The sequence below is a fragment of the Amphibalanus amphitrite genome, unplaced genomic scaffold, assembly GCF_019059575.1.
Source record: "Amphibalanus amphitrite isolate SeventyFive unplaced genomic scaffold, NRLGWU_Aamphi_draft 000309F_arrow, whole genome shotgun sequence".
NCBI lineage: Eukaryota > Metazoa > Arthropoda > Thecostraca > Balanomorpha > Balanidae > Amphibalanus > Amphibalanus amphitrite.
In genome coordinates this window covers 572,816-677,681 of record NW_024881804.1, presented here as the reverse complement: position 1 = coordinate 677,681, position 104,866 = coordinate 572,816, and the positions used below count along the sequence as shown (strand labels likewise).

Below are 104,866 nucleotides of genomic sequence, written 5' to 3'. Positions count from 1 at the left end.
TCTCTCTCTCTCTCATCCTAAGATTAATCCTTTACCATCCTCACTCTCATCCTCTCTCTACATTCGTTCCAAATTCACCCAAAGTTTTAGCGCCCCTCAATTCCCCCTCCCCCGATGGTGTTAGGTGCCTGAATAATAGCTATCTCCCCGGCGAGATAAATGTCTCTTTCCGAAATCCATATGCATGCTCCGCTAACCGGCGACCAAGATACTTATCGCAGGGCCGTCCAGAATAATTGCACAAATCCACCCTACTAATTTTTGGGACTCAATACACGTCCGATAGATTTATGGTACACACATACACGATTTATATCCGACTTATCTCTCTACGAGAGAGGTTACTATGCCTCTCCGGTCCGCGTGCAACATTCCCGTTCACATCACGACCCAAAGACCATACTTCATATCCTTCGACTATCCTTTAACCCAGGGTTGTATACCAATCAAGTCGATTGAATTGATTGATTTGTTTTCAACGCGTATTTTGAGTTGATTGGATTGAGTCGATTGACTTTTCGAGATGACTGGTTGACTGACTCGTTTGACTTTAGCGACTGGTTGACTGATTTGATTCCCGAAAATTAGAGTGACTCATATGATTGAGTCGATTGAATGGAAAGTTCAAATAAGTTTTAGTTGACGAAAAATAATGACACCAATTGATGACATCAAAGATCACAAAACTACACTGAAAACTGCTTGTCATCACAACTGCAATATGGGGTAGATGGCCAAATAAAGAACAGGGCCTAAACATGAACAGCCAACTTTGACTTTCAACTGCAATAACTGCTCCAATCCTGGTGATAGAAACCTGGCGATGCACCTACCTACCTTTCTGCACTCAGCAGGAAACGTTTTTTTTTTTTAATCCAGATGATAAAGTGCAAGGCCCTACATACTAATAAAGTGTGATTAATTAATAATTCACATCTCCACATCTCCTCAGAAACAACCCACTGAACTCTATAAATATCTGAAACCCCTACAAAAATAACTGAAACAAAAGCGCCGTTTTCGTCTCGCTAATTACGTTTCCGTACCTAATTAATAGCTAATTTGCTGCATTGTTTAATTTTTTTATAAATTTAGTCCGAACCTTTTGATGGGAAGTATTCACAAGGACAGAGCCACCGCTAAGCAGAGCTTGTTGCGATGACCCTGCCCTCTACCCTCCGATCGCGCAATTCCAGTTCTATGGCAGAATTTAGAGTCCAAAGTTTAACGTGCGCACAAAGCCGCGCACGGCCGGTCCCCTCGCTGACTTCGCCTGGCTACGGCCTGCCACCAACCGCAACCATAGGGTACCTGTCAGGAGGCCCATAAATGTCGAGCGCCCGTCGCGCTTCGAACCCGGACTGTCATAACCGGGAACGCGTGCTCTCACCACCCGGAGTCCAACGCTCTAACCAACTGAGCTACGGGACCGGCAGAACGTTTGTTGATCCGTTTCTCCTGAGAGCCTAAGCATAACATATTTAATATATTTCATTTTCCTTAAAATATTTTACCGAATATTATTAACCCTCGCCCTGGCAGGGGGGGGGGGTCGATGCGACCCCCCCCCCCCTAAGGTTTTTCGAGGATAGCGTAAAAACGGCGGCGCGCAGCGCCGCCAAATTTGGCACAGCCTATGGGGCAACCTTTTTACATGTGACCTGAAAATTTCAGGTCCGGGTGACCTTGGGTCAGGTCACCAGGTCAGAAAAAACCGGTACAAGGTCATGGTCAAATTTCAATTTTCTTTTTGCACCTGTCCAACTCACAGTTTTGCACTGATTTCCTTCAAACTTTCAGGATGTGCTAAGTTCACCGAGTTGTATAAAATATAGTTCGGGTTTTTGAGGTCACTGACCTGAGGTCAGTTAGAGGTCATTACGTCGTAATGTTAAGCCTATGGGAAAATACTGAATTCGGAAAATACTGGAGATATCCGCTTCGTTCTATCACTTTTGTGCTTTGAAACCACAGTACTTAACAGCAGGTCACTTGGTGCTTCTTTGTTTGGTGTACTTATCCATGGGTCAGGTCAAATGAGGTCAACTGAGGTCAAATGACGTTTTTGCCAATAACTTGGCACATAATGACGCTAGAGCTTAAAAAATGGTATCATTGTGTTCCTGGTGATCAGCCGAATCGAATGATATGCGATATGATGTAATTTGGTTAACTTTAACTTAATTCATTAATTTAAGTTTACTTAGAATTTAAGAAAAACTTTAAGTACACTTAAGCAAGTTAAAAGTATATCATTCGACGCGCCTTGACGTGCTGAGTTCACTGGTGTTTTTCTTTTTGCTCTATCTTAATTAGATCAAAAGTTATAAGCGAAAAACTTTTGGCCTGTTTTTAGCGAAATTTTTACATTTATACCCCCCAAAACCCCCCTAAATATTGACCTAGAGCAACCAAATTTGCACAGGGGCGAGAAATCCAGGGGGCCCACCTACCTACCAAATTTGGTGTTTCTAGGTGCCATAGGAGCCAATCGCGAGGGGGGGGGGGGTCGCATCGACCCCCCCCTGCCAGGCCGTGTTATGAAAAATGCCCTGCCAGGGCGAGGGTTAAGTGGTTTTATTTCAAATGAAATAATAATTAAAACGAAATTGGTGTTGTACAACCGATTTTTTATATGATGATCTACCATACTACATGATAATCAATGACGTCATCTTACCAAAAAATCAAAAGACGAAGAATAAGGATTTATAAAAGCTTAGCATACTTATTGGCAAAACGTTTTCTTTGCTTCGCAGTCGCACCGTGCCGTTTTCGCGTTTTAATTTTCCTTGTTCCTACTTCCTTTGTCCTTAACTTATCCTGTGGTTCCAGAGTCCCTGTCCTCTCCATTTCCTTTTAAATATATTTTTAATTCTCACCCCTATCCCCTAGTCCTAACAGTTTCCAATTGTATTGCAATAAAATGTTTTGAATTATCATTCACATGCCACGTCCAGAGTCGTGGGCCGCTAAATACTTCAAATCTCTTCCTTCCCAATCTAACAACATCCCCCGTCTCAAATGCACATTATGTGGAAAGATTTTTCAGGCTGCCCGTCAGTCTCTGTCTAACCGAAACCGTCACATGCAGGTAAGATATTTTTTTTTCTATTTCTCTATGGTTAATATGTTATTGATGCATATTATCCATTAAAATAGACATGGTGTAGGGTAAATGGCCAAATCACGAACACTGCCAAAATCCGAGCAGTAATCTTTCAACTGCAATATCTGATATTTAGTGTAAATGGAGTTGGAATATGGCCAAAATTAAATTGACAACTTTTAGAGGAAAGGTGGTGATTTGGGTTAAGGGGCGACTCAACTACTGGGTTATTTTGCACCCATTAAATGAAACTTCTGCTCCAATTCTACCCATTGAACCTCAATATCATGATCCACCTGTCCATCACTAGGTATCCTTCCTTATTACATAGAAACTTTGAATGGCATGGCAGTTTATAATTTCAAATGACAATATTTTTTATGTTTCTTCTGTAGGTAGGTAGGTAGGTAGGTAGGTAGGTAGGTACACCAGACTGCTATGGACACTTTTCCAAGTTGGTGGGGCAAAAAAAAAACTAATGTATGTCTTGGTTTGAGTCGTTTGATTGAGTTGATTGATTCCTTTCATTGTCGCGTTTGAGTCGATTGAATCAATTCCCGAAAACTGCTCTGACTTGATTGATTTGATTGGTTTCCCAAATTTGTCGTGATTGAATTGATTGATATTGATTGAGTCGTATACAACCCTGCTTAAACCATGGGATTTATTTTTAAAAGGCCTTACGTGTCCTGGAGTACATTCTTTCCTCCCCTGAGGCTGTCCAGTACCGATTAGAGTACCTTTACGAAAGAAGTATGAGGACTTACCCGGGACACTACGGCTCGACTTATCCGCCCTTTGGGTGACTCACCCCTGACCCTCGGCTTCTTGCCTTTGGCATAACTTACTCTCCACTGCACTGTGCCAATCTTCCCCCTTCCCCCTGCCGTAGAAACCTCTCACTGCCTTCTCACCAAGTGTTACCTAAGCGGGAAAGTTAACAGTGGCCGGTACCACTGGCGGAAAACGTGCATATGCCCTGCGTACGTGACGGTGTGTCCCTCTTATTATTCCGGTCTGGACGTGGGTTTAGAGAAGTGCATCTGTGTCTCATACAGTCATGCTGGTAAACATTACGCCATAGGAGACGGGCAAACAAGCCGTCTGTGCCTCACAATGCCCTGTGCCAATATTGGTGGAATAATTATTGGCGCTAACTCGCAAGAACGCGAAGAACAAAAACGCATTATTTATCCAAACCAAATCGTAATCTCAAGTCATAATTACTGCTGCACGCGTGAACCTAATCATCAGTTCTCGTATACAATCCTAGCAGACCTTGAACCGCTCTTGATTTGATCAGATGATCTAGAACCAATTAGTACGCACCGATCTGTCGTCTGGTTGTGATCCACCGTGTCATAGTAAATTACTGAATGCTCAAACGGAAATGACTCCTTGAAACTCGTTCGATAGCTTCTGATGGACTACTAGTTACCTATACAAATTATCTTTATAGAGTGCCAGAATATTGTCTTAGGGGTCCCTAGCCCTTCATGGAAAATATAATTTTAATCATCCTATCAGCAGTAAACAATGCGCATCAAATGAACTGCAGTCCTAGATATAACATAGCATGTCGTATTTAGAATTATGCGTTAACTGTTCACGTCCTTATCCCGTGGCAACTTTCCACAACTAACCACGCCTCTTGACCTTAATGACCTTCACCTACCGCACGCGCCCCAATTACGGCTAACCCACTGCCCTGTTGTGGCTGCTTTTCGCGCCCTCTGGCGGCTCAACGCCCGCGTCGGGAACGACGATTACCACGGCCGACGGCCGGTGCCGCGTCGACAGTCGACAGTTGTCAAAGCCGCGCCGCGATGGGCGCGTCATCACTCGCGGTGCAGTACTGGTGTGTGCGGTCTCTTCGGGCCGGGTAGATTCAACGAATGTGTCAGTGAGTGTGAATCTGGTAAAATATCGCTGCAATATCTCCCTGTTCGACATCTCATCAGCTCCATTCCACGTAAGTGTTTTTTTTTTAAATTAAACTCCTGTCCCATTTGATCGTTTCCCAACAAAGCTGGTCTTTTCTAGTATTTATTCTAGAAAAGCACAACGATCGGTACCTATATTAGCCGCATATTAGTTCTAACCACAAACAATTCTACATCTACCTATTACTCGACATTTCGCAACTACAATGACGCAAAGTACAAGGACTATCTAAAGTCGCAAAGTGTCAGACCGTCGACCTCAAACCACTACTCTCAACTCTGCACCTAAGTAACAGAAGATATTCCGCCGTAAGCTCAGGCATTCGTATCTGCCGAAAATCATAACTCATAGCCATATTCGTAGATAGATCGCATGAATCAGTCGCCACCTTAAAACAGAAAACACTAGGCTGACCCGCGTGCTCCGCAACGCGAAAAGGGGTATTCTCGATTGACGGGTGTTTGGTTTTTCTTGTGTCGGTTGGGTTATCCATCCCTTTCGGTGGATTGTTTTTTGACGGCTAAACGATTTGGTTTGGAAATAATATCCATCGCATCGAGGTGCCCGTGTCTGATAAGCATGCTTTCTACTTCAAAATCTGTCATTATAGTTCAGTGAACCTGTGAAATGTGTTTTATAACTTAGGTGCGTAGTTTTATGACAAATGAAAGGCGTAGATAATTTTCGCTAAAAATGGGTTTGCAGAGGTTTGAAACATTTATATTCTTATGAATACTGTTGCTGGTCATGCAAAAATGATGAATGGATCTTGGAGAGAATTGAATGGTATTTCTAATGATAGCATTTTCAATTGTCAAACGTATCAGGTTAAGCAGCAAAACCCGTGTAATTATTTAGTGGCACATTATGGACAAATACCATTTTCTCCAGCGATTTGTTCCACCTTGTTTTTGATCAATTAGCTTTTCACAATTTTTCCATGAAAGGTGGTACATTTTTCTTGCCAATAGGAATTGTTTCAACTCACTCTGTCTGACGGTCACGTGAAAATAAAATAAAATCCAAAATCCATTTAAAACGGCACTTTTTGAAATGAAATTGCCCTCACATGTGCACGTGGCACGTGCCATCCTCCGCATCGCACACCATTCGATAGCCCGTTCGATTCTCTACACGATGGTGTTTTCCTCGTGACGATCGGGCGCACGGTTACTGAGATATTGCACGGGAACCGGACCCGTGTCGGGCAAATTTAGCCATTTTCGCCCGTTTTTGCAAGCCGATTTATACATGTAAAGTCTATGACGCGAATTTGCACTTTTTGGGCAGGCGCCACGTGCTCGCTATTGACCCGATCGAGCTGAGACCGCTCAAAGGCACGTTGTCCATCCTTGTTCTATGAGTTGCGCAAATTTCAGCGCGCCAGGTGCGACGGTCTCGCCTGTAACCCGCGCTACGTAGCACCATGTCGCGACGTCGGTAACAGACAGAAACTATGTCACCACAAATAGTAATATAGATTACATTCCTTTTCAACCGTATTTACCTGTTCTCAATAATTGATTTCGACTTCGCAATTAATTCCTTCAGCAATATTACCAATGATTTCGCCGCAAATTTTAGTGAGTACAGCACGAATCTAAACCCTTAATTTCACAAACGTTCCAACCTCAAATTGCACCTGGCCACCGCCGATAATAAATCAAACGAACCAGTTTGACCAAAGACAAAAGACATTTCAACGCTGACACGCATCCTGTCATCAATTTCAGCGTTTGTGACACTGAGCTGCTTATTCAAATTTTAGCATCCCGTTCTCGACCTAATCGCGATGTATCCCGCTGTCCAACTGACAATAATGTATTTACTGGCGGCTCTGACATGACCTTGACCTCACAATTCAGATCCTAATAATATGCTACTAGGGTGTCTGGACCAAAAAGTTCAAAGTAATTTAAGTTTTCCAATTCCAATTGAGAGTGCATTTTATGGCTACCAAAAATGTTTGGCAGTCGTCACGGGTACGGCAGGCTGGGCACAGTGGAGGGCAAGGATCGGGGATTGAAAGAGTCAGACATTTTGTTTTTCTCAACGACAATGACAATCCAAAAAACAATGTAATAAGATCAGACGTTTCGACAACAAAGTGCCTTCGTCAGTGGAAACAAGATAGGCTTTACATTGATAAAAAATATAGAAGACAACCAGCCTGCACGAAATACAGTTTTACCTTTTTGAAATATAAGTGATATCTAATCTCGCACTAAAATTATATATCGTTCTTCTGTTTAAACTATTCTGTAAGTCATAATCACAGCATTGGAATTGACACATTGACACATGATAACAGAGACACTCCTATAGATATAGCTATTTGTTTTTAAGCACCATTTTCGCACCTATCCTGGACCAGCTGTAGAAGCCTGGTTTTATGTTACCAGTGTCTTCAAGTGAAATATATGCAGCTTCCATGGCTCTCTTAATCGGTTTTGACATGCCCTTTTCCATCACTGTAGCTGAGTCCCAAGCTGGAAGATAATGATACTTTTCTATATGAAGCACCATCGCATTGGACACATTATGATTTCGAACATCACGTTTGTGCTCTTGAAGTCGTGTCTTTAAACCCCTCCCCGTTTCACCGACATATGATTTTGAACATGGTCCAGAACAAGGTATCATATATAACACTGTTGTCTGATGTGTTCATCATCTTCGGTCGCACTAAATCTTGAATCCTTGATCCTGAAACGATGGCTACATTGGTTCCAGCTGATCGTAGACTAGTCGCTATTTCGTTCGCTTGTTTCGAGATGGGAATCGTTATGAATCGTCCTCGCTTCTTTTGTTCTTGTTTTTGTTTCTTCTTTTCTTCTACACTCTTCCTCCTTATTTCTTTCGCCTTGTTTTGGAGCCGAATTAAGTAACCTTTTGGATAATGAAGTCTTGTAAACGTTTCGTATATATGGATGACCTCTTCGTCGAGGAATTCTTCGCTACAAATCCTGAATGCTCGGAGGAAGAAGCCGATGACTATGCCACTTTTTACGCGATCGCTGTGTCCTGAAAGGAAGTGGACGTAGTCTTCTTTATTTGTAGGCTTTCTGTATACCTTAAATTTTGCTGTACTTCCGCACCTAATAACCAGTGTGTCCAGGAAAGGAATCGTTCCGCTGTTTTCGGTTTCAATTGTGAATTGGATTTTCGGATCGACGGCATTCAGGGCAATAACCTTCTCTTTCAGGTTCATATCGTGTGGAACTATTACGAGCACGTCGTCAACGTAACGAATCCAGGTGCACTCAGGACCCATGATATGTTTGTACTTTTCTTCCTCCAGGTTTTCCATGTACAAGCAAGCCGCTACTGGACCTAACGGAGATCCCATGGCTAAACCATTTGACTGAACGTATTCAGTGTCACCGAAAGTAAACGTGTTAAACTGCATGCAAAGTGTCACTAGTTCCATATACTGCGCTTTTGGAAGAGGAAGAGATCTTTCATCTCTATTATTAACGGCTTTGGCGATCGCCTCTAAAGCTCCTTCTACAGGCACATTCGTGAAAAGGGATTTTACATCAAAACTGGCTAGTTTCTTTCCTGACATGTCAATGTTTTTCAACTGGTCGATCATTTCGGACGTGTTTTTTATGTGAGACGCGCTTATAGAACCCAGAGCCCTGGAGAGGGGCTTCGCCAGCACCTTTCAGCACCTTTCACCACTTTCTCAAACTGAGAAGGAAGCCTTATCTTTAGGTCTTAACCCGCGCCCCGCTGGGGGGGCAGAATCTGCCCCCCCTCCCGTTTTTCGCCAATAACTTCTAAACGCGTTACGCCAGCGACGTCAAACTTTCAGTACCTTATCATACATCAATTTGACACATTCCCTGAAAATTTGAGCGAAATCCGTCGGAAAATTTTTGAGAAATTGACGTTTTAGTGACGTCATGTTCGCCATTTTCGCCTCAAAAATGGCAAAATTTCAAACGCCGCTAACATCTTCATTTTTAAAGGAATCAAGACGTAACAAAAAAGGTTATACGTGATTCTACTTTGTCTATCAAATGGCTATCTCGGTTTTTTGAAAATTTTGGATTTTGGCCCAAATTTTTTTTTCAAAAAACTGACTTTTTTGGGAAAATATTTATAAAATCCAAAATTTTGAGTGTATCGAAAAAACCGGAATATATGTCAAAGAAGTGGTCTATGTGCACCTACATACCAATTTTTAGAAGAATCGGTTCAAAAATGTGGAAGTTATTCAAAATTTTATGACGTCACGACTGACAAAAATTTTGAAAAATGATTTTTTTGGAAGTTTTGGACCTCGTACGGAAACAAAAATAGCACCATTCGATTCGCCGTGAAAAACTGCATCAGATAGACACCTTTTTAGGCCTTAACAACCAACTTCAAAATTTGACCTCACTTGACCTGACCTTGACCTGACCTCGACCTGAAATTCATCCAGAGGTGGTCCATATCACTTATTGAGTGCGCCTATTGAATTCTATGAGTAAAATGACCCATAAAACATGTGTCGCACATACCCTTTTCTATATTTTGTTTTTGGTGACCTGACATGACCTGACCTGACCTTGACCTTGACCTTTGAATGACATTGTATGCAACGAATATTGTCTTGGTAGTCTAAGAACACGTTTTGGGCAATCAGTCTCACTCCATTCTTCGGCAACTACGGTGCAAGGCCGATACTGTAGAAACTTGCATCTTGTACCCTTGACCTGACCTTGACCTGACCTCTGACCTACTTAAGAAAAAATTGGGCTTTTAAGATCCGCCTTGTTGAGAGCTTTCGATTGCCGTTTTCCCCGTCTTTCTACGACCATCGGTTCGGAAGTTAGACAGGGGGGGCAGAATCTGCCCCCCCCCCCCCCCCCAGCAGGGCGCGTATGGCTGAATAGCCCAGCGGGGCGCGGGTTAACCCTATTCCTGGCGGGCTCCGCCGGGACAAGAAACTGGCGGGGGGGGGCCGATTCGGCCCCCCCCCCTGAGATCTCGAGAACGAAGCAAGATAGCGACAAGCGGTAAACAGCATCGGATACGCACGGCCAAGATCTACAATTTTTACTAAGGTCATTTTCAGGTCAGGTCAAAGATGACGTCACAGGGGTCGAAAAAGTCAAAATGGCGGCACTAGATATGGAGAGAGTTTTTCTCGAATAACTTTCGAATTAGTCAAGATAGGAACAAACTAAGGGCATCATCGTGATCCTCTCGTCAATCCGCATCGAATGATATATATGTTGACCTCGAAAGGTCAAGGTCAAAGGTTGACCTCAGGTCACGTGACCTAGAGGTCATCATGTATATCATTCGATGCGTCTTGACGAGCTGAACACAATGAGACCATCCACGCGTCTGTATCTTGTTCCTGTACGGAGTTATTGGCCAAAAACCTTTGGTGACCTTTGATGACGTCACATGACCTCACAGCTGCCCAACAGCAAAACAGACCTCAAGGTAGTGAAGGTTGATCGTATATGAAGTCATGTATGGTATATGGGGCCATTCCGACCCGTTTTAGTGGTAAAAACAGGGAGTTGATTTTTCCCCCATTGACTTATAATGGGGAGGTCGCGAAATTGACCTGACCTTAGGTCACCGATATCAAAATTCCGAGATATACAAATTGCACATACTGGTACCCAAACTAAACCCTGAAGAGAAGAAATTGATCGGTCAAAAACTCTAGCTCTGGCGTGATTGCAAACTTTTCTGAGATAGCGTCACCAAACCGCCTCTGGTGACCTGACCTGAGGTCAGATCAACTCAAAATTTTCAGACATGTTGCGTAGAAGCCTTTTAGGAAAAGTCAGAAAATTTGAGCTTCCTAGCTCAACGCGTTTGGGAGATATAACCAAAAAACCTCAGGGGGGGCTCCTGAGGCCCCCCCAGGAATAGGGTTAAGTTTGACTCGGGAAAAGATCGTTTTTCTTATGCAGAGCACGTCAGCCGTAACTATTCATGGGACGATCATGATGTGGACAAAGGTTTCATACAAGGCGTATTAGCAGTATGTAAGGCGTTAGCAGACAAAGAACCAAACAGCTTACCTCGAAGGTATATGCAGGCTCTGGAGGAGCTCTCAAAGGACAAAAACATTGTGATTACTGAGGCAGATAAGGGTGGTGGGGTGATAATTATGGATAGTGTAAACGCCGGAAGCGTTTATTGTCTCCATTTGGTTTTGGTTTATACTCTCCTGTCCTTTCCTGTCCCATTGTGAGCCCATCGGCCCGTCTTGTTGAGCGAGCTGTAGGAAACGGAGAGCCAGTAGAGGGCTCTGCTGTCTGGTTGCAGCCAGAGGTAGGGGGCAGCACGGAGCACGGGTTGAGACGCTGATTGGTACTTTGGTACTTGCAGGGCATTAAAGAGTTGGTACTTGTGTAATGTGGAATGTGAATGTGGAATTGTGTCGTGTCGAATGGTTAGCCAAATACTCATGTTAAAATGCGTTAAATTTGTGATTCGCGTGATATCTCATGTGATGCATAGGAGCCTTTTGCATTCAGAGAAAGACCTATTATAATGGACACGGTACTTAGTGTGGTACTGGAAATAGTGCTGGTACTCATACGCCAACACGTCAGATTTGGTAACCGCCCATTTCATGCCGCATTTTGGTTCTTGGAAAGCGTTTGAAGTATAAGAAGGCGATAGCGTTCAGGCGTGAAGAATATGTCTGCAGGTGGATAATGTTGGTGAGTGTTATCGTCTCTAGCAATAAAGAGACGCTTAATTGTTATCAATATTAGTATTCATTGCGCTGCATTGTTGCAAACTGGATCTGAGAAATGCGCCGATTTGTGTCCATTTTTGCGTATGTGTTTATTCGCGAATATTCTGCAGGATTGCAGTGCAGCACTGAATAAGTTTGTCTGTTATAAGGCCAGAAACATTCTCTCAGTGTTCAGGCCATTTAAGGCTATTTGATTGCAGTGGGAGAGCGACACCCGTACGACCTTGACCTTGGCCGCGCCATATTCGTCTTGAGTTCTGTGTTTGGCCCCCCATTGCCCTGTTTGTCTTTCGTTTCTGCTTTATTAATTTTGATGTATCCTTTCAGAAACCTTGCTTACTTGCTTACTTTGGCCTGCTTGGATGCTTGTGAAGCTGGAGTCACAATACAGAGGCCAACTATCAAGTTGCACGAGTTTTGCACCACCAGACTGCCGAGTTTTGGAGACGCCTGGAGGCTACAGTTTCAACATCACCTTCATCTTCAGTTGAGTTCGGAGCAGCACGCCCAGCCAAGCTGACCTGCAGCAAGTTCGTCTCGCACACTGAGGTCAGGTCACTGTGCTGCCATATGATTTCTTGGGGTCAGCCAGTGGACTATTGTGGTGTGTGATGGCTTTATGCAGTGGTCAGCTGGTTTGAGGCCCTGTTTTGATTGGATAATAGCAGTTTGGTCAGACTGAACAAGTTGTAATATGTCTGTGAATTTGGTTGACAAAGCTGTTGGTGATTTGTTTTGTAGTCAAAGGAAGCAGCAGTTTAACCTGGAATAGGCAGGTTGAATTTGATTGCGTATTTGATGTTCTTGGATTAGGCTGTAAACTGTGCACGCTTGGTTTGAAGGTTGCGCAGCACTGAGCTGATTGGATGCATTGAGGATTTTTGGTTTATGTGGCTAAGGTTTGTGGTTTTTTAAGATTCCTTCATATTCCTTGCCTGAGATTTGGAATTGCCTATCCTATTTTCCTGTACATTACCATGGCCCTACCACTGCTAGCAGCCATTCAAGGTCTTCGAATCTCAGAACTGAAGGTTGAGCTTGAGAATCGTAACCTAGACAGCAGGGGAAACAAAGCTGCTTTGGTTGATCGTCTTTATGTCGCTATGGAGAAGGAAGGTGTACAGCCAGAACAGGTTATGCAACTGAAGAAGGGTCTATCTGTGGAGACGAGGACCAAAGAGGATGGGGCTGAACCACAAGATGAGACCAAGTCACAAGAAAATGCAGCCAAACTTCAAGATGTGACCAGAGCACAAGAAGATGTAACCACAGCACAGAATGTGATTACAAAACCTGAACATGCAACAGAGACACCAGAAAAGCTGGCCAGACAAGCTGATGGTGTGACCTTACCACTGCCAGACGTCCGTCCGGAAGACAGTGCCTCACAGCAAGGATCCAGAACATCTCGTCGTTCAAACCGGTCCAGCACTGTAAGATCAGTTCGGAGTGCTGCCAAAGAGGAACACATGAAGTCAGCCGCAAGAAAGGCAGGAATCTTAGCCAAGATGGAAGTCCTAAAGGAGCAAGCTACCCAGGAAGCTAAACTACAAGAGCTTATCAAAGAAATGGAGTTCAACAAGCAGCAAGGCATGTTGATGGCGCAGTTGGCAGAGGAGGAAGCTCAGCAGCAGGTTTACGAGCAGTGTGGAAGGAGTGAGGTTGGGTCACTTCACAGTTCCCAGGGTCTGCCAACCCGACCCTCACCTCAGGTATTGAATCCACAGGCCTCCGTCTTCCAGCCTCAGGGAAACCACGCAGAAGTGAGCCAGAAAGGCCAAGTGTTGGAGGAAAGGTACAAGGAGTCTGAAGCGCACTGGCAGATGGCTCATCTACCCCCAGCGGAAATCATTAAGTTTCAGGGCGATTCAAGCGAGTATTTTTCCTTCATCCGCTCATTGGACAGCCGAATTGGAAAGAAGGCTATATCTGAGGAGGAAAAGCTGTTCTACCTCCAGCAGTTTACTGAAGGTCGGCCGAGGGAGTTGGTCCGTGGTTGTCTTCACATGCCGCCCAGCAAGGCCTATCAAGAGGCGAGAAGACTGTTGCACAAGAAGTATGGAAACGAGGACAAAATCAGTGCAGCCCACGTAGAAAAGCTTTTGTCGTGGCCAAACATAAAACAAGACAACCTGGAAAGCCTTGAGAACTTCTCTGTCGCGCTAATGGTATGTGAGAGCGTGATGTCAGACATGCCCGCCGGCATGCGGGAAACGGACCACCCGCGAACTCTTCGCAAGCTGGTTGAGAAGCTGCCCTTCCCGATGCACGACCGTTGGAGGAGACTGGCCGACTCAGTCATGGAAAACCAGCATCGGCGAGTGGCGTTCTCAGACCTGGTGGCGTTTGTTGATAAGGAGACCAGGGTGGCAACAAACTCACTCTTCGGACGACAAGTGATGAACACATCGAAGATGATTCCAAAGGAAATCAAGATGACTCCAAAGGATACTCAGCGTCAGAAGCCGAAGTACGGACTAGCGACTGCTGTACAAGTTCCCGCTGGCTGCGCTTTCTGCAAGGAAGGACACTCTTTGGAAGACTGTGAAGCACTCAAGCAGAAGGACCTGAATTCCCGAAGAAACTTCATCAAAGAAAATAGGCTATGCTTCGGATGCCTGAAGAAAGGACATGTCGCGAAGAAATGTCAGCAAAGAAGTACCTGTAAGGTCTGTGGTGGAAGACACGTCACGTTGCTGCACGAGGAAAGAAGCCAGAAAGATCCTCAGCACCGACAGACTCCTGAAAAACCTCAGGAAGCGCCATCTGTGAAGACGTGCCGAGTACAGCACTCCAAATGGAACACAGGCTTGGCAGTCGTACCTGTGATAGTCAAGTCAGGAAAGAAGTCAGTAACTACACATGCTCTTCTAGACAGTGGCAGCACTGCGTCCTTCTGCCAGGAATCTCTGCTGCAGAAGCTGGGACTCGAGAACAAGAGTAAGAAGAAGCTGTCCCTGACAACAGTTTGCAAGGATCAAGTCGAGATTGAGAGTCAGATCATCACTGGGCTCGAAGTAGGTGACATCGATGGACAGCATACCCTCCAGCTGCCAGCAGTCTACAGCCTAGAGAAGGTACCGGTCGATGTGAACGACATACCAAGACAAGAAGATGTCAGCCGTTGGTCGTACCTGAGAGGTGTGAATCTGTCGAGCTTGGATGCACCAGTCGAATTGATGATAGGCAACAATGTCCCACTGGCGATGGAGCCGTGGGAGGTGATCCATAGCCAGGGAGGAGGGCCTTTTGCCACCAGGACACTCTTGGGATGGGCTATCAACGGTCCTGTTCGACATGAAGGAAGAGGTCTGGTGAAGGCAAACCGAATCAAAGTAGAAAACGTTGAAGACATCGAGGACATGATGATCCAGATGTACAACGCAGAGTTTACTGAGAAACTCTCAGACAGCTCGAAAGGACCTTCGATTGAAGACAAGATGTGGCAGAAGAAGGTAGAGGAAACCATCACGTTCACGGAAGGACACTACGAGATAGGTCTTCCTCTGCGAGACAAGGACACTCAGATGCCAAACAACAGGAACATGGCGCTGCGGCGACTCTCCACCATCCAGAAGAAGATGGAGAAGCAGCCGAAGTTCAGAGAGGACTACACTACTTTCATGAACAACGTGCTAGAAGAGGGCTACGCCGAGGAGGTGCCCGAGGAGAGCCGGGGAAGAGCGGATGGGCTGGTATGGTACATGCCCCACCATGGAATCTACCACCCTCACAAACCTAACAAGATTAGGGTTGTGTTTGGTTGTGCGGCTAAGTCTGACGGTGTGTCGTTGAACGACAAGCTTTTGCAAGGCCCAGATCTGGCAAACTCCTTAGTTGGAGTCCTACTACGCTTCCGCGAAGAACCAGTAGCCTTCATGGCAGATGTGAAGTCCATGTTCTACCAAGTAAAGGTCCCAGAGTCTGAAAGAGATCTGTTGAGGTTTCTATGGTGGCCTGGGGGCGAGATCAACGAGGAACCAAAGGAGTTCCGCATGACCGTCCACATATTTGGAGCTGTCTCATCCCCAAGCTGTTCCAACTTCGCGCTAAGACGGACTGTCGAAGACCACCATGATGACTTCAGTGAAAAGGCACTGGAGACTGTCAAGAAGGCGTTCTACGTGGACGACTGTCTCCAGTCGGTGTCGTCAATCGAGACGGCGAAGTCGCTGGCGTCAGAGGTACAGGCTCTGTGCGCCAAAGGAGGTTTTCATCTGCACAAGTATGTGTCCAACAGGGAAGGAGTTCTCGACAAGATACCGAAAGAAGATCGAGACGAAGGTTCTTCTAAGAAAGGACTTCACTTGGAAGAAGCGACAAGCGTCAAGAAAGCACTGGGTATCAAATGGAACCTGGAGCAGGATACCTTCAGCTTCTGTGTCAGGGCAAGAGAGATGAAAGTGACCAGAAGAGAGATTCTTTCTGTCATCAGTGGAGTGTTTGACCCTTTGGGCTTTGTGGGGCCATTCATTCTTACTGGTAAGAAGATCCTACAGGAGCTGTGCGCCATGAAACTTGGTTGGGATGAAGATGTCCCGGAAAGTCAAGCTCTGATCTGGACCAAGTGGCTAAAGGACCTGCCGAAGCTGGAAGCGTTGGAAGTGGCAAGGTGTCTGAAGCCAGCGAGGTTGGGATCGATCGTCTCAAGACAGCTACATCACTTCAGTGACGCGAGCACAGTGGGTTATGGTGTAGTGTCATACCTGCGTCAGACGGATGACAAAGGGCAGGTACACTGTATGATCCTCATGGCGAAGTCGAGGGTCGCGCCGCTCAAGAAGATGACCGTACCTCGAATGGAGCTGGCTGCCGCAACAGTTGCAGTGCGACTACATGCGATGATCACAAAGGAACTTGAGATCCCTATAGACGATGCTACCTTTTGGACGGATAGTTCGACAGTGTTACGGTACATCAACAACGAGGGGACAAGATACCAGACGTATGTCACGAACCGGTTGGCGGTTATCAGGGACGGATCTGCACCAGCGCAATGGAGATTCGTTAAGTCGGAAGATAACCCAGCGGACGATGCCTCGAGAGGGCTTATGGCGGATGATCTTCTAGAGAACAACAGGTGGTTCCATGGTCCAGCTTTTCTGGGGAAAGAAGAGTCTGAGTGGCCTCGTCCGCCTGAAGGACTTGAAGACACACAAGAAGCTACAAGAGATGCTGATGTGATTCGGCCTGCTGTGGTTGGCTCGGTCTGCTTTGCTGAGGACGCACAGCCTAATCCGACAGATCGGCTTCTGTACCACTATTCAGACTGGCTCAGACTCACAAAGGCAGTGGCATGGTTGCTGCGCTTCAAGAAGTACCTGATGGCGAAGAGAATGACGGCAGGAGCAGCAAGGAAAGGACCGGTCACTCGATCCCAGGCTCGGGATAGGGAAAGGTCTGCTTGTCGGTTGTCAGTGGCCGAACTTGAAGAAGCGGAAAAAGCCATTCTCCGGCGAGTGCAGGAGAGTGCGTTCGCATCGGAACTACAAGCGCTGAAGCCTCAGTGTTCTGATGGAGAGACCAGGCAAGATCCAGTGGACCGGGCGGTGAAGAGAAGAAGTCCTCTGCGGCAGTTGGATCCCATGCTAGAGGACGGACTATTGAGAGTCGGTGGCCGTTTAGCCATGGCCCCACTGGATTCCAAAGCAAGAAATCCAGTCATACTGCCCGCACGCCACCCTGTCTCAGAGTTGATTGTACGGCATGTTCACCAACAGGTGGGCCATCAAGGAAGAGAACATACATTGGCGGCGCTACGTGAAACTTACTGGCTGATTCACGGCAACTCGGAAGTGCGCCGGGTCCTGAGGCAATGCAAGCATTGCATAAGACGGCAAGCACGACCAGAAGAACAGAAGATGGCAGATCTGCCCCCAGAGAGGGTAACTCCAGATCAGCCGGTTTTCAGCAGTGTCGGTGTTGATCTGTTCGGTCCGTTTGTGACGAAGAGGGGCAGAGCCTCGGTCAAACGGTACGGGGTAATTTTTACTTGCCTAGCCACTCGAGCCATCCATATTGAGTTGGCGGACTCAATGTCAACGGACTCTTTTATTAATGCGTTACGACGATTCACAGCGAGGCGAGGGCCAGTCCGGATGGTCAGGTGTGACAACGGGACAAATTTTGTCGGAGCCGAAAAGGAGCTTCGCAAGGAACTTGAGCACCTAGAACAAGATCGCGTTCACAAGAAATTGCTTGAAAGCAAGATTGACTGGATTTTTAACCCCCCAGGAGCCTCCCATTTCGGTGGGGTTTGGGAGAGGCACATTCGGAGCATCAGGAAGATACTCAATTCCCTCCTGACCAGCCACACCCTTGACGACGACGGCCTCACCACTCTCCTGTGTGAGATCGAGAGTATCTTGAACAGTAGACCACTGACGACGGTGTCAGCAGACCCGAGAGATTGTGAGCCGCTTACACCGAACCACTTGCTGCTTTTTCGCGGAGGTCATGTCACGCCTGGAGTCTTCTCCGAATTTGACCTGCATGGTAAGAGATGGCGCAAAATGCAGTATCTCGCGGACTGTTTCTGGACGAGGTGGAGGCGGGAGTACTTGCCGCTCCTCCAAAGGAAGCAGAAGTGGAACAGTGTCCGGAAAAACCTGGAACCAGGAGATGTGGTCCTGATGATGGACGAGACACTCCCGAGAGGCCAGTGGCCACTTGGAAAAGTTGCTGAAGTAACGAAGGACCAGAAAGGTCTCGTGAGGCAAGTAGTGGTGAGAAGAGGAACTTCAACGTTCCGTCGACCAGTGTCGAAGCTGGTGAAGCTCGTGAGCGGCGAGGACTGAGCACTACATGACTGGGGAAGACGAAGTTCATTTTTATTTAAGAGTGCAGTGTTGAATCGGAGATGATTCAAGGAGGAGGGTGTAAACGCCGGAAGCGTTTATTGTCTCCATTTGGTTTTGGTTTATACTCTCCTGTCCTTTCCTGTCCCATTGTGAGCCCATCGGCCCGTCTTGTTGAGCGAGCTGTAGGAAACGGAGAGCCAGTAGAGGGCTCTGCTGTCTGGTTGCAGCCAGAGGTAGGGGGCAGCACGGAGCACGGGTTGAGACGCTGATTGGTACTTTGGTACTTGCAGGGCATTAAAGAGTTGGTACTTGTGTAATGTGGAATGTGAATGTGGAATTGTGTCGTGTCGAATGGTTAGCCAAATACTCATGTTAAAATGCGTTAAATTTGTGATTCGCGTGATATCTCATGTGATGCATAGGAGCCTTTTGCATTCAGAGAAAGACCTATTATAATGGACACGGTACTTAGTGTGGTACTGGAAATAGTGCTGGTACTCATACGCCAACACGTCAGATTTGGTAACCGCCCATTTCATGCCGCATTTTGGTTCTTGGAAAGCGTTTGAAGTATAAGAAGGCGATAGCGTTCAGGCGTGAAGAATATGTCTGCAGGTGGATAATGTTGGTGAGTGTTATCGTCTCTAGCAATAAAGAGACGCTTAATTGTTATCAATATTAGTATTCATTGCGCTGCATTGTTGCAAACTGGATCTGAGAAATGCGCCGATTTGTGTCCATTTTTGCGTATGTGTTTATTCGCGAATATTCTGCAGGATTGCAGTGCAGCACTGAATAAGTTTGTCTGTTATAAGGCCAGAAACATTCTCTCAGTGTTCAGGCCATTTAACCCTCGCCGGCCGAGGGGGGGGCGGGTGCCGCCCCCCCCCCCCCCATAGGGTTTTTTCGCGATAGCTCCGAACACGCTGGCGATAGAGAGCTGAAACTTGGCATACCTGACCTTTGATCCAAGCCGCATCTTTTGACACCAACCGCATTTTTGGGTCAGGTCAGGTCACTGACCTATGACGTCATAAGTGAACCTCTGCACGGTCTTCAGATGTCGCAACTTCGCAACGCCCTCACTGCCAGAGGAGATGTCACAGGGAAATGAAACTTGCAGGATCTAGTATCCATTATGAGTCTCACAACTTGTATATCTCGGATTTTTCCTAAAGGTCATATGAGGTCAGGTCATTTTCGTGACCTCACCATTATAAGTCAATGGGGAAAAACTCAAACTGCTATTCTGGCGCCGGGAGCGATCTCCAACTATCTCAAGCACACAGAATCGTGATTTGATGCACTCCTTGCAAGGTTACATGCGTCACTTTTGCAATGTTGACCTTCCGTGACGTCATTTATGACGTCATCAAGGTCATATTAGTTTTTCGTCAATAACTCCCGATCAAATTGAGCTAGCGAGTTGGGAAAGCCACCAATGGACTCAGGAAGACCTGCCGAATCGAATGATATGCGACATGACCTCTTTCGACCAACTTCGTGACCTGGGGGTGCTGACCTGACCTTGACCTGAGGTCAACACCCTAAGTTGACCTGACCCGAACAAAAAGTATATCATTCGACGCGCCTGAGCAAGGCGAACATGATGCTGCCAAAATCGCGGCTCTGCGGCCGTTTTTTGCGAAGTTATTCACCAAAAACTGAACCGTACCTTGGGGCACTTGACCTGACCTCAGAGGTCACCGGTTGACCTAGGACCTTAAAATCGGGTACCAATCTCTGCGTCTCGTAATGGCGCACACGCTCATTTTTTCCGCGACGCGCTAGCTCCACCAGGGGCGAAACGGCGAGGGGGGGGTCGTACCCGCCCCCCCCCCCCTCGGCCGGCGCGTATGTAGAAAACCAATAGGTCCGGCGAGGGTTAAGGCTATTTGATTGCAGTGGGAGAGCGACACCCGTACGACCTTGACCTTGGCCGCGCCATATTCGTCTTGAGTTCTGTGTTTGGCCCCCCATTGCCCTGTTTGTCTTTCGTTTCTGCTTTATTAATTTTGATGTATCCTTTCAGAAACCTTGCTTACTTGCTTACTTTGGCCTGCTTGGATGCTTGTGAAGCTGGAGTCACAATACAGAGGCCAACTATCAAGTTGCACGAGTTTTGCACCACCAGACTGCCGAGTTTTGGAGACGCCTGGAGGCTACAGATAGCGTCCAATATGTAGATAAACTGAAGGAACTGTTAGCGGACATTGAAACGTACGGGGAAAAAGCCAAAGGGTTTTCCAAAAAACAAGGCCAAAACTTCAATAAGAAAGCCCGAAAGATTCTTCGAAAGACTGAAAAAGGTAAGACTTTCACTCATCTGTTAGAGGAGGCTCCAAGAGCTCCACGCCTAAGAGGTCTTCCAAAAGTGCATAAATTGGGGATACCGATGCGCCCCATAATATCGGGAATTGATAGCGCACCTCACCGACTGGCTAAGGTGCTGGCGAAGCCCCTCTCCAGGGCTCTGGGTTCTATAAGCGCGTCTCACATAAAAAACACGTCCGAAATGATCGACCAGTTGAAAAACATTGACATGTCAGGAAAGAAACTAGCCAGTTTTGATGTAAAATCCCTTTTCACGAATGTGCCTGTAGAAGGAGCTTTAGAGGCGATCGCCAAAGCCGTTAATAATACAGATGAAAGATCTCTTCCTCTTCCAAAAGCGCAGTATATGGAACTAGTGACACTTTGCATGCAGTTTAACACGTTTACTTTCGGTGACACTCAGTGGCGTATCCAGGATCTTGGAAAGGGGGATGCCAAACCTGCTCGAGGGGCCCCATCCTTACCTTAGGGGCCCCAGTAGTATAGCGTACTTAACTCACGCCCAGGTGCGGTTCTTTGCCACTTTTGCCATGTGAGGCCATGGTAAACATGTGCCATGTTTTTAGGCACACTCGGCAATCTAATAAAAAAAAAAAAATGTTGAAACGTGAAAAAGGCATCGATATCGATAGCTCTGTAGCGTACAATTTATTTCAGCAGTAGGCATAGTTTTTTTTTTTGCTTTGGTCGTCGCTAGAGTCACTAAAGATCATCAAAAGCAAAATGTCTTTGCCAGTTTTTTTTTTTTAAAGATTGTAACATTTTTCAAAGGGCAGATGTCAGTCTCTTAGTGTCTTGCGCTGGTTGAGGGCTGGTACCCTTAACTTTAGAAGGGCCCGACTCGGTTTGAGCTCTGATCTAGACTCTGATGGCTCTATGTCGCCCACATTGGCCTCACTCCGACCTCTGATTTCTGAAGGCTCATTCTGGCCTCTGAAAGCCCCACACCGGCAACAGAGTGAACCACGCTGGCCTCCGGGCCCCATAATGGCCTCAGGAGACCCATGCTATGGCTGACCTCACAGGGCCCCCCGCTGGCTCTGCCGAGGCCCTCGAGGTGGTCTCTAATGGCCCGACGCCAGCCTATGAAGGCCCGCGCTGGCTTCTGAGGGCCAAGCACCAGCCTCTCAAGTCTGGAGTCAGATGATACCCAGTAAACATGCCGACGTCGGCCCGACGTCGGTCCAACCTCGGCACGACGTCGGCTGGATGTCTGATATGCCCGCATGTACCGACGTCCAGCCGAGGTCCAGCCGACGTCGGGCCGACGTCGGACCGAGATCAATTGCTGAGGTCCAGCCGACGTCGGGCCGACGTCGGGGCGACGTCGGACCGACATCGGCCGCTGTTTTGACCGTTAAAATAATATAAAATACATGTTTCATGTTTCATTAAGAGCTTCTGTATTCAAAATATTCTCAGGAAACTCAAATCTTCCTCCACGCCGCAACCCCCTGATCCGTACTGGACGGAAAACTTTATCCCATTTGAGATTGCCCGTAAGCCGAGCTCGCCCGTAGCCGGGTGCGGTGAGTGCTTGGGGGCTTCTCGGCCTATCCTTTGGTCAGTATCAGCCCCGGCAACTCACCAGGGCCGGGCCCAGTTCATATAGAAAGGCCAGTCGGCAAATGTCACTTTGCCAAAGTGCCACTTATCAAAGGGACACTTGGGAAACGTTGGTGCAGGTGTGTAAGAGTGGCTATATGAATCCATTGTGGGGTCGCCCTTTCCAATAAGTGTCACGTAATAGCAATGGGACCAGGGACTCTATATGAACTGGACCCAGGGTGCTCGCCAAGAAGACCAATGTCTCCATCCTATCATCCTTCCGGCTCTGAAATGGTCTTGTCAGACCGAAAGGGCATAACCCAACAAAACAAACTAAATTCGTTAACTGGCTGCTTGGTGTAGTGGTTTGCGCACTAGCCTCGCGTTCAAATGACACGGGGTTCGAATCCCATCGCCAGCTGATGCTTTTGGCGTGTTGTCCCAGTAAACATGCCGACGTCGGCGACTGGGGGGCTCGAATCCCGCCGCCGGTTGATATTTTTGGCGCGTTGTCCCAATAAACATGCCGACGTCGCCCGTCGGCCCCGTCGGTCCAACGACAAACGATCTCGTCAGCCTCGGCAAACGACCTCGGCCCGACGTCGGCTCGACGTCGGCTAGACTTCGGCTGGACGTCGGAACATGCGGGCATATCCGACGTCCAGCCGATGTCGGGCCGAGGTTGAACCGACGTTGGGCCGACGTCGGGCCGAGCCTCGGCCCGACGTCGGGCCGACGTCGGCATGTTTACTGGGTAGATGGCCCCACGCTGGCTTCAGAGGGTTCACGCTGGTCACAGAGGGCCCCACACTTGCCTAAAAGGGCTCCACATTGTCTTCAGAGGGCCCCAAGCTGGTCTCCGTGGCCAATGGACCTCAATCTGACCTAAGAAGGTCCCATGTCTCTGGGCTTAAAAGACCCAATGCTGGACATCGACGGCCCCACGCTGGACATAGAGGGTCCAACACTGGCCTAAGAAGGTCCCACAATGGCCTTAGAGGGTCCCACGCTGGCCTTACAGGGCTGAGCGCTGGCTCCTTAGGGCTCTACGCCAGCGTCAAAGGGTCCCACGCTCAAGTCTAAGCTTTTTTATGGCCGCCAAAGCGACCTCTGAGGGCTCCACGCTAGCCTCTGGGGGCTCAGCCTTGGCCTCTAAGGGCCCTACGCTGGCCTATGAGGGCCATCAAATGGCATTTTAAGATAGTTTGACGCAGTTTGACCCTGAAAGTTACTGGTGGCCCTTCATAGGCCGGCAAGGGACCCTCAGAGGCCGGGAGGCCCTCAGAGTCGCTGGTAAGTGGTCGTCAGATGCGCTGGCCTAGGGCCCTCGGAGGCGCCAGAGGCGCCTCAGAGCCACCGAAGTAGGCCCTTAAGAGGCACTGGTGTGGGACCCTTAGAGGTGGCAGTGAAGGCCATCAGAAACTGGTGTGGACCGTGGGGCCATTGTCGCCGACAAACTGTCGCTCGGAGTTCTTTTCTGGTTGGATGTGGACTGTATTTTATTCGGTGAGTTTGTGCGACATTCGTAGCCCGCCCGCCTGCTATGTGAGCTCCTGGGTTTTTGATATTCGGCGATTTTCAGTAGTAGATAGACGTGAAGATTTCCCGTAGAGGATTTATTGAAGTATACGCGAAGCAAGAAGCGGAAGCAGTTGTGAAGAAAACCGGTAGATGAAACACGCAGACACGGAGCACAATTCACATTCGCTGTACAATCTGAAGCACTGACACTGCCCCGCCGGGCGCGGCTGCGCGCAGGAGAGTCGGTCTGCGCGCGTGCTTCTGTACTCTGTCCCCGCTCAGCCGGGCGAGGCGTCGAGCGGGGCAGATCAGTCCGTGCGCACAGCGCGACGGTCGAAGTGAGACTCTGCCGGGGTCGTACGTGACCCACATTTTATACGCAATGCTTAACCCTCGCCGGCCGAGGGGGGGGGGGGCGGGTGCCGCCCCCCCATAGGGTTTTTTCGCGATAGCTCCGAACACGCTGGCGATAGAGAGCTGAAACTTGGCATACCTGACCTTTGATCCAAGCCGCATCTTTTGACACCAACCGCATTTTTGGGTCAGGTCAGGTCACTGACCTATGACGTCATAAGTGAACCTCTGCACGGTCTTCAGATGTCGCAACTTCGCAACGCCCTCACTGCCAGAGGAGATGTCACAGGGAAATGAAACTTGCAGGATCTAGTATCCATTATGAGTCCCACAACTTGTATATCTCGGATTTTTCCTAAAGGTCATATGAGGTCAGGTCATTTTCGTGACCTCACCATTATAAGTCAATGGGGAAAAATGAAAACTGCTATTCTGGCGCCGGGAACGATCTCCAACTATCTCAAGCACACAGAATCGTGATTTTATGCACTCCTTGCAAGGTTAGATGCGTCACTTTTGCAATGTTGACCTTGCGTGACGTCATTCATGACGTCATCAAGGTCATATTAGTTTTTCGTCATTAACTCTTGATCAAATTGAGCTAGCGAGACGAAAAAGCCACCAATGGACTCAGGAAGACCTGCCGAATCGAATGACATGCGACATGACCCCTTTCGACCAACTTCGTGACCTGGGGGTGCTGACCTGACCTTGACCTGAGGTCAACACCCCAAGTTGACCTGACCCGGACAAAAAGTATACCATTCGACGCGCCTGAGCGAGACGAACACGATGCTGCCAAAATCGGCGCTCTGCGGCCGTTTTTTGCGAAGTTATTCACCAAAAACTGAACCGTACCTTGGGGCACTTGACCTGACCTCAGAGGTCACCGGTTGACCTAGGACCTTAAAAACGGGTACCAATCTCTGCGTCTCGTAACGGCGCACACGCTCGTTTTTTCCGCGACGCGCTAGCTCCACCAGGGGCGAAACGGCGAGGGGGGGGTCGTACCCGCCCCCCCCCTCGGCCGGCGCGTATGTAGAAAACCAATAGGTCCGGCGAGGGTTAAGACGTGTGCAAAACGAGTGCGAACTTGCACTGCAGCGGGGAGGTGGCTGAAGGCGCCAGCTTGGCGGCCTACGTGCCTTAAAACGACGTGTCTTTAATTTATATCTCGGTCTCGGTGGCGGCCGCGGCGCTGCTGCGGCTCGGCAGCGTCGGCAGCACGCGTACCGACCGCCGGCCGCGTCTGCTCGCGGCCCCGCCCTGCACAATGCCTCACAACTCATCCTGAGTCTGGACGGGGTGACGGCGGTGCGGCGGCGGGACGGCTGCAGCGAGCGGCGGCGGCGCCGCGGTGGCACGGCGGCCGGCCGGCTATCACGGCGGCACAGCGGTAGCGCGGGTTTGTCCGAGCACTTTCGTCGGTGACATCACTCCACCCCCGTGTTTGACCACAGGGAGAACACAAAATGACACGATCACCGACAAAGACGTTCAAACAAGTACGATTTACACGCCTGAATCGAATAAATCTACCAAACACAAACGGCCGTTACGCGCGATTTATGAAGTTCAGATTCACAAGACAAACGCGAAGCACAAACGGCCATATGCGTGAGTTACGAAGCTCAAATTCACAAAGCAAAACACGAATGAAGAGTGAGTGCGTCGGTAAGCACGCACACGCACAACACTCTTCCTTACTTTAACTGGTTCGGGGGCGCTGGCTGGTCAGTCCTTCGTCAGTCAGCATCATTTCTTATTTGCGTTCGGTCGGCTAATGAGATGGCTGAGGAGGCGACGGGGCAAGTTCCAGAAGCGCCACCTTCGTGGCAGGCCGGGTATACGAACCACCTGCTGCCTTCTTGAGCTGTACGGCGCGGACTCGGCCGTCAGGCCCCGGGAACACTTGCAGCACGCGCGCCAGCGGCCAGTGACCTCGGGGCGTGTCAGATTCTGCTAGCAGCACCACGTCGCCGACTGCTAGGTTCCGTTGGTCAGCTTGCCATTTTCTCCTGTGGATCAGGGTATGGAGGTACTCCCTTTTCCATCTTCGCCAGAGATGGTCCGTCAGTGCTTGAACGTACCTCCATCTTTTTTTTGGAGTGCAGATCCTGGCTGCTGAAGACTCCAGGGGGAAGACAACGGCTTCCCCTCCCCAGGAGATAATGGTTCGGTGTGAGAGCTGTCAGGTCTCTCACATCGTCTGTGACGTGTGTCAGCGGTCTACTGTTGATCATGCTCTCTATTTCGCAGAAGACAGTTGACAGCACCTCGTCAGTTGTCACCTCGCCGCCGAGCACGACTGATAGCGCTCTCTTGACTGCGCCGATCATTCTTTCCCATATGCCGCCCATGTGGCTCGCGGCTGGTGGGTTGAAACACCATTCGATCTGCTGCTGGCTCAGCTCGTCAGAGATCTTCTGCTGGTTCCACTGTGTTAGTGCCTCTCGGAGTTCACGTTCACCGCTTTTCAGGTTTGTTCCGTTGTCGGAGAAAACCTTCTTTGGACGACCTCGGCGTGCCACGAACCGTCGGAAGGCCATCAGGAAGCTGTCAGTATCCAGGCTGTTGGACACTTCCAGATGAATGGCTCGCGTGGCCAGACACGTCACCAGCAGGCCGTACCTTTTTTCCGTCTTGCGAACCGCCTGACTGTGAGCGGCCCGAAATAGTCGATCCCCACGAAGCTGAACGGATGGGAGGTGTTGAACCGGTCAGCGGGAAGATCGGCCATTCTTGGAGGCTGAGGTCTCGCCCTTCTCTTGCGACAGATGGCGCAGTCGATTAGGACTCGTTTTACCTGCGAACGACCCCTCGGAATCCAGAATTTCTGGCGAACTTCGTTCAGGGTGTGTTCTGCGCCGGCGTGCATGAGCTGACGGTGCGTTTCGTAGATGACCATCCTCGCCACATCAGAACCTGCTGGGAGTAGAATGGGATGGCGAGCGTCTTCGTCCAGTGGGGCATTTCCTAGTCGCCCCCCGACTCGTAAGATGCCATCAGCGTCCAGGATTGGTGACAGGTCGGCGATGCCGCTCTTCTTGTTGAGCTGCTGACCAGCCTGTAACTGCTGCAGTTCGGTCCTGTAGGCCTCCGCCTGCACCATCTGGAGGATGGCCTTCTCCGCGTCATTGAGCTCTGACACGGTCAGTGGGCCTAGGTTTCGCTGTCGCTTCTGCTCGCCTTTCAGCTTCGAGTTGTGGAGGAAGCGCAGGATCCAGGCCACCGTGCGCTTGTATTTTGTCCAAGAAGAGAATTTGCTCGGTGTCGGCAGTGCTGCCTTTGGATCCCTCACCGTGACTGTGGCGAAGGCTCCAACTTTCACTTCTACATCTTCTTCAGCCAGCTTCTGAACGTGAAGCTGCTCTGGCCACCCTTCTTCGTCGCCTCGGAGGAAGTCTGGGCCGGATAGCCAGAGAGGGTTGTCGGCGAGCTCCTTCACTGTCTCACCCCTGGAGCACAGATCGGCTGGGTTGAGTCGTCCTGGGCAGTGACGCCACTGACCTTTGTCTGACAGGTCGTGGATTTCTGCCACTCTGTTTGAGACGAATGTATGGAATCGTCTGCTCTCGTTGCTGATGTACTGCAGGACGACCCCGCTGTCGCTCCAGTAGGTGACCTTCTTGACTTGATCTGGTATCTCCTTTTGGAGCGCGTCCACCAAGCGCACTGCGAGCACTGCTGCCTGCAGCTCCAGTCTGACGATCGATAGTCTCTTCAGCGGTGCAACTCGTGTCTTGCTCATGATGAACGAGCAGTGATGCGTGCTGTCTGGTAAGGTCGTACGGAGATAAGCGACTGCTCCGAACGCTCCCTCTGATGCGTCGCAGAAGACATGAAGCTCGCGCGCAATTGTGTCACTTGATGTTGGACGGAGGCAGCGTGGGACACTGATGTTTCTCAGTGCTGGCAGTTCTTGGAGCCATTCTTCCCATTCTTTCTGCTCCTCACGATCCAGCTCGTCGTCCCAGTCCAGTTGCTTGGTCCAGAGCTGCTGCATGAATATTTTGGCTCTGATGACGAAGGGCGCGGCGGTCCCCAGAGGATCGAAGATCGACGCAGTCCTTTGGAGGACTCCCCGCTTTGTCATCGGGACGCTTGAGTCTCGGAATCTGAAGCTCAGCCTGTCCTTTTCAGCATCCCAGACCACTCCCAAGGCACCTTGTGTGGCAGCTCCGCTTCTGTGAGGTCTAGTTCCGGCTGGGCGCGCTTCTCTCGGGGAATGCTCTCCAGGACGCGCCGCGAGTTGCTTACCCACTTGGATAGATGGAAGCCGCCTCGGGAGAGTGTCTCTGTCACCTGCTTCGTCGTCTTCAATGCATCATCTTCATGTTCTTCTGATCGTAAGAAGTCGTCCATGTAGAAACTGTTCTTCACAGTTTCCACGGCCTTCTTTGGCAGCCCGCAGTCTTCTCCATGGTCCGCGACTGTTCTCTGGAGGACGTAGTTGGCAGACGCTGGAGACGATTTGGCGCCGAAGATGGTCACCTGCATCTCGTAGATGTCTGATTCTCTAGTTTGATCCAGGTCGCGCCACAGGAAGCTGAGCGCAGGTCGGTCCTTCTCGATGACACGGACCTGGTGGTACATTTCTTGGATGTCTGCCACCATGCCGACTTTTTCTTCTCGGAAACGGAGCAGGACGCCGGTGAGGTTCTTCAGCAGGTCTGGTCCGGTCAGGAGCTTGTCATTCAGCGATGTTCCGTACGATCTGGCTGCCGCATCGAAGACTATCCTGAAGCGGCCTGGCTTATTGGGATTAGTCACGGCATGGTGTGGTAGGAACCAGCGTCTGGGTAGCCGGAGCTGTGCCTCCTCCCTGGACAGCTTTCTGGCGTGGCCCTTTTTTACATATGCATCGATCGTGGCCTGGTAAGCTGCTGCTTTCTCTTGATCGTTTACCAGACGCCTCTCGGTGCCGTGTAGTCTCTTTGTAGCCATCACCTTGCTGTCTGGAAACGGCGTGTCGTCGTCGGTCTTCCAGAGGAGGCCAGTCTCGTAGCGGTTGCCGGTTAACTTGGTGGTTGTTGATTCTAGAAGCTCTTGCGCTCGACGGTCTTCTTTCGACTGTGACACTGACCTTTCATACTTGGCTCCGAAGGATTCAGTTGTCCACCAGTCCTTCAGCATGTTGTCCAGTTCCTCGTCAGCAGCGGAGCCTTTCTGGATGAACATCGCTCTTCTAGTTCGTCCATGTTTTCCAGGGTGCAGGTCGGACACAGCGCCAGTCAGGGTCCAACCAAAAGCAGTACGTACAGCTATCGGTTGGCCTGGTTGACCCACCCGGACCTCTTGCTGGATGACTGCTTCGCTGACGTTAGCTCCGAGCAACAGTTCCACCTGTCCATGGGAGCACTGAGGAATGTCCAAGTCCTTGATGTGACGCCACTTCTCCCGCTGCTTCTTGCAGACGTTCGGCATGGAGATGTCGAGAGATGGAACAGACCACGCCTCAGGCACGATGATTCTTCGAGTTTCCCCAGGGGCCACAGAGCTCAGCTCTAGCTTCACTCTAGTTGATGCTTGAGGTTTTCCAGTTCCTTCCACTGTCTGAAGACACAGCTGTTCGTCTTGTCCTGTGATTCCCAGTTGGTTCAGCACAGCTTCACTGCAGAAGGAAGATTCTGACCCTGAATCGAGAAGAGCGTAGGTGTCACGGTGAGTTCCTGCCTTCTTTCCATGGATTCGAACTGGAACGATTTGTAGAAGAGTTCCGCCCGTCTTTCCGATGGAGGTAGATGCAGCCACCACACGTACCTCTTCTCCTTCTGCCGCTGAAGTTGTTTCATTGGCAGGCCGACTGGCTACGGCTCCCGAGCAGTCGGTGAGGGGCGTGGTTCGTTTGGTGCTGCCATGTATCAGCTGATTATGGCGTCTCTGGCACCCATTTACACCACAGAGCTTGGTGTTGTGACATTCTCTGGCGAGATGTCCCCTTTGCAGACACCAGAGGCACAGTCCCTTGTCGAATATTAGGTCGATTCTTCTTTCTACGTCCATATTTTTGAACTCACGACACTGGTGCAGTCTGTGCTCACCACCGCACTTCGGACACGACGCATTCCCACCTGGTTTCTGTGCCGTTGATGGAGAGGCTGGTGACGAAGTTGCGGTAGCATGCGCTGCTCGCTTAGTTGTCTGGTCTCTGGTTCTCCCCCACCTGTCACTCGGCATTTCAGTGGTTTGGCAGAGCGATGCAATTTGGACCTGCTTCAGCAGCCAAACGTCCAGGTCGATGAGTGATGGATGTCTTGGGTGGAGTTCGAGCACATGTTTACCCCATTCACGCCCTAGATATTCTGGAAGTTTGACCACCGTTCTTCGGAGATTCTCTGTGCTGTACAGGTCCGCCTCATATCCTTGGGCCTGCATGAGCGTGACCGCGCAGTGCAGGGCGGAATGGAAGTACTCCAACGATCGAACACTGTTCTTTTGAGGAGGTTCAGCCGAGAACACTTTCTCGAGATGTACCTTAATCACATCCGTGCTTCGGCCGAAACGATCTTGTAGAGTTTTGAGGGCTTGTTGGTACAGGTTGCCGTCAAATAGCATGCCAGCGATGGCTTCTTGCGCTTGTCCCATCACTGACGCTTGCAGATGAGCCATTCTTTCCGCGTCGCTGAGCGATGGCTGGTCGTGCACGAGCGCTCGGAACAGTCCGACCCAGCGCGGCCACTCAGACGGCTTGCCTGAGAAGGTCGGCAGCTGGAGACGGGGGATGCTCTTAGTGAACGCGGATGTCGTAGGAGCCGGACGTGGTACAGCTGTCGGTCGCAGCTGATCTATCCATGATGTCTGGCTTGTGGACATACCGGGACTGGGCGCCATTCGTGGAGGTTCTAGTTGCGGAGGTTCTTCTCTGATTTCGGTTAGAGGTTCTAGAGGTTCTCTGGGCGTAATGGAGACTGGCTCGGAGAAACGAAGTTGTGATCTGGAGCAGTTCGGCCTTTGAGAAACGCTTTTCTCGGTGATTGGTTCTCCCAGATTTTCATCCACAAAATCGTCTCGCCTGTCTGCATTGAGCTCGTCTTCCATTTCTTCCCTCAGGTCCGCCTCCAGTCGGGCAGCTTCAGCTTCATCTCTGGCTTTCTGAAGGTCTCTCTCGTATTGCAGTTCTTGTTCTTGTTGCCTTATCTTTTGTTCTTGTTGCCTTATCCTTTGTTCTTGTTCGCGCAGCTCTTGTTCTCGTGTCCTTTCTCGCTCCAGCTGGCGCACACGCAACTCCTTCAGTTTGGATGATATCCTGGCTTCAGCTGATGCATGAGAGGCCGCCGAGCTGCCACTGACCTGTGACCTTGCTCGGCGAGCGACGCTACGGGTCATGCGTGACACTGAGCGTCCCAAGCCGTCTTCAGGTTGCCCTCCTCCATCCTCGCTGAAGTCAGTCTGTCTCGTAGAGGTCAGCTGTTGTTCGTCTGTGGTGCTTGTCATGAAAGTCTCGATTTTCTCCTCGATTCTCTCTTTCTCCGTACGAACTTCGTTTAAGTAGGTTCGTTTAAGTGGATTCGGTTTCGGACTCTCGTAGTGGTCGGACGTGCCATCGAGCTCCCGAGAACGTTATCTACCGTACCTGCGCTGTTATCCATCAGCTGATCCTCCACTCCTCTACCGAGTGCTTAAGTTTTCCGATTTATTATTCTAAAGTAAAACTGGTTGGTAGCAGCAAGTTAAGAAATTCTCACGAAGAAAGCATATGAAGATATGTCAATGACACGCACTCCACCGGTGAAAATAAGGCAAACAAGAACACGCTCAGCACTACAGTCATCTGGTGCGTCAGTACCGCCGCATTCAGAGCGTCGCGACCAAGATGGTCGCGACCATGTGGAGAGTGGGGATGGTACTGAACGTTCTGGAATTATAAATGATTCGGGTGATGATTCGGGTGCAAGTGGTGCTAAGATAGATAGAAGTGAGGGTCGACTGGGAGGTGAATCAGGTGAGAAAAACCCACCAGCTTCTACTCCCCATGCACCAGCTGGAGCCAAAGCAGTAGGTAAGCTGGACACGAGCGCATTTAAGCCATTTGGTGAGGCTAACATCTCAATTTCTCGATCATCCAGCGACACGAGCGATACAAACAGTGAGGGAGCCATTTGCCGAGGTGGCCCGAATAACCCAAGCTGCGGAGTCCAGGTTGTAAATGGAGACAAGGCTGTTCAGTGTGACCGATGTCAGCAGTGGTTTCACATTAAATGCCAGGCCATACCGAAGCTTGCTCACGATGCATTGATCAAGTACAAATGTCTGGCATGGCTCTGTGAGACGTGTAAAAAAATCCTCAACGATGTTGAGATCAGTCCTGCAACCCCGAAGGACGGAATGGATCTTACGGCACTTGAAGGTAAGGTCCAAAACATAGGCGACATGGTCAGGGACCACATGAAGATCATTGCCCAGTCAATGAAAGAGCAAGAAAAGGTGGTGTCCGACAGTGCCAAACTACTAGAAAGAATATGTAAGGACCAGCACAACCAAAAAGCAACATATGCAGATATGGTCCGAGGCACCTGCGACAAGGTGGTCAAAGAAATTAAGTGCCAAGATTGAGACTCTTCCAGCAACGGTTGGAGCCAAAGACACATCAGAGGCCACCAGAGCGATGTCCAGTGTCTTTGACAGCTATATGGACAGGGAGAAGCGGAAACTAAATGTGGTGGTCCACAACCTACCTGAGGACGACTGTGCAACACTGGCTGAAAGATCTGTAAGAGACCAGGAGTTGTTCAGAGATGTCATCAAAGCAGGCATGAACCTCAGTGTTCATCCTACTAGATCATTCAGAGTCGGGAAGAAGCTGGAAGACAGACCTAGACTGCTGATTGTCACCCTGGACAGTGTTGAAACAAAGGCTGAACTGCTGAAAATGGCACCTCAACTCCGGCATTTAACTACTTGGAAGAGGATCTACGTCACACCTGATTTATCCAAAAAGGAACGGGAGGAAGGAAAGCGATTGAGGGAAGAACTCACTGCTCGACGGCAAACTGGTGAGACAAACATTGTGATCAAGAGGGGAAGGATAGTGACTGTGCCAGATGAGGGTTCCACTACAACCTCTGGACAGAGGAAAGAGGCTGGCAACAGCAGAAGCAAGGCCTCAAAGGGGGAGACGGCAGGCAAGGTGCCACCCTCGGTTGAGGTAACCAGATCATCTGCTGCGCAGGGAACCCCCGTCACAGTGAGTCAAGAACCGACCCAAACTGGAGGTGCAGTGGAGGCCTCCGAAAACAGTGAACGCAACCCATGCTCTCAAGATTGACGCTATCAGAGAACAAGCCATGGTAAGATTGTTAACAGAAGAGAGCTGTCTGTTTATTATACAAACGCAGATCAACTAGTGAACAAGCGTGATGACTTGTGCATGCAAATAGCAGGTACAGAGCCCGACATCATCATGATAACCGAGGTAATCCCCATAGCACAACTGCTCCCCCTTTCACCTGCACTTCTCGCTATTGCCGGGTACAACTTGTACACTAACTTTGAAATTACCCAACCAAGGCTGGGTTGCAGTGGGTATCGTGGGCTCTGCATCTATGTGAAAGAGACTCTACGCTGTGCAGAAACATCATTTGGCACCATAGCAACCATTGAGCATCTGTGGGTCAATGTTGACTTACTGAACAGCGACAAACTCCTGATAGGCTGCATATATATAAGCCCCTCAACCAACAGACATCAAAGCATGCTGGAGCTTACAGAAGTATTGAAGAAAGCATCACATTCAAAACCGTCACACATGCTGATTGGAGGCGACTTCAACGTTCCCCAAATTGACTGGGCCAATGTTTTCTCTCCAGAACCAGAAGGCCACTACTCTCACTACTTGATCAAGTGTGTTCAGGACTGTTTCCTCACCCAGCATGTGGCAAGACCCACCAGATTTAGACCAGGGCATCCCCCAAGCACCCTTGATTTGCTTCTCACCAATGAAGAAGGCATGATGAGAAACTTAACTTACATGCCAGGCTTGGGTCACAGTGATCACATTTCTCTGAGGTTTGAATTAGCATGCTACACGGAACGACGGACGCCTGATGCTGTGCCAAACTACAACAAGGGCAACTACAACCTTTTGAGGGACCTGGTTGGGGAAGTTGATTGGTCGAGGATGCATGATAGCAACGTGCACCAGGCCTACAGCTTCTTCAAGGAATCCCTGCAAGATGCAATCAAACAATCAATTCCACCAGCAAGGCCCAGGTCACGCAAGAACTTGTACATTAATGGCAGGGCAATGAAGCTCAAAAGGAAGAAGGCTTCTCTGTGGCGAGCCTATGCACAATCAGGAGATCCCTTCGATTATGCCCGATACTGCCACTGTCGCAACATGCTTCGCAGCCTCACAAGGAAACTTCGAGCTGAATTTGAACAAAGAATCTCTTCTGAGCTGAAATCCAATCCAAAAGTGTTTTGGAAGTACGCAAACTCGAGGCTGAAAACCAAGCCTGGCATAGAGGACCTGAAGGATGAAAATGGTCACCTGTGCACCGATGACACGATGAATGCTACAGTTCTAAATAACTTCTTCTCTTCAGTATTTACAGACGAAGATCTAGCCGCTGTCCCAGTCTTGTCTCCCGGGGGCTCACCTGCTGAGGCTGTGGATCTCAATATCACCGAGACCATGGTTGAAAGACTACTGCAAGGTTTGAAAACCTCCAGTTCTCCCGGCCCGGATGGAATCCACCCGAGAATATTGAAGGAGGCAGCTGGACAGTTGGCTCGGCCCCTCACTATTCTGTTTCAGAAATCCATTGACACTGGGTCATTACCAGATGATTGGAAGCTTGGCAATGTTGTCCCAATTTTCAAGAAGGGTAGCAGGCAGGAACCAGGCAACTACCGTCCTGTGAGTCTGACTGCCATACCATGCAAGATACTAGAGTCACTCATCAGAGACCATATCATGACTCACCTCACCGCCAACCAACTTCTGCACAGCGACCAGCATGGATTTAGGCCTAGGCGCTCATGCACCTCTCAGCTCCTGGAAGTGATCGAGGATTGGTCTCTGTGCTTAGAGAATGGAGAACCGGTCGATGCCATATACCTTGATTTTAAAAAAGCATTTGATTCGGTGCCCCACCAGCGTTTACTGAGCAAGCTGGAGAGCTATGGCATCGCGGGAACTCTCAAGAGATGGATCGCCTCATTCCTTCAAGATCGCCAGCAACAGGTTGTGGTGAGAGGCTGCTCCTCTCCATGGGCACCAGTCACTAGCGGCGTGCCTCAGGGCTCTGTTCTCGGCCCTACCCTGTTTATATTATATATTAATGACCTGCCCAGAGTTGTCGACAGCGCCATCAAGATTTTTGCTGACGACACAAAGATATACCGTAGTGTGTCTCACAGCAGTGGGTCAGAGGAACTCCAGAGGGATCTTGAGGCGGTCATCACATGGTCTGACAGGTGGCAGCTCCCATTTAACGATGCTAAATGCAGGTCACTTCATGTGGGACCGAGAAACCCCTGCCATACCTACAAGATGGGTGGAGCCGAACTAGAGCATACTCGTGCAGAGAAAGATCTTGGAATCTTCCTTGATGATGAGCTGAAGTTCCGCATGCAAGCCGCTGCAGCATCCTCAAAAGGAAACCAGTTACTTGCTCTCATCAAGCGATCCTTTCTTTGTATCGACAGGGTTACCCTACCCTTGCTGTTCAAGACACTTGTAAGACCCCACTTAGAGTATGGCAACCTGATATGGGGACCCTTCAACCGAGCCGACCAAAAGTTGATCGAGCGAGTGCAGAGGAGAGCCACAAAGCTTGTTCAGGACATCAAGCACCTACCATACCAGGAGCGCCTCAAATGCCTGAGCCTGCCATCCCTCTACTACCGAAGGAGAAGGGGTGACATGATCGCCATGTACCAGATCTTCAGTGGAGGTTTAGATGTCCAACCTGAGAAATTCTTCACACCTGCCCCTGGAGTTGGTACAAGAGGTCACAACAAGAAGTTGAGGAAGCCCCAGGCCCAATCAAGAGTCAGAAGACACGCACTTTCAACAAGAGCTGTGAATGACTGGAATGCGCTTCCTCCTTCTGTGATCCTGGCATCCACTCTCAACCAGTTCAAGGCCAGATTGGACGATCACTGGAACCGAATCAAATACTTCATCCCAGATTAGTATCCACGAGAGTCCTCAGTTCAGGAGCTCGATGCGAGCGGGACCCTACAGGCCATAGTGGCCATCAAAATTCCCGTATTGGTAAGGTAAGGTAAGGTAAGGTAAGTACTGAGCCTCATTTTCTTTTTCTTCCTCATTCTGTGTGTATCCAGAGATACATTCGTGAACGGCCATCAACGCTTGGAAAGCGCTGTCCATTTATCTGCGGATATTTCCAAACTGGACGCGTGAGGCTCTTTCTGTCACGAGAGCTTCAGCGCGCCGGAAAATCCTTGTGAGAGCCGCCCGATGACGACCTCTCACCTGTCTGAGGTGCCGCCACTCCTCGTTGGAGCATTGGCCTTCTCGTGGTTCTTCTCGGGCTGTAGTCACTGCAGCTTGTCCTTGACCTGCAGCGGCTGGTTCAGCTGGTACTTCTTCCATGTCAGCGGTTTCTTCTTTGTCACTTTCCCCCATTCGCTCTAGAGACGGGCTTGCTTCTCCACTTGCCATAGTTCAGGATCCGGCCCGGAGGACCAGCAAATGTCGCCGACAAACTGTCGCTCGGAGTTCTTTTCTGGTTGGATGTGGACTGTATTTTATTCGGTGAGTTTGTGCGACATTCGTAGCCCGCCCGCCTGCTATGTGAGCTCCTGGGTTTTTGATATTCGGCGATTTTCAGTAGTAGATAGACGTGAAGATTTCCCGTAGAGGATTTATTGAAGTATACGCGAAGCAAGAAGCGGAAGCAGTTGTGAAGAAAACCGGTAGATAAAACACGCAGACACGGAGCACAATTCACATTCGCTGTACAATCTGAAGCACTGACACTGCCCCGCCGGGCGCGGCTGCGCGCAGGAGAGTCGGTCTGCGCGCGTGCTTCTGTACTCTGTCCCCGCTCAGCCGGGCGAGGCGTCGAGCGGGGCAGATCAGTCCGTGCGCACAGCGCGACGGTCGAAGTGAGACTCTGCCGGGGTCGTACGTGACCCACATTTTATACGCAATGCTTAAGACGTGTGCAAAACGAGTGCGAACTTGCACTGCAGCGGGGAGGTGGCTGAAGGCGCCAGCTTGGCGGCCTACGTGCCTTAAAACGACGTGTCTTTAATTTATATCTCGGTCTCGGTGGCGGCCGCGGCGCTGCTGCGGCTCGGCAGCGTCGGCGGCACGCGTACCGACCGCCGGCCGCGTCTGCTCGCGGCCCCGCCCTGCACAATGCCTCACAACTCATCCTGAGTCTGGACGGGGTGACGGCGGTGCGGCGGCGGGACGGCTGCAGCGAGCGGCGGCGGCGCCGCGGTGGCACGGCGGCCGGCCGGCTATCACGGCGGCACAGCGGTAGCGCGGGTTTGTCCGAGCACTTTCGTCGGTGACAGCCATAATAAACGGGTATGGGGCCCTTACAGCTGATCCCTGATTGGCCGGCAACGGCCCTCAGAGGCCGGCAAGGTCCCCCAGAACCCGGCGTGGGGCCCTTCTGGAGATAAGTGTGACTACACAAGAGACCATGGGGTGTTCTCACAAGCCCTGTGGTGTCCTTTCCAGTTGAAGCGTGGCCAGCGCGAACCCTCTGCTGCCAGCAGGGTCCCTCGGGCCCAAGGGGACCCTAAACCTTATAACGGACATGTGCCCCTCGCCCCTGGCTATGCCGTTGAATCCAAGTGATCAGGGGCTGTTCAGGTGATCAGGGGCCTCTCAGGTGACCAGGGGCCTTCCAATTGACCAGGGGCCCACCAGGTGACCAGGGGACCTTCTGATAACCGGGGGCCGGTTATACCAGGAGCTCCACGGGTACCTAAATGCCTTCATGTGACTGCAGGGGCCCTTCATATAACCAGGTAATCCCCGGGTAAACATGGCCCCTTGGGCGACCAGGGTTTCTTCAGGACACTGGCCAGGGGCCACCCAAGGGATCAGAGACCCCTCAGGTAGCTGGGGGTCCCTTAGATAACCAGGGGCCCCTCAGGTAACCAGGGGCCCCTCAGATAACCAGGGGGTCTCAGGTAATTACGGGCCCCTTAGGTAATCAGGGGGCCCACAGATAACCAGGGGCCCCTTAGGTAACGCAGGGCCCCTCAGATAGCCAGGGCCCCTCAGGTAATCAGGACTCCTTCAGATAACCACGGGCCCCTCAGGTAACCAGGGCCCCCTCAGATAACCAGGGGCCCCTCAGACAACCAGGGGCCTGTCAGATAACCAGGGACCCCTTAGGTAGCCAAGGGCCCCTCAGATAATCAGGGGCCCCTCAAGTGACCAGGGGCCCCCCGGGGCCCCGTGGCCCCCCTTGGGTACGTCACTGCACTCAAGTGACCCAAAGGGCCCACTTGCATGTTTGATGCCAAAGGGGGAGGCCATGGCCTCTTGGCCTCCCCCCTGGATACGCCACTGGACTGACACTGAATACGTTCAGTCAAATGGTTTAGCCATGGGATCTCCGTTAACCCTCGCCCCGTTGGGGGGGGGGCATTTTGGCCCCCCCTGTGGTTTTTCCTGAATGGCAAGAAAACGGCGGCGCGCAGCGCCGCCAAATTTTCACTACCTTCCCGGACATCAATTTGACACCTTCACACCAAATTTCAAGTCTTAGGTCACCTTAGGTCAGGAGTTATTGAGGTCAAACTGAGGTCATGTTCGAGCAAAAATGAGCAAAAAACATGCAATCTTGAAACGCTCACCAAATCTACAGTTATCAAGCAATTTCAAAGTTCTTTATATGGTCTAGTAGACAAAAAGGGGCGCTACAAAACTGCTATCTCGGATTTTCAAAATTTTTGGTTTTTGACCAAAAAAAAATCAAAAAATTGTTTTTTTTAGAAAAACTTATGAAAAACCCAAAATTTTTCCGAATTTCGAAAAAACCGGAATGTATGTGATAGTCCCAGCGCTCTTTTATATACATACCAAATTTCAGATCAATATCTCATTTTTTGGCCAAGTTATAGCGAAAAAACTGTTCAAAAATGATGACGTCAAATTTTTGAACTCAATTTTTAGCGATTCTAGACCACGTACGGCAAAACAAAGACCACCATTGAACTCCCCGTGACGAGCTGCATCGATTCGATACCCATTTTATGCAAAAATATTAACTTTGAAATTTGACCTAATTTGACCTGACCTTGACCTGACCTTGACCTGAACTTGACCAAAACGTGACCTAAGCTGGCCCCAAAGGCTGCCTTACCCACATAATCGCATTTGTCATGTAAAATGGACCATAAAACATGTATCACACGACACTTTCATATTGTGACCCCCCGTGACCTGACCTCTGTGACCTGACCTGGTATCAGTGACCTCAAATAGTAATATATGTGTTTGAAGAACATTTCCCCATCGATGATTTTCAATGAAATGCATTTTACTCGATTTTACAACGCATTTCTTGAAATGCCTGTAAACGGTGAAAATTGAACCTTTGACCTGACCTGTGACGTCATCGGTTTGACCTAGGTCAATAAAATTGGGTCACAAGGTAGTTCCCCGTTGGGGCTATCCAACGCCGTTTACCGCTTGTCGCTATGTTGCGTGGTTCTCGAGATCTTAGGGGGGGGGGGCAAAATGCCCCCCCCAACCGGGCGCGTTGCTCGGCAGAGCACAACGGGGCGCGGGTTAAGTCCAGTAGCGGCTTGCTTGTACATGGAAAACCTGGAGGAAGAAAAGTACAAACATATCATGGGTCCTGAGTGCACCTGGATTCGTTACATTGACGACGTGCTCGTAATAGTTCCACACGATATGAACCTGAAAGAGAAGGTTATTGCCCTGAATGCCGTCGATCCGAAAATCCAATTCACAATTGAAACCGAAAACAGCGGAACGATTCCTTTCCTGGACACACTGGTTATTAGGTGCGGAAGTACAGCAAAATTTAAGGTATACAGAAAGCCTACAAATAAAGAAGACTACGTCCACTTCCTTTCAGGACACAGCGATCGCGTAAAAAGTGGCATAGTCATCGGCTTCTTCCTCCGAGCATTCAGGATTTGTAGCGAAGAATTCCTCGACGAAGAGGTCATCCATATATACGAAACGTTTACAAGACTTCATTATCCAAAAGGTTACTTAATTCGGCTCCAAAACAAGGCGAAAGAAATAAGGAGGAAGAGTGTAGAAGAAAAGAAGAAACAAAAACAAGAACAAAAGAAGCGAGGACGATTCATAACGATTCCCATCTCGAAACAAGCGAACGAAATAGCGACTAGTCTACGATCAGCTGGAACCAATGTAGCCATCGTTTCAGGATCAAAGATTCAAGATTTAGTGCGACCGAAGATGGTGAACACATCAGACAACAGTGTTATATATAAGATACCTTGTTCTGGACCATGTTCAAAATCATATGTCGGTGAAACGGGGAGGGGTTTAAAGACACGACTTCAAGAGCACAAACGTGATGTTCGAAATCATAATGTGTCCAATGCGATGGTGCTTCATATAGAAAAGTGTCATTATCTTCCAGCTTGGGACTCAGCTACAGTGATGGAAAAGGGCATGTCAAAACCGATTAGGAGAGCCATGGAAGCTGCATATATTTTACTTGAAGACACTGTTAACATAAAACCAGGCTTCTACAGCTGGTCCAGGATAGGTGCGAAAATGGTGCTTAAAAACAAATAGCTATATCTATAGGAGTGTCTCTGTTATCATGTGTCAATGTGTCAATTCCAATGCTGTGATTATGACTTACAGAATAGTTTAAACAGAAGAACGATATATCATTTTAGTGCGAGATTAGATATCACTTATATTTCAAAAAGGTAAAACTGTATTTCGTGCAGGCTGGTTGTCTTCTATATTTTTTATCAATGTAAAGCCTATATCTTGTTTCCACTGACGAAGGCACTTTGTTGTCGAAACGTCTGATCTTATTACATTGTTTTTTTGGATTGTCATTGTCGTTGAGAAAAACATCGGGGATTGAGCAGACTTTTCAACAACACTCACATTCTGGAGTTCCTCTGTGCTTCCGCTTCTCAGTGTGGTCACAAGCGTCGGCTGCTGTCCTCCGGCTCTGGTCGGTCGAACTGAAGAGGCTTCTCGCGGGTGACCCCGAACTGATGGCGGCTCCCAGATGGCGTCTCCGGCTCCATCTGCAGACTGTGACTCTCGGCTGCTCGTCTGTGACTCTCGGCTGCTCGACTGTGACTCTCTCTGGTTGGGTGGCGTACCCTTTTATGGTTTGAGGGGAGGGGTGACTGCCACGCCCTTGCGCCGTCATCTTCCTCTGTCTTCCTCTGGTGGGTGGGTCCGTAAGATGGCGCCCTCTGTCCTGTTTAGTCACCTTGCTCCTCTGTGCCTGCAATTTTTGGCCGTCGAATCGTCTTCGTGTTGAGTGCTTTATCATTTTAGCAATCGCTGGCATAAAGCAATCCCTGAAAGGTTTGTGATCTTCGAGCTTTAGATTTTTCAATTTCATTTTATTCAAACTTTTGTTTCACTCCGTTTCGTCTGCCGTAACGCCCCTGTGACGTCACTCTTGCTCCGCCCACCGTCCCGGGCGTGGCTGTAACGCAGCGCCTTCTGTCCGCGGTGGGGACGTCTGGAACTACGTCTGTACTGCCGGAGGCTGTTGCTAAGGTCAGCACGTACCGTTGCGGTGTGACTCACTGTTGTGGTGCGTCTGTGGCTACGTGAGACCCAATGTGTTACGTGCCTTAAGCCTGCGCACAGCCTCACAGTGTGCCGTGCCGACGTCTGCTTGTAGCTTCAGCTGCTTTGTAATGACTACCAATGACTCATCCTAATGTGACTGTCTTCAGAGGTGCTTGTCTTAATTGGAGTTTAATGGCGGCCCATTCTGTGCGGACAGTGAGAAATGATTGGGGAGGGTGGACCTGGGTACTGGTGGGAGGAGGGAGGGAATAATGACAAGGGAGGGAAGCGTGCGGCAGCGCTCTGCTCAGCTGCGCGTCACCCGGCCGGCCATGCCGAAAAGATACTACGTTAGATGGTCAAGATGTAGCGTGCTACAATATGACAAAACGAAACAACACCTAATAACTCACATGGTTTTATGGACACAGTATACAATGGTAAAACAGTGCTATTATATGATATATGCAATCAGTTAAGGAAATGCATTGAACTTCATTGAACAATGCAACACAATTGTTATGAGTATGATCAACTAACTCTGAACGAATATGTCACTGAGTGAACAGTCCTCCTCCATTTTGGAGCACATTTAGCTTCATTATATCGCAAAGCACATTGGCTATGTATCGCACCCCTCCCCAGGTGCGACAACGGCACACCTCAACTCGGTGTCCGCCATTCCCTGGGCTCGTATATCAGCAGCCTGTACGTGCTGCCGCTACTCACCGTATATATACAGTCGTTTGACCGTCCGTCCCAGGTCAGCCAGGTGACTGATGGTGTCGGCAGCCACCCCCTGGAGCGACACTGACAGACCATACTCGTCCCATTCCGGCCACCTCGGCTCCGTCACCTCCGGCCCTGTCGGACAGAGCTGTGTCAGCTGACTGCAGTCGGACAGAGCTGCCGCCAGCTCCCCGCTGCACCACTGACACCAGAGTGTCAGACACTGACACAGCCAGCACTAGCACAGCCGAGCGGCTGCACAACGATATTTTTAGCAACAGCATACATACGTAAATATTCAAATATGAGCAACATAAGTATTACGATTTTTGCAAGGCACATTGGTTTGGTTTAGGCACTAGGCAGCCAGTCAAGGTACAGCGTGTCCCGAAATTGATGCGCGGTTGGTGCCGCATGTTATGTTGTCCCTCCCGAGTGCTGAACAACTGCAATTTTACCGGCACTGGCACCACTGACATCTTGCTGGTCACACGATCACGTGAACCAAGCGACTAACCCGACCGCGGCCGGTAGTGGGCGCGGGAGGCCACTCTTGTCCAGACAGGCAACGTGGAGAAACTGCATATCACCAAAAGTGAAAAGGCACAAACTACCGATCCGCTACCGCGCGGTGGGGATGATCTAGGGCGGTGTGACCCAGGTACCGGATGCCAGAGAATTGGGCGTCAATTCTGCGACAATTAAACTTTGGATGGACCGCAAATGATCAGGAGAGACACTCAAGAACAGCACAGGTCGAGGGCGGAAGACTGCCTTCAGCCGAGTGGCGAAAATCGTGATTGCAAAGTCGACCTTTAACCCTCGCCGGCACAGGGGGGGGGGGGGGTGATGCAACCCCCCCCCCCCACCTAAGGTTTTTCGCGAATAACTCGCGTAAAAAGCGCCCGATCGCGACGAAACTTTTAGTACCCTCGCATTAATCAATTTTACACCTACCCTGAAAATTTCATGACCCTGACCCAAATGACCTTTGACCTGTGACCTCTTTTCCGAGACCATGTTTGGCCGGAATCGCGATTCGGCGTATGTCGGCTCGCATTAGCCGCGCGTTTGCAAGCTTTTCGTGGTTTCAAACGTTCAAACATGTGATATGATGTTGCTCCCATACATTAGGGTGGGTTTCAAGGTCACCTGAAGGTCAGGTCAGGTCATTGACCTTTGGTGACCTCGGGTGACCTCGGTTCACTTTTTCGAGTTTTACATGTTTCTAGGCTAGTTTTTGGAGCTGAATTCGAATTTAGCAACCATTTGAACATTTACGAAGTAGTTTTGGTGCCTTCGTAGCATGTTACGAAGCTGTCAGAGGCGGTTGACACGTATTACGAATACCCGTCACAACCCCTACCGGTTGACATGACCTGACCTGACCCGACCTGGTCTAAATGCTTAAAGACATCATCTCTGATCAAAACTGACACGATATTCGTGATCAGCGCCCCGGAAAACCACATAGCAGCCACTCTTTACGACTTTCTAACAGGTCCCGATTTTCCCGGTTTTCGGGTCATTGACCTGACCTGGAAGGTCACCCGATGACCTAGGACCTTAAAATTGGGTATCACCGGCTTCGTCTCGTGACGGGCAACACGCTCGTTTTTTTTCTGCGAAGCTCTAGCTCGATCAGGGGCCAAACGCGAGGGGGGGGGTTCGTACCACCCCCCCCCCTTGTGCCGTCGAAGGACGCAAAATGGCCTGTGCCGGCGAGGTTTAAAAAGCACCATTCAACACAGCTGACAAGAAAACTGAATGAGATGTATGTCCCAGCATCCAAATCGACCCTCCATCAGTATTTGAAGACTATCTTGAAGCTGAAGCTGCTCAGCTTCAGGATGCAGACTTGGCCTACCGTGGTCCAGAAGTGCAGGCAGCTGGATTTCGCCAAAACCCACAAAAACTGGACCATTCAGGACTGGAGATGCGTCCTTTTCAGTGACAAGGTGTCCTTTGTGGTCTCTAAGCCCCTAACTGCCAGAACGATCGAAATGTGGGCCAACGGCAGCTCCGATGAGTCCGCTGTCGAGACGGTGAAACGTCTGCTGAAGAATCTCATTTGGAGCATGGTGAGCTACAGAGGCGCTCTGAGCTTCACGAGGTGCCTCGGGAACAGACCGTGACTGCTTATTACTATGTCAGCGAGGTGCTGAAGAAGACTGATGCCACAAAGATGCTGAGGGAAAAGGTAAATGGTTCAAAAACCAGAGTCAAACTTTTGTCGGACATGTCCAGGGCCATTTTCCAGCAAGAAAGGACTCCAACTTATCACGCCAGGAAGACCCAGGACTGGTGCCGAGCGAGGCTCCCAGGCCTCTGGGAGATGGGGACATGGTCTGCCAACAGTCTGGACCTGTCCCCGATTCAAATTATCTGGACAATCGTCAGAAAAGAGCTCAGCAAGCTTCCAGGGCTAGCTCAGAGAAGAGGCTGTTTCAGAAGATATAAACGGCATGGCGTTGTTTCAAAGGAGAGACTCTTGACAACCTGAAACGTGACACGCTAGAGTGCAATATGCCGTGTATGCAACTGAATGGGGATTACGATAACACATAAGCCGTGAAATAAATTCGAGCACTTGATAAGTTATTGAGGATAAAACAACCGCGCATCAATTTCGGGACACCCTGTATAGTAACGGATCAGGTTGGTAAACTACGTAAATATATGGTTCGTAGTGGTTGCAGTCCAACTATTTCAAATTACAATAATTGCTACAATAATATTTCATGCATGCAATTGATGCTCACACTATATGCAAATGCATGCATTGCATCACTCTAATAGTACCATATAACACAAACAAGGATGTAAGATGTTGGCTGAATTCGAACGGTTCGTCCATTTGCCGTCTCCCTGTCCATTTGTATATCCATATGCATTGTCCATTATACCGGCATTACATGTATCGATCCGTGGTATCTCACCTCTGACATTGAGGCACTTGAGGCCCTCCGGCAGAAACCCTATCCGTCGCGGGAGGTCGGCGGCGGTGATTGATATCCGCTCCACAGTCTCCCCTGAGATCCGCAGCCCAGTCAGCTCGCCGATACCGACTCCGGCCGGAAGGATGATAGTTTTGGAGCCCACCCTGATCATGGCACCACGAAGTTGACTTGGAATAGTAGTAATTTGTGCTGGAAAGGTGATTGAACCAATGTCAGGCATTTGCCTAGCTCAAACATAAGTGTAGGTACACTTACAAGTGTAGGAAGTACAAAGTGCAAACTGTTTGTGGCTACAATGCTGTGATGATTCCGTGTCTTAGTGAATATGTATTTAATCAAAACGATGTGAATTTCATAAATTATTGTGACTTTCCGTAACAGAATAGTCAACGAATAAAATGATAAAGGGTCTTTGACATATAGGGAAAACAAAAAAATCACAATTTACCCTCGCCCCCTTGGGGGAGGGCCAATTTGCCCCCCCCCCCTGTGGTTTTTCCTGAATAGCAAGAAAACGCCGCCAAATTTTCAGTACCTTCCCGGGCATCAATTTGACACCTTCACACCAAATTTCAAGTCTTAGGTCACCTTAGGTCAGGAGTTATTGACGTCAAACTGAGGTCATGTTCGAGAAAAATGAGCAAAAAACATGCAATCTTGAAACGCTCACCAAATCTACAGTTATCAAGCAATTTCAAATATCTATAAATGGTCTAGTAGACAAAAAGCGGCGCTACAAAACTGCTAGCTCGGATTTTCAAAATTTTGGGTTTTTGACCCAAAAAAAATCATTTTTTTTTTAGAAAAACACAAAAAACAAAAAATCCGAATTTCGAAAAAAACGGAATATATGTGATAGTCCCTGCGCTCTCCTTTATACATACCAAATTTCAGATCGATATCTCGTTTTTTGGCCAAGTTATAGCGAAAAAAAAAAAACAGTTCAAAAATGATGACGTCAAATTTTTGAACTTAATTTTTAGCGAATCTAGACCACGTAGGGCAAAACAAAGACCACCATTGAACTCCCCGTGACGAGCTGCATCGATTCGATACCCATTTTATGCAAAATATCAACTTTGAAATTTGACCTAATTTGACCTGACCTTGACCTGACCTTGACCTGACCATGACCAAAACGTGAGCTAAGCTGGCCCTAAAGGCTGCCTGACCCACATAATCGCATTTTTCATGTAAAATGGACCATAAAACATGTATCATACGACACTTTCATATTGTAACTCCCCAGTGACCTGACCTCTGTGACCTGACCTGGTATCAGTGATCTCAAATAATAAAATATGTGTTTGAAGAACATTTGCTTATCAATGATTTTCAATGAAATGCATTTTACTCGATTTTACAACGCATTTCTTGAAATGCCTGTAAACGGTGAAAATTCTACCTTTGACCTGACCTGTGACGTCATCGGTTTGACCTAGGTCAATAAAATTGGGTCACAAGGTAGTTCCCTGATAGGGCTATCCAACACCGTTTGCCGCTTGTCGCTAAGTTGCGTGGTTCTCGAGATCATAGGGGGGGGGGGGCAAAATGCCCCCCCCCCCAACAGGGCGCGTTGCTCGGCAGAGCCCAACGGGGCGCGGGTAAACCCACGCCTCGTAGGGGGGGGGGCGAAACGCCCCCTGTCCTTTTCCGTCGATTTCTCCTAAACGGCTGGAGATATCGCCAATAATCTTTCAGGACCCCTCCGGGAATTAATTTTACACATTGTGACCAAAAATTTTTCCAGAGACTATGATAAGTTGGCCACAAATGACGTCAGAATGACGTTATGTTTTACCATTTTCGACCGAAAAAAGACCTTCGCGAGAAGAACTGTCAGGCCTACAGCTTTGAAGATAGAGAAAAATGCTAAAAACATAAAAGGTGTAGAATTGACAGGGTTACAAAACTTCTATCTCGAATTTTAAAATTTTTGAGTTTTGACCCCCAAAAACCAAAAATGCATTTTTTTTGGAGATATTAGCCATTTTTTTTTTGAGTTTCGAAAAAAACGGAATATATACGATAGTACCTACCGTCTTCTATCTACATACCAAATTTCAGATCGATATCTCGTTTTTTGGCCAAGTTATAGCGGCCAAGTTAAAAAATGATGGCTAAGTTCAAAAATGATGACATCAAATTTTCAAACTAAATTTTTGGCAATTCTAGACCACGTAGGGCAAAATAAAGACCACCATTGGACTCCCTGTGACAAGCTGCATCGAATCAAGAACCATTTTATGAAAAATATCAACTTTAAAATTTGACCTAATATGACCTGACCTTGACCTGACCTTCACCAAAACGTGACCTTAGCTGGCCCCAAAGGCTGCCTGACCCACATAATCGCATTTGTCAAACAAAATGGACCATAAAACATGTATCACACGACACTTTAATATTGTGACCCCCCCCCCCAGTGTCCTGACCTGTGACCTGACCTGGTATCAGTGACCTCAGATAGCGAAGTATGTGTTTGACGAACAATGTACCATCGATGGTTTTCAATAACTTACCAATTTACTTGATTTCACAACACATTTCTTGAAATGCCTGTGAACGGTGAAAATCCGACCTTTGACCTGACCCGTGACGCCATCGGTTTGACCTAGGTCAATGAACTTTGGTCACAAGGTAGTTCCCGGATGGGGCTATCGAACGCCGTTTGAATTTTGAAAATCGGCCGGTAAATTCCCGAGATCTTAGGGGGGGGGGGCAAACGGCTCCCACCCTACGGGTGGTAGGGTCCGCCAGTAGCCCTACGGGGTGCGGGTTTTAACCCTCGCCAGCACATGCCATTTTCCCATCCTAGAACGCACATGGGGGGGGGGGGTTGCCACCCCCCGCGCCATTTCGTTCCTGTTGGAGATAGAGCTTAGCGGTAAAGACCAAAAAGATGCTTTGGGAAGAGACGAATCCAATGATACCCAGTTTTACCTTCTCAGGTCAGTCATTGACCTTCCAGGTCAGGTCAAACTAAAAAATGTTGCTGTTTTGGGTCACCGTTGGATATCAAGTGCGCTGCTTATCAAATACCGATGACGATGCTGTTTTCTGGTGCCAAGCCAGCTAGAACCTCCTTGTCACACTACCCGACTAGAATTTTGCTGCTGAGGTCATTTCAGGTCAAGTTAGGTCAAGGTCAGTTATATGTATTTGTATGTCTGTGTGTGTCTGTGTGTATACTGATGTGTGCACCGATTGTTTTTGGGTCCATATTACATGAAATCATGATCTGAGAAGCTTTTACCAAAAATGCAGTCAAAAACTTCACAAAAAGTAAATTCAGCTTGCCTAAAACGCAATTATCTTAGATGACCTAGGTTGAACTTGACCCTGACCTTGACCCCTGTATATCATCGAACAACATGTACCATGATAGGTGGGAGGTAAGACTGGCAAAAAAGGCCGAAATCAAGGTGTCAAAAGCTCACAAGGCCCATGGCAAACGCAAGATGTTGAGAATTGGCCATTTGGGTCATGACATGACCTGAAAAACAAGGTCATATCTCCGAAACCAAAAATCACAGAAACTTCAAATTTTAAGAGGATTTCAAAAAAGGATAGAGGAGCAGCTATACCAAAAATCAGCCCTCTAGCTCTAAAAATGTTGAGTGCAGAGCAGAAAGACTACCTGGGGGGTGGCAACCACCCACCCCCCATGTGCGGGCGAGGGTTAACCCGCGCCCCGTAGGGTAGGGGGGCGAAACGGCCCCCCTGTCCTTTTCCGTCGATATCTCCTAAACGGCTGGAGATATCGCCACTAAACTTTCAGGACCCCTCCGGGCATCAATTTCACACATTGCGACCAAAAATGTTCCAGAGGCTATTATAGGTTGGCCACAAATGACGTCAGAATGACGTCGTGTTCTGCCATTTTCGACCGAAAAAAGATCTTCGCGAGAAGAGCTGTCAGGCCTACAGCTTTGAAGATACAGAAAAAATGATCAAGACTAAAAAGGTGTAGAATTGATAGGGCTACAAAACGGCCTTCTCGGATTTTTACATTTTTGAGTTTTGACTCTAAAAAAATCAAAAATGAAGGTTTTTGATATATTAGCCTTAACCCTCGCCGGCCGAGGGGGGGCGGGTGCCGCCCCCCCATATGTTTTTTTCGCGATAGCTCCGAACACGCTGGCGATAGAGAACTTAAACTGGGCATACCTGACCTTTGATCCAAGCCGCATCTTTTGACACCAACCGCATTTTTTGTTCAGGTCAGGTCACTGACGTATGACGTCATAAGTGAACCTCTGCACGGTCTTCAGATGTCGCAACTTCGCAACGCCCTCACTGCCAGAGGAGATGTCACAGGGAAATGAAACTTGCAGGATCTAGTGTCCATTATGAGTCTCACAACCTATTTATCTCGGATTTTTCCTAAAGGTCATACGAGGTCAGGTCATTTTCGTGACCTCACCATTATAAGTCAACGGGAAAAAATGAAAACTGCTATTCTGGCGCCGGGAATGATCTCCAACTATCTCAAGCACACAGAATCGTGATTCGATGCACTCCTTGCAAGGTTAGATGCGTCATAAAACCTGAGGGGGGGCGGATATCCGCCCCCCGTCGGCGCGCGTGTTAACCCGCGCCCGGCTGGGGGTCCTGGATTTCCACGCCCTGCTGGGGGGGTGTTTGAACACCCCCCCCCCTTGTAACTCGGCTCCTGGGCCACGTAGCGATACGCAGAAGGCGGCGTTCGAAAGAGCGTCAAAAATAATGACAAAATTACTTAGGTCAATTTTTTGGTCAGGTCAAAGGTCAGGTCACCAGAGGTCATTGAAGGCAAAATTTCGCCGACTTCCAGGTCGAATGTCGAAAATTTCCAAGAAGCCAACGCATAACTTGGGAACCAATAGAGCTACAGCGCCGCGGAAAAGCGCATTCGATAGCCCTATTAACGCCCTTTCTGAATAATACCCTCAGATTTGACCTAACGTCAACGGTTTTGCCTGCAGGGGGCAAAAACTGCAAAAATAGCCGATTTTTTCGGAAACAGTTTTTCTGCAATAACTTTTGCCCCAAGCCCTGTACGAGCTTACTTTTACCGGCATCGTGTTCCTCTCGTCAAGACGCATCGAATGAACTATAACTTGACCTTGAAAGGTCAACTTGAAAATTTGACCTCAGGTCAAGGTCATGACCTGACCGGAAAGGGTCATGTTGCATATCAGTCGATCCGTATCGTCGAGCTGAACACATCTAAGGCGTTTTCATCGCTCTAGCATGCCTCTATCAAAAGTTATTTGCGAAAAACTGTTAGATATTATTCGTGACCTAAGATGACCTCAGGGCATAAACAAGGGTCACGGACACCATTTTCATGTTCAGTGTGTCTAAACTACTTGTAATTCAGTGTTTGTGAGCGTTTATAATGTCTTTCGTCCAAAAGAGGCGCATTTCAATTTTCTCCCATTGACTTATAATGGGGAGGTCGCAAAATTGACCTGACCTTAGGTCATCGATATCAAAATTCTGAGATATACATTTTGTACATGCTATTGCTCTTAGCAATCGCTGAAAGTTTCAAAGCGATCGGTCACTCGGTGTAGCTATGACAGACATTGAAACTTTTTATGAGGTGAGGTCACTTCAAGTGACCTGGTGACCTGACCTTGAATGACCTTGGTCTGAAATTTTTACAACATGTGTAGAATTGATGTATAATAAGGTGTACCAAAAACGGCGGCGCTCCGCGCCGCCGTTTTTGAGATATTCGCGAAAAACCACAAGGGGGGTGTTCAAACACCACCCCCAGCAGGGCGCGGGTTAATGGTCCATTTTACATGACAAATGTGATTATGTGGTTTATGCAACCTTTGAGGCCAGTTTTAGGCTACGTTCTGGTGAAGGTCAGGGCAAGTTCAGGTCAAACTAGGTCACATTTCAAAGGTGATATTTTATAAAAATGGGTATCAATTCGATGCAGCTCGTCGCGGGAAGTCTAATAACGTCTTTGTTTTACGCTATGCGATCAGAATTGCTAAAAATGTATTTTGGAAACTATGCGTCATCATTTAACCCGCGCCCCGTTGTGCTCTGCCGAGCAACGCGCCGTGTTGGGGGGGGGAGGGGGCATTTCCCCCCCCCCCAAGATCTCGAGAACCACGCAACCTAGCGACAAGCGGCGAACAGTGTTGCATAGCCCTATCAGGGAGCTAACATGTGACCCAATTTTAATGACCTAGGTCAAACCGATGACGTCATAGGTCAGGTCAAAGGTCGAATATGCAAATAGCGGGAAAACCGCGGCGCGTAGCGCCGCGAAATTTGGTACGACTATTCCATCAATTTTACACATGGTGTGCAAGTTTGAACCTCCTAACTTTTAAGGTCAGGTCACCAGGTCACTTTAAATGACCCAACCTCAAGTGACTTGTTTGCAACTTTGTCACCGTGCCAGAGCTACAGTAGATGTCGGAGGCCTTTGAAAGTCGCAGGATGTTATTAGGTCCTTTTTAGCTACAATTTGTATATCTCGGAATTTTGATATCGGTGACCTAAGGTCAGGTCAATTTCGCGACCTCCCCATTATAAGTCAATGGCAGTGTTTGCCATGGGCCGGGCCAGCCCAACGGGCCATGGGCAGGGCTGGGCTACGGGCTGGGCCGGGCCCTCAAATATCATGGATTAATAAATATCATGGCTGTGGACGGGCCGGGCCGCGCATTTACAAACTGTATACACGCCTTCGGAGCGCCAATCATATTGCACCAGCCGCTGGCGTGACGTCGGCCATGACGTCAGAGAAGGGGCGGGGCGAAGTGGGTTAGCCAGCTCAGTAGGCGGAACTATGGTCAAGCGTACCCATTTTCGGGAACGCATTTTCGTTCCCATGTTTGGGAACGATAAACCCAAATATGGGAACGCCATGTAGGCATTATTTAAAATAAGAAAAAGAACCGTTAAATGACGTCCGAAAAATATAAAACGATCGTGAACCGCCTGATAGTTGTCTCAATATTGTTGGGAAAGAGTTTGATATTGTAAGGCTCATCGTAGTTTCAAATCGTTCCCCTATTTCTAAAGCAGTCCATCACCCGGGCCGCGAGCCCAAATTTGGGAACGCTCTCGTACACTGGCGCTGCAAGCGTTCCTTATTATGGGAACGGCGTACCCAAAATTGGGAACGATTTCACCGACGGCTTTCAGGGGCTCTTTTCATTAACAAGCATCACGTCCAACGCCGCAAATTATTGTTAACGCAACAATCATCAGATGACCTTTCCGGCAAGACCGTTGCATGTTTCGCCCGGTCTTCTGCGCTTTTATTCCCGTCGATCTCGCAGCGGGCACGCCCCCCTCTGCAGGATTACGTAATCCACAACGCTCAGCGATGTTCAACAAGGTCTTCCATACCTATATCCACCGTCCGCGCCGAGGGTGGAGACATGTCAAGCACCTGTCTGCTAATCACCGAGAGTTGACGAGCACAAGAAGTATCCAAAAATGGGAACGCTGAATATGTTACACCCTCAAAACACCTAGTCCCAATGAAAATCTAGTTTTTTCCTTTCTTAATGAGTGTAAGTGGCAAAAGGCCTGGTAGGATGGGCACGAGGAATGATCGAAATCAGCATAAAAATTATAAATAAGCCACACAGAGCGACCTATATCAGAGAAATTCCCACCAAACGATCATGCTTAGAAACGCCGAAGACAAAAACCACGCTCATGACGCTGCTTATAAAACAACGCTAAACAGCTAGCATCCAAATAAAATATGTCTTTCAGGGCTGATAAAATACAGCTGAATGATTTTAAACCACTGAAACTGAGTTTACAACAGTAGTTCGGTAAAATCACTGACGTTCCACGCGGTCGATCGCCCCGACACCAAAAGTCAACAATATTACCTCGGGACTGTCCGCGTGTTCGCTTGCATATGTCAGCATCTGGTGTCGCTAGAATGATACTTCATAACCAGGCGAAAATTATTATACTTGACCTCAAAATGTAAAAAATGCTTCATTTTCCTTAAAATTGCATGTTAAATGTCATATAACCCATATTTCCACCATTCTGTCATTTTTAAAAAAATCATTAAAAATATCATTCCACGGTCAATTTCCTTGTTCCACGGTCAGATTAAAGATAACTTTATGGAGATTTAGTAGATACTTAAATCAGCGTGCACTTTTTTGAGACGTGATGCACTTTTGAGTTTTAGTGGGCGAACGGCCGAAAAATTGCCTTCCGTTCTCATAAATGGGAACGCCCGTTCCCATATTTGGGAACTCCGTTCCCAAAAATGGGAACGTTCCTATATTTGGGTACTCATGACCATAGTTCCGCCTACTGAGCTGTTTTCACAGCGCGGCGGGCGGCGCAGTGCGGCGAGCGCGCGATTTTGTTTGTAAACAATCGTTGCCAAGGCCGTATTGGTATAGATGGTTGCAGCGTGATTGATTTTGATTGTTTGATTGATGTGATGCGACAAGTATCATGGATGAGGATACTTACGATAGCATAATTGGTAAACACAGTTGCCTGCAAAGTTTGAATGTCAATCAGACCGATCGTCCACCAAGCGCCTGTGGCCAAGTGGCTGTGATCCTCGCATATCACCTAGAGGAGCCGAGTTCGGTTCTCGGGGCGGCGAGTTTTTCTAATGAGCTCCGACGTCTAATTGAACGGTTTTACGTAAGCCTATAAGTAATATAAAGCAAACCCCTCTTATTGACGAACGCGGTTGGCGGCTCACACGCATGTTGCAGGTCAGAGTGGGTGGTATGAAACGACGTGTCTCGACCGTCTCCGTGTTGTTTGCTAGGTGTGCACGCTGTCAGTGCACGGGTTTTGTGCATTTCGCCGAAAATCATTCTGGATTCTAATGAAATCGGACGTCTAAATAGGCCGACTCGGCGGCGCTCTGAACGGCAGACGGCTTAAAAGATCAACTTGAAACTTATACGCCCGTCTAGCGGCATCGATTTTGGCGAGGCACTTTTCGGATCTTCGGCATTTTGGAGCATAGTTAGAGATCCGAAAAGTGCCTCGCCAAAATCGATGCCGCTAGACGGGCGTATAAGTTTCAAGTTCATCTTTTAAGCCGTCTGCCGTTCAGAGCGCCGCCGAGTCGTCCTATTTAGACGTCCGATTTCATTAGAATCCAGAATGATTTTCGGCGAAATGCACAAAACCCGTGCACTGACAGCGTGCACACCTAGCAAACAACACGGAGACGGTCGAGACGCGTCGTTTCATACCACCCACTCTGACCTGCAACATGCGTGTGAGCTGCCAACCGCGTTCGTCAATAAGAGGGGTTTGCTTTATATTACTTATAGGCTTACGTAAAACCGTTCAATTAAACGTCGGAGCTCATGAGAAAAACTCGCCGCCCCGAGAATCGAACTCGGCTCATCAGGTGATATGCGAGGATCATAGCCACTTGGCCACAGGTGCTTGGTGGACGATCGGTCTGATTGACATTCAAATTTTGCAGGCAACTGTGTTTACCAATTATGCTATCGTAAGTATAACTTGGTCTTTTGGATGAACTATTTTCCCAAACAAGATCAGGGGTTTTAGCTAGTTGTAAATATTCAACACAACATCACAATTTCTCAGCGAGTAGGTAAGCTCCACGATCCGCGAGTCTTCCGCTCCGCCCCTGCACTTGACGTCACCTGCCAAGCGCCGCTACAGCATTTCGCTCCGCCCATTGGCATGACGTCACGGCTCGGTCTCCGAAGACGTGTATACAGTTTGTAAATTTGCGGCCGGGTGACTCATCCGGCGTGACGTCAGCTGCCCTTGACAAGGCCGTGACGGGCTTGTGGCCGGCGGTCGGACTGCCGTTGATCGGGGGCGTTGCCTTGCACCGATCTGCAGCGGACCGACTGGGGGTCAGGTCACTGCTGGCAATGTGCCACTCTGTGGATGCACGTATGCCTGCTGCTATGCTGCATTGCTGCCATGGGCCTGTCCACCGACCGTATACCTACACGGAACGCGCACCTACCTGACACCAGTTGGCAGCGCCAAACTGTGACGCATAGATGCATTTCCGACCCGGCGCCAAGGCTGAGAAATAATAAAGGTCGGCAGACACCGCCTCCGGCGGCGCCTGTTTGCAGTAGTGGCCCTGTCTCATCCCCTCATCTGTCCACTTAGACTCCCATACAGACATCAAGGGCTGTTTGTGATAGCTGCATCTACACACATGCACGGCTGTCCGCTAGGGTGTGTCATATCTAATATTTTTGTCTCAGATCAAGCGCTTCCGCGGATATTCCTTGTCCCTGGGTTCATTGAATCCCATTGGCACTGTTCTTTTTTCGCTGCACCGAAAATTCAGGCGGCGCGGGCCCAATCAATTTTGACATTTCCCGTGGCGCCCGGCGTTAAAGTCTCCATACTGAACACAATGCGTACCGTAGCGCTAACACCAGCCATATGACTCGCCGTCGGCCTGTAGCGGCCAACACCGTTTGACGGTTAAAATTCGATTGCTATTTCTTGTTTAAATGGACGTCGGACGAAACATATTGTTATCTTAATGTGTTGAGGCCATTCAGGGACCCACAGATGATTCATATAATAGGATCACGCTGGGCATTGGCAAGACTATCACGAGTGGGGCAGGGAGAATGAGAGCACGGATGGACAGAGGGCAACGTGAGCGGGGTCTCGGGTATCACCCCTCCGTCGGCAACACAATGTGTCGGCTTTCGAGTCATGTGCTGTCTCTCCGAGGCACACGAGCTTGCGAAGAACGTGGGTGAGTCTGGTTTCAGCTGCGGCGTGAGCAGAAGTGCGTGTGGCGCAATCGAATCGGACTATCCGTGCCGCAGTGATGCCGTTGCGAAGCAAGGCGAAACATTTTGTTATCGGGTCTTCCAGTGTGCTGCCGGTAAATCATCTGCCTACAAACAGAGATGTAGTGAACTATGTGAGACTCTTGGCAGGGGATAGAAAAAGTGAGCGGACAGTCACTGCATGTTTACGTGCGAAGCAAGTCTACGAAAGATTTCGCCGATCGAACAAGGTACCCAAAAGAATGCGGGAGGGATAAACGAAACAAAGTCTTTCTGAAGCGAGTCTGTTTCGTAGTAAGCTTTTTTACATCGCCCGCTGCCGCTGTAAAGATCGGCGAAGCTATACCTGTCCGCTTACAAACCGGGTACCGCCAGCGGAAGTAGCATTCCTTCGAGACCAGAGAGGAGTTCGGAAGATGAAACTGGGTGGTGTGGACTACGAGGAGACGAGGAAAATACGTAAGACTGCGAGCCTTAGAATGAGACGGGAACGGAACGAGGGGAGGGGCGACGTGGGTCAAGCTGGTCCTTCCCACCTCCGTACCTATTCCAACGGCGTCAATATCGACGAGACAGGTCAGGTAGACTCATCGGCAACGATCGACACCAACGACAGCAATGAAGACGTCACAAGTGAATTTGAGATGCAGGAATGCATCAAAGACGCAAACGATGATGATATGACAAACACTGCACTGGCAGCTGACTGACAGGTATGGTTTATCCAACCGTGCTGTAGCGGCCGTCATCAACGGTTTTCAGATGGATATCGGTCGCGTAGCGAGCGGCAAAACAGAATTGCTGGTCGACCCGAAAAAGTATGGAGAGAAAGATGCCGGGTGAGACAAAGTACAGTGGCAGCGCGGGACCAACAACACAGCGACGCTGAGCTCAAGGCCATGTACTTTGATGGAAGGCATTATCAAACTAGCACGGGTCGAGGCGGCTACAGGGCAACTGAGGAACATGTGGCTAATGTAGCAGAACCAGGAAACGAATATCTCTCCAACTTTACGCCAATTTCGGGTAAAGCCATTGATCAAGCCAATGAGCTGATACACGTTGCCACTCTGGCTAATAGGCTGCGGTGGCGCGGCTGTCAATACGGGCAGACCTGGTGGAATATGCCGAATTTTGGAGCTTATTCAAGAGAAAACGGTCCATTGGTTTGTTTGCCAGCTGCACTCGAATGAGCTTGTACTCAGGGAAGTGTTCCAGAACTTGGACGGCAAAACCAGTGGACCCGGATCATTCACGGGGCCGTTGGGCAAAGCAGCCGGCTGCTCCGTGCACCGTCTTTCTCCCGTGAAGTTCCGACCGGTGAGCGGCCCAAGGCTGGAACTGCCGGACAACATCATCGCGGACCTCAGCAGCGACCAACTCCTGCCGTATCAGCTCACCAGAGCCGTGCGGACGGGCAACATCTCCGCAAAGGAGGCCTGGCCTGCAAGAAAATGGGTCCCCTGAAGGTAGGCAAGGTAGGCAAATGCTAATTCAGTTGAATTCAGTTTGCTATTGAATTGCAAAGATGCATCTTTTCTGTGTAACCGTTTTCTAAATAGAGGATACTGTCTCGCTTGCATTGCTTACATCCATATTGACAGCGTTTGTCGACGCTAACAGGCGAAGACGCGCGCGGCTGGTGTTAGTGTTATCAAACGCATTACGCCAAACATGGAGACTGCAACGCCGGGCGCCACGATAAATCCCGAACTTCTTTCAGCCGGCGCCGATCGAATTTTCGATGCATGGAAAAAAAGAACTGCTCCAATGGGCTTCCATAGACACAGGGACAAGGAAAATCAGCGGAAGCGCTTGATCTGTTTCTAGTGACACACCCTACAGTGTCCGCGATAGCCTCACCTACAAAAAGACACGGCTGTCCGCGATAGCCTCACATGCCGACATTCACGGCTGTCCGCGATAGTCTCACCTGCAGACGTGTGCGGCTGTCCGCGATAGCCTCACCTGTAGACATGGACGGCTGTCCGCGATGGCCCTACATTGTACCACATCAGGCTGTCCGCGATAGCCTCACATACCGACATGCACGGCTGTCCGCGATAGTCTCACCTGCAGACGTGCGTGGCTGTCCGCGATAGCCTCACCTGCAGACATGGACGGCTGTCCGCGATGGCCCCACATTGTCATTACGTCAGGCTGTCCGCGATAGCCTCACCTACAAAAAGGCACGGATGTCCGCGATAGCCTCACCTGCAGACATGCACGGCTGCCCGCGATAGCCTCACATACCGACATGCACGGCTGTCCGCGATAGTCTCACCTGCAGACGTGCACGGCTGTCCGCGATAGCCTCACCTGCAGACATGCACGGCTGTCCGCGTTAGCCTCACATACCGACGATAGTCTCACCTGGAGACGTGCGCGGCTGTACGCGATAGCCTCACATGCCGACATACACAGCTGTCCGCGATAGTCTCACCTGCAGACGTGCGTGGCTGTCCGCGATAGTCTCACCTGCAGACATGAACGGCTGTCCGCAACGGCCCCACATTGTAACACGTCAAGCTGTCCGCGATAGCCTCACCTACAAAAGGCACGGCTGTCCGCGATAGCCTCACCTGCAGACATGCACGGCTGTCCGCGATGGCCTCACCTGCAGACATGGACGGCTGTCCGCGATGGCCCCACATTGTAACGTCAGGCTGTCCGCGATAGCCTCGCCTACAAAAAGGCGCGGCTGTCCGCGATAGCCTCACCTGTAGGTATGCACGGCTGTCCGCGATGGCCTCACCTGCAGACATGGACGGCTGTCCGCGATGGCCCCACATTGTAACCCGTCAGGCTGTCCGCGATAGCCTCACCTACAAACGGGCACGGCTGTCCGCGATAGCCTCACCTGCAGACATGCGCGGCTGTCCGCGATAGCCTCACCTGCAGACATGGACGGCTGTCCGCGTTGGTCCCACATTGTGACACGTCAGGCTGTCCGCGATAGCCTCACCTAAAAAAGGCACGGTTGTCCGCGATAGCCTCATCTGCAGACATGGCCGGCTGTCCGCGATGGCCTCACATTGTGACACGTCAGGCTGTCCGCGATAACCTCACCTACAAAAGGCACGGCTGTCCGCGATAGCCTCACCTGCAGACATGCGCGGCTGTCCGCGATAGCCTCACCTGCAGACATGGCCGGCTGTCCGCGATGGCCTCACATTGTGACACGTCAGGCTGTCCGCGATAGCCCTACCTACATACATGCAAGGCTGTCCGAGACCTCGCCTCCAGACATGCACGGCTGTCCGCAAAAGCGAGGCTAAAATAAAAAAGCACGGCTGTTCGCGATAGCCTCACCTGCACACATGCACAGCTGTCCGCGATAGTCTCACCTGCAGACGTGCACGGCTGTCCGCGATAGCCTCACCTAAAAAAAGCACGGCTGTCCGCGATAGCCTCACATGCCGACATGGACGGCTGTCCTCGATGGCCCCACATTGTAACACGTCAGGCTGTCCGTGATAGCCCTACCTACATACATGCAGGGCTGTCCGAAATAGCCCCACCTATAGACATGCCCGACTGTCCGCGATAGCCTCACCTCCAGACATGCCCGGCTGTCCGCGATAGCCTCACCTCCAGACATGCCCGGCTGTCCGCGATAGCGAGGCTACAAAAGGCACGACTGTCCGCGGTAGCCTCACCTGCAAACATGCACATTGCACGGCTGTCCGCGATAGTCTCACCTGCAGACGTGCACGGCTGTCCGCGATGGCCTCACCTGCAGACGTGGACGGTTGTCCGCGATGGCCCCACATTGTGACAGGTCAGGCTGGCCGCACTACCCCCTGCCTACATACATGCAGGACTGTCTGCGATAGCCCCACCTAAAAAATGCCCGGCTGTCCGCGATAGCCCTACCTACATGCATGCAGGGCTGTCCGCGTTCGCCCCACCTACGTATAGTCGACTACAGAATGATGTTCCACTTTTCACAGGCAATCATTTGTCTGGGGTGGTAGGCTGTGCCGCATCACACGGGCTAAGTTCACAAATTATACCTTTGTCCCAATGCTCACAATCGACAATCTTAATTGCGTGATAAACGGCACAACTTAGCGCTCCGGTCAACTGATAGCTTCTGAGGAGTGGAACATCATTCTGTAGTCGACTATACATGCTGGGCTGTCCGCGATAGCCCCGGGCCGTCCGCGATAGCCCCACATCCATACATGCAGGGCCGTTCGCGATAGCCCCACCTGTAGACATGCCCGGCTGTCCGCGATAGCCCCCACATTGTGACACACCAGGCTGTCCGCGATTGCCCACTTAGACATGGAGGCTGTCCGCATAACCCACCTGGTCACCCACGGCTCTCGTGACCATTCACTGCCGTTCACTGTGATCTCACAGTCTGGCTCTCGCCAAAAAACTATCCGTTAGGCGCTCCACAATTAACACCCTCAGTGGGGTGGCCCGTTACACATCCTTTAGCCTGTAAGTACCAGTGCCCGATATGTACTTACGAAAACTACAGAATGCCACCATACACTTTGAGTTGTGCTGCCACCAGGTGCCAGTGCACCCTGCACCTGGCCTGTCACTGGGGCTGGGCGGTAACCTAACCTAAATGTTCACTCCACAGCTAGTTCGGCCCGCCAGCCCAGCCGGCTCGCCATTCGCCACCAACTGGGGCATTCCACGATAGATCGACCAAAAAACTTAAAATTTACACCCGCATATTTTATTTTTTGCTAAAAATTGGTCTAACGGGTTGTGATGGGCGGGGAACCCAGCTGTGGCAAGGATTTTTTCTTCGAACAACGGTTTCCGAGATATAGCCTCGGGCAGTTCCTGGAGGTCACGCTGCATCCCTATGTTTGGCGGCTTATAACTCAGAAACTATTGGTTTTCTATGGTAAAAACTTGATATGGTTCAACTTGGAATGAACCAGCGAACGTTTTGACGATCTCGGATTTTCGATTTTTGAAAATTTTGATCACGTGACATCTTGATCTTTTTTTCGAAGAGTGACCTTGATATTTTCCCAACTGAAAGTCGCAATTTCGTCTGATGACGATTAAAGCCTTATCAATTGTCATTCATATGCGATAATAAAAAAGTGGCTTTCGGCCTGCGTTGACCTCAGGTCAGGCCATTTTTATGACCTGTCCATTATAACGAGCGGGAGCGACAGCGAGATCTCGAGAACAAAGCAAGATAGCGACAATCGGTAAACGGCACAGGGTACACATGGATAAGGTCTACAATTTTTACTCAGGTCATTTTCAGGTCAGGTCAAAGATGACGTCACAGGGGTAAAAAGAAAGTCTAAATGGCGGCACTACATATATATGAAGTTTTTCTCGAATAACTTTCGAAGTATCCCAACTAGGAACAAACTAATAGCACCATCGTGATCCTCTCGTCGATCCGCATCGAAACATGTGTATGTTGACCTCGAAAGGTCAAGGTCAAAAGTTGACCTTAGGTCACGTGACCTTAAGGTCATCATATATATCATTCGATGGGCCTTGACGCGCTGAACACAATGAGCCTATCCTCGCGGCTGTATCTCAAACCTGTAAGGAGTTATTAGCAAAAAACATTTGGTGACCTTTAATGACGTCACATGACCCAAGAGCAACGTCACAGTTGACCAAGAGCAAAAAAGACCTCAAGGTAGTCAAAGTTAGTCGCATATGAAGTCACTCATGGTATATTAGGCAATTCCGACGCGTTTTAGTGTAAAAATAAGGGAGCTGATTTTTCCCCAATTGACTTATAATGTGGTGGTCAAGAAATTGACCTGACCTCAGGTCATCGGTATCGAGATTCAAAACGAACTGGCGCTAGGCGAAAGCAAACGGATTGGTGCCTATTCTACGTCTCTTTCTTTATTAGATCAAAAGGTACAGCCAAAACTATTTTGACTTCCTTTTTACCCCTGTGACATCATCTTTGACCTGACCTGAAAATGACCTCAGTAAAAATTGTAGACCTTATCCGTGTGAATCCTGTATCGTTTACCACTTGTCGCTATCTTGCTTTAGTCTCGAGATCTCGCTGTCGCTCCCGCTCGTAATAGTGGACAGGTCATAAAAATGACCTGATCTCAGGTCAATGCAGGCCGAAAGCCACTTTTTTATTGTCGCATATGAATGACAATTGATAAGGCTTTAATCGTCATCAGACAAAATTGCGACTTTCAGTTGGGAAAATATCAAGCTCACTCTTCGAAAAAAAGATTAAGATGTCACGTGATCAAAATTTTCAAAAATCGAAAATCCGAGATAGCTTAAACGTTCGCTGGTTGATTGCAAGTTGAACCGTCTAAAGTTTTTACCATTGAAAACCAATAGTTTCTAAGTTATAAGCCGCCAAACATAGGGTTGCAGCGTGACCTCCAGGAATTGCCTGAGGCTATATCTCGGAAACCGGTGTTCGAAGAAAAAAATCCTTGGCACAGCTGGCTTCCTCGCCCATAACAACCCATTAGACCAATTTTAAGCAAAAAATAAAATATGAGGGTGTACGGCTTTGGTCGATCTATCGTGGAATGCCCCAACTGCGACTTCTTTCTTCCCGTTTATTATCCAGGCGACAGACGGCCGCGCCCCCTCCGCCTCAACCCACTGCCAGTGAACCCGCTCTCGTGTCAAGGCCGGCTACGACAGCCGACACCGACAGCCGTGGCTCTCCCGCCGCCGCAGACATCTCGGTTAGTTCGGGCGGATGCTTCCCGAGACCCTGCCGTCGACCGTCCATTGCAGGCCGTGTCACCGCTGGGCCGGCAGGTCTCCGCTAAACTTCCCGGCCTGCGGATCCCCCACACCGGAGGTGGTCACATTCGTCTGCGAACCGCGGCCGCCGCCGACGGAGGCGCAGTCCCAGCAGCTCCGGCCTCTCCGAGTGGTCCGACTCCGAACCCTCGCGTTCTGCGGGCCCAGCCGCCCAAAGCAACGGAGTCAAAAGCGCCCGCGGACGGGCGGCAGCCGGGCTACCGCAAGAAAAAAAAACTGGAATACCTCCACTTCGACATTCCGACGGGATCTCGACAACCCCCGCCGCCCCGGGGGCATTGGGGCCAGAGAGAAGCCGGACGGGTCTGTCCGCCTCATACTTGATCTTTCACAGCCGGACGGCCACAGTGTCAACTCCCACATTGACCGGTCCGAGTTCACTGTCCAATACGGCGGAAACACGGTCTCAACCTCCCCTCCTCGCTCGCCCAGGTGTCTGTGTCTGCCGATTCCTTCTTGCGTAGCTGAAAGACGCCCCGAGCGGAGGGGAAGGAGACTTGGGAACGAATGGGGTGACGGTGGGGCGGTGGGCGGGTCTGTTAGGATCCTAGTTTTACTCTCGCTGATGCACGTTGGTGTGGAACCCGTTCGGCGTAGGAAGACTATGGTGGTGATGTTTGCCAGCGTTGCCTTTCTTTCACGGATTTTGTTTTCTTGTTGGATTTTGCTGCTCACATATCGATTCACACATACATCACTCGCACTCAAGACTGAACAGTGAACATTCAACTCGACTAATGTGCCCCGCGCCCTTGCCGACGGCTCGCCGGCGGGCACCCGACTCCGTCTCCCGGCCGGCCCCGGCGCGGCGACGCGGCGCGGCCGTCCCGGTTACCTGACCCGGCCGGCCAAAGGTCGGACCGGCTCCGGCCGCCGCTGCCAGCCCGCGGCGGGCCCGGGGAGGGGTACTACACTACATTCTTCCATTGTCGTGGTAACATGCTTGGTGAGGGCAAACATTGGCATTATTTCTTTCCCATTAATATTAAAGTATTGCCTGATTATCTCGTCTAGTGCTGCCATCTGTCGAATGTTGTTCTCCCTAGTTGTTCATCCTAGGTGGTAGGTAACTACACCTGCGCTATCTACATCAGCTGCCCCGCATGACACTAATGTCATATACCACCTAATATACACCGTATAAGCGGACCTTTACACCACAGACCACACGTAACATACATATCATATACCGTAGGTAAAAGTATACCAAAATTTTGTCTATTCAGTTGACCTTCAAGGCGGAGGAATGGGGGCATTTTTTGCCCACCCTCTTTAGTTTTTTTTCTTCAAAATATCTCCAGGACCGCTGCGCCGATCGTCACCAAACCTTCAGTACCCTCCCGTGAACAGATATTGCACATTTTGGAGCATTTTTAAGGCTATGATAGGTTGGCCGCTAATGACGTCGGAGTGACGTCACACCTGCCATTTTCGACAAAAAAAGGTTTCGCGGGAAGAGCTATTAGGCCTACAGGTTTTGAGATACAGAAAAAAAATGTTTAAAAACGGTGCAGAACTAACAGGGCTACAAAACTGCCATCTCGAAAGTTTGAAACCCTAGAATTTGGACCCCGAAAAAACAAAACCTTTTTTTTTAATTTAACCCTCGCCAGGCGAGGGCCGTTTCCATAACACGGACGGCGAGAAGGGTGGTACGACCCCCTTCGCGATTGGCTCCTATAGCACCTAGAAACGCCAAATTTACAGGGTAGGTGGGTCGATAGGAGATCTTGCCCCTGTGAAAGTTTAGTGACTCTAAGTCAATATTTAGGGGAGTTTGGGGGATATGATTGCAACAATTTTGCTAAAACATGTTAAAGGTGTTTTGCTTATAACTATTTACCTAGTCAAGATAGAGCAAAATAAAAGCACCAGTGAATTCAGGACGTCCGTGCGCATCGAATGATATACTTTGTTACCAATTTCAGTGGACTCTGGAATTCAGTTGCTGCTAAGCTAGTCCAATTTTCCCCTGACCTTGTACCGGTTTTTGTGACCTGGTGACCTGACCTGAAATGACTGGGACTTCAAATTTCCAGGAAAGGTGCAAAAATGTTGCCCAGAGGGTATGCCAAATTTGGTGGCGCTACAAGCCGCCGTTTTTACGTTGTTTGCGAAAAACCTTAGGAGGGTTGCCTTCTATTCACATACCAAAATTTTAGATCGATATCTCTTTTTTGGCCAAGATATAGCAAAAAAAAACGTTCAAAATTAATGACGTCAAATTTTCAAATTCAATCTTTAGCAATTCTAGACCACGTAGCACAAAAAAAGACCATCATTAGCCTCGCCGTGACAAGCTGCATCGAATCAATACCCACTTTATGCCAAAATATCTACTTTAAAATTTCACCTTTTGACCTGACATTGACCTGATCTCCACCAGAAAGTGACCTAAACCTTTCCTGATGGTCTTATAACCAACACCATTGAGTTGGAAATGAAAATTTGACCATAAAACATGCATCGCACAGCCCTAGTAAAAATGGGTTTATGTGGTGACCCTTGGTGACCTGACCTGTGACCTGACCTGGTATTATCAGTGACCTCTAATAGCAATATATGTACTAGGCAACTGACGCCCTATCGCTGATTTTCAATAAAATTCGTTTTACTCGATGTTATAGCGCTTTCCCTAGAAGAACGGTGAACGGCCAAACATTTTGTCTTTGACCTGACCTGTGACGTCGTCGGTGACTCCGAGTTCAATGACATTAAATTTCCCGTGACAAATTTGACAGGGCTTTCGAACACCGCTTGAATTTTGCGAATCCATCCAGTATTTTTTAGATACGGGGGGAGGCAAAAAATACCCCCACCGCGCGGAAGGTGGCCGGGAGGCGTATTCGCCAATAGTATTACACGAATCGGCCCGACCAATAGCGTGCCTCTTGAGTGACGTCAGCGTGGCGTCATACGTTCGGTCCTCGCCCTTGGTGGAGTCTATTGAAGCTAAGTTTTAAGTTAACGACATTTAAACTTCGTCGTACTTGTTGCCGCCGTGGCGCAGTGGTTAGAGTATCGGAATGGTGATATGAAGGTAGGTGGTTCGAATCCACTCGGCGACATCAATTTTCGTGTTATCTGTCATTGTGCGTTTTTTGGATACATTTGCAACGGCGTGCACCTAAGAAATCAGAGGTAAGCATTCTTCAAATGAATATGTTGCATACCTAAGAGAAATATTTGCAGTCCAACCGATTGGTTCGGTTTCGGTATTTTCCAATGGTTTTTGTTTGAATTTGGTTTGGTATAGGTGTTCTGATTTTCTGTGATTGACAAATGACATCACTAATGCATAGTGCATACTTTGCGAACGTAGCCAATGGAAAGACAAATGGTGCTGGGCGATGACCATTGATCAATATTTCTCACTGCCAATGGGTGATAGCACCGAGCACGCAGCTCCTGCTGGATATGACAGGGGTGGCGCTGACCTTTTGAAAGTAGGTGGCACTTGGCAAGGTAAAGTACCTAAAAGTAGCGAAAACTAAGCTAAAAATCGCACGCTGGTTAGCATGCAATTAGATAGTTTTCATGTAAGAATCACCATGCACAAAAAAGTTGGGCATAGCTGTTAGCGTAATCAGGGGACGAGATTATCAGTTTCCAGCCGTCAAAGGCGTCATCTATAGGAGCTATGCCTTAACTATAACTTTAACATTTCTGCCACCAGGGGATCGACAGTATCGACAGTACCGTAACGCAACACAATTGGTATTTCAGGTACAGACTGCAACTGCAGTTCTTTTGCAACTTATTCCTTAATCAGATGAATACTTGTCATAGATTTATTGGGCGTACGATATTGGCGTGCGAACTTAGGGCCTAGGGGCCAAAAATGCGTGTCTAAAACCGACTTCTTAGAAAAGAACCGCTAAAGCAGGGATCGATCCATAGACCTTTCGCTCATCACACCGAGACTCTAACCACTCGGCTACGACCACACACTGTCAATTGAATTGCCATATACAATTAAAAAAAGTCTCAACTCAAATCTGGCCTCAATGCATGATTGTCACGTCGGATGGCTATGACGTCGCACTAGAGATGTCGCTAGTTGGTGGGCCGATTCGTGTAATACTATTGGCGAATACGCGGCCGGGAGGCCCACCGCCTGCCGGGTTAACCCTCGCCCTGGCAGGGCATTTTTCATAACACGGCCTGGCAGGGGGGGGGGTCGATGCGACCCCCCCCTCGCGATTGGCTCCTATGGCACCTAGAAACACCAAATTTGGTAGGTAGGTGGGCCCCCTGGAGTTCTCACCCCTGTGCAAATTTGGTTGCTCTAGGTCAATATTTAGGGGGTTTTGGGGGGTATGAATGTAAAAATTTCGCTAAAAACAGGTCAAAAGTTTTTCGCTTATAACTTTTGATCTAATTAAGATAGAGCAAAAAGAAAAGCACCAGTGACCTCAGCACGTCAAGGCGTGTCGAATGATATACTTTTTAGCTTGCTTAAGTGTACTTAAAGTTCTTTCTTAAATTTTAAGTAAACTTAAATTAATAAATTAAGTTTAAGTTAACCAAATTGCATCATATCGCATATCATTCGATTCTGCTGATCACCAGGAACACAATGATACCATTTTTAAGCTCTAGCGTCATTATGTGCCAAGTTATTGGCAAAAACGTCATTTGACCTCAGTGTTTTTACGCTATCTTCGAAAAACCTTAGGGGGGGTCGCATCGACCCCCCCCCCCTGCCAGGGCGAGGGTTAAGCATATCTAAACATGTCTAAACAAACTCCTACCAAGGGTTTGCAGGCCAGCGTAGGGCCCTCATAAGACGAAGTCGAGCCCCCGGAGGCTAGCATGGTCCTTTGGAGTCCGCTTTGGGACCCTAAATGGCCAAATGTGGACGTGGGGCCCACAAAAACCAATGCGTAACCCTTTTAGACCAGCGTGGGGCAATATAAGGCCAGTGTGGGGTCCTCTAAGACCAGCGGCGTGGGGTCTTCTGAGGTCAGATTGGGGCCCTCTGAGAACAGCTTGGGGCTATCTGAGGACAATGTGGGCCTTCTTAGGCAACGTGGGCCCTCTGTCTTCTGAATTCTAAGGCTGTCGCTGGGCCCTCAGAGGCAGGCGTTGGGACATCAGAGGCCACCTCGAGGGCCTCGACGGTCAGACTAGCCATTATGCATGTTTAAGCCCTCTGAGGTCGAGACGGACCCCTAGATGCCGGCATGACCTCTCAGAGGCCGGCACAGGCTTACTAAAACCGGCATGGGTTCCCTGAGAGCGGAGGGGGCCATCAGAGACTTACTCAAGGGCTCTCATGAGCCATCGTGGGCCCTGTGAGGTCAGCATAGGCCTTCAGTGAGGCCATTGTGGGTGTAGAGTCCGTGTCCAAAAGAGACCTGTATTGGCTGCCTGCCAAGCACCAACTGACCCGGCCGGCCAGGGAACTGACCCGGTCGGCGGTCACAACATCACGTGATCACAGTAGGGCGGGGCGACACTGGCCGCAGTGCAGACAGCGCGGACGCCAGTTGATACAGCCCAGACACCAGTTTTGTCAGATATCGTCACCAATTTTTCAGGACACTTCCGGGCATTCATTTTACACATTGTGACCAAACAGTTCCTAAAAGCTATGATAGGCTGGCCACAAATGACGTAAAAAAGACGTCATGTCCTGCCATTTTCGACAAAAAAAAAGGTTTCGCGGTAAGAGAATTCAATTTTCAGGCCTACAGTTTTGAAGACACAAAGAAAGTTTCTTTTTGTAAATAAAAGGTGCAAAATTAATAGATCTATAAACCTGTTATCTCATACTTTTGCAAAATTTGGATTTTGACCCCTTAGAATAAAGGATGGATAAAATAGCAAAAAAAAATATTATACAGGGCTTTCAAAGTTCGAATAAAAAACGAAATAAATATTATAGTCCCTGTCGTCTTCTATCCACGTACCAAATTTGAGATATATACCTCTCTTTTTAGCTAAGTTTTAGCGGAAAAACTGTTCTTAAATTATAATGATAATTTATAATTCAAACATGATTTCCAAAACACATTTTTAGCAATTCTGACCGCGTAGCGCAAAACAAAGACCACGATTAGACTTCCCGTGACGAGCTGCATCGAATCAATACTTACAGGGTCATTCAGAATAAAGGAACACATTTGTTTTTTGTCTCAAGCCTGTATTTTTTATCGCATACTGGTAAAACAGGCGCCAAAACATTCGCAAATCGATGCTATTTTGCTGGATATCAGCGGCTGACGTCAGAGAACTACAGCTGGCCATCTATAGTACTTGTTCCAGGTGACCACCGTTTTCGCGAAGGCACAGCTCAGCTCTTTTACAGTAGATGTCGGTGGCCTTTGAAAGTCGCAGGATGTTATTAGGTCATTAGTAGCTACAATTCGTATATCTCGGAATTTTGATATCGGTGACCTAAGGTCAGGTCAGTTTCGCGACCTCCCCATTATAAGTCAATGGGGGAAAAATCAACTCCCTATTTTTACCACTAAAACGGGTCGGAATGGCCCCATATACCATACATGACTTCATATACGATCAACCTTCACTACCTTGAGGTCTGTTTTGCTGTTGGGCAGCTGTGAGGTCATGTGACGTCATCCAAGTTCACCAAAGGTTTTTGGCCAATAACTCCGTACAGGAACAAGATACAGACGCGTGGATGGACTCATTGTGTTCAGCTCGTCAAGACGCATCGAATGATATACATGATGACCTCGAGGTCACGTGACCTGAGGTCAACCTTTGACCTTGACCTTTCGAGGTCAACATATATATCATTCGATGCGGATTGACGAGAGGATCACGATGATGCATTAAGTTTGTTCCTATCTTGACTAATTCGAAAGTTATTCGAGAAAAACTCTCTCCATATCTAGCGCCGCCATTTTGACTTTTTCGACCCCTGTGACGTCATCTTTGACCTGACCTGAAAATGACCTTTGTAAAAATTGTAGATCTTGACCGTTCGTATCCGATGCCGTTTACCGCTTGTCGCTATCTTGCTTCGTTCTCGAGATCTCAGGGGGGGCGGTCATCCGCCCCCCCCCGTCGGTGCGAAGTTGGCGCAGACCCCCGTCGGTGCGCGGGTTAAACATTTATTACACGACACTTTCATATTGTGATCCTCAGTGACCTGACCTCTGTTACCTGACATGGTATCAGTGACCTCAAATAGCAAAATATGTGTTTCATGAGCAATTCGTGCGCGCCAACGGGGCGCGGGCTAACAAAAGGATCCGTTTTTTTTTTAATTCAGGGGTTTATTTCCAAAATCACTTTTTGGGGGGGGGTTCAAAATAAAAACAATTATATAAAAGAAAAGATAGCAGTTTTGCACCGCTGCTTGTTTTATATCTTTTTGTTTTTTTAACCCTCGCATGTGTGCGGCGTTTGCCAGCTTCTAATGTGTAGGGGGGGGTCGGTTGGACCCCCCTTGCCGTTTGGCCCCTGATCGAGCTAGAGCTTCGCGGAAAAAACGAGCGTGTTGCCCGTGACGAGAGGAAGCCGATGATACCCAATTTTAAGGTCCTAGGTCATTGGTTGACCTTCCAGGTCAGGTCAATGACCCAAGGTCGGGAAAATCGGGACCTGTTAGAAAGTCGTAAAGTGTGGCTGCCAAGGGGTTTTTCGGGGTGCTGATCACGAATATCGTGTTAGTTTTGATCACAGATGATGTCTTTAAGCATTTAGACCAGGTCGGGTCAGGTCAGGTCAGGTCAACCAGTAGGCGTCGTGACGGGTATTCGTATTACGTGTCAACCGCCTCTGACAGCTTCGTAACATGTTACGAAGTCACCAAAACTACTTCGTAAATGTTCAAATGGTTGCTAAATTCGAATCAGTGTTCGCCACGGGCCCCAAAATCCCCAGCCCAGCCCGGCCCGGGCCCATGGGTTCAGAGCCCGGCCCAGCCCGTAGCCCGCTCTTGGCAAATATTCCAAGCCCAGCCCGGCCCGGCCCGGCAAAAATAGCAATCTAGTTATTGTCTTAGTCTATTGCTATAATAAGCATGATTGATTACACTATTTTGAGAACAATTCAAATTGCATGAATATTAACATGGCAATCATGACTCCCTTCTTTTCAATGAATATAATCATTTCAAGCACCTATGGCACAAATTTTAACAGTAACAGCAAGCACCTCAGTCAATTAGGTCATGACAGATTACACACCTATAAAAAGTTTACATGATTATATTAACTACATTCTATGAGTAAAGTTATCTTGCAAGCTGATGTGTGTGAACATTATCATTCATAATTGGTGACTCTAATGCATACTTGAAGGAAGTATTTGCCACATACTCTATACTTCCCAGCACTTACCAGCAGAAAAAAAGCTTGACTTATGGGAATTGATGAATCTGTCTGGGATTGACCTTGCTGTTAAATTCACTCCATAGATGCTGCAATATCAAAAGCCTGAGAAAGCATACAAAATAGGTGACACTAACTTTAGCACTGTCTTCCAAAAAAAGAGAAAATCCATCCATTTATCAGCAAAACTGATCTTATCTATTTTCAATTCATGCCCACGTGTCAACCAAATCTCTGTGGACAACTATCTGCTACTTTCCTTGCTATTTTATGTTAGGCTCTTTTCAAGATATTGATATCGCTAATAGCGTAAGCAGAAAACATGGTGAACTTGAAATGTCATTGGGTACTTTTGCGACTTTTACGCATCATCATCATCAATCAAAAATGAGCGAACACTTCTTTATTGTCGCAGCTGCGGCAGGTAGCGATTTTGACCAATTGTATAATAAAACATATATGATCAAGTTTTTGTTTTGTTTTTCGTTCGAGTTTTCAGACTTCGTGATTTAGGTTTTATTTTTTATTTGTTTAATTTTGTTTTTCACCTTGATACTTACTTTAAAAACGTATTTATTTGATATACTGTTGTGTATATTACCTAGATGCCGCCACATAAACATAGGGCCGCCGCATGGCCGCCGCCATGATTGCAAATTTTGTTGAGAAGGGGCTGGTTTGTTGTGACTTATTTTGACAAATTTATGGACATTTAAAGAAGCTTTCATCGCGAAATACTCTGTAGAGTTCCTCGTTACTTACAGTGTGTTTTGTGAGTATCCTTTTAAGGTTCTGTTCGTTAAAAAGCCGTCGGTGAAGGAAAAAAGACTGTGTTGGAATTGTCTCACTATCGCCATATATAAGTGTTAAACTTAATGTAGCCCTGTGGCCCATCATTGTTGAGTGGCTTCTTAGTTTTTGGAGTTGTAGTGCTAAGTAAGTTATTCTGATGACTACATTTTAACTTTTATTACAAACTAATGATGCTAGAGATTCTCTGATCTTTTTGGTTGCGGAATTTTTATGAAAACCCTCCTATGTGTGACATGATGTGATATTGGATAATTCTCAAGATTCCCAAAATTCAATATCAAGTAGGTTTTCTTTCACATTCCTTAAATTTGGTTTAGTTTTTGTATTTTCCCAGTGGGTTTTGTTTGCATCAGTTTCCAAATTTTCTTAAATTGACATTAGTCGCAAAACCCATAGTGCACAAAGCTCTTGGCCCGGCCCGTCCATAGCCCGTTAACTAATGATATTTGGGGGCCCGGCCCAGCCCATAGCCCAGCCCGGCCCATGGCCCGTTGGGCTGGCCCGGCCCGTGGCGAACACTGATTCGAATTCAGCTCCAAAAACTAGCCTAGAAACATGTAAAACTCGAAAAAGTGAACCGAGGTCACCAAAGGTCAATGACCTGACCTGACCTTCAGGTGACCTTGACACCCACCCTAATGCATGGAAGCAACATCAAATCACATGTTTGAACGTTTGAAACCACGAAAAGCTTGCAAACGCGCGGTTAATGCGAGCCGACATACGCGGAATCGCGATTCCGGCCAAACATGGTCTCGGAAAAGAGGTCACAGGTCAAAGGTCATTGGGGTCAGGGTCATGAAATTTTTAGGGTAGGTGTAAAATTGATCAATGTGAGGGTACTGAAAGTTTCGTCGCGATCGGCCGCTTTTTACGCGAGTTATTTGCGAAAAACCATGGGGGGGGGGTCCATCCGACCCCCCCCCTACACATGCGAGGGTTAACTTGCGCCCCAGTGGCGGTGTCAGCCAATTTCGCCCTAGTGGGGGGGGGGGCATATGTTACCACCCATCTCTAACTCAAAATCTAAGAGGGCTAGAAAGACGCGGCAAAAAGCAGTCGATAGCTCTCGATGCGTACGCTTGAAAGTATTTTTTTGGTCATTTTTTCATCTTAAAGCAATGTTGGGGTCACCAGAGGTCATCAAAGGTCAAAATTTGCGCATTGTCATTCTAGAAAAACGCTGGGAAAAGCAATCGATAGCTTTTGAGCTCTTCTTTTGATAAGATCTTCATAAAAAATGACCTCAAGTCAACGGTTTAGCCTCCAGAGAGCAAAAACTCTAAAAATAGCTGTTTCTACGAAGTGTTTTTCGACAATCACTTTTGACTTCAAAAAGTTAGGACATTTCTATTGCCAGAATCGTGTTCTTCTCGCCGAGACGCGTCGAATGAACTATAGTTTGACCTTGAAAGATCAACTTCAAAATTTGACCTCAGGTCAAGGTCATGACCTGACCGGAAAAGGTCATGTTGCACATCAGTCGATGCGTCTCAACAAGACAAACACAATGAGGCCAACCAGGGGCGTCGCCGACGGGGGGGTCGGGGGGTTCGTGACCCCCCCACTCTTGAAAACTGGGGGTGTCGACCCCCCCCCCCCACTTTTTGCGATGCTGAGTACACTGCAGAGAAAAAAATTGACTCCATATGGGTCAAAACTCTTGAAAATGCTCCCCTGAAAACTCCTTAAAACCATTGATAACTCCCTTTTCAGCAGAGTTATTGAGTGTGTTCTAGGGTAACTTCGAGCCTTCCTCATTTTGCGAAAGAGTTTTCAAGAGTTCTTAATGGATGGCGAAATGACTCCATGTGTGACACCCCATAACCCTGTGACGCAACTCTCCATTATTCCCGAAAAACTTTTCCCGAACGTTCCGACAGGAGTAAAAGGGGAGTTACGAAGGGGTTTTAGCATACGTCGCGAGGCTGCCGGTGGCCGCCATCTTTTGCGCGTAGTACACAGCACGTTGTGCGGGGCGGCGGGCGAGGTGTTAGTGAAGAGCGTGTTGACTTAGACGGACCTGACCTATACAGTGACGGATAATTGGACCTTACTTTGGATGTAAAGGTAAGCTTAGCTGTATTTCCCATCATGCTTTCATAGTGCAAAGTGTTATAATGCTGTGATGAGAACATATGGTAACCCCATGTTCTTGATGGGCTGGAATGGTCTCTGTAAGGGTAATTGATTTGTTTTGTTCCTGAGTGAGATCCGAACAGCATGCTCTGAGTTTCTAGGTATTTGCAAATATCATACATTATTTCCCTCGAATAAATTGGAAAGTTAGGATTACACAAGCTTTACACGTCATGGATCCTATTGTTATTGCCCAATTATATTTTAATATCCATACCAATAACAAATATCAAATTTGAAGGGCTTTCAAAGCAGAGCCAGAAAATTAAACTATCTTGGCATAAAAGCCTTGATTTTTCTAGCCCCTATATATAAAAAATCAGTTACCTACTTACCTAGTTACCACTGCCACTGCCCATGAATGATGAAAACCATCGACAAACCAGCATGTTTAAATAAATTTTGTCTAAATTGTTGTATGTTTTTAGAAAGTGTTCATAATTGAATTTCGTTTTTCAATGTTAACATGGGTACCTATGCAGCGTATAACGTCCTTAGCTTATTTTTAGCGACCTGCTCAACTTTTTGAGCGTTCAAGTACGTACGTTTTATAGCATTGCCCTACTGTGTCTGCAACTAAGATGGAGGCTGTTAACTTGCCCTTTAGACTTTCACTGAAACTTAACTTTATCAAAATTGTAGTGCATAAAAAGTATGCTAACTTTGCAATCTCTTGCTTCCATTATTTTGACATCATGTGCCGAAATGCAGTACCTATCAGTGCCAACACGTCAGGTCGCGCGTGTCTCGTCTCGTCCATCTTGTCTCATCTGCCTACCTCTCAGTATCCTCCCTCATTTCTTCCTTCCATCTTTCCTCGCTTCCTTCCTCACTCCCTCTTTCCCTCCCCTCTCTCCCTTTCTTTCTCCCTCTCTCCCTCCCTTCCTTCCTTCCTTTTTTCCTTCCTTCCTTCCTTCATCCCTCCCCTCCTTCCCTCTCTTTCTCCTTCATTATTTCCCTCCTTCTCTTTTTTTCTTCCTCCTCCATTTCCTCCCACGCAATGTTAAGTGTACCTATAATTTCATGGTTATTAACATTTTGCAGGGGATGAGCTGAAGAGCCTGCAGCGCATCCCGCAAGACACGTCGGAAGCCAACGGAGGCCAGCAAAATATCCATCCCACCATCGTGAAAGGAGAGCCGGACGAAGAAGACGCAGTATTCGTCGAAGCCCAGGAGGTGGTAGGGTAGCGGCACCACCAGACCAAGCATTCCTGCTGTGGTAGGCCGCCTTTTGGATTCTTAACATCAAAACTCGCGACCGTGAAGCATATGGAGTGAGATTCCCGGAGAGCGTGCCGCGGCGGTATGTCGAAAGCGTTTGTTAATTTGTTAAGCCTCTCACCGCCCCGGACTATGAATACACATTTCTTGAAATATATTTTTTATCTGTGCTTCGGTACACGAGCTTTGGGTGGTTACGCTACTCGTCCAATATTTATTTTCGGGGGGGGGGGAGGGGCTGGAGTGGAGTGATGGGAAGTTTGGGCGAGTTTGATGGGGAGTAACAAGAGGTATATTACCATGAAGATGTAAACGGAGTTTTGGGGAATAATGGAATGGAGTAATCGGGAGTAATTATGAGGCAGTAGGAGAGTCATTGAGAGTAATGGAAGGGAGTTTCAGGGAGTATGTTGTTTGTTTTGATAGGGTAAAGGAGAGTAATGAAGAGTTTTCTAAAACGGTAGGGAGAGTTAAAGAGAGTTTCTCGAGGGAATTTTTGGGGTGTAATGGAGAGTTTTGGAGGGGGTGTAATGAGGAGTACCACCTGGGAGTTTTGGGGTGTCGTTTTGGTGAACTCCCCCTGGGGGTGTCATGCGGAGTCAGGATTTTTCTCAGTGTATGCTTTTTTAGCTTTTATGTCAGTGAAGCAGGCGTCAGCAACACCAACAAATACATCAGATTCAGAATCGCTTCAAGAGCTCCCTAAAGCCAATTAGCCAATTACCTAAAGTTCAATTAGCTGTGGGCGGGGAACACCAGCACAACAATATTTTTAAGTAGCCACCATTCTAGTACCTTTTTATCCCTCAAAGGATTGGACGCGCCAAAACTGCCCCGAGCGTTCGTCTGATCGTTTAAAAAAAAAATGGTCGCAGTCGATTCGTCGGATCAGTACCTAACTACAACTACAAACTAGCCTCAGCCCCATGGCTATCGTCACAACTAGCTGTACAGTGCACATGTAGGGGAAAGGGAGTCAGATGAAACCGTCTCGGGCTTTCGCAAAGAAGTCGCGCAAAAGGAGCCGATTGCAACGAAACTTCCGGTGCGCTCGTGTTAATCACCTACTTAAAAATAAATCGATATCCCTGATTCAAATAAAGATGAACTGGGTTGACTTTTTCATAACATGCTTTTAATTTAGGTATAGGATAGTTTTTGGAGCTGATTTTGAACTTAGCGCCCATCTGAACATTTAAGAAGTAGTTGTGTTGCTTATACATATGTATAACATGTTAGGAAGCAATCGGTGGTGGTCATCCACTATTAGGTACTGGTCGATCTGACCTGACCTGATCTACCCCAAATGCATGGAGTCATCATCTTCGTTCAAAACTAAGATAACATTCGTAATCAGAACCTCGAAAAACCATCACAACTTACATTCGCAAAGTTCTGGCAGGTCCCGAGTTTCCCTACGTATTGGCGATGACCTGAGTCCTGAGATGACCCGAAACCTTGTAAATGGGTATCATCGGCTTTCTCTCGTCACGGGCAGCATGCTCTTTTTTCCGCAAACCTCTAGATCGATCAGGGGTCGAAAGCATACATCAGCGTTACTTTAGTATACGTTATAAGTTAGCGACTGGGAGCCCACCAATAGAAGGGCTACAGTGAAGCAGAAAACATATTTGATAGCTCTTTCAACGCTCTTTCGCTAGCTTCGGGTCAGATTTCATCTCAGGTCTATGTTTTGCCCATAGAAGGCAAACAGCTAACTGGACAGATTCTGCCGAAACATTTGCTTTGCAATAACTTTAGATTCCGTGAGTTTGTATGGTATTTACATATGTTGTCTTGTCACCACTGTGTTTATCTCTTTGAGACGCGTCACATGAGTTAAAATTTGACCATTCAGAATTAACGTTAAAACGACCTCAGGTCAACGTTATGTCCAGATCGAAAAAGGACCTCCTGCTGCATATGAATGGATCCGTGTTGTTGAGCTGAACTATGAACACCTTCCAGGTGCTGTCATCGCTCTACCGCGTCTTCGTCAAAAGTTGTAGAAAAAAAGAAATGCCGGTGGCCATCGATGGACATTTCCACTAATGACCTTTCGAGTCATCACTCGCCATAAGTTGCACCCTGTCCCTGGCAATGATGAGCTGATTTGTCATGGCTCCAAAGATATTTTGCGTTTCTGACGAACTTTTTCAAAGCAGGAGGCATTCGTGCTTTTTATAATTTCTCATTATTTTCTAATGATGAGGTCACGTATTTGACCTGCCTCCAGATCATAGATGTAAATCCTCAGAATCATGAATTGCTGACACGTATAACCCCACACATTAGGTATACAGTGTACCAAATTTCGAAGTTATGGGAGAAAAGCTACAAAAATGGCGAGAGGGGAAAGTTTGATAGAGGTATACCGTATAACTGAACTTGACATAGCGACCTGACCTTAAGTGACCAGTGATAATTGTTACGCAAGTGATGTAGGTAGGTATACCTACCTAATAGGTTATACCAAATTTCGCGGCGCTGCACGCCGCTTTGTTACACGCGCACACATGCACATACGCACGCACAAAACTGGCAAGTGTGGCAAAAAAAAAAACACCCCTACCCATCGGGTGAAGACTAGAAACCCGACCCCCCCCCCCCCACTCAAAAATCCGTGGCGACGCCCCTGAGGCCAACCCCAGCATTCTATCTCTTTCCAATCGCGAGTTATTGGCAAAAATATGTTTGAAACCTCAAATGACCTCGGATGACCTTTCTAGAAGCTATCAGCAAAAAAGACACCTTGGTCGTCACGGGTGGGCCAAATCATTGTGATTCTGAAATATTTGGACTGTTCCTATGCGTACACACGGATCTAGAGGCATTTTCGTTTTTCTCCATTGACTTATAATGGCAAGGTCACGCCACTTACCTGACCACGCATATGAAAAATCCGAGATATAGAAATTGTAGGCACCTATAACATCATGCAATCCACCAAGTTTAAAACCTCTCTGACAAACACTGCAGGCTGGACATGATTGCAAACTTTTTTAGGCTTGGTCAGTTAACTTGACCTGGTGACCTGACCTGACATGACCTGGAGTCAAAAATTTTACACCTTGTCCAAAATTGATGTGCAAAAAGCTACCCCAAGCGGCGTGGTGCTACGCGCCGCGGTTTTTTATTCACACGCAAAAAACGCCCCCCCCCCCCCCCCACTGGGGCGAGGGTTTTTTTTCTAGATAGATTTTTCTCTATCTTCAAAATGTAAAGTATCCATGACAGTTGGATAACGACAACTCAAAGTAATTTTAAAATAAATATCGGTTGGTAATCTTGAGTTTCTTGAGTTGTCGTTATCCAACCTATCTTCAAAACTTTGGGTTTGACAGCTCTTCTCACCAAACCTCTTTTGGGTCGGAAATGCAGAGGTGCACAAATAGCCCAACCTGTCTCCTACACGGTCTCCGATGGCTCCGGTTTGTCTCACCGATCATCCTTAGATATATCCCAACATATCTATACTTTCAAGTAAAGCTGGTTATTTACATTACAGTTATTAATATTTACAGGACGTAAACGCTATTCCTGAAGTGTTTTTATTTCTGAAGCTATCCGCAGGTATATCGTCATTTTTTTTAAGAAGCCGACAGACATACGGTATGCGCTGATTTGGGCAAAGTGCGAGGCAGGGCTTGGTACACCTCCACCTGAAATGCATACTGGTGGTGTATAAATAGACTAGAGTGAGGCGGTCTGGTTGTTGACTGTGTCTGGAAACACTGGAAAGTCAAGAACTACCCTCATAAAACCACCGGGACGCTCAATTAATTCCTCTCATCCAATGAGGGTTCAGTTCCACATGGACCAGACGGGCGTCCATCTGCCGTCCCATAGCGTCCCTCTCCCGTTTAGTGGGGCAGTTACTACTTGGCGGGCTGAAGGTGAAGTGACGTAACGCTGCAGTGTACGGTGCACATCAGTGTTTCTGTTAAGGAATATGAAACTTTAAGGAGTGTGTAACAAGTTGTTTTTCCTGGATCAACATTACTTCATTTAGGTAAGAAAACATTATTTGAGGACGATTTGCAATATTTGCTAATGGGACGAAGCCCATTAAATTGCTATCGAAAACCTATCATATTGAGGACCACAAACGTTAAGAAAACGTTTTGACTGTAAGCTTTAAGAAGCGGCTTTAAATCCTTTTATAATCCATCGCTGACTACATCTAGGTATACTGCAATCTAGACACATTTCACGTGCATCGCTAATCTCTTCGCTAATACAGATCCTGGTCTATTTTTTCTTGCTTAGCAAACCTCAGCTGTCTTGTAAAATTTTCACGACGCATTCATACATTACAGTTTAGAGGCAGATAAATCCGATATTCCTGTTTTCGGCGTGGCTCTGTGAGGTCGGTCCCTGCCATGGATGGTGTTAGACCATCCATGCTGCCGATCGTTCGACGCGCTAGTTTTATTGGGGGTTATATGACCGAAGGACATCGACGGCCGACGGAACTGCCTCGCCTGGCGGGGTCACCAATGTGGAACACGCTGCCGGTTTTTCCGAAGTAAAACTGGAGATTTGCTAGACAAAGTTAGACTAAGTGAAATTAATGTACCTAGCCATATGAAAGCAAATGTTTGACAGAAAGTAAGCGGCCATTTTGTCGCTGCTGGAGGCAACTGCCGGAAAACTAACTGCATTCCCGCAACATCCAATTACTCATCGATACGTATCAAATGAAGCAGGGCAGATTACCATATTATTTTTCTGAGGATGTCGGAATATAACAACATGTTAAAATACCAAAAAGGTGCAATATCCTTGTTTATAACACAGCCTTTGTTCCGAGTCTGTGCCTTTGGATGAATCTCATGTGCTTAAAATCTTTAGAAAAATGCACTAAGTATCCATTTGACCTATTACTTATGCCAACATGAATGGTAGAAGAAAAATCAACTGTAATTTGTTGTCAAGTCTAGATGTGTTTTCTCCACTGTCAATGACTGATTTCTTCTTGCTGAGTAATGTTTTGCAACCTATAAATTTATATGCCAGTGGTGGCTCAAATATTGCTGTTATAGCTATGCAATGTGTAATCTTATATTGTTTAAATAAAGTTAGGCAAATTCAACTGAATTCATGACTGTAATATTTGAAATATGTCATCTGATTGACCTTCATCATACCAACATATAGCCTGGGCAAGGATTATGTCAAAAATGGCAAGGCAAGAGGAAAATAGAACAAGTCAGATTGTATTGCCACTCCTTTAGCCAGAGAATGAGGACAAGTTATAAGCAAAACGCTCAGATCACCTTGAAATCTTGAAATCAATGTCAAAGCCTACCTACCTGACAACTTGTATGGTCTCCCTCTTTTTAAAGTAATGCAATGCATTAGGTAGGTACATTGCTAGGTGTGAAATTTATGGAGAACTTCACAAACCCCATTACAAATCAGTTTTATAAGCATATGCTTCAAATTGCTATGCTTCCCACACTAACTGAAAGGTTTTTGAACAAACTCATGAGCAAACTCCATGCCAGCATATCTTGTTTTTGAGTAAACATGTTGACTACTTAACTGACCATTCCTTTTTCTATAATCATATTAATTACAATTCTACACAGAACTATAGACAATTCATGACACATTTTCCACCCACAAAATTATTTATACACAACTGAACACAAAGCCTATGTTGAAAATAATCACATATCTCTGTTGCATTTTTGCTGTATAGGTACCTGTCTATAAAACATGAATAATTTGATGTTGTGAGCCTTGTGCCCAGATGAATGTTTGTGGTATTGGTGTTACAACAAGGAAATTGAAAATTTGTCATGCAGTTTAGGGAAGTTATACCTAGGTAATGTTCAAAATGAAGTGAGATGTCTTCAATTACTAAATCTCCAGTATATTGAAGAGCCATATCTTCTTTTGAAGGAAATTATTAGGTACCTATTTACATTAGAGCTAGGTAGGTAGTTACGTGCATGTTAGCATCTTTCAATGTTGTTCTTTATCAGTCAAAATGAATGGAAAAAAATACATAAGTAGAAGTGATCAGATAGGATAGGTAAAGCAATTTCACAATTCATTTGACTTTCAGTTTCAGTTCTCATCAAGCCAATTAGGTTGGGTACCTACCTACTTACCAGCACCTCCATAATCGCTCCCTAAAATGCCCCCTGCCACGAACCTCTTATGAAGAGTTTATAGAAGTGCAGGCTGCAGATTTCCGGCCCATGCAGAGTTTTCATTTCTTTGGCAATTCCTTAACTCCACTTGGAGCTCACAACCTTCTATTACCACACCATCACAAAATATAATGTGAAAGTCCTTATACACTTTGCTTACACTGCACAAGACACACATCCACAGCACAGTACAGCAACTGAAGCGAGCTGTTCACTGTTACAATTATCTTTCAAATTCAACTGACACCGATAGCTGGTTACCACGCAACGCGCTAGCAAATGGCGTCAGCTTGTCCCACGAATGGCGGTTGCTATGGAAACCAGCTGACGAAACTTTACCAGAACCCATTTTCGAACAGGAGTTTTGTTTTAACTGATAGGCGCCCCAAGAATTTCTGCGCCGTTTTTCGAAACATGCCCACCACTTTCGCAGTTTTTCATCCTACATTTTACCTACACGGTGTCTCATGAGACACAATGTTAATCCAATGGGAACTGTCTCGTGGGTGTCTCATGGAGGAGATTTGTAGGAACTGTTTTTGAAGACACGTAAAGAAATGTAATGACCAAATGCCGTTGACAGCTGATTGTACCGACCAATTGCTACCAGTTAGCTGTTTTTATAGTCATTTTTGTACCGAAAACACAAACTGAAATCTGTCTCGCGGCTACCCTCTTCGGCTCTTTCCTGTCTCCTACATTGTAGGCAAGTAGGAAGGTTTGTGCACCTCTGCGGAAATGCCTGAACATGACGTCACTCTGACGTCATTTACGGCCAACCTATCATAGGCTGTGGAAAAAAAGGTCACAATATGTAAAATCAATTTACAAGAGGGTACTGAAATTTTCGCGACGATCGGCGCATTTGTTTGAGAGATAATGCGAAACGACTGGAAGTGGGGGGGGGCAAAAATACCCCCCACCAGGGTGCGGGCTAAAAAGTTTCCACTGGGTACCCTAAGGTAAAGGTAATCTCAAGATTGTGGATACGCCGCTGGATGTTCTCGTCGATATTAGACTAAGAACAGTGTAAAAACGGGCGACAAAATATGAAAATGAAACAGAAAATTGATTGATTTTCACATCAGGTTTGACTGCTTGAAGAATATTTGAACACTGTAAAAAAAGTTTAGCACCATAGAGGTACTTTTCAATTGACTAATTTTCAGTACCCTAGCGGTGCTAAGCTAAGCATTTTATTCGTACTTAACTGAGATCTAGTTTAGTATCAAGGTGCTAATATAAGTACCCATATTTGTTTAGCACCCGTGTACTAAATGTAGTACCCTACACCTGCTAGACCAATTTTCAGTACCCTAGCGGTGCTAAACTTTAAAAGGTGCTAAGAATAGCATGCAGTTAGTACCTTCCGTACTCACATATGAACCGTTTTAGCGCTATTGTTACCCTACGACAAGTAGAATAATGCTAACGAAAGCATTGGGTCTGAAAGTAGAATATCTATACTAGTTAAAGCTGCTGCATGAAAAGTTCGCAAAAACTGCTTTCTTGAGCTGCACATACTTTTACTAGTTACTGCAAAAAGGACTAATCAATTACCAAAAAGGAAATTGTGTAAGGCCGAAAAGACGTGCAAAAAAGGGTATATCCTAGATAAGTGATAACTACAAGTCTCAATGATTGTGTTTTGCATTCTGCAATATTCCCGTGTAAGTGCATCTTTCAAGCATCCAACACATTATAAAATTAAAAAATAATAATGGAACATTTATTAACACTTCATATCATCTGCATGAAAAACAAATGTAAATATATACACAAACAAACGCACGGGAAATAACGAAAGGTCGCTCATATACCTGCACACTCGCAGTGACCGACGATTAACGCGAGATCGACTGGGGGAGGCGGGGGGGGGGGGTCGTTGAACCGACGTTCCGTTCATGGCCATAAGTTCGACCTCATCCACGACCAGACGGCGTTTAGTGATAGACGGAACCGGAGACCCCGTGTTGTTGTCGTAGTTGTCCTCCATTGTAAGTGGTAGTCGACGGAAGAACTGACCAGGCCTCATGCCTGGAGCAAAAAAAAAACTGGATCAGTTCCAAGATTTTTTTCTGTTAGGAGCTATTTTCGCAAACAACACAACTTTCCTTCAGACCAAGAAGCGCGATTTGCCAAAGACGGAATATGAAGCACTTAAACAATATAAGATAATGTCAAAAGATACAACGTGTCAGACTCACCAAAGTCGATCAACGTCGGTGTCGGTGGCATGTGTCGGTGGCAAATGCTCATGTACCACCCGGTCCCGGAGCACTTCACTTCACTTCACTTCACTGCACTGCTGCACTGCACTTCCCTCCACCTCACTGCCTCCCGGAGCAGGGGCACGCACTCCCATGCCACGCACGACGGATTCCACCGATAATAGCTGATTTAAGCTATCATTCCAGAGCTATCACTCGGTGGCATGTGCCCGGAGCACTTCACTTCACTTCATTTCACTTCATATACCGGAGCACGTGCACACACTCCACCAACGGACTCCACTAAAATGGCGCAACACGTGGCCGGAAACAGCTGGCACGCGCATGCGCATATCGCTCTGCGCCGTCAAAACGTGCTAAAGGGCTGGTGATAAGACTCCCAGAGATTTGTAAAGCAGGGCTTAGCTACTTTCTTTGGCGCCAATTTCAAATTTGTTTCCTCTGTAAGCATGTCCGGTTCTATTGTGATACTAACTTAAGCACCATATTCAGCATTACCAACTTCTAAAACACTTAAAATGGTTCTAATTAGAAATCCAGCTTGAAAGAGCACTCACTGATGGACTGGGTACTAGCAGAAGTAGACGTTAAGCTCAGTAGAAGAATAGGTGATCTAAACTTATAATATTTGATGGGAATGTTAGCTATCATTAGCACAGTATTAGCACCATGCTTCTTTGTAAATACGTCTTAGGGTTCTTTTGACGCTAAAAGGTGCTACGAATAGCAGCCGTTAGTACCCCAAATGCTAAACTTTTTTACAGTGAAGTGCCTCATATTTACTCCTACAGGGTGGGCAAAATCTCGTCACTGCAGAGGCAACTGGCAGCCACTACGGGACATTTGCCCCCTTGCAGTAGCGCGGAACACCTTCAATTAAAGGGGCATTTCTGACTTTGAGCTCCATTCTTTCCATGCAAAGCCCATAGGGCTTATGTTAAAATGCCGAAATCAAGGGGACACGGTTCCCCAGTGCCCCCCCCCCCGTTCCGCCCCTTATGCCCTCCCCCCAGTTAACCCGCGCGGGGCTGGGGGGGTAATTCAGTACCTTTTTTTACATCAATTTGACACGTTCCCTGAAAATTTGAGCGAAATCCGTCGGAAACTTTTTGAGAAATTGACGTTTTAGTGACGTCATGTTCGCCATTTTCGCCTCAAAAACGGCAAAATTTCAAACGCCGCTAACATCTTCATTTTTAAAGGAATCAAGACGTAACAAAAAAATATACGTAATTCTACTTTGTCTATCAAATGGCTATCTCAGTTTTTTGACAATTTTGGATTTTGACCCATTTTTTCAAAAAACTGACTTTTTTGGGAAAATGGTTATAAAATCCAAAATTCTGAGTGTATCGTAAAAACCGGAATATATGTCAAATAAGTGGTCTATGTGCACCTATGTACATACCAATTTTTAGAAGAGTCGGTTCAAAAATGTGGGCGTTATTCAAAATTTTATGACGTCACGACACACTAGTGATGTCAATTACGGAAAATCGGAATACCGATACCAAACCAAATACCAACCAAAACCACGGGAAAATACCGAAACCAAACCAACTTGGGAAAATGAGGGAAATACCAACTTTTTACCGATTTCTTAGCCTCTTATACTTAAGTGAGGGTTTACGATACCAACAAAATACCAAACACATTACGATTGAAATACCAAATACCAAGTTGGTATCGGTTTGGTATCGGTATACCAAAACGTTGGTATCCGATTGACATCTCTACGACACACACAAATTTTGAAAAATGATTTTTTTTTAAGTTCTAGACCTCGTACGGAAGCAAAAATAGCTTCATTCGATTCGCCGTGAAAAACTGCATCAGATAGACATCTTTTTAGGCCTTAACAACCAACTTAAAAATTTGACCTCACTTGACCTGACCTTGACCTGACCTCGACCTAAAATTCATCCAAAGGTGGTCCATATCACTTATTGAGTGTGCCTATTGAATTCTATGAGTAAAATGACCCATAAAACATGTGTCGCACATCCTTTTCTATATTTTGTTTTTGGTGACCTGACCTGACCTGACCTTGACCTCTGAATGATATTGTATGCAACGAATATTGTCTTGGTAGCCTAAGAACACGTTTTGGGCAATCAGTCTCAGTCCATGACTCCATTCTTCGGCAACTACGGTGCAAGGCCGATACTGTAGGAACTTGCAATTTGTACCCTTGACCTGACCTTGACGTTGACCTCAAACTTTAAATTAAGTACATGTTTTTAGTTGTTCGTGATGAGATCTTTCGATTGGCGTTCGAATTTTCCAAATCGGACCATTAGTTCGGGAGATGACAGGGGGGGGGGTAAAATTTACCCCCCCCCCCAGCCACGCGCGTTCGGCTGGAGACCCCAGCCCCGCGCGGGTTAATGCATGTTAGCAGAGGCCAGACACGCCAACATACAGTCCACAGGCAAATGAAGCACAGACATCCAAACACATCAAGACGGGTACCTAGCACACAGAGAAGACACACAAAGACTCACAGAATCACATACACACCGTTACATAAACACCTATGGTCTGACAATAGACACAGACGCACAAAACATACTCAACAACAGACACAGGGACACACAGATCCCCCCCCCCCCCACACACACAGGTCGGTCCTGCTCACCTGATATTCGCCGCCTCCGCCGTGGTCGGCTCCGGTGGACAGAGCTCAGTACCGTCCACACACTGTTGGACCACCCGCTCTGTCCACTGACCCGGCCGGTGGACGCAGTGCAGCTCGTGCGGCTCCCGCTCCTCCGTCGGCCTTTGTTCCCAGTCTGGAACTGCGTCGAACATCAACACCCCGAGTCGGTGTGTCGGCAGAATCGATCGTGTTCAGTGAGCCGGCGGCGCGGTGTCCTGGCCTGATGACGTCAGTGGGGGGTCACCAGGGTTACAGGGACAACACGGGCCGCCGGTCGATGTGCAGTCCCCCCACCCCTTCCCTTCCCCAGTACCCGGGACAACTCTGCAACTCGGCAAAACAAAACTTAGTGACGCGTTAGGCGGCACGGGCGGACATCGATAGCAGCGCCTCTATCGGTCACTAGGGAAAGCTGGGCTGTAGGCGACAAAATACCGGCTGAGTTGTTACACGTTGAATAGGTTTATAGACATCAGTCTTGTGAAAAAGTTGAACTTTTGCCTTCAATTTTTCTACAGGCAATTTTAGAAGTGTCTTCACATGGATTACAAAACCGTTTAGATTATTATATTCACTTCTACCCTTCCCTATTGTTCTTGACGATGATGCAGGAACTATTTCTAATTAGTGTTTCTAGCTTAGTAAAAGAATATATTTTGCAAACGATGTAAAAAGCATAAATGGAAGATTTGAAATGCAATTTTATCTAACAATTAATGGTAAATTATCTACACATCAAGGAAAAGGTGCATGCTAACTGATAATTTAAAGTTCTTGAGGCCAGTTGTTTTCTTCTTTTCTTACGTCGCCCCAATGGCCGCGAATACACTTGTGATAACGCCTATCGGACTGACGAGCAGGCATGAACGGTTGAAAAACAAAACCGATGATAGGCGTAAATGGGTAATGGTGAGCGGTGGCGCAAAAGGGCCGCTCGATTTACATAGGCCGTGAACAAAGGGTAGCCGCCGCCGCCGCCGCCGCGGAGTCGCGGTGTCGCGGCCTGCAGCCGGCAGCGGCCCCTCCCCGTGGGAGCAGCGGAGGAGGGTGCGTGCCGCGGGGAGGGGAGCCGGCGGCGGGGGAGGGCGCCGGCACCTGCCGACCACCTGGTGCCCCGCGGCGCCCCGGCGCCCTCCAGCCAGGCGTGACCGCGCCGCCGGCGCCCTCCCCGCCATTGACCCGACATAGACCCACCGCCGCCGCTGCGCCGCGACCGCCGCCAGCGCCAGCCGACGGTGACCATTGTGACGCACATTGGACGGGGCGTGCGCCGCGCTCGCCCCCAGTGCGCCGCATTCGTGCTCAGCCGTCCGTGAAATCCCATTTGGCGCATTGTGCGAGCGGGAGACGCGTGCGGCGGCGCCGTTGAGAACAGGTGGAAAGGTTTCCCGGCGGTTGGGTCACAGCGCGCCGGCCAGCGGGCGGCCGCGGGCCGGGACGACAACCGAGGTCCTTCGACGGCCCGCCGACAACGTTGACAAATCGTGTTTTGTATTTTACACTCGCACAAGGTCACACGGGTCGCCTGTGCGACACTGTGCGAAATTTGCTCTCAACGAGAATAAAGTGAGTCGGTGACAAACACAAATCGGCACCGAGCACCGTACCGGAACTTATGGCCATTTAGCACGGTATGTCAGTTGACCCGCGGACCATGTAAAAGGCACAGTGGGTGGCGACATTCCTTCTTCCACTGGTCGCTTGACGCTAGCACTGTCAGGGAGCCGACCAAGGTAACTAACGCCCCCCCCCCCCTCGATAACCCAGGAATTGAGCTGCTGCTCACACCTCGGTACATACCGAGAAACAATGGCGCGGCGTCTTTCGTGGGTGAAAACCGACAATTTTCTGGCTTTGAAAATTGCAGCATGCATTTGAAAAAAAAATGCATTTGCATTTGAGCCTGCAGTGAAGTATGCAAAAGTCAAATAAATATGTGACGCCTCAATCAAAAATGAATCTATCGGTGCTTTTGATAAAGCTATTTTAGATTTGCACCGAAAGAGTAGTACCTTGCTTGAAATAATCGTGCTTCTACCTCATGCTGCTTGTCACGGAAAATTTATGTTCTACCGTGGATCTGGTAAAGCACTATATGGCTCTGTCCACCACCGGTAAGCCACCAAGGCTTGTGGTAGGTTATCATCACTGTAAGACATCATGGAATGCCACCGATCAGGGTGCAGTCACATTGATCTGTAAAGAGCTGCTGACGGGCCCCGGCAGCTCTGTTTGCTATACACTTCGTGAGGCGTGTGACACATTCATGGCAGCTGGGACCTGACCGATAAACTGTGGCAAACGGTGGCGTGCAGATTTTTACCGTGAAACCCACCAAACCCACTCTTTCTCTTGATATGCAGACATTAAAAATCCGACAAATAGTTGCGAAAAGGAAATCGAAAGTCAGGAGCCATTCAATGCATAACGCCTTAATTCCGCTGCATGTTGCTCCACTACGTCACCACACGGCAGTTTGTTGGTAGCTCAGTCCTCCGCCCGTCTGTGACCACTGCACGTGTAGCTGACCACGTGTGCTGCGCCACCACCCGGTGCGGCAGGCGGGCCCTTTGTGCGCCCGCCGGTGTGACGGCCTCCCTTCCCCGGAGCAAGCCGGTCAGCTCTCGCGTCACGGCCCGTGACGACCGTCACCGCGGCGGGAGGGGAGCGTCACGGCCCGGCGCCCGGGCCGGTGAATCGGGCCACCCGGCGCCGCCAGACGGGCGGGAGCGCGGGACAATTACCCACTGCCCACCGCCGCGGGCCCACGATACAGGCCAGTGATAGAGTCGCTGCGCCAGTCACACCGGGAGCCATCACTGCCATCAAAACCATCAACACCAGCTCCATGGTCAACCCTGGCCGTCAGCCGGCAACAGCCCGACGTTGTTTGACGAAGACCGTCTCAATTCAGTGCCGTAAAACACGGCGTGGTCAATTAGTCAGCGACAGCGCTGTCAGATTTCTGAATAAGATTTCAATACTCCGATCATCTCATGACTGATGGCATGTTGTGAACCGAGACGCATGTAAGCCACCGCGAGGAAAAATAGGCCACACCACGGGAAGGAAACGCTCTAAGCACTGTATACCACACGCAACTCAAGTTGGGCGCCAGTAGTTCGGTCAGGGTCTCTCTTACACCCCGAGGGCAGGACTGGGAACAGAGACGGGCGCGGGACCCTCAGGGATCGCTAGGCCGCACGGTAGGCGATCGGGCCGGTCTAGCCTCGCGAAACCTCAAAGACACTTTTTTTCCGAAAATTGGAAAACAACGCATACTAGTCGACAGAAAATTCATCAAAGATTACGATTAGTGCATTTGCATGGCTCAGGAGACATTTTTTCGTAGACAAAAGTATCGTTAAAGACAGCGTTCCGTAACACTTCATAAGGGGGATAATCACAGCCGATTTTTACGCTCTTTGAATATTTTGCGGAACGATGAAATTGCTAGGTGTTGAGCATCCATTTTGCATGGAAAGTGAAACTTAGATGTTTAGACGATTCCGCCATAGAAAGCAAGTAGACAAAATCAGTTCAAAATGTCATATAATTAGGTTAACTTTTTATATTTTTTTTCTACCACTGAACATTACGTTCAATGAATTAACCAAGCCCAGCAAAAAAAGTTTTACGAGGATGAACTGTAAATGATGCCGTATCGCATGCAATAGGACACTATCTATTAGGGGAGCCAGTGAAAATTTGCAGCCACTTGCAGCCCTGGCATCCAGACACTTTTTTCTTCTAAGGGTTGGCCGTGGCTTGGTGCACTTGAGCACAAGTGGTAAATGCCCCAAAGGGTGTTTTCGAGATAGCTCAAAACACCCAGGCAATAGAGAGCTACAACCTGGCATACCTCACCTTTGATGCACGCTGGATCTTGTGACACCAATTGCACTTTCAAGTCAGGTCAGGTCACTGACCTATGACGTCATACATGAACCTCTGCACGATCCTCAGATGTCGCAACCTTTCAACGCTCTCAGTGCCAGAGTAGGGGAGAGTGGGGTGGGTTGTATCAGTTTTTACTCCGAGACCCATAACCTCGTAACTATCCGTGATAAACTCATTATTTCCATACTATCCCCTTCCTTGATTCTTCTGCTTTTTTGTGCAAAGTAACTTTTCCGCAACCTCTACCAGTTTTTCTTCTACGGTCTGCCGAATAGAACAATGTTTTTGATACAACTTGCCCCATGGCTTGGATGAGTTGTATCACATGGTGGGGTAATTTGTATCACTATTTCACGTTTCAGGGAGTGTGCTTGCTACTGGTTTTGAACATAACAACAACATTAAATGGGGTTAATACAATGCATAGGTATGCTCAAAGGCTTCACTTTATTAGACCAAACTTAGGTCAATGCAGTCCGAACGAAACATTAACCCGCGCCCCACTGGGGTCTGCGTATAACACGCCCTACTGGGGGGGGGGGGCTATTCATAGCCCCCCTCCTAACTCCGAAACTACTGGGCCGATCGTCAAAATTCAAACGGCGTCTGATAGCCCCGGAAAAACTGTCGAGCGAAACCTAATTTCATTGACCTCGAGGTCACCGATGACGTCACAGGTCAGGTCAAAGTAAAAATTATTAGCATTTTGGCTTGTTCACGTTTTGGGCTCTGACCGCCGTCTTACAAGTCAGATCAGGCTCATTTTTGGTTCACACACTCGTGAACAGATGATCTAGATACCCTGAGGGTACCAAACTTGTACTTTGATTTTCAGGTCAAGGTCAGGTCATCACAGGTCACGAAAATATTATATCATGCGTCGGTCACGTGACACATGTTTTATGGTCCATTTAGGCCAAATATTTCGAATTTGATGTCGTCTGTGTCATTCGAGGTCATTTTGAGTCGAATTTAGCTTAGGTCAGGTCACTTTCAGGTCAAAAAAGGTCAAATTTTGAAGTTATAATTTTTCAACAGAAAAGGTTTCTGTTAGATGCAGTTTGAGCTCAGGAACACGATGGTGCTATTTATATTGGCATACGATGTCAAATACGTGGTGAAAAATTGATTTGAAAAATTAATAATTGTGAATTTTTTGCAATAATGCGTATAACTTGGCCATTTTTGAAGATATTTAGCTAAAACTTGCTAGAGTTATTCATAATAACGCGTTCTATCACATATATTCCGGTTTTTTCGAAAAGTCAAAAACTTTTTGAAAAAATGTAAAAATGTAAATTTTGAATTTTATTATATAAAATTTTCAAAATTTTCAAAATTTCGAAAATCCGAGATAGCAGTTTGATAGCGCAGTCTATTCTGAGTCCTCTCATGCAAAGAAATTGGATCTAGCTTAAAAACTGAGCCCTTGGGAGCGATTGCCGTGGTTCAATGTTTTGCGTCGAAATCGGCCGAACATGACGTCACTCTGACGTCATTTCTGGCCGACCTATGGTAGCTACGAAGTTCAAATTTTGACACAAGGTGTCAAATTGATGCAGCCGAAGGTACTGAAACTTTGGCGTCGATACGTCAAGCGGTTTGGAAGTTATTGCAGAAAAACGGGAGGGGGGCTATAAATAGCCCCCCCAGTGGGGCGCGGGTTAACAGACTAGACGCAAAAGTGGCCCGTTAAGAGCAAAGAAGCCAACACATTGTGCCGAAATGGAACGAGCATTGACTAGCTACCTACAAACGCGAGCCAGGGCTTAGCTTTCGCGATCAAAAGCAACATACCCATACATACATACATACATACATACATGTTACAACATACCCCACCCGGCTCTGATACAACATGTACCTAGCCGCCATCTTGGAAACAACATCCTCGTGCTCAAAAAACAGCGGACAGCTGGAGAAATCCGTTTTCACTCACGCAGCCTTAGAACCTACCCTCACCAACGCTACGGAGATCTTTCAAATTCGTGCACATATAAATGCCCAAAACACACATTTTCTTGCAACTTATTTTTTTAGAATGACATTAAAAAAACATAAAATCGGCTCTCACCTCGAGACGCGTCCACTCAGCCACAAGACAGAACAGGGAAAGATGGCGCCCGGAAAACCTCGTCGGCTGGTCGTGTCGCGAGCGCCATCCATTGGATAAGTTTGGCACAATTCGCCCTGATACAACTTGGACATGATACAACTCTCCCCGCTCTCCCCTAACTTTCACATGGAGGTGAGACTTACAGGACTTATTGTCCTTCAGAGGTCTTACAACTTGTATGTCTCAGATTTTTCCTAAATGTCACATTAAGTCAGGTTGGTCACGTGACCTCACCTATAAGTCAATGGGGAAATATGAAAACTGTTATTTTGAGGCCAGGAATGATATTCAACTGTCTCAAGTACATGGTATCGTTACTTCATGCACTCCTTGCAAGATCTGATGCTGCATTTTGCATTGTTGACCTTTCATGACGTCATTTATGACGTCACTAGGGTCATACGAGTTTTTCGTCAATAACTCCTGATCAAATTGAGCTAGAGAGTCGACAAGGTCACCGATGGACTCCGGAAGACCTGCCGAATCGAATGATATGCGATATGACCTCCTTCGACCAACTTCGTGATTTGAAGACCTCTGACCTGACCTTGACTCGAGGTCAAGGTCAGGTTGACCTTACGGTGACCTCACCTGAACAAAAGTAAACCATTCGACGCGCCTGAGCAAGGCGAACACGACAATGTCAAAATCGTGGTTCTGCGGCCATTTTTTGCGAAGTTATTTACCAAAAACCAAACCCGCTGCTTGGGTCACGTTATGAAATGGGGCCTTGCCGGGTGAGATTTACGCTGTTTCATGATATGTATAAATTGGTAGGGCATAATCGTTTGAATAAAAAAATTGGTTTGGAAGCAATTTTCTACGGAGGTACATACCATTCCAATGTCCTACCCAGCTCATACCGTCATAAATTTCGACCTACCCTCAAAAGAATTCATGCGTTATTCGAGCAGCAATTAGGCAAATTGCAAGCTCGCCACAGAGCACAAATCCTATAAGAGATAGTCCTTTTTTAAAACATATGCTCATTGGATATTCAAGAAGGTTGATCCTAAATATTGTGGTTCTAGCTTCAAAAACATGGATGTTATGAATGCCGATAGGTTTCGCGAGGCTACACCGGCCAGATCGCCCACTGTGGGCCGGGGGCGTCGGGCGCGGCCAGCAGGACAGTCAGCCGGCCGGCCGGCGCCCCCCCCCCCCACACAGCCCATGTCACACCGCTGATGGAGTGACTACCGACTCAGCCGCCGCCGCCGCCGCCCCGGGCGCGGCCAGTAGGTCAGTCAGCTCCGGCCGGCCGGCGCCCCCCCCCCCACACCCAGCCCATGTCACACCGCTGATAAAGTGACTACCGACTCAGCCGCCGCCGCCGCCGCCCCGGGCGCGGCCAGTAGGACAGTCAGCCGGCCGGCGCCCCACACACAACCCATGTCACACCGCTGATGGAGTGACTACCGACTCAGCCGCCGCCGCCCCCCCCCCCCCCCCGGGCGCGGCCAGTAGGACAGTCAGCCGGCCGGCGCCGCACTCACACACAGCCCATGTCACACCGCTGATGGAGCGACTACCGACTCAGCCGCCGCCGCCGCCGCCCCGGGCGCGGCCAGTAGGACAGTCAGCCGGCCGGCCGGCGCCCCCCCCCCCCCCCACACAGCCCATGTCACACCGCTGATGGAGTGACTACCGACTCAGCCGCCGCCGCCGCCGCCCCGGGCGCGGCCAATAGGACAGTCAGCCGGCCGGCCGGCGCCCCCCACACACACAGCCCATGTCACACCGCTGATGGAGCGACTACCGACTCAGCCGCCGCCGCCGCCGCCCCGGACGCGGCCAGTAGGACAGTCAGCCGGCCGGCCGGCGCCCCCCACACAACCCATGTGACACCGCTGATGGAGTGACTACCGACTCAGCCGCCGCCGCCGCCGCCCCGGGCGCGGCCAGTAGGACAGTCAGCCGGCCGGCGCCCCCCCCCCCCCCCACACAGCCCATGTGACACCGCTGATGGAGCGACTACCGACTCAGCCGCCGCCGCCGCCGCCCCGGGCGCGGCCAGTATAGGACAGTCAGCCGGCCGGCGCCCCACACACAGCCCATGTCACACCGCTGATGGAGCGACTACCGACTCAGCCGCCGCCGCCGCCGCCCCGGGCGCGGCCAGCAGGACAGACAGCCGGCCGGCGCCCCCCACATACAGCCCATGTCACACCGCTGATGGAGTGACTACCGACTCAGCCGCCGCCGCCGCCACCCCGGGCGCGGCCAGTAGGACAGTCAGCCGGCCGGCGCCCCCCACACACACAGCCCATGTCACACCGCTGATGGAGCGACTACCGACTCAGCCGCCGCCGCCGCCCCGGGCGCGCTCATTACTGTTCATTAATAAAGCCTAATTAATGTCCTCCTCGTCTGCCTATTGTTGGGCAGCTGCGGAATTTAGTATCGGCCTTCTGTTCTCTGTAATTACGGTGACGATAAACAGCGAACGATGGAGAGAGAGCAGGGGCTCCGATACACTCGTATATCGCCTCCGAGAGGACCGTTCCCACCCCGCCCGATCCACGCCGGCCCTCACCCATTCGACCGGTCGTAACCAACTCCAAAGCACCTTCCCAACTCCTTGAAACACCCTCACCGTGCTGAAGGAGCCCCGTCGCTGAGCGGCAGGGGGACGCCGCTAAGGTCATCCATCAAGACGGCAGCCAGGTGGGTATATCGGCCGGGCCGGGACGACGGGCCGACTGACGTCTTTTTGTTGGCGGGCGGGCCGGCGCGGTCGGCCCCAGTGAAAGCAGGGCCGGACGGGTCGGGGTGACTTGGTGCAGTTTACGTCATGTAGAGTGGTTCACCTCGTCAATCAGAGCCGCGAGTGGAGAAGCGCCGACTTGGAGTGCTCGGAAACCGGCGGAGTTTGTGAGGGATTTTGGATCTGAATCTGAAGGAAGGAGAGTGAATGTCCGGCGCCCTATTGGTTGTGGAAGGTTCGGAGCCATGCTACGGCATTTGTTGGAATGGAGTCAGGAATAAATAGCATTGCTAGCTCAAGTGTCAGTGCAAAAAGAAGACCAAAAGAGACAAGACATGGCGACGTCATTTCGAAAATTTTCTTGACCTGAACTTCGAAACAGCAACAGCACAACACAAGCAAGAGCCACATTTGGCCATCGATTCTACTCACTCGTGGCAGGACGTTGAAGACGAGGCTTCTAGGGTACCCTCGTCTGAAAGGTAGTGGACGGCCCTCCTCGTTCAGCCGTCACCTCGGCCCAGAGACGGCGGTCTGAGGAAACGTCCTCACCCGAGCGCCGTGACCACTGGAAGCGCTCGTCGCCGACGCCAGTCCCACTATCTCCTCCAGTTCCGGACCCTCGGACAGTAGAGGCGATGGCACAGCGCGCTAGGCGGCAAAATCGCCCCTATAGGCGCAACTCCGCAACAAGAGGACACTGACGCACGAGTCGGTCGCTGCGCGGGGACCACATCCTGGGCCGCTATCTGCAGCGGAGGGGCTGAAAACATGTCAGCCCGGACGGACGGCGCCTCGGCCCGCACCAGTGTCTCCCGGGCAGACACACTGGAAAAACAATTTGAACACCGTTAACTGGGTAAGTGGTTATTCTGCATACCGGAGTTTTTATATACCCAATAATGGGTGTTCAGGGAGCGTTTGACACCTTTAACCGTGTATGACAGGCTTCATGACACTGTAATAAGTGTCACAGTACACATTTAAAAGTGTCTGACACTCATCATACACTGCAAAAACACCCCATCCGTTTTTAACCCGCGAGTTGCTGGGGGGGGGGCGTTAAAGGCCCCCACTTTTTTCGCCGGGTCATGGCATAAAAACGGCGCGCCGCAGGCGCGCCAAATTTTGGGTACCTGTAGGGAATTGATTGAAGTTTATTGTGACAAAGTTTCAAAAAAATCGGTCGGAAAATTTTTGAGATATCGAGATTTTAGTGACGTCATGATTTCTGAGTTTTCGACCAAAAACGGCATATGCTCAAAAAATCATATAAAATCACAGGATAGATATACAGACATGCCGTAAACGCCATTAGACTGCCAATGCCATGAGCAATCTAATGGCTATCTTCGATTATTGATTATTGTTCCGCATTTTCCAAAATCTTGAACTGAATCTTGGCAATTTCTCGTGACTACCTCACGACCATGATACATGAATTTCTTAAATTGAACTTTTTGAGCCAAACTCGTATACATATGAGAAAAATAATGTCACCATCGTGTTCTACGCTCCAAATTACCCATAAAACATGTGTCACAGGCTGCGAATATCAGTTTTGATTTTCGGGGATATGTGCCTACCCGGTTGACCTGACCTTGGCCCTGACCTATGATTGACTGACCCCTACATGGAGCTGACACTCTTGTAAGCTTTATATGATGGATTGCGCACCGTTTTGACAGAGTTTATGACGAGAGGCGCCCATTGCGAAGTCCTGAAGTCCATGCTACTGAAAGCCCGATTTCCGGTGTTTGACCTGACCTTGACCTGACCTGTGACCTCAAAATTCAACTTTTAAGTACTCATCTGAAGCGTCTCGTCGCGCTCTTTCGTTTGCCGCCTCGTGCGTTTCGCTGCGCCTATTGGTTCTCGAGTTATCGGCTGGGGGCGTTTAACGCCCCCCCCCCCCAGCAAACGGTGGGTGGCGAAATACCCCAGCAACTGCCGGGTTAAATTTTCTCAGTGCAATATACGATAATACTAAACAATGTTTCATGGCGGCGACAACTGAGCTACATGCAAAACAGCTATCGCAACGCGACCCAAATCGTAGCCATTTGAGACTCAAGAAAGGCACGAAAACTCGCCAATTAGGACCTCAAATGCTTTCATTTTGACCGTCTACATCACAGAACGGATATTACACACAGGCAGGGTTGTATACGACTCAATCAATAGCAATCAATTCAATCACGACAAATTTGGGAAACCAATCAAATCAATCAAGTCAGAGCAGTTTTCGGGAATTGATTCAATCGACTCAAACGCGACAATGAAAGGAATCAATCAACTTAATCAAACGACTCAAACCAAGACATACATTAGGTTTTTGCCCCACCAACTTGGAAAAGTGTCCATAGCAGTCTGGTGTACCTACCTTCCTACCTACCTACCTACCTACCTACCTACCTATCTACCTACAGAAGAAACATAAACATATTGTCATTTAAAATTATAAATTGCCATGCCATTCAAAGTTTCTATGTAATAAGGAAGGATACCTAGTGATGGACAGGTGGATCATGATATTGAGGTTCAATGGGTAGAATTGGAGCAGAAGTTTCATTTAATGGGTGCAAAATAACCCAGTAGTTGACTCGCCCCTTAACCCAAATCACCACCTTTCACCTAAAAGTTGTCAATTTAATTTTGGCCATATTCCAACTCCATTTACACTAAATATCAGATATTGCAGTTGAAAGTTGGCTGCTCGGATTTTGGCAGTGTTCGTGATTTGGCCATTTACGCTACACCATGTCTATTTTAATGGATAATATGCATCAATAACATATTAACCATAGGGAAATAGAAATAAATATCGTACCTGCATGTGACGGTTTCGGTTAGACAGAGACTGACGGGCAGCCTGAAAAATCTTTCCACACAATGTGCATTTGAGACGTGGGATGTTGTCAGATTGGGAAGGAAGAGATTTGAAGTATTTAGCGGTCCACGACTCTGGACGGGGCATGTCAATGTTAGTTACTTATGTGAAGAATTCAAAACATTTTATTGCAATACAATTTGAAATTGTTAGGACTGGGGGATAGGGATGAGGATTAAAAATATATTTAAAGGAAATGGAGAGGACAGGGACTCTGGAACCACAGGATGTTTTGCCAATAAGTTTGCTAAGCTTTTATAAATCCTTATTCTACGTCTTTTGATTTTTTGGTAAGATGACGTCATTGATAATGATGTAGTATGGTAGATCATCATAAAATAAATCGGTTGTACAACACCAATTTCGTTTTAATTATTATTTCATTTGAAATAAAACCACTTAATAATATTCGGTAAAATATTTTAAGGAAAATGAAATATATTAAATAGGGGAGAGTGGGGTAAGATGCCCAGGGTGGGGAAGACGCCCCACACCCTCTAGCGGCGAAACAAAAAATCGGACCTGGAAATTAATGTTCTTAGCGTAAAGCGGAAGCCTGCCTTGTTAACTGCACAAAAAATTGCAAAGCTCAGTTGAGCAACGGCTGGCTGATGATAGCATGTTTTTTATTTGCTGCTTTCAAAAAAATATTTTGGTGTCAGAACATTGTAAATATCAAAGAAGGTAAATAATTTTTGCGTCCCTTACTATAGTCGTGATACATTAGCATGCGTGTACTGTGTCCCAAAAAGTTTGTTTCAGGGTGTAGTTTTATGGCTAACAAATTATACTGATTTAATGTTACTTCGGTACCTTGGGGTAAGATGCCCCCTGTCCTGATGGGGAAAGACGCCCCCCTAAATCCGTAGGCTGTCCTTCAAACAGCCCGTCAAATCATTTATTACATACTTGTGATGTAGACAAAAGCCGATCTTGGACTATTGAGAGTCCAGTACGGTCGGGTGCTCCCCATGCCGGTCTCTCGGCCCACATAGCGACTTTTTGGGCGGCATCTGACTCTGAGAGCCCTCACGACGGCCTCTGTGGGCCCCATTATTGGCTCCAGGGCCCCTCACGACATCCTTTGAGGGCTCCCACGTTGGGCCCACGGGCCGCGCTGGCATCGGAGGTCCCCACGATGGGCTCGAGGGCCCTCAAGCATCATGAAGACCTATAAGAGCCCCACAGTGGTCTCTGAACGCCACCACAGAGGCTTGTTTGGCCGTGCTGGACTATGATGGCCCTAACGATGACCTCTGAAGCCCCTTACGACTACTTTTTAGGGCCCTTATGATGACGTTTGGTGTCTACTGCAGGCTCGAAGGGACTACTGATTCGTTCAGGCGATTCACGTGCCCATTTATGTCACTTATAGTGCAGGGGGCATCTTTCCCAACGTCAGGGGGCGTCTTTCCCACCCTGTGGGGTAAGATGCCCCCTTTCACTTCTTCAGGAAAATGCTTAATAGCAAAAAAGGTTATAATATTTCAGGCACGAAAGTGTGATATTTTTGGAGAAAAATGATGTCGGCTTCCGTTGAAACTCCAAGTTTTTGCTTTCCCATCGTCATTTTCGAATAATATATGACATAGCAAAACCCTGGGCATCTTTCCCCACTCTCCCCTATGTTATGCTTAGGCTCTCAGGAGAAAAGGATCAACAAACGTTCTGCTGCAAATAAAACAATGCAGCAAATTAGCTATTGATTAGGAACGTAAACGTTATTAGCGAGACGAAAACGGCGCTTTTGTTTCAATTATTTTTGTAGGGGTTTCAGATATTTATAGAGTTCAAGTTCAGTGGGTTGTTTCTGTGGAGATGTGAATTATTAATTTATACACTTTATTAGTATATAGGGCCTTGCACTTTATCATCTGGCTTAAAAAAATAACGTTTCCTGCTGAGTGCAGAAAGGTAGGTAGGTGCATCGCCAGGCTCTATCACCAGGATTGGAGCAGTTATTGCAGTTGAAAGTCAAAGTTGCCTGTTCATGTTTAGGCCCTGTTCTTTATTTCAACTAGAATACAGGTTTACGCGATAACTGTATGTTTTGATATGTATGATTAACGGATGCATTAGTTGGGTGTAGAAACTTGCATTTTTATTGGTATTATTTGTGAAGAGCTGGGTAACTGCTTTTAATTGAACTGTAAAGTATGATGGTGATGCATGCGATGCAGCCGGTCTTGGGATGTAAACCAACAGTGAACAAAATTTGAGCGAAATCGGCCCAGCCGTTCTTTAGATGTAGAAGCGGACCCCTCACGTGTGCACGTGCAATCGATCCACCCTACCTGTTACAAATGGCCATACATCGCCAGGTTAATGCCCCTTCCACCCACAGTCCAAGTTTCAGCGCAATCGGCCCAGTAGTAGCTGAGTTATTCCTAGTACAATAATGCGCTGTTTATTGGTAGGCGCTTATTTTCAGTGTTTGGAATTCCCCTTTACGGGTGGTGCATTGCAGCCCATGCTTTGATAGCTATTGTCAAAAGTTAAATGACGTGCCGGCCATAAGCCATCGATCGGATTTCGTCGAAAATACCTGTAACGTTAACAAAACAGGGTCGTATGCTTGAGTCATTTTCAGAAAAGTTTATTGACTTTTTGATGATATTTTGGGTGGATATTGGTCAGAAAAGAATGCTCTTTCCGAATATGTAGGTTTCATAGCCAGCGATCAACGTTTTAAATACGTTTTGATGTTGTAAAGGACACCGCGCTCCACGCGAATTAAATTTTCAAGTAAATCTTTCATTATTAAGGAAATGGTACGGATCATCACTTTTTATTTTCTTTCCTCTGATTGCACGTACATTTACCTGCAAAGTGGTACCACACCGATTTCATTCCGTCAAACTGTTTTCCAGCGGCACCGATTTTCTTCCCGTAATGCACGAAATCGGTCATTTTTTTCACAACCGGAGGTATTGCCTGGCACGTGACGCGTGCTATACTATGAAACCATGTCAATACGCTAGTTCCATATCTCCTCTATCCATTGGTGGCAACCGCATGTCTCTGCCACCTCGTTTCGCCGAGTAATAAGCTCGAGAAAGGAGCGCTGCAGGCCCAATTTTCGTCCGATCGGCATGTCAGCCAGCCCCGTGTTATCCCTATGGAAGCGCCCTTTTGCACGTGCCGACGGCGCACCCCTGGTCCGATTGCGCCCATCTTTTGATACGATGGTCCGCCCCACCCAAAGTTTGTGCCCAGTAAATTTCACGTCGATACGCGGCGCCGTTCCGGCGCTTTAAGACACATAAGGCATGACACAGCGATGATGACAACTTATAATTTATTAAGTAAGACTAGAATACAGGTTTTCGCGATAACTGTACGTTTGGATAGATATCGCTGATGGGGCCATTAGTTTGGTTGTCAAAACTTTTATGTTTATATAAGTAGGGTTGTGTTTGGTAGTTACTTCTCTTAATTGTATAGGAGGTAGGGATGGCTTTTCGAGGAGCACTACGAATCCAAAGGTTTGGACATTGAATTATTAAAAAAAAAACACGCCCGCCCGCCGCCAACCGCAAACGCCGCAAAAATAAAACGACCGCCTCCAACCGCAAACAACACCGCAAACGTCGCAAAAAACCGCCCGCATCGCGCGCCCGCCCGCCGCCAACCGGAAACGCCGCAAAAAATAAAAACCGCCCGCATCGCACGCCCGCTCGCCGCCAACCACAAACGCCGCAAAAAATAAAAACCGCCCGCATCGCACGCCCGCCCGCCGCCAACCGCAAACGCCGCAAAAAATAAAAACCGCCCGCCCGACCGCCGCCAACCGCAAACGCCTCGAAAAAATGAAAACCGCCCGCATCGTGCGCCCGCCCGCCCGCCGCCAACCGCAAACGCCGCAAAAGTAAAAATGACCGCCTCCAACCGCAAACAACGCCGCAAACGCCGCAAAAAATAAAAACCGCCCGCATCGCGCGCCCGCCCGCCGCCAACCGCAAACGCCGCAAAAAAATAAAAACCGCCCGCATCGCACGCCCGCCCGCCGCCAACCGCAAACGCCACAAAAATGAAAATCGCCCACATCGCCCGCCCGCCCGCCGCCAATCGGGAACGCCGCAAAAAAGCGCTATTCTACCCATATACATGTCCTACCCTACCTATACGCTACCTACACCCTACCCATACCCTACTCATAGGCTCTATTCCCACCTTACTCTAGTGCATTCCTATAACCACCAGTAAGTCGTAACATAACATACCTACGTTCTTAACATGAGCACTGTAAACTACTCTAATTGTATTCTATCACATTCGTTTGTTCAACATCATGGATATTATTAATGCTGTAAATGGTGAAAGGTTGTTCTCTTGAAGATTGCCAGGTAGGTAATCGAGTGCGCATACCTACCCAATAAGTGCGGCTCGCATAGCCGCCCAAACATTCCTTTTTACTCGCTAGATGGCAGGAGCGTCAAGCGCCTGAATGGACGCTGTGCCGCAGTGCCGCGTCTGCCGTATCACCGCCTGAATGCACACTGTACCGCAATACTGTCTCTAGAGCATATGCACACATACAGATGGACACGTTTGCTTTGAAATTATTTTTGTTTTAAGTGTGACCAGATTTACCCCCGAGAAACTGATCCTGGATACGCCCCTAGCTAAGGAAAAGTCGCCAAATTTCGAACCCCTAAGGCGATTTTCCATCGACAGCAAAAATACTACAGGTGGGGGGCATCAGCCCCCCACCAGTAATAGGGTTGATCGATAATAATGTCTGATACTATGAAAAAGCAGGAACAGCTATAAGCAATTAATGTAACCCTAGCTGGTAGCTGCTAAGAAACACACTGAACCTAATCGCACCAAACCTGCATCAAATTTGTACTTACCAGATGGCCGTCGTGAACCGGCTACTATCCATTGCGTGGCCACCCCACCTTTCCTGTTTCGCGCTAGATGGCACAGCCATCAAACGCCTGATTGCATGCTGTACCGCAATGACGGTGCTGGCGAATAAAGCCGCCTGAGTGCATACTGTACCGCAATGTCGTGTCCGCCGCCCCACCTTTCCTTCTACGCGCTAGATGGCAGAACTATCAAACACCTGATTGCATACTGTACCGCAATGTCGCTTCTGGCGGTTATAGCCGCCTGAGTGCATACTGTACGGCAATGCCGTGTTGAAAGTTGGTTTGCTACTCCTAAATAAAAACACAGATTAGGGTGGATAGTGACGGAGAATGAGCGGCAGAGGATTTAGAAGCATTGAGACACATTATTAAGTAAGACTACATGCCAACTTTCAGCGCAATCGGCCCAGTAGTTACCGAGATATTGCAATTGTTGCAAAACCAACACCTCTTCGTTTTGCACGTGGCACGTGCATAAGTGGTCACCCACGTACATTGGGAATAGTCAAATACTTGGTAGAAAGAATGAAGCTACCCTACACAAATTACCGCATGTAAATCGGTCAAGTGGTTGCTGAGATATAAGCCTCGCAAAAGCGTCACCACGGCCGGCCGGCCTAGAATACAGGTTTACGCGATAACTGTACAGATTCGAGATATATGTTTGAGGGGATTATTAGTTTGGCCGTTAAAACTTGTATGTTCATGCCAGTAGGGTTAACTTTGTTTACTTACTTCATTTGGCTGTATGGTAGGCATGTAGGTACATGCGCTTTTCGAGGAGCGCTGCAGATCCGAAAGTTTGCTCGCTTCGCTCGCACTTTGCTCGCTTCGCTCGCTTGATAATAAATTTATTTTATTTAGCGGTAAAACCTGTACCGAATACCTGTACCTGCGCCTATACCTGATTCTTATCGCAAACCTGTATTCTTAATATCCACAGAGTTCAAAATTTAATGATCTCCCGAGCTGGCTCTCATCGTTTTCACTCAGTTATTTAAGCGAACAACTGAGCCTAAAGCACGTGCTCTCTGCTCGGCGCCGGCCTCGGCCAGCCTGGGGCAGAGATGCACGCGCTGACGCCGCACCCGTGGTCCGGTTGCGCCCATCTTTTGATACGATGGTCCGCCCCACCCAAAGTTTGTGGTCACCAAATTTCACGTCGCTACGCGGCGCCGTGCCGGCGCAAGAAGACACATACGGCTGACACACACACAGACAACTTATAATTTATTAAGTAAGATTTGGCCATCTACCCCATATTGCAGTTGTGATGACAAGCTGTTTTCAGTGTAGTTTTGTGATCTTTGATGTCATCAATTGGTGTCATTATTTATCGTCAACTAAAACAATTGAACTTTCCATTCAATCGACTCAATCATACGAGTCACTCTCATTTTCGGGAATCAAATCAGTCAACCAGTCGCTAAAGTCAAACGAGTCAGTCAACCAGTCATCTCGAAAAGTCAATCGACTCAATCCAATCAACTCAAAATACGCGTTGAAACAAATCAATCAATTCAATCGACTTGATTGGTATACAACCCTGCACACAGGACGGCCGGAAC

The 104,866-nt window shown here is 48.2% G+C and overlaps 3 long non-coding RNA genes across 3 annotated transcripts; 2 read left to right on the top strand and 1 right to left on the bottom strand.

Moving 5' to 3' along the window:
* Positions 1-11,243: 11,243 nt before the first annotated feature.
* LOC122388123 lies at positions 11,244-12,182 on the top strand. Its single transcript, XR_006257734.1, has 2 exons — positions 11,244-11,739; positions 12,105-12,182. It is a non-coding gene; the product is annotated as an uncharacterized LOC122388123 (long non-coding RNA).
* Positions 12,183-18,708: 6,526 nt separating this feature from the next.
* Positions 18,709-20,687, top strand: LOC122388131. The gene is made up of 2 exons (XR_006257738.1): positions 18,709-19,205; positions 20,610-20,687. It is a non-coding gene; the product is annotated as an uncharacterized LOC122388131 (long non-coding RNA).
* Positions 20,688-41,653: 20,966 nt separating this feature from the next.
* On the bottom strand, positions 41,654-96,107 carry LOC122388129. Its single transcript, XR_006257736.1, has 4 exons — positions 95,964-96,107; positions 86,788-87,028; positions 45,719-45,928; positions 41,654-42,914 (listed from the first exon to the last, which is right to left on the bottom strand). It is a non-coding gene; the product is annotated as an uncharacterized LOC122388129 (long non-coding RNA).
* Positions 96,108-104,866: the final 8,759 nt, after the last annotated feature.